The sequence below is a fragment of the Trachemys scripta genome, chromosome 6, assembly GCF_013100865.1.
Source record: "Trachemys scripta elegans isolate TJP31775 chromosome 6, CAS_Tse_1.0, whole genome shotgun sequence".
NCBI classification, from domain to species: Eukaryota; Metazoa; Chordata; order Testudines; family Emydidae; genus Trachemys; species Trachemys scripta.
The window spans coordinates 84,314,555-84,458,733 of NC_048303.1; the positions used below are offsets into that span (position 1 = coordinate 84,314,555).

General features: G+C 40.6%; 2 protein-coding genes across 3 annotated transcripts in view; both read left to right on the forward strand.

Moving 5' to 3' along the window:
* The first annotated feature begins 5,974 nt into the window (after positions 1 to 5,974).
* PTCH1 (patched 1) lies at positions 5,975 to 94,710 on the forward strand. Of its 2 annotated transcripts, none has more exons than XM_034773778.1 (24): positions 5,975 to 6,101; positions 15,512 to 15,704; positions 42,142 to 42,331; positions 45,173 to 45,242; positions 45,369 to 45,460; positions 46,894 to 47,092; positions 48,866 to 48,987; positions 51,381 to 51,528; positions 52,381 to 52,512; positions 52,814 to 52,969; positions 53,580 to 53,678; positions 54,902 to 55,027; positions 62,949 to 63,067; positions 65,642 to 66,041; positions 66,565 to 66,874; positions 72,403 to 72,545; positions 76,222 to 76,405; positions 78,007 to 78,287; positions 79,839 to 79,976; positions 83,511 to 83,653; positions 86,473 to 86,572; positions 87,763 to 88,017; positions 89,208 to 89,739; positions 91,715 to 94,710. In XM_034773778.1, exons 1-23 carry the CDS (start codon positions 6,084 to 6,086, stop codon positions 89,736 to 89,738), a joined length of 4,149 nt encoding a protein of 1,382 aa, XP_034629669.1. In that variant the 5' UTR covers positions 5,975 to 6,083; the 3' UTR covers position 89,739; positions 91,715 to 94,710. The 2 variants fall into 2 exon arrangements, with proteins under 2 accessions (XP_034629669.1, XP_034629668.1); XM_034773777.1 differs by lacking the exon at positions 5,975 to 6,101 and adding an exon at positions 13,020 to 13,932.
* A 39,235-nt stretch (positions 94,711 to 133,945) lies between these two features.
* Positions 133,946 to 144,179, forward strand: part of FANCC (FA complementation group C) — a 127,721-nt gene continuing 117,487 nt past the window's right edge. Inside the window, exon 1 of the mRNA XM_034773790.1 lies at positions 133,946 to 134,018. The gene's annotated coding sequence lies outside the window, so the exon portion shown is untranslated. The remainder of the gene's footprint in view (positions 134,019 to 144,179) is intronic.

Here is a 144,179-nt window from a genome sequence, read left to right on the forward strand (position 1 = left end):
TGCTGAGGAGTGACTGAGATTACCGCTTGCAGCATACCCAGTGGAGATGGAGGACAACCCAGAGATCCAGATAACCCCGAGGGAAGGGTAGGAAGTGGCCCAGGGACAGCTGACTACGGTCCAGCTGGGTCGCTGCCTGAGTCCAGTTCAGCGTGTTGAGGCTGGATCCCTGCTGACCCAGTTGCAGACCACTCTGCCACTGTTGGGTGCTTGCCCCCTGCCTGAGGGCTGGAGCCTTAGACTGCTGGTACCCTGCCCTGCGTGAGGGCCAGGGTTCCCAGATTATTCACTGGTCTGCCCTGCCTGAGGATTGGGGCCCCAGAGTGTGCTCAGTACCCTGCCCCGTCTGAGGGCCTGGGTTCCCAGACTGTACCTGGTTCTGTCCTGCCTGAGGGTTGGGCTTTAGACTGTTGATCTCCTGCCCTGTCTGAGGGTTTGGACCTCTGGACTACTCACTGCTTAACCCCGTGGAGGGATTGAGCCCTGATACTGCTAACTTCCCCGTTGTCTAAGACTGTTATTTCCAGGGGTATGACAGCCAAGAGGTGTAGCCTCCCTCGGAGATTGACAGTGAGGTAGGGCTACCACATGTCTACACGTGGTGGAAAACACAGGAAACGCCTGCCCCCCTGAACCTAAGGGGGACCGTGACAGTTCTTAACCCACCCCCAGTGGAGGCCACCATGGATTGGGACCAGCTGGTGAGATGGTGGGCCAGGAACCAGCAGCGACAAGAAGCTGCTCAGCTCCAGTGGCAGCAGCAACTACTGCAACGATTGGGGGCGCAAGACCGAGCATGGGTCTTGTGGCACTGCCCCCCACCCCCACTCTGCCTGCGGCAGTATGATTGATGGAGCACTTCCTGGTGGCAGGAAGCCCCCGCCGCACAGCACCATCCTTCATCCCTCGCCGACTGTGAGGCTGGGCCTGCCTCTCAACTACAACCAGTTTGGGCCGTTACAAAGTCAGGGGCCTGTGAGGATCGGCTCCTATGGCCAGGTTTGCACCGGAGAGACCCACGCCTGTTGGCACCTTGGCCCTAAGATGACAATCTCCATGGCCCTGGACAAGCAATGCTTGGAAGCCCTAGTTGACTCGGGATGCGGACAGACTTTAGTATGCAGACGGCTGATCCCGTCCCCTGACCAAATCTGAGGTTAGATCAGCCTCCGCTGCATCCATGGGAATGTAAAGGTGTATTCCACAGCCCAGGTGGAATTGATAGTGGCCGGATTGATGCAGACACGGCTCCAGCACTGCCCTATCCCGTCATCCTTGGCTGAGACTGGCCTGAGTTCTCCCGGGTCCTACAAACTGTTGGCCTCCAAGGAACTCCCACCCAGATGGCTCTCGAGGGGGATGACCCTGATGAGAAAAAACAGAGGAACCAGGTCTAAAGGACTTTGAGGGAGTGACCTTGATGACATGGAAGTGGACCCTTGCGAACCAGACCCCAGCAATCAGCCAGCCCCACCAGAGGGTCGGATCGCCGTGAAAGACGATGCACCAATCCAATCCGAGGGAAGAGACGTCAGACTAGACATGGCAGTGGACTTCTGCCAGCACCAAAAAGATGACCCCGTGCTGAGCAATGCATGTGAACAACTGACCTATGTGGATGGTGTGGCCGTGGACCCACAGCAGGCCACGCAGTGGCCCCGCTTTGAGCTCACCCAAGAATAGCTATCCCAAGTCGAGTGAGACCTTTAGACCCAGGAGCCCCAGTCCCAACTACTGGTCTCCCGCTGCCATTGGCTGGCTGTGTTCCAGCCGGCCCATGACATCCCTGCCGTCAGCCATTTCGGTCTGGAAAAGCCCCTAGCCCGGGTACTGGCCCGGTTATTCTGGCCAGGTGTACATCCGGACGTTAAAGACTACTGCGCCCCATGCCCGGAGTGCCAAATGTTGGCACCTGCAGGGGTACCGAAAGCCTCCCTGTTTCCCCTCCCACTGGTGGGCATGCCCTTTGAGTGGGTGGCCATGGACTTGGTGGGGCCCCTTGCTAAGAGTGCCACGGGCTTAACAATACATCTTCGTGATAGTGTGCTATGCCACTCACTTCCCCAAGGCCATGGCCCTAAGGAGTGCCACCACCCGGGTCATTGAAGCAGAACTCCTAAAGATCTTCGCTCAGGTAGGCCTGCCCCATGAGATCTTCATGGACCAGGGCATGAATTTTACATCCCAACTCCTCCAAGAGGTTTGTGGCCTCCTGGAGATCAAAAGACTCTGGACATCCTTATACCATCTGCAGGCTGATGGTTTGGTTGAGCAGTTCAACCAAACATTAAAAAGCATGCTCCAGAAGTTTCCCCCAGAAGAACTTTGCTGCAGGGTCCAGCTTCTTCCTTCTCTGTTACTTCCCATTTGGAAGGTGCCGCAGGTCTCCACTAAATTTTCTCCATTCGAACTGTTATATGGCCGCCAGCTATAGGGATTGCTAGACCTCATGAGGAAGACAGGGAGTAACCCCTGAGCCCGGGTTGGGGGTCTGCTTCCAATACGTACTACAGCTCCAAGAATGCCTGGCTCAGGCCGGGGCCCTTGCAAAAAAAGAACCTCCAAGCCACCCAAGGAGCCCAGGCGAGAGGAGATAATTGGGGCGCATGAGTGCAGACCTTCAAACTGGGAGATCGAGTCCTTGTACTGCTCCCCTCTGAAGAATCAAAATTGCTAGCTTGCTGTCAGGATCCGTATGAGGTGATCCGCCAGACGGGACCCGTCAACTATGAGGTCCGACAGCTCAACCGGAAAAAGAAGCACCAGATTTACCATGTTAATCTTCTGAAACCCTGGCGGGAAAGAGAAGGGCTATTGATCACCCCGTAGCCCCCAGAACCCAAACTGGGGCCGCAGGCCCCCGTGGAAACAGAACCCGAGACACCCCTGCTTGGGTATACACTCTCAGAGGAACAGCTGAAGCAAACCTGGTGTCTCATTGAGGCTTTCCCTAGGACTTTCACAGCCATCCTGTGGGAGACTACTCAGGTCTGCCATACCATCTGCACCAACCCTGGAGAGATTGTCCAAGGAACAACCCGGCCACTCCCGCACCACATTTGGGAAACGGTGGAACAGGAGGTCTACGCTATGTTGGAACTCGGGGTCATTTAGCGATCCTCCAGCAAGAGGTGGAGTCCTATGGTGCTTGTCCCCAAGCAGGATGGGACCCGTTGGTTCTGTATCGACTTCTGTAGGGTCAATGCAATTTCCTGATTTGATGCATACTCAAGGCTGTAGGTAGACAAGCTCCTTGACTGCCTGGGAGAGGGACAATATATTACCACCCTTGATTTAACAAAGGGGTACTGGCAGATCCCACTGGAGGCTGGCTTGAAGGAAAAGACAGCCTTCACAACCCCTAGTGGGCTCTCCCAGTTTACCAGGATGCCCTTTTGTCTCCATGGGGCCCCCACAATGTTCCAGAACTGAATGGACCAGCTGCTGCAGCACCACGTTGAGTATGCCGCAGCATACCTGGATGACATGGTAATAAACAGTCACCCCTGGGAGGGCCACCTGAATCAGGTAGCAGCCATGTTGAGAACCCTTAGGGGCAGGTCTCATCACGAACCCCAAAAAGTGACAGATTGGGTGGCAGGAAACAACGTACCTGGGATACACCTCAGGGCAAGGCAAGCTATGACCCCTAATCAGAAAAATCCAGGCAATCCAGGATCATCCAGCCCAAACCACTATTATTCCCTGCTCTGTCCTGCCTGAGGGCTGGAGCCCTAGACTGCTGGTACCCTGCCCTGTGTGCAGGCCGGGGTCTCCGGAATATTCACTGGTCTTCCCTGCCTGAGGATTGGGGCCCTAGAGTGTGCTCATACCCTATCCTGACTGAGGGCCTTGGTTCCCGGACTATACCTGGCTCTGTCCTGCCTGAGGATTGGGCTTTAGACTGTTGGTGCCTGCCCTGTCTGAGGGCTTGGGCCCCTGGACCACTCACTTCTCAACTCTGCTGGAGGGATTGAGCCCCGAGACTGCTAACTTCCCCCTTGTCTAAAACTGTTATTCCAGAGGCGTGACAGCCAAGAGGCATGGCCTCCCTCAGAGATTGACAGCAAGGGAGGGCCACCCACGCCTACATGTTTACACAAGGGTTGTGGTGGATTCTCCATCACTGGAAATTTTAAAACCAAGCTTAGATTTTCTAAAAAATATGCTCCAGTTAAAACAGGAATTAAGTCATGGCCTGTGTTATACAGGAGGTCTGTCTAGATGATAACTATGGTCCCTTCTGGCTTTATAATCTGAGTCAGTGAATTTATGTACCATCATGTTGTCTTCTGCTTTGGTCATCTAACTCCATTATTTATCCTTGTGGTAAGGCTGTAGCTAGTGGTATATTTTTCATCTACTCTTTTAAAAATGCTGTTAGACTTTTTCTTCCATGCCCTTCCCCCCTCTTGATCCCTAATACAGTATAAATGTGGATGCCTTCTTTCGTGACAAAAAAATTATTTGTTTCATGAGCAAAATGTCTGTGTTGCTCATTATTTATGTGACCTGTCTCGCTTTATTCAAATGAGCTGCACAGAACTGTTATTTAACTCTTTCTGATACAGGGATATTCCCTACCAGCTTGTTGTATATAATTCCAAAATAGTTAATACTACACACATGGGGTGACCCTAAAATGCAAATTAACCTAAAATAATGGCATTTTATAATAGGAGTGATAGAGCTTGTAGATTGCTGGACTAGAAGAGTATTATTTATAGCTTCAAAAATTTCATTCAATCACTGAACACAATGAAAAGTATTAAACACATTTTCTATTTTAACATATGTATAAAGAAATCTTGACAGTTGGCCAGGAAGGTTTCATATGTCTGGGGTGTCCATGTTTAATACTTCAATCTATGTACATATTTTGTAATGAGTACGCTGCTCTTGTGAGCAAATTAAATGTATAATGTGGTGGCTGGTCAAAATAAACAGATCTTACATCTGTCATAACCAAAGGTTAAACATCTTCAATGAGAGATCTGCATTCATTCTCTGCAACACTCTGTAACACTGGAGAGATACTTAGAACAACTTCCATATTTTTAATATTAACAGCTACCACAAGATCTTAACATTATAAATCCTCAGTAAATATCTACAGGGCTTATATCATATAGGGAATGGACAAGACAATTTACTTTTTAAAATATCATTGGATGTATTCTGTTCTGATAAAAGTAATAATCAGATATGTTTCTCGTCGGTTAACCATCTGACTTTGTGCTGTTTTACCACCTTGGAGACATAACTTCCTAATGACCCCTAGCAAAAATGTCAAGGATTGGCATAAATCTTGCATGACCAAACATTTTTAAACCCAGCGCAGTGCGGAATGGTAAACATTTAACCAGAGGAAAACTCTCATTCCCTTTTCTCTTCATATACATTAAACCATGTATTTATTTTAACAAGGGGGACTGCATTCCAACACCTGGCACCTCTCACATCTTACCTCCTTCTCAACTGGAAACCCTGAGGATGAGGAGGAAACTAACTCGGGCTAGTTACAAGATTAAATAATATCTCTATGGTCCGTAAGATCTGAACTGGTCTAAAAGGAAAGCAGAGAGAGAGGATCCTGTGTCCTCTTTGTCCATTTCAGACATGGGAAGTGACCGTCTCCTGAGTTTGCCGCAGAGAGCTAAACTGGTCTGGAGCAGGGAGCTGCCTGTTTACCCAGGAGGGCTCTGCTGATAGCACGTTACTTTAGTTTACTTTGCTTTCCTGGAGTTTATTGTAAAGGGGTAAAGTTTTCGGATTCATCACGTGACCCTGACAGGTCCTGCCTATTGAGAGCCAGACCACCCACATGGAGGACGATGGAGCTGCTTAATAGAAACAGGCATGTAATTGTGAGCCTTTCCAGCACTCTGCAGAATGCCTGCAACCTAGAAGGATTATTTTTTTACACTTTCAGTTCCTTTTGTAAAAAAAAAAAAAAAAAAAAGGAGGGGGGCAAGGAAAAGAAAGAAAGAAGGAAAAAATTGATGTAACCTCAAAGTCTGCCTCTGCTCTGAATGAAATTTTAAAAACTCGTCAGATCACCAACTCCCAGCGAGGTGCTCCACATGAGAAGGGGGAAGATGGTAAGCAAAGCTGATCTTTCCAGTAAAAAACATTAGAAAGAAAGTGCCTACTTCTCGGCAGTCAGATCATGGCAGATGGCACCAGTCTGACTGTGATGGGGTCTGCTTAGAAGGGGAAACAGAAAGAGGAAGGGAATCGAGGGAGCAACCTGGCTTCTGTAAAAGGAGGAAGGCAGCTCTGTGGCAGGGGAGTCTATGTGGCTGGCTGTTATAATGCTCGAGATAGGAGGGTCCCTCGAATCGTTACTCTCCCTGAGCCAGGTGGTGGTAATGGAATTGATCAGTGATATTTCACGTGGAGGGGGGTCTCTCGGATCCCATTTTCACGCTTGGAAGGGTCGCCACCCTGGCTTCCGTTTATCAGTCCCCTCTGGGATACTGAATACAGGCGAGGGAGCGAGAGAGAGAGAGAGATTATTTTCCTGCTAAGATTATGATAATTGCTTGGCACCACGTTCGAATAAAAGAGCTTTCCTATAAACTAATATGTCTCTGCAGTCTTGTCATAGGCTCAGATCAGATATTAAAGGTCTAGTTTAAAACATACGAGAATAAGGAAATCCTAGCTCGTGAAGCTCTCACCCTCTGTAGTGCCTAGTGAGTGCAGCTCATATGTGACCAGATCCTGTACTCCTTGCTCAGGGGAAAGCCAATGGGAGTCTTGACTGGACGAGGACTGCAGAATGGGACTGCAGAAAGGGCGAAGTTAAGGACATTAAATTTCTTTTGCAGGTGTTGGGGGAGTTTAAGTGAGATATCTTGTTAGTGGACTCGTTCCAGGTTTTTTACTCTTTGATACATTTCGGAGCACACATCAAACCTTTTGAGAGGTTGTGATGTCAAATCTAGTCTGTGGAATTCAGTTAGCCATTTTTTGTGCATTAACCTCGCTACTCCTTTGAAGTAAAGATAGTTAGTAAGAACACTTTCGGAAAGTCATTCATGTAGGGGCGTAGTCTGTCCGTTCTGAATCTCAGCCTCTTGCATATTTTCCTATTTTGTGTTACTGAAACAGCCTACATCACAGAATGCAAGCATGCATTGTAAACTACGAAGCCAATATTTATTGGATAACATAACTGTGACCAAAAGAAGACCCTGTTTCTTTGTATTTCTTTTACTTAATGAAGGCAAAGTAGATTCTTTTAAACTACTTACAGCCATGAGATTTTGTATTTTAGACTTACAGCTCAGAATACATTTTCATAGCCAATTTATAAATTGCTGAAAAATAAGACTATACAATAGGGATTCATTGACCCTATGATTAGAGTGTTGGGATCAGTTATGTGTCTTGTATATATAATATATCACTGAAAAAGGCAACAAGGCTATGACAAGATAGCTTAAGCTCCAATGAAATAGGCAAATTGGAGCCCTGGAGCCAATCTCTGAAGCCAGTACAACACATACCCCTTGTGGCTATGTGTGCCAGTTTGTAACTGACATAATAAAAGATAGCATTAAAATGGACTATTTATGTTTTGCCCCACTGCACACAACATATGCAGATTTTACATAACATGGTATATTCAATAATATACCTATGTTCTAAATACATTGAATCGGTAGAAGATTTTGCCTGAGTATGCACCGCAGAACATGGCCCCATTTCTGGAAAATGGACTGCAAAATGTCCGGTGTTTCAGAATAATTACAAATAAAGTTTGGCGCTAAGGTGGGTATTTACCACCCTCTAGCCTAATAGCATTTACCAATTCTAGATCGGGGGTCTTTCACATCATTTCAACACCAGTCTGATAGGTGTATCTAATTTCTGGTTAGGGCTATTAGAGTCATTGTGTAGCTAGATTATAATCTGACAATATATTTGAACAGGAGTCAGCATTTAGGGGGAAGGTCCTTTAAACATCTATTTGCTTTCAAGAGCCGGTAGATGGAAAACTGACGAGGCAGCCCACTCTGAATTAAAATGTCTTGGTTTCCCTGTTTTATCTTTATTTTTTTTTCTCTCTCTCTCTCTTCCTCTCTCACACACACCTTTTATTTTCTTCTGCCTTTGCCACAGTGTATAAAGCCCTATTGAGACATGTAGGCGTGATGTGTAAACCGGATTAGCAGTATGAAAGAAAGACACACAATGAGCCTGAATTGTTTTACTTCCTTTTCATTTCTCACGCCTATATCTCTAATAAATTTGTTGCTCCAGCAGTGGGTCAAAGGGATCGTGTAGCTCAGTTTTTTTCCTGCAAGACCCGATGGCAGAGATCATGAAAATGAATGGCCTGCCTTCTGCCAAATGCAAGGCTTGAGATATATAGTTACAGAGCCCCGATGCTGTCCAGAATGGCTACAAACTGTTCGGTGTAACTTTCCCCCCTCTGTGCACATTAAAGTCACACAAGTGGCAGGACACTTTGCCAGGAGAAGAATCCGTTCTGAAAACGACTCTGGTTCAGAGGATGACAAGGTTTGCTACAGCTGAGATTTCCTCCAGGCTTTAGAGCCAGGGGACTGTTGCTACCACTGCCGCTGGTGTGGTTCCCAGCTCCCAGAGGGCTTGGGCCGCCCACCCTGCTGAACTTGCTTGTGCATCTTGATGAATGTAGAGGTCTGTGGGATTCTGGTGGCACATTTCTCCGCAGCTCTCTGCGGATGAAATGCCTGCGCTCCTGGGTTTATGCTGTAGATCCCTCATTTGCTCCTTTGTGGCGTGCGGAACAGCTTTCCATTAAAGGAGATCAGGGGTAATTAGCCGCATTGTTTTGACAAGTTGGCTCGAGCAGTTCCCTTTCTTACAGTCCTGAGGAGGGGATGAGGGTGGGGGTGGGGGAGAGCAGCGTTTGATTCATGCTGCTTGGTCCTTTCCCAAGCCCTGGCACTTTTTAGAATGTCTCCCTACAGAATGTCTTTACACTGCATCTGTTTCAACCACTCGCCTGTCAGAACAAATGGGAAGATGTTCAACTGGAAGCTGTAAAAACAAGAGTTTATTTAAAGGGAGAGGGAGGCTTATCAAATGAATTAATATATGTGCTCGGTGATGTAAAATGTTACCTTCGTAGCCTTAGTCGTTGCAAGAACCAGCCTATCACTAATATATGAGATTTCAGACCAGAAACAGACCTATACTCTAGCATGATTATGTGTCTGAGAGGCGAAACCCAATAAAATCTACAAAACGAAAGGCAATTTAGTTTATTACAGGTCGGTTTTATTCTGCTGCAGTCCAATGCTCCGCTGTCTCATAACATCCAAACAAACAATCTGTAGTGCAGGTGTTTTATTTGTGTCATTTCTGTGTAACCGGATGCTACAGGGAGTGCAATGTTCTTGATGGTGTGGCCCAAAAGAGGTTGAAAAGCTGGAAAAACTCACAAAAAATCGATTGAATTATCTATTACCCATTACTAACATCTATTAGATCTGATATACAATTTATTTGGGAAATTGTAAAGCTCTGACATCTTAGGGCTTATATTGAAAATTCAGTTCTTTGAATTGAAGATTATATAAAATGTAGAGCATTGTAAGAAAGGAAGGGCCAGCTGGAGGTTATTCGTATATATCCAAAGTCCTGAGGTTCTTCCACACAAGTCTGGAGTGAACGTGCATATGGGAAGGCAAGGTGTAAAGGATTTCAGACTAGATGTGCCTCCCCAACACACATCTTAGCAGGCTTTCCTTCATCCATAAAGCCAGCTCTATATGAAATCTGTGGGATCCTTGTGATTTGTGGAAGTTAAAAAAAAACTGGTGTCGAGCCGCAGTTACATGCACAGGGCATGCATATTAAAGCCAACAATGCTTACAAATGTAAATAAGGGCAGATTGATTAGGAACAACATTATCGCATGCATCAGCAATGAGGCAAATTGGGGGCAGCCACTGCTCTGACCACCCAAGTTGAGACAGACTTTTACACTGACACTTCTTCCTTTTTTAAAAAACATTACAGAAACAAGGCCAATTAGATCCCAGCAGTAATTCATCTCTTGTGTATGAAAAAACAGACCACAGGGAGAGAGAGGAGATTAAGATAGTGCTAGTTAAATTTGGGTCTCCAAATTGAGATTTGGAACCAGGAGCAAGAATTTATGAGCATGGGGCTATTGTGCGAAATCCTGAAACGTTAGCCTATCAAACAGGAGGCAGCAGGAGAAAACCTGAGGGTTTGATGTATCTAAACCAGCTGAATGTTATTCTTTAAAGAGAAACTAAACTAAAACGCTTGTATGCCGGACTTTTCTTCCCCATCAAAACTACACAGGCTGAATGGTAGCTATACTGATACATCAATTTATTGATTTCTAATTAGACGGGGACAGTTAACTTTCTCAATCTGTAACTGCTGAGCAATAGATAATCAACTATATAATGGATATATCCGTTTCCACCTGAAATGGGTTGTTTCTAGTTTATGTACCCCTGCCCCCGTGAAGTTGGGCGATGTATAATCTAGTGTGTACAATAATATAGTCATGGTCGGATTTTCAAAAGTTCTCAGCACCTCCAGACCTTACACCAACAATAGATTAGTAAAAATTGAGAACAAAATGTTGGTGATATCACCAAATGACTGTTAGGACCTTGGAATCCCCTGTCAACTAAATGCTATTACTTAATTTTACTGCAATACCTATATTCACTAGACTAACAGATTTTCCTTATACTGCGCATGCTTTCGGTTTTATAATTGAGTAAGTGTCTAGCCAGTTCTGTTGCCATCTTATTTAGCTCAATTGCTTTTGCTTTGTTCACTTGTTTGTATTTTTTCCACGAAACGTGTTTTACCCCCTTTCCTTTATTTGTATCTCGCAGGCAGTTAAATTTAGCGCGTTTTCCAGTTAGATCTCCCCCGGGTTCGTACTCAGTCTAAAATACCGTCCCCAAGCAAGAGCTGCCTGGCATGTGCTTGGTGAACACCTCTTTGCAAAATGTAACATGCATTTTGCAGGAGGACTTGGGCGCCCAGCTTGTCAGACATCTGTTAACATCTGTGCACCAGGCCAGACCCCCAAGAGCGGAAACCCTCAGCTAAAGAATCACCTCTACTGCGCAGAAGAACCCCCTTGTCTCTGGTGTGCGAGCTGTGCGCATAACTCAATGGGGTCTGTCTCTGCCAGCAGCCCGTGACTATCCCCACGATGTTGTGCAGAGTTGAATGGAAAGGTCTCCTTTCCCCTCGCTATTGGCCAGTAGTAGTCAGCCCGGCATGGTATTGGATAACGTAAAGGGGGAGACCTCCTTTAGGAATGTACTATGGCTTGCCTGGCATTTCTCTGTGCAGCAGCTCAAAACTAGGGGGTGAGCACTGATTCCCCTCCCCAGCTTTAAAGGGCTGATCTCCCCCCGGACCTGACTGGCTCCGTCACAGCATAGCCTCGTACCTGCTTTTTGCATTCGCTGCCAGCTCTATGCACTGTGGCTGCACACAGCAGCAGCTCCCCATACTCACCGTACTGTGACTGAAAGCCCAGCCCCGCGCGCCCGGAGCCCGCCTGTCACGTGAAAGCTCGGGGCCCGCCTCCTCGCCCCTCCCCCTTTCTTTCAAAGTAGGATTGTTGTTTTTTCAATGAACACACACCGTGTGCACCTTAAAGCAACACTCCTCATTTCACAGTCAACAAACTCCCGCTACTTCCATACTTGAGGCCACCAAAAGCAGCTTGTGGTTTATCCAACTACAATTAAATGTACCCTTGCAAGGGGAAAGTGCTTTAAGGCTCGATCTTGTCCTCCTTACACACGCAAAGCTCCCACTAACTTCAGTGGGACTAGGAAGTCTGCGTGAGTGAAGAGTGAAAAGACCAAGCGCTGAATCTGTGCAATTCAAGAGGAGTTGATCCTTTAAATGCATCATGAAATAAAGTCAATACCACCACTATACTAGAATTTTGTCTTGCCAGTACATGGAAACCAATCTCTGACATTAGCTAAAACATCGCGGTTTATTAGTATAAACAATTAAAAGACAACACAATTGTTTTCGATGAATTCAACATCGAAGCCTATAGATTCTGTAGAGTTGGCATTGTACATGTAACGTATATAACATTTTTTAAAAAATCAATGAATGGCTGATTTTAAATAAACAGAAACGTGGAAAGCGGATGCCAAGAAATTAAACAATCTAACGATTCATTTAGTGTAAAAAAAGTATTTAGCAGTTGCCAGGTTTTGTATCTTATTAATTTTACATTTAAAATGGATTAAATTGACTTTCCTAAGCTTTCCGTGAAAGAGTGAACACTAAATTGAAGCAAGCTAGCTACTGCACAGTTTAAAATCCCTTATTTAAGTATTACGTTTTCGGTGTTTTTTTCTTATTGTAAGTGGTTGTTTTCTAGCAAGGAACTAAGTCTTCTCTTTAGTTAAGAAAGAAAAGAGAAATCTGGCACTTTCTACCGCAGTATCCACCACCCTGTCATTATCTGTGCAAGCCTGGGAATTCAACTTGGACCTCCCAGTATTTGTTGCAGCTTGAGGCCAAGGTGCCTCTAAAAGGATTTTCTTTTAAGGACTTCAGAAATCGTGCAGTACTTTTTTTTTTAAGCAAAATGTATTTTTGAATGTTGATCGCAAGGAAATTCTCTGTGTGTGTTTGTCTAAAAACGTCTCGTCAAAAATAAAAGCTTTCTTGCAAAGAAAAGGAAGAAGAAAGGGGGAAGGCATTCCTTAATGGAAGTATTGCATGCAAAGAAGGCTGGATCTCTTTAAGGCTCCCCCTGAAGCTGGAGATGCACACACAAGGGTTGCCTGCCTGGGTGGTCTCTCTACTTTGGTGAGCTGTTGCTAAGCAGCTAATAATAGTCATGTTTGCTGAGTAATTTCTGCCCTCCTTGAGCCAATCGAATCCCAGAAACCCAAGCCATCTGACAGCCCCAGGGGCGGGATTTCAAGTCTTTTTCTCTCTCCTCTCTCTTTCTCTCTCCCCCCCCCCGTTTCACTCCTCCTCCTCTTTATCCAAATGGAGAGAGTTCTTTTTTTCTTCTTCATCTCATCTATTGAATCAAGGAGCTGCTGCTTGCTGCTGCACACACACAGAGGGAGAGAGAGACACACACACACATACAGAGAGAGAGAGAGGCTGGAGTCCCAAAAGCCCCGGGAGTCAGAGACAGCTCTGCGCTGAGACAGAATGGTACAGCGCGTCGAGACAGAGCAGCAGCCAGCCGCTCCACACCAGCAGCACCACTGAGAGCAAGAAAAGCTCCAGCCCTCCTTTGCTTTGCGTTCACAGAGGAAGACAAGAGGGGGAAGGGGGAGGCTGGTTTCTTTAAGCTGCAAAAGGAGCAGTAGAAAGTTAAAGCCGGAGGAACGAAGGGGGGAAGGCAAATCACTCACTCCACTCGCAGACGCACTGGATGTGGGAAGCGGTAGCGCCAGAAAGCTCCGGATCATCGCGAAATGTTGCAATGGAAGGCGCAGGGTCTGACTCGCCCGGAGCAGCAAGAGGAGCAGCAGCAAACGCGGTATGAAGAGGTGGTCTGTCAGCAGCAGCCTGCGGAAAGAAGCGCCAGCAGCCCAGCAACCCTCCTGTCCCCCTGGATCGCCCCAAAGCAGCAGCGCGCTGCGGGGAATCACAGAGGACCCAGCCCGTGGGTCGCCAAAACAACAGCAGCAGCAGAGGCAGCAGCCCCGTCCCGGCGGCGGCAACATGGCCTCGGCTGTTAACGTTTCGGAGCCGGAGAGCAGCAGCGGTGCTGGTGGCGGTGGCTGCTGCAGAGACCTCGATCGGCCGGGGAGAAGCTGTAGCAGAAGGCGGAGAAGGACCGGAGGGAACAGACGCGCCGCGGCACCGGATCTGGAGTATCTGCAGCGGCCAAGCTACTGCGATGCAGCTTTTGCCTTGGAGCAGATTTCAAAGGTGCATTAATCTCTTTCCAGATTTTTGGGGGAGGTGAGGGTACTTTCTCCGGGGTGGAAAAGGGAGATGAAAATGAAACAGCCCCCAATAAAACGCTGCGAGTAAGGGGGAACAACTCCTGTGAGTCCCGTGCCCTCCTTTCCCTCCCTCCCGTCTTGTACACACTTTCCCTGGTGTGTGTTTGTGCTTTTGATTCCTCTCATTAAACTTACCCGGGACAGTTCCACGGTTTTTTTGCCTGTGGGTCACTCTCCTCTCTCTCTCCCTAGTCTCTTGCCTCTTTCTTTCCTTTGCTTCTCTCCATCCCGCTATAGTGTCGTTCAACTTCTGTAACACCAGGCTGTAACAGGGAAAATGTTTCAATGGTTCCCCCTTTTTTTTTTTTGGCCGAAGTTTTGCTTTGTTACGTCTTCCAATAAGTGTGGAGTGGCGACTTCGTTAAGAGAGAAATCCTGTAGTAGAGAAAGTGTGTAATGTTTACCCCCAGCGGCTGGAGGAAAAATGAAAGTTGTAAACAAATTGCCACCTTAAATCTGCCGTGCAAGTCAGATAAGAGTTCCCCGGGATCGTTGCTTTTATTTTTAATATTAAAATGCTCCACGTGTAGGAATTTTATGGAAACTTGACTCTGGCATACGCACACACACGCAAGCACAAATCCCGCTTGTTACTTTTGCAAGGGAAAAAATGTTCAAAGTAAACAACATCGAGCCATTGCCTTTCTTCAGAGATCGTTTCATTCCAGGGAGCAGATTTTTAGGCTTTGCAGTAAAGGGAAAGGGGGAAAAATCCATGTGGCTGCCCTCTTCCGTTCACAAATATTGTCGTAGCTTACAGATGGCTGCTCTACTTCCTAATTCAGATCACACAGCGTCTCCAAACTCTATGGAAATGAATTACTATTAAGCTTATGATCTTACAGCATTGCTAACCACGTGGAACATGCATTTACTACAGAGTTGATGCCGAGAGCTGGGAATCAGGGACACTGCAACAAATTGTTACACAGTAGCGTTCCCTCACCAGCAGCCCCCGATCAGCCCTGTAGAGATGTAACAGGAAAGGGATTTTTTTTTTCTTGGCATGCCTGTTGCGATTCATCTGCATTGATTATTTCTCCCCTAGTGTTGTAAATCTTGCTAGCATGAATGAATTTTTGCAAATTGAATTGATAGCGGTGACTTCATTACAAGAAGGCTGTGATCAGTTACTCAGACCAGGGAGCATGCACTGTCTGTATCATTTTTACGGATCTCAAGCAGTGATGTAATCCCCAAACTGTGCATTGATTTATGAATAGGAGAATTAGCAGCAAATATACATCTGTCCCTACAACTGCGTACGTGCATGTGAGATGCTCAACAGGGTCATGGAGTAAAACCTTTAGCAGAGATGTCTTTCTAATGGCACAGTCTGTCATATTATTGTTCCCAATCAATTGGACACTGTGAGGCTATTTACCTTTATGCATTAATAATTGTTTTGCTTCTGGTCGCCCTCCAGTCCCCAAAAGGTATGTGCGTTGAGGGTGTGTGTTTTTTTCCAGGAGTTTAACTGCTAACCTTTTCTTGCCTTGCAGGGGAAGGCTACTGGAAGAAAAGCACCGTTGTGGCTAAGAGCGAAGTTTCAGAGACTATTATTTAAACTGGGCTGTTACATTCAAAAAAACTGCGGAAAGTTTTTGGTTGTTGGCCTCCTTATATTTGGGGCTTTCGCTGTAGGATTAAGGGCAGCTAATCTCGAAACCAACGTGGAGGAGCTCTGGGTAGAAGGTAAGACTTGATCATTATTCTTGTGACTTTCTTCCTTTTACCCATTCTGTCCTCCATCCCACCCCACTTCTTACATTTTCAGGGACTGACTGATGCAGATATATACCAGTAGGTACCTAACCCCCCTCCCCACCTTCCTCACAGCGAGGGGAATTGTGGATTGCTTAGTAGTTTGGGTGGAAGCCAGGTGAAACCTACAAAGAGTGTGCTGTAATCTGTTCTGGTGGATCGTGTTTTGCTAGCTGGTTTTGAGAAGGAGCGTGCGTGTTGGGTGGAGGGACAGACTGGGGGATGTACCACCTCCGTGTGTGTCTGTCTGCAGGGAGGGGGGATCAGTGCTGGTGGGGGTGTTGTTTTAGGTTTATTTGTTTTGTGGTGATGAGGCCCCCCCTCCCCAGCTGTAATAGCATGAAAGGAAAGTCTGTCCGGTGAGCAGCCCTCCCCTCCGCCATTTTGGGAGTGTGTGCGCCCTCCCCAGCCGCAGAGGGACGCGAGCAGCGCTGCGCGGCGGGGCTGTGTGTGTGGTCCTGTTTTTTTGGACAGCTTTCAACTGCGGGGAAAAACATTTGTCTCAAGGTTAAAAAAAAAAAAAAAGAGTGAAGCCCAGACTGGAACGCATGTTGGATTGTTTGCAAAGCAGATTAATGTCCCCGAGCGGGTGGGAGCCCAGCTCTGCTGGGGAGAGGGGTAATTTTTTTAGATTAAAACCAGGTTGTTGGGTTCTTTTTAAGCAGGAGACTCGCAAATTCAGTCAAGCGGAGTTTTTGCACCGGTGGTTAATCTGCATTGCACTAGCATGTTTAATCAGCAGGGTAGAAATGCTACCTAGATGAATTTGCTAAAGGTTAAGCCATTTTGTACAGTTTAGTACATTATTTAAAAAATGTAGGCTATAAAGGGGACCCAATCCTTCAGTCCTTGTGCACCCAAAGCCCCCATTGCAGGCCCTTGAGGCCTGAGTCTTTTCTCAGGTTTAATGGGTTTTACCACCATGTCACTCCAAGGGATGTCTGGATTTACACCATTTTCAGGGAGGGGAAAATCAAGCCCTTTTTTTTTCTTTTTCTTTTTTTGATAAAACAGTATTAGATTAGGTTTAAATTCTGCCCTCGGTTATGTTGGTGTAAATCCCAACTAACTCATTGACCACAATAGTTTCTCTGGATTTAAATTAAAGCAGCTTATAGCAGTATCTGGCTCATAAAAAATAACATGGAGCACTGCATAAGTAACCACTACTGAATGGCCCTGTGTGTGTTGAGAAAGCAGTACTGAGTGAAAGGAAAGGGATCAACAGACCATGGGAGTAGTCTGTCTTGCTTTATGGATGGAGAGCATGGCAATTCTATTCCCATTGACTCCAGTGGCAAACCCATTCAGCACTTTGTGAGCTTTTTTGTTTGTTTTTAAGATAAGAACTTGTTGATAACTGAATAGTCTTTGTACAGTAGTAGAATAGTTCTAAGTACAGTGGGACCATCCTGCAATCCCTATTCAGACATGCTGAGTAGGAGCACAGCAGGATTGTGTCCAAAGTTAGAGATGTGCATTCAGAAGCTGTGATATGAATGTAGTCCATTAGGAGAACTGTTTACCCTAATTACTACTTTCATGACTAGGGTTTGAATATTTTTTCAACATTGTTTTGTATCTTAACTCTTTGCAAGATTCTCTTGCGGCGTTTTAAATGAAATGTTTCAAAATCGTCTCTTCACTCCTTTGTTTCTGCCTCCTGATGGAAACTTCATTGATAATGTTGGTTTGCAATATTATACAGTGATTTAGTATCTTAATTATCGTATAACTAATAGCCAGCTACCAGGAATGGTGGTTCCATCTCATGCCACCTGTTTTTCCTGTCAGTTTAATACCAAGAAACTCCCTGATTACTGCACTGGCAGTTCCTGTATGACCAATAATGGAAACATGGTTTTCTAGAAAAAAATATGATTTACAAAATAGCTATTTGATTTAGTCACTGCTTTGACCTCTTTTCATGCCATTGGTGCTACATGGAAAAAATATTTTCCCAAATACAAAAACTAACTTAATAGTAACTCAGAATTTGTGTAGCCTATATTAATTCATAATACAGTTGGCTGTACAGAGTTGACCTGTCTAATTTCACTTTTATTGAGTTTAGTTTTCGTATCAGTGAAATATTATTAAAACTCTGAATTTGGAAACCTCTGCATTCTTAGATTACAGAAAAGGGTAGTTAATTAAGATGAAAGAGCATATTCTTAATTTAAATTAAATTAACTCCCAGTCCTCCCAGACTGCCATTGTAAGGCCATCAATAGAAAAGTTTGACTAAATTGTATGTTTTCTCAATAGAGACTGTATAAATGTTCTGGTCACGAACATGGGTGCTATACAAATAAACCAAATGAATAGCAGTTGCATATTTTTGTGGTTAAAAGTATAAACAGAATAGAGTGCAGAGTGAGGAGCTGGAGTGGGGAGAAGTATGGGGAGAGGTAGTTTGGAGAATGATGTTCCTTCTGTGCATAAGTGCTGGAAAGTGACGCTAAAATACCAATTTCACTCTGTGTGTGTGTGTGCGCACATGCATGTGCATGCAGTCCTAATTACTAATGTACCTGTAGTATTATTTATAGACCCCAGTGTGCTAGGTACTATACTAAAACAAAAGAAGGCACAATTTTCTGATCCTAAGGTCTTAAGAAAACTCTTTACAACAAGTTGTAAACTGATCTGTTTATTAGACTAGATATTTTATTCTGCTTTTTACACTGTTTAATAAGATCATTTGAATATGCAGAACAATATTGATTAAATACAGCTAATTATGTAAAATACACTTCCATTGCAGTTGCAATAAAATGTTTTATTTTGTTCAAATGTTTAAAAATTATCACCTCTCAAGGAACTGTCAGTATTTACATTAGAGACCAACTTGTTGTATGTAATGAATACCAGGAACATGGAAGGTACTACACCCCTGAAGCTTAGTAGGAGTGAACTATGAACCTAAAAAATCCTAACTCAGAATTAATTATAAGTAGTTAGAATGAAGTTTGACTGAGTTCTAAGATCATCCAGAGTCCAAAATAAAAGATGAGAAGTGTATATTTAAAGCTATTACATCTGAAGTATTTATTTAAGAGCTGCAAAAACCCACCTGGTGGGCAAGTTCTCAAAAGAAAAAGAGAGAAAGAGAGAAAAAGAAACAGCTCTTAAAGCTCTTCATTCTTGCAATTTTCTCTTACTAGACTCCCTACTTCACAATTTGTGCCAACACACTTGGCCTTTGGTATGCATACTGGTACCAAGTGGCTTTCCCCTGAATCACTTCTTGGCAGCAACAATGTCTTAGAGGAACATCTTTTTAATCCATCCCCTTGCTGCTGTTGTCCAGAATATTTAAATTGTTCCTGTATGTCCCACAGTCACACTACCTTTAATTTGATCCCCAAACTCCTTTCTCCAACAGTCCAACATTTCAGGTTCTTCCAAGACTGAGCACTGACTAGGACTTTCCCTCATCAGAAAGATTCACAACCTCAGATTTATTATTATTAATTATTATTATATAGGCCACAGAAAGCTCAATTTTAGCCAGTTTGGCAAACAAAAGCCATGGCATGGCATCTTAAGGACACAGGTCTGTTTGCAGGTGGATCTGTCTGATCATGACCTGCTGTCTGGGGCTGTGCATGCTGGAAATGTGGTGATTGTTCAGTTTGCTCCTTACAGCACACAACATCCACAAGTGCAGAAAGGGTTTTGCATTCATTTCCTCTGTGGATGAATCTTGTTGGATATAGATAGGGTCATAGATCCAACTGCATGTTATTGTGAAATATCTCTATTGACTATGCACCATGTGCTCATACACAACAAGGTGCCCAGATCCACTATGATTGGGCACCCACCATAAGAACCTAAATCAGTGAAGAGATCGATAGCAGAGGTCTGGCCTCTATATCCCATAGCAAATGTGTGGGTTCGTCCCCAAATAAAGGCTCTGACACATGACACTTGTAATATGGCTACTGGTGAGGGTTGTTGCAGATCATAAGGGGAGAGAGGCTTGTCCCCTTCTCCCTGCCACCTCATTCTACCGTCCTTGCACTGCATTCTCACCTTTCTTCCTTTTTCTTATCACTTGTCCCCTTTTTCTTATCCTCCAATCAGGAGATTAAGAAAAAGGCATCAAAATTCAATGTAAAGACTCCAAGCCAGAGATCCTGCCATCCAGGAAAGGAGGTGCGGCAGTTGATCCTCTTCTTTCACATGGCAAGTGGTTATTTGCAGCAACAGCCCTTAGAGGACCAACTGTGTGAAATAGGCAGAACTCTTTTTCCCCAGGGAGGTTGAAAGCGAGGGGGAGGGATGTCTCAGCAGCCATGTGGAAAGCTCATCTTCAGTACCTGGAACAAATAAAGCACATGCTAACCACAACTGAAGAAATGCTCTGTGCAGTTGGATAGAAATAGCTTGTATGGTAAGGTCCCCGCTGCCTACAGTGTTAAACAAAATGTATTAATCAAAATAAGTTATCCGTAAATTCTATAATGAGGTCACCTCATCCTTTGATACTGTAAAGTAATAGGCAATTAATCTACCTGTGCAGCTCAGGAGTGGGGTAAAGAGGAGGAAGCAAAGTGAATGAAGCAGACTAGTTTCCCTAAATGGAGGTGCTTCCTCAAATGCTGCATAGGACAGCTAACTTTAAACTACCCCTTCTGGAGGGACAAAGGAAGGTGATAATGTGATAGACCTCAATGGGTCTGCTACTCCTAAAGAACACATTCCTTTCAGTGGGCCAAATCAATGTGTTTTGCTTGAATAAAGACAGCATGAATTGGCCCAGACAGAACTGTTGCAACTTGTATGTTTCTGCTTCAAGTTTCTCCACAGTACCAGAACCTCATCTTGTGTGGACTTGAATAGTGTTGGGACCTCCTTTCATGGTCTTAGCTGTGCCTACTTTTGCAATACTGCATTGGAAAAAGGTAGATGAGTGGAAGAGCAGAACTTGCTCTATTGCTGAACCCCAATGCCATGCTCTGACATAAGGAATCTTCCCCAGTCACAATTTATGACCATTTGAACCCTTCCACCCAGCAGAAGGAAGAAGGAAGATTTAGCTGTAAGGGAGCACAAAAGACTTTTAGTAGTTCACTTTGTTTGTTTGTTTGATAAATAACTAGCTATTGGTTATAATAAAGACTTGTAAGAAATATTTGAATTAATGTAACTGGTTTGGTAGCGAAGAGTGGTACCAATCTAATAGAGAGTGGTAAAGATCAGATGGCAGGGAAGGAAGTAATTCAGCATAGGCGCTTACTTATCTGTAAACTTCCAGTATCTTGCATTGGGATGTTTACTGCAGCATGCATAATGTGCACTGTTATTTATCGGAATAAACTTCATGTCTCTCGTTTTGTTTGGATAAATGGGGTTTTACTGTTATGTCTAGCAAAAGTAGAAGTAGTAGTAAAAATATCATGTGCTAGCCCAGGAACAATAATATTGGGAATGTAGTCAATATAAATTTATTAGGCTATTATGTTAACGGAAACAGAATTTTATTCTTTTAAAAGTTAACTGTCGTCAAAATTGAAGAATGATTCAGTTTGTTTCTAGTTTGAAGGTCAAGAGCAATTTTTAATACATAATACATACATATCAATTTAATTTTAAATGCTAAAATGAGTGATGACTAACTTCTGTGTTTTTATTTGAACTAACTGTTCTAAAATATTAAAGCGTTAAGTGAAAATGCATAAAAAGGTTTTGTTTATTGGAAATATGTCTGTAGCCTCTTCTTAAAGCTCATATGTTAAATAAGAGATCACTGGTGGTCTCAGTCCAGTTCTTGGTGGACAGGAGCCCACATCATTAAAACCACCACCAACACAGTTGAACCCATGTTAGACTCGTTAGTAGAGCAGCCAGGGGTTAGATAGACATGGAGACTGAACCACACTCTTCCTCTAGGTATGGTAATTTCAGGCCAGGATTGATGCACAGTTGTGAGACAGAGTGGGGAAGTTTGTATGTCAAAAAATCTGGAAGAGGAATTTTAAATTACTTTTTAATCTTTGAGTCTGGGAGTATTGAAAATACCACACGTGGCCACTATTTACATCATTTCTAAGATAAGGCTGAAACCTGGCCCCATTGTAGTCAATGGCAAAATTCTCACTGCAGCCAGGATTTCACCCAAGTGCAGCCAGTGACTTCAGTGCACCAGGATTTCACCCATGATTTATACAAAATTGTACCAGATAAATACAGACTGTATTGCCACTGCTTGTGCTGTAACTGTTCTACGGATGCCAGAGGATCTCAGTTTCCAGAGCAATCAATTTGTACCCCTCATGAGTTCTAAATACACTGAAACATTAGTACCGTTTTGGTTTGCTTGTTTAAAATTTAAGGACATTTTATTGGTTTGAAGTCAGTGAAAATGTCTTCATTATTGTTATTTCTATACATTGCACACTCTGATTAATCTCTGGACCAGATTGTCCCCAGTGGATCTAGACAGGGAGGGGGGTCTCCCCTATTTCCTCTTAGAATGTGTGTGTGTGTGTGTGTGTGTGTGTCCGTTTGGGGAGGAGTGTGGCCTCCATTGCACCATTTATCCCCTCCATCCTCCTGTGCTCCATGTGAATTCCTGTACCTTGTTGAGTTCTGATGATGGTGAAAAGGATGGGAGGGGACTTTCTGCAGCACTGTTCCTTGTAGAGCCCAGGGATTTCAATGCAGAAATCCAGGTGTAAAGTAATATAGATCAAAGTTGTGTGCTTTCCTTTGGGTCCCCTTTGCAACTGCTGCTGATCAGCCACAGGGGAAACCTAGCTATTGGAAGTACAGCTCCTGCTGGAGTTGTGGTGCCGGATAGGAGGGTGTGAAAGGAGCAGAAGCCATACTTGTTAGATGGCTTTTGTCTCTGTACAGACAGGTTTTCCCTTCCTCATGGATCTTTGACATCCAGAGGGTTGGGAGTGGGAGAGGCCTCTAAAATTTCTGGCTCCCCAAGTCCCTTTCAGCAAAGAGGGTTGTTCAAGGAAAACTCTACAGCTCCTTGTGAGGTTTTCATTCCCCCAGCTCTGCTTCATCTATTTCAATGGGTTTTTCAATGACAGGAGAGAATCCAGTCCCTGTTATCAAACAATGTCTGTGGTGGCTTCCCAGAATATAGTGTCTGCATGTAACAATTTTTGACCCTTCAACAGGTTTAAAAGCTAGCATATGCAACTGGATGTTTCAGTTATACATAACTGTTAGGAGGCTCCAAAATATGACAGCTTCCAGATGTATGAACCGACTGATCTGTTTGTTTAGATTATGCTCCACAGCTGATGCCTAGATTAGTGCTGGCTGGACGAAGCTATGGGAGATTTGTCTGGTTTCCACAATGCCATGTTTATATTTCATTTGGATTTCTCCTTCAAAGCTGACCTCTCTGTGACCTGCTGGAGCTGCTGTCCACTAGGATGCTAGCTTTAACTTGTCTGCAACAGCTTTCATTTTAGTATCTATTGGGGTATGTTCTCAACTTGACACTTATGGGCTTATGTGCATGACTCCTGTTAACACAACTGTGAGTTATGCATTTAAATTACTATTCATTCAGATTACACTATGCCCATAAGAGTGTTCTCTTCCTTGTGCCCTTTACTGGGCAGAATTTGAGAAAATTTGGTTTGATAAAATGTTGCTTTTGAGATAGACCTTATAATACTATTACTTGTTAGGTGGTTCTTCTTGTAAATTCAGCAAAATTTGTCTTCTTGACCTTGCACAATATATCATCTCTAAAAGTGATAGTATAGGAATGTAAATTGCTAAATAAGCTTGATCTTTTTGAATTTGGAGAACAGAAATTGAACAGCCTAGTTTTACCTGGCAGTCCTTTATTTTAAATGGAAAATAATACCATATGTCCACCCTATCTCTGCATACCTACAATGGTACAGATTGCATTTTCTTAATCTTCCTTATTCATCTCCCATATCTCATAGGTTTTCCTCTCTCTCCTCCCCCCACATCTTTTCCTTCCCAGGAGGTCTTTCCCTCATGAGTGTTTGTTAGTAACTATATCTGGAAAAGCTGAAGAAACAATAAAACTCGTTAATCACAAACTCACAGCACTATATTTAAGGAGCTTACTCTCCCTCAAAGTTTAGAAGGCTTTAGATGCACAACTTCCAATATTGTTAATAGAGGCTACATAAGTAAATTGTCTCTGCCTCGTTGAGGAAACAGATTACTTAGACAATACTCTGATAGCAGAAGTCAGAATTATTAAAAATGAACTGTCCATATTGAAAATGTATAGTGTACTAAGATAGCTGCTTCCTATCTGGATAGCTTCTGACCCATGAAGTATGGAAAAATAATGTTTTTTTTTCCCCTCCACCTGTATGTAATGTGGTCTATGATATTTTTTTATTCTAAGTATAATGTTAATCAAGAAACCTAGCTAGAATAGGCTATATTTATCTTTGGTGTAACTAATTACTCCATAAATGTTAGACCAAGGATACATTTGGCCCATTGTGTATTGCTTAGTGTGTTGGGTTTGTTTGTTTTTAAAGAAATAGGAGTTACACTCACAAGAAGTAGATTTAAATAAAGTATCAAGGGAAAGATATTTTTTCTTGTTGTTCTTGGCTTTATGAGTCCTTGTTTTTTAAATAACAAACCTTTCTTTTAATAGGAAATTTTAGGTAAAGTTTATGTTTATTATTTTCTGGCAATGTGGATATTCTTCAGATATCACCTTGATTGCTTTAACCATCCTAAATTTTGCAAAAGGAAGTGGTAAAATGCTCTTATATATATATGCTGATATATATATATACACACACATACACATTTTGATGGGGGGGACTTTAATTTTGTTATCTTAAATAAACATTTCAACTTTTACTTTTGTTTGGCAATTTGGGGAAATGTAGTTCTTCCAGTTCTTGAGTAAAATATATTGTGGATGAAGGAATGAGGAGAACCATAAGTTGACTCCCTCTGAGAACCAGGGATGTTGTTTTAGAGATTTATACTAGAGCTCCATTCCAATCTCAAAAATACAAGTCATCATTGTGTATTTGTAACATCTGTATATTGTCCATGTGCAAGTTTGCACATGCAGAAGCAGATATTTTAAGGCACATGTGCAGTGGTGCACACCCAAATACCTGAAGTTGCAGTTGAGCCCTGGAACTGTAACATGTTCTTCATCCCTTAATATTAAGATAAAGAAACAGTCTTCCTTTGTTTACCGAGCAGATACATTTGTGCTTTTCCATCAATAACCAAACGCTAAGTGCAACAAACTAGAAATGAGCACTGTTAACTTGTATGATTTTTTTTTCCCCTTAAATCATTGCTTAAGGGCTTCTGGCCCCTAGCTCAGGAATCCTGCCCAAAAATGCCAGATGTATTACACAGTCAAGTATTGCAATGTAAACAGTGTTCTGTGCCACGAGAGCAGGGTGGTCCATCTCCCATTTAAAAAAAAAAGGGGGGGGGGAAATCCCTCTGCTCTGAAATGAGCACAGTAGTTGTAGTGTTATTTGTGTTTTTGGCTGCATAGCCAGGTTTTTGGAGCTGCAAGAGCACAGATAAATTAATACTTTGGACTGGCAGAGAATAGCAATTGAAACTGAGATGCTGGAGAGCAAGATGTGGCTTGGATAGGGCTGCTTAATTTAGTCAAACAAGTTTGTAATATGTACAAAATTAAACAAAATTAAAGGAGGCCATTGTTGGCACTCAAAACTTTTCACTTTACCTTATTGTGAACAGCAATCTCATCCACCGTGGAACAGGGCAGACAAAGGATGGGAAGCAGGGAAGGCAGAGGCATAGGGTTCTTCATGACCACATGCTGTGTAATGGAAAGCCTGGGTGGGTTACTGCACCTTCTGGATTTAAGAGAGCTGTTCTGGTGCTTAATTAAATACCCTTCTGGGTGTATTAAATAATGGATTAGCTTCCGGTGTGCTCACCTTCAAATCTGTTGGTGAATATGGGAACCTTTTTCTCACATTTCTTCTTTGCACATTAACTAGATATTTAAGAACACTTTAAATAATTAAAGAAAAATGGGGTCGAGATCCCAAATTCCTGATCTGGAAAGAAATTACCAAGTGTGAAGCCATTCTCTGAATTACATTTGGATTATCTGACAAATTTCTAGGTTTTCATAGCTGCCTTGGGTGTGTGGAGATGGTGGGGGTTGTTGGAATTTATTTGTATATGATAAATTGTATCTAAATACCTGCAGAAGTGTAATCCAAATGCAAACCACAGTTTATGCACCTCAGTAAGAGGGCTTTAGGGAAAATAAGCATTAGGAATAAGGAATCAGGATCTGCTTTACCCTCTTTCCCCCCATCACCATTTTTGCATCACCATGCAAAAATACTAATTACAAGTTTAAATTTAAGTTTTCAAGTTCCCGTTTTACAAGCAACTAGAAAAGAAAAGGCAACTATTTAAACATCCTCCTCCTCCACCCTCTTTTCCTGCAGGAGGTTTCTTGTGTTCTTATCCTATATGATTGTCCATGTGGCCCTAATTCTGATCTCACTCCAATTTTACCTCATTGACTTCTGGGGCATTCCTCTGGGCTTACACCAGTGCTAAAGGTCCTTGGCTGCTTACACATTGGGACTGTTTTGGGAGGTAAATAATGGAAAATACGATACTGTGCCACGAACTAGTAAGATTAAAAACCTAATAAAATAAAACATGTTTAGTAGTGCTTCCAACAGTAGATAAAAGCTAGCAACTTGAGAGAATTGTGATCAGGCCTAAATATCTATTAACTGCTCTTTCTAGAGATTTGGGGAAATAGGGTGACCTTTTTTTTTTTTTAAATAGGCTACAGTTTCACATGGCTTGCAAAAGAAATCTCTCTTCCTTTTTGTTTCCCACACCAATTGATTTATCATTTTGCTTGCAAGCAGACTTAGAATGTTAGGGCAGGAACACACTCACTTTTTTCTCGTAACTTTTTTGTTGCGGACCGAAACCAGTTGACTTGAATAAATTTTTCTGTGGCCTGAATGAAGCCAGCAACGTGGAAAAATCTTGCCATTCAGGGCCATCTGAATGTACATTTCAGCCACACAGTAAGCTGTATTGGTAGGCAGTGGACTGCTAAATACAACCATTTTTCGCAGCAGAGAGTTAGACAGGTGATTAGCATAATTAGCACAGAGTAGGCTATACATATGGTAATGCTAAGTGTGTAAATGCCAGCTGCGGTGTAAAATTTATGTCAGGGGTCGACAGGGCTGTGCGAAAGTATTGTGTTACAGCTGCAGGTCAAAGCCTCCATTGCTTACCCCCTTTTCTCTTGATGGTGAATGCACTAAACAGAAGAGAAAGACAGACAGAAATATAACAGATAAGGCTTTGATTGAACAGCCCAGTTCTGTGCAAGAGGGACAACTCTTTAAAAAAAAAATATATATATATACACATGCACACAAAACAAAAAAAGTCCCACTACTTTCTTTATAGATTTGGTTTGCTTCATGCAGTCTCCAAATGTGTTGATGTGTTGCTGAACCAGCATTATGATTGGGGGAGAGAGGGAAAATCTCTGAGTGGAGGAGTAAGAATTTCATAATTGTAATTTAAAAAATCTTAAATTCAGCATCTCCTCTTTACATTCAAAATCCTATTTTCTTTTTTTTACATCAGTGTTAGTTATTGCACTTAGGGAGTTAGGAATTAAACAGTCTTGAAGGTGACAGCATTATATGTAATAAAATCACAACAGTGCAACAATCTTCAAGCTGCATGACTGGTTTTAGAATAAGTGCCAAAAGTTCCTCTGCGGTTTCATGTGTGGGTTGCTCTACTTATTCCCCAGGTTCCTTCCACCTCCTAAACTACTAAATTCTTTATAAATTAAAAATGACTAATACAGGTTTCTTGTTTTAAAGAAACACAGCGTTGAAGTATACACATCTTTTTAATCAGCTGATTGGGAGATCTGTAAATCTTTGTTGCCATAAACTGTTCATTCATATATTTCAAATTTGCAACTTTTTCTTTTGTGTGTGTGTATGTATGTGTGTGTATATATATAATTTTGTAGTCGGCTATAAGGAATGGTGGTGTTGACAGAATATAGTTCACACCACACTGACCTTGTGATGAAACTTCCTCACAGCCGCAGGGGGTCCTTATGAATCAACCCCTAATCCAGCTAATCCTGATCGCAACAAAATCATGAAAGTGGCTCCCAGTGATGTGTGTTTCCCTGCACAGATGCAGAGAGAAGGAACAGTGTTGGAAATAAATCAGTCCAGCGTGATGTTCCTCACAGGCTGGGGGAGCCTGTGTGTGAAGCTGGGGACTTCCATTGTGTTCTGCCCCATGCGGCCTCAAGTGGAAAGCCAATGAAAAGAGGACTTGGCTGTATAATGGTGAGAATAGTGTTCAGAGCTAAGAGGTGATGTCAGCTCCACAGAAGCTGAGAGAAGGGAACTGGGGTTAATGTTATGCAACAATCTGAATGCACTGATAGAGAGCGTACGTTACAAGCACTTACATTGTTTTTATATGGATTTTAGGAGGTCTTAACTAATTGGACAAAATTTAGGTTTAATAAAATCTGCAGTAGTTTGAATACAGACTCCACTGCTAAGACAATGATATTTGTCCTGTTATTTCTAGAGTGCAAAATTATATTGTAAGTTAAGAAAAGAAGTGTAGATCATTCTTGCAGCATTATAAGCTTTGCAGTCAGGAAAAAATGACCTTAAAGATCAAATTAGCAAAAAGTAGAAATTGAGAAGGTTTTTTTCTTTCCCAGTCTTTTGTATTTTGGAATAATCGTGGGTCATATATTCACAATCACAACATTTCTGACAACAACTCTGGCTGCATCCTGCAAAAAGTCAGAATGTGCAGTCCTCTGGTTGGTGTGAATAGCAACTAAACTATGAAAAATGGGCCTCTTGACAAATGCAGAACTGTCCTGGGAGCTGGTGGCCAGTAAGAAATATCGAGATGGGGGGAGTTGTGACAGGCAGCAGGTTCGGTGCTGGGGGAGTGCTGACCTGACCTGATTGTGTCCAACAGTGAGAGCAGTTCTGCTTCAGTGCAAAGCCATTCAAAAGGAAGCTGCTTAGGCAACAACAGATGGTACAGCAAGCAGCTGGTAGGGAATACTTGAAAGAAACTGTACCCTGTTTCATAATACGTTCATTCCTTTCATTTTTCTATATGTTAGTTTTGCCGTCTCCTAAAAATACCCTTTTCGAAATTGTATCCCCTAAAACATTCTGCATGAAAATCCTGTTCTGCGTAGATTTTCTACTCCTTCAAAACATCTATTCAAAATATGTGGTATTTTGTGGACAGGTCCCTGAGAGTACAGATGAAAAGACTTAAAAATGCTGCTTTTAACCACACAGGAAAACAATTACATATTCAGGGAAAGGGCACTGAGAGGTTAAACGAAAAGTTGGGTCTAGAGGAAATCTGACTGCTGTGGGACAACACACAGCAATAGGTTTTTAACCTATTATCCAACAGAAGCTCTTAGTCAAGTTAAAACAATTATATTCAGCTGTATTAAAATCATTAGGCCAAACAATGAAGCCATTACTTATTCTTTACTCAGGCAAAACTCCTATTAACTTCCCTAAGAATGTAGATTCACTACGGACCTCAAGATTTGGTCTGTTATTTATAACACGTGAACATTTTCTTAAAATGTTATAATTAAGGATTCTGGGGGAATTACTTCAGTTGGTGTAAATTGGCATAGCTCCATGAAGTCAATGGAGCGATGACAGTTTACACTAGCTGACGATCTACCCCCATTTTCCAGTAAACATTGCAGACTAGAATCCTTTATTTCTCTATAAAATGCTTCCAGTCTGGGCAGCAGTTAGTTTAGGCTTCCCCATCCAACCGGTGTGTCTAAGCTCTGACCTGAAGGGACTGTCTCTTTGGAAAAGAGGGTAGTTCACTCTTCATGTCCATTCGTTCCTCAATCTCTTTGTTGAGATACTCAACACGGATGTCAATTGTGACGGTGGTTTTTATAATATGGACACCTGCCCACTAGGAAATGGACTGAGACCACCAACTCATTTCACATAAGCTACCAAACAGCCGGCAGATGGTAAACAACTTTTGGTGACTATTGTCCCTGGTTGGATTAGAAACGGTGACCCAGAGGTGAACAGCTCCATATCCTGTTACCAAGGACGTGTCCCTACTTGATAAATACTTACTGACTATTACATTTAAGTGGAAAATCTAAATAACACCAAAAAAAGCAATTGACACTTGTAAATTCCTTTGTGCTTTTTGCAGTCTCATATAACATTTTTTTGCAGTTGCTTGTATGTTTTTCCTGCCATTTTTTAATTTCCCATCATAGAGATGCATCAAGCTAGGAGAGTCTTAAAAGAATATCAGAAACACTTAGAACATTTTGGTTTATTTTCTCTAAATACAGTTTTTAAAAAATCACTCATCTGTGATGATATAAATCTACTGATGTAGAATCTAAGCTTTTATTTTTTAAAAAACTTTCTAGCCCTTGAAGTTGCAAAGAAAACTTTCCAAACATGAATTGAAGCAACTGATGTTGAGCTGTTTTCTTGAATCTGCACACAGCCCCCCCCAGTTGCTGCTTTGAGCTTTGTCAAGTTGCATCAGGATGAAAACTGACCTGAGTCTTGTCAGTTTTGACCTGAGTCTTGTCAGTTTTCACTGTTGCTATTCATAACTCTGTGTGCATTGGTGAAATTTGTAACAGTAACATTGGAGTAGTAAACAATGATCCCTGGCATCTGAGGGGGATATAACCTTCTGTAACAATAACTTACATCACAGGTAGGGCCCTTCCAAATTCACAGTCCATTTTGGCCAATTTCACGGTCATAGGATTTTAAAAATCGTAAATTTTAGTATTTCAGATATTTAAATGTGAAATATCACACTGTTGTAACTGTAGAGGTCCTGACCCAAAAGGGGGTTGGGGCAAGGTTATTGTTTGGGGGTCACGGTATTGCCATCCTTACGTCTGTGCTGCTGCCTGTGGCAGTGCTGCCTTCAGAACTGGGTGGCTAGAGAGTGGCTGCTGGCCAAGAGCCTAGCTCTGAAGGCAGCACTGCCTCCAGCAGCAACGCAGAAGTAAGGATGGCATGTTACGATATTGCCATCCTTACTTCTCCGCTGCCTTCAGAGCTGGCCCAAGGCCAGCAGCTGCCACTCTCTGGCCACCCAGCTCTGAAGGCAGCAGTGCAGAAGTAAGGGTGGCAATACCATACCATGCCACCCTTATTTCTGCGCTGCTGCTGCCAGGGTATGCCTTCAGAGCTGGGCGCATGGTCAGCAGTCACCACTCTTCAGCCACCCAGCTCTGAAGGCAGTGCAGAAGGGTGGGAATACCGTGAACACCCCCCCCCAAAAGAAAAACCAAACCTTGCAACCGCCTGCAACTCTTTTGGGTTGGCATCCCCAGTTTGAGAAATGCTGGTGAAATCTGTATTGTGTAGGGTGAAAGTACACAAAAGACCAGATTTCACGGTGGAGACCAGATTTCACAGTCCATGACATGTTTTTCATGGCCATGAATTTGGTAGGGTCCCTAATCACAGTACAGGGAATAAAGAATAGTCTTTTGCAGCATTCCTGCATGCTGCAAATTTTATTGCACGATAAAAGAAGAAAAATTGAATCTTTTGCCAAAAAATGGAGCAAAATGAAGCCACTTGAATCCTTCAGTCTGGAAAGGAACCTGACAGAGAGCTGGAAGAAGTGGTTACATGACTTCCAGATTTTCCTGGAAGCAAGTAGCATTGAAGAGAATTTGGAGGGGATGAAATACTCCATACTGCTGTACATAGCATTGGATATCTACAGTGCATACTACAGGGAACATGAAGAGGACTGCAAAATGCTAGACAAAGCCAGTCCAACATTTGAATGCATTCTTGATTGTCACCTGGAGAACGCTTATTTTCTTTACAAGAACCTCGATGCCAGATGAGTCTTCTGACCACTATGATAAGCTAAGTTATGTGAATAGTAACAAGTGGACTATTTAGAGACCAAACAAGTGTAATATAATTGATAACCAGGTTCAAAACAAGATAACTGTGAAAAATGGACTTGAATTTGCAAAGAACAGTAAATATTGAAAGGGATGATGAAATCTGTTCTTCCCAAATTAAGGTGTTAGCAAGCAGTGAAAGAAATGGAGTGCATCTAAATAGTAGAATACAGGGGTAAATATATAGCAGAGACCAGATTTGTTATCAATAAACTTAACGCAAAGCATGCAAAGGGAGAAGAGCAGCCTGCAAATGATCAGATGGATGTGTAAATTGTCTACAGAGCGGAATGCGAAAGATGTTCTTGAATAATTTGATGGGGTGCTTAATAGACAGAGATGTATTAAAGATAAAATATAACACATTTATATGGGTCTCAGTGAGTTTCCAAAAATTCATGTACCATGTAAAATCCCATTAGCATGGTGAGATAAAGTAAATTCTGAATATGACCGAATGATAAAATCAGATGTTACTTAGGAAATTCATACACCAAAATCAGTCTCAATAAATATCTTATAGCAGACATACTTTCAAGGGCACTTCTAAATAGTGGAAGCAGAAAGCTGCTAAATAAACATGACTGAAGTACTAACTGTTTCTGAAATAATATTTGATGAGCCTCAAACAAGATACACAAAAATGACTTATACTTACATCAACTTATAAAAGTAATCCTAGATGGATACCTGACAAAAAAAGCCCACACATCTCCAAGTATGAAATTTTTTGGGATTGTTGTGATGAAATTGCTACAAGTGATAGGATTCCATAGAAAGAACTTTGTGTCATAATGTGGCACCATATGAGGTCAGAAAAGTTAAACTTAGTATACAGTGCCCACCTGCATACTGAGATGTAAAAGTCTAGAGCGCTGGATGTCTTATTCTGGCCAGGCATGAATGTTCCCATTCTTCTTATCATTAGCAGAGTTTGCCATGCCCTTTTGTGGCAGCCTCATCAGCAAAATGCAAAGCCCTCAGACCACTGTCAAAACTGGTCAGAGGACATTCGTCAGTGATGTGTGACATTGTCTGTCTTTGGCCACAGCTGCATGTGGGATCCTCTCTTTGGCCTCAGGTGTGAAGGCTGGCTGCGCATTGACCCTCGCCCATTTTAATTGATTCAGGAGAACCCATGGGCAGAGTGGCAAATCAAAGCTGAGTACACCCATGGTCAGATCAGTTATAAGAAATGGTTTCTGACATTGGCTGCAGACCATTCTTCATGTCACATCAACGTTACAGAGAAATCTGGGCAGGGCAAGTGGGCCCACAATGGGTGCCTAGATGACGAGCATGCTCTTGGGTGGTCAAAGAACCTCTGTTTATAGTTGTAGGCTTGTTTGCCCTGATCTTCTCAATGAGTCTGGCTGTAGCGTTCTCATGGCAGATGTATGTGGAGGAATGATGGGTGCCACAGTACTGGTGTGGGTCAGATATCCCCGTTATGATGCACATGGTTGAGTGTAGTTGTGTGTCAGCCAACTTGACATGAGACAAATGAAGCCAGACCAGAGCATGGTATTCTGCTGCAGAGTAACTGGGGGCTAAACCGGATGATCGGCTAGTTTGAGCATTTGTTCCCCATGAAGTGCCGGCCTGTTTGCTTAGAAAGTTGTTACATGTCCTCACTTTAGCTGCAGTTTTCCTCAGGTGGTTTAGAGATGTGAGAGATTTATCTAGGCTTACTCTGAAGTAGACTGGGTGGGATTCGTGTTTCAAGGGATGTATATTGAGAAAGATAATCAGTTCTTGGTCTGCTCTGGAGTTGTAAAGATGGAACATACTCCAAACGGTGTTGGTCACACTTCATTGTAAATACCACTGACTCTACAATATTCTGCTATCTTAATCAAGTCAACGTTCTGAGCAGCTGCAAGTTCTGGAAAAGATCATGCTTGTCTAAGCAAATGTCATCTGCATATGTTAACTTGCAGGACTGGGTGAGCAAAAGGTCATTTGTGTACAGGTTGAAAAACATTGGTGCCAGCACAGAGCCTTGGGGTGGACTGTTGGTATGTCTTTTCCACGTGCTAACTCTGTCTCCCATGTGCACTTCTTCTGTTGCAGAGGAGAAGGCCAACGATGCTGACTACCCATGCTGGGAGTGCTCTTGGCAATAGGACTAAGAACCCCATGTGCCAGACTGTGTCATATGCTGCCATCAGGTCCAAAACTATAGCTCCCATTTTCAGGTTTTTCTGAAAACCATTTTCAATTAATATTGTCAAAATTAGCACTTGATTCCAGGTGCTCTGACCTCTCCAAAAGCCTGCTTGCCATTGAAGATAGGGTATTCAAGTGTGATGATATGCAATAAGTACAAGCAAAAGAACCACTGACACTACATGATATCCCTGATTGCCATTTGTCTGAGGTTGGCACAGATCTGTTTGAATTAAATGGGAAAGATTATCTTGTATTTTTAAAATTGAACTGTTGCACAATACATCGAGTGACACTGTAATGACACTACAGATCACAGCTTTATCCACCATGGTATTCTTGTTAATAGCTGATAATAGCCCACAATTCATAAGTGACTCATTACAGCAAAGCTTTCTGATAGATCAGTATAGGTACACCACATCAAGCCCTTATTTTGCACAATCAAATGGGTGAGCAGAAAAGACAGTTCAAATAGTAAACAACTGGATTTTAATAAAACTCTGATAAATTCACTGCTGCAAAATCCTACCTCAGCACCTCATCGTGGTGCAGCAGTGACCCTGGCTGTCTGATAGCTATGATAGTGGGGCATATGCCCTGGTAGGTCTAACCATGCTACAAAGGTGTCAGACTATCCAATCCAAGGAGGGGATTGCTCTCTCCGAGGAAAGAACGTTTTTCCTTCTCCTTAGAGGTTGAAGGCTAGTTAATCTTGAGGAGGTATGTATGCCTGCCTCTCTAGCCAGGGATGGCTTAAATTTAATGGCTAAAACAAGATGAGTAAATGGGTCTTAGTTCCCTGCCTGTCATCAAACCATTTTTCAATGGTGGAGTGGAAATTGAGCCATGAGAGGTTGCTAAAAATGTCAGGAGCTAGGCCAACATGGAAAAGGACAACGCTCGCTGTATGTACTTACAAGCGTAGGTCGCTGGCGAGGGAGGAAACGTTAAACCATCTGATGGAGGAGAAGAAAAGGGTAAGATGCGATATCCTTGGTATCTGTGAAACCCGACAAAAGAAGGAGTTGGAAGTCAACTGGAAGGATGGAAGCGCTGTGAGGCTTGGAAATTCAAATGAATCTTACTTGCCATACCACTAGCATATTGAAGCATATCTCACAATGCGTTACTTAGGATCACCAGCTCAGAAATTTGTGGGCAGAAGGACAAAGATTTTAGTGTCCAAACTTCTTCATAAACCAGACTACCCTGAAGTAGTTACAAAAGAACAATACACAACAGAAGAAATAACTCAACAAACATGCCAGTTGCCACCTTTGCGAGTGGGAGTGAATACTGGATTTCAAACAGAAAATGGCTGGCAATCTGCCATGGTAACAGCTTATACCATCTGCACCCTGAATGTCAGTCCAAGAGAAGGAAAAAAATATCTAAACAGTACCATTGACTCTCTGTATCTTGTGGACATCCAGAATACGTGTTTTGACAAAAATAACACATGGTCACCCAATCTCTGACAGTGGAAAAGATGATGAGCACCAATAATAAACTTCAGGTGATGGATCCATCTCATATGCCCAGCAAGCCACTAGAGAAGGAACTATTTTGAGAACAAGAAGTGTCTGTTTGATCAGAAAGCCATTAAGGTTCAGAAACCGTAGTTATTGACAGCTGTCCAGTAAGAGGCAGGATAATCCTCTCATCAGTCAGGGGAGTTCCTCCCCCAACTTCCACTCTAGAGGTTTCTGTTTGAATACTAATTGAAAGTATTAGTTTGTGCTGATCTTTTTAATTGATATGTTGTATTTGCATTTGATTAATAATAAGAAAAATGTCATTGGAGATGATGGATACTGCCTCCTGTCAGGTGACAGGTATATACTTGTGTAATCCCAAAACATGCTATACAACAGAGGGCAGGTAGATATAGATCGTTCTGTCTTACCAGTAAGCTTCAGTGTCACATAGTTATTACAAAACTGGATCACCTTCACCCTGCTGCTGCTTGGAAAAGCCCTGAGCATCACCAAGACTATGTATGGGGAGGACTCATACAGAGAATAGGTGGTAGCATCCCCTGAGCAGTAATCAGAAAGTTGAGCAAAGGGTAGAGTAGTACATTCCTCCACTTCAACAGGTAGGCAGCTGGGAGAGGTACAGTAATGGATACACTTCCTTCTTACTCTCACAGCATCCTGAGTGTAAAGAGTTGCGAGAAGGGGCGTGGGAGGGGAGGAAGTGCTGTTCCTCCCTTCCAGCCAGAAAAGGTTGGGGAGTGGGTAAAGGGGGAGATAGAGAGCTGCTGGACATTGTCCAGAGATAACATGCTGGTACAAATCCCAGCACCTACCTTTTTCTCCACAATTGGCTTCTTACCTGGGCAGTAGGGCACCCTTCCATCTTTTGTAATGGCCTTCAGTAGGGTTAGTCCTCTGACTCGTAAGCCTTTGGTAAAATTTGGAGTATGTATGTGTATAGAGGTGTATGGGGTAGGCAAGAATGAGTAAAAGACTGATGGGTTAAGTTAGAAAAAAGTATGTAGTGTGTATATGTGTAGATAGATTTTATATATGTATAAAGAGAGATTGATTTTGAGAGAAGAAAGGAGAGAGAAAAAAAAGGGAGGAGGTAGAAAACAGATTGAAGGGTTGCAGAGAGAAGGAAAAGAGAACAGATGCTAGAAAGGATGAACCACAAACTTTTTATAGGAATAAAAAAAGAAAAAGGGAAAAATGGAGTCGGGAAGTGAAAAGAAGGTATAACAAAAGAGATGTAATGAGCTGAACTTTTAAAAATGTATTAAACAGAGAGTAGACAAATTGGTACAGTAGACAAGTGTTCTGTTCCTTGAACTTGCAGGGGTTTTGTGGGTGTGACTTTGTGGGTGTGGCCACACAGCTATTTTTCAGTCAGGTTACTTAGGCTTAGTTCTCAAGTCAGAATGTATCATGAATATATTTTTTCAATCCCTGTTTTTATTATAAAGTAGTTGCCTGCACTATTTAGGTCATAACTGGTATTGCAGACTGCTGGGGAGTTGCTCTTGGCATTGCCCAAACAGTAAATGAGAGCACTCTATAACACTTAAGAAGAGATAGGAAAGGAAGCCTTGCCTTTATATGCTCTTTTGACTGGAACAATCTCTTTCTTTTTTTGTGTAGGAGGATGGAGAAATATACTTAGATTCTTGGTGTCATGTGCTATGTTAGGTGGAATAGATTTAAAAATAGATGGCAAACCAGCATCATTAGTCCATAATGATCTAAAAATGAAGATGTATAGTACTGAAAATGAAAAATGTAATGTTCCCGGTACTTAAAGAAAATTTCACAACTTCAGGGCATGATTTTCAGAAGTGACTATTGGTTTTGGGTTCCTCAATTTTTGTGTGCCCAAATGGAGACATTGTGTCAAGGGGCATGATTCTAAGAGAACAAGTACTCAACACTTTCTGAAAAACCAAGCCCCATTTAGGTGCATCAAGCTGAGCACCCAACAATAGAGGCATGCAAAAACAATAGTCACTCTTGAAAATATTGGTCTGTGTCCAAATTCTGTCCTCCATACATGCAGTTAGATATCCATATGCAAAAATCCAAGGGTATATTTTATTTACAGAGGTCTTCTTTGGGAGAGACTTACATTAGATAATTTAAAGTCATTTACAGTACAGTTGGATGAAAAGTAACTACAAAAAAGTATCCTTAATTTAAATAAATCCCCAGAATATGTCCAATACTGTAATGCCACTCATTTGAAATGGAGCACTACATGACTTGCTGAAAGAGAAATATTTAATGCTCTCGAACAATAAGGTGGACAGCAAATTAATGAACAGTGCTTTTGGCTGTCACTCATTCTGTGATTTCTGTGTCGAAGTTTGTAGCAGAAGAGAGGCTTGTTAATAAAATTACTTTATCCAAAGGGAATTCCAATTTCTAGTAACAGGTTCCAGAGTGCTTTCAATGAGTACTGATGTAATGCCTACAAATGCTTGAGGCTACTTATGAGACAGGTATAACTAAGACAATGAAGTGTAAGCTAGTGTTACTGAAATGAATGTATGAATTGAATTACATAATCATTTTAAGACTATTAGTAAGTCAGGGGAAGTCTGGCAGTTAGAAATTGCCAAAGTGAAAACAAATATAGGACGGTAGTTAGAATGAAGAGTTCAATACTGCTGTGTTGTACTGTGTTTGGGAAACGTGTGTCAGTATTTTGAGCTATATAATAAGGCAGAACAGAATTTAGTTTTATGTAAGGTTCTTCATAGTTAAGGTATTGTAAAGCACTTTACAAAGTGATGACTGAGGTACTGGGAGGGTGGCTCAAGGGCTTGGTAATAAGATACAGTGCCTTTCACCTCTAGGTCACTGGTTCAACTCTGCCTCAGGTTAAAGAAGACTAAAACTTGTTACCACCTGACAGCTGTTCATTGGTCTCAGAAAAAAAGTTGATGGTCTTAGTCCAGTTTTTAGTGGACTAGTGTCCACATCACAATTAGCACTTTTTACAGTCTCCTGAGAAAGGCAAAGGATTTACACTTGATCTGGCTCTCAGTGAAGTCAGTAGAGAACTTCCATTTACTTCAACAGAAGCATAATCAGGCCCTTAATGAGCATGGAAACTGAATTACTCTGTACTAATATGGATGATCTTTTAAGATCACTGTGAGAGAAGCTTGCATGGTACTTCCTGTTCTGTAGCTGTCCTGTGCATGAATAGATGACTTCAGTCTTCTTGGGGAATGCCAGTCTAGCACTTCTCACAAGAACTGATATTTAATTTGAAAATTATTTTGAAGTGTGGTGGAGAGGAAGATCCTGGGACTGTATGCAAATACAGCAGTCATCCAACATTCAGCACTAGCTTTCACACACATTCTTGAGCATTAAAAACTGATTTAACAGAGGAATGTTGGTGAGGACACTGATTTTATTACCCTGGATTTTTGAAAAGGGATGTGGTGTCTTATTTCCACACAGCCACCCAGAATCCGATGGCACCTGTAAGAGCGTAGTACACATACTGTAATATAGTATCATCACTGGCTATGAGCCCAAGTACTGATTTGTAATTTAAATCTGTCTTCTAGCCTGGAGGCAATAATGCTACCAGCTCAGCTATACAGATACTTAAATCATAAGGAATCATGTAATACAGGACTAGAATGCCATCAGGTGGCTCGAATATCAAAAACCATGAGCGTGACTCTAAAGGATTTTATCATCAAAACATCAAACCAGAAATTTCCTTACTTTCTTTGCTCTCTTCCATTTAAGATATTTCTACATGCAATATTGTTTACAAATAAAATGAGATGTATTGTTATTATAGGCCATTGACTTAGGCACATCTCAGTAGAGATTGGACTAAAAAAGTATTCTTATTTCCCACATAAAAATGCATTACATAAAAGGAAAAAAGACAACAACAAAAAAGACCATCATTTTGATGACAAACAGGATTTTCCACAATGCCTGTTATTCAGAAGGAATTTTCTGACACATGCAGTATATATTTATATTTGTTAAATATACATAAGGAATGACACACGAGAGTGTGCATGTGTTGTGAGGTACTGGCATATTTTTGAGTACATAATAAGACTGAGAGTTTCAAGGAGAGTTTAGTGGCATTATTTTTTAATGGTGTCTGCCTTCTAAGAGTCATTTCGGCACTAGTTGTGGATACTTGCAAGACAAGGGCAGAGCACATGAGGCTGTAGCAGTTGTAAAGGTGATGATTACTCAGCAAATAGTGGATAGAAAATATTTCTTATTTTTGCCTCTTCTTCCTCTCTTCATTAGACATACTGAAAGGCCATTGATGTAACTATTTGCTTCCAATCTATATATAGGTTATTGCACATCTATCTTTGGCCGTCAGTCAGATTGTTCCTTTTAAATATAATTTATAAATAGGTTTGTATGTGTTTTACATCATTTAAAATGCCTTAAAATAGTCTGATAAACCATGTTTTAATACTATTGAGGTAAGTGAAATACCAGATGCAACTAGGAAAAAATTAATATATGGTGTAATGCCTGTTTAACAAGAATGCTGCTGCATTCTGTTTTCAACATATTGGGGGATATGCCCATTTTCTTGAACTGTTTTGTTATTCCTATATTGAATGTAAAAGAAAAAATAGCTTCTCTCCTGTCGACTGACTGGTGTGATGTAATTCTGATTAGCTAAATCTGCCTTCTTCATTGAGTTTAATATAGTTTGACAGCACCTCGATTAGGAAGCAATAATTTCTGTTGATAGTAAACAGTTGGTCACTTTCAGCAGAGATGGGGAATGTCTTTTGTCTTACATTAGATTTGAGCTGTTGGCTAAAGTGGAGTTAAATTCCAGTGATTCCAAAAGTAAAGTGATGTATTCAGGAGTGGAATGGCAGAGCATGATGTAGTGGTAGTAAATAGTCATGCTATGGTAGCACCCAAAGGCCCTAATTAGATTGGGGCATCATTGTGATGGGTGCTGTGGAAACATGGAGAAGAGGCATTGTCAATTGAATGGATTGCATCTAAAGGATTTTGGAAAGGAGTGCAGAGACTGACTTTTGTTGTAAGAACTATAGATTATCACACATAAAAAGTGTGTCATTGGCACCTATGCAAGCTGAGTCAAACTTTGTTAGAATGACACAGAGCATTGTCCTGTGGAGACAGAAGTGAGGGTAATCATTAACCTTATCAGGAAAGCAGTAAGATTTTATTAACAGCTGCGATAAGCGCAATTCTGTACCTTTAAGAAATGGATGTATGTGATAAAAAGCTTTTCAGTCTAGATCAATAATTTGATTTGGATTACACAGTTTGATTTGTGTTTGCATTTAATTTTGTTTCTCTTAATGTAAAAAACTCAAAAAGGAGAAATAGCAAGTATATTTCTTGGGTAGAATTCCATATACACAGTTTTGTGTTATTTGATTTCTTTTGTGATAAATGAAAAATCCCAGTGAAATATTATTTTTGCTGTGCTCTAGTAACTGGGGTGTTAAAAGTAAAGTATCTGATGCTAATGTTGGTTGCAATCTGGTATCTATTATAACATGTGGAGATGGTAATGCCACATATGATAGGTGGAGAAAAGGAACCAAGAGCTTGGTGCAAACAGTTATTTACTTCTCCAAAGATTGTTTGCTTCCTGGAATGTGAAACCAAGCAAACTCCAATGCAGAAGGAAGCTGGGGTATCTTTATTTACAGAAGGCCAGATTCTGGTACCCTTACTTACACTGAGTAACACTTTTCTCCACATTGATGTCAGTCAGACTACCTGAGGAACAAAGTTCTATCCAACATGAAATGAATATGAATGGTTTCTTATCTGAATGATCTGGTGCTGTCAGTGGGGAGACTGCCTTCACCCATTTCCCACTTCTGTTTCGTTCTCACTGGCAAGGAAGGTTGAATATGACTTCCTCTAGAACCCATCAGTATTACACTCCTTCCTCTTTTTCTCTTGTCTGCCATTTCTTGATATGGAGTAGGCTATACAGCCCATGTGGGCTTAGGACCAAACTTGGTCCACGAATTCTGATCCACTGCATAGCAGCACATTGTGTGGCTATTAGATCACTAGGGTAGATCGCTCAAATTTAGGTGATTATTTCTGTTGCCCTCAAAGTGCACCTCATTATGTGAACCTAACTTTGCAATATTTTAACATTTTTCTGAAAGGCAGAAAGAAGTACTCATGCTCATTTACTCTTCCCTTCTCCCTCCTTTTTTACTGAAGAGAAACATTTTGCCTTCTGCCATTGCCAAATTATTTAGAAGAGTGTAAATTGAAGCCATTTATCTTGAAATGTGCTGTTGGAGCAGACTGTTTATACAAGTGTAAGAAATTGTAGCATAGAAATATTTGGTCTGGTCTGTAAGGAAAAGGTTTCTCTCTTTTTTTTTTTTTAATTTCTACTTCTGGAATATTGCTTATAATGTAGAAAAAGCATGTGTCTAACAACCTATAATTTATGCATCACTTTTTTAGTGTAGTCCAGACAATGATGATGTTTTATAATGAAGAATACTTTTTTGTTACCTTGTTGGCAAAATAAATTTAATATTAGCGTTAAAATTACTTCACCTCAGAACTGACTACTACATACTCCATAATTGTGGTGAAGTTTATTGGTGACCTGTGAGCTCTTAAAATGTGAATCTAGAGTAAATTATTGGCTAATACAAAGCTGTAAATATTTGTCTGTCAGTTGGTGGACGAGTGAGTCGGGAGTTAAATTACACGCGCCAGAAGATTGGAGAAGAGGCCATGTTTAATCCCCAGCTCATGATTCAGACACCACAAGAAGATGGTGCTAATGTACTAACAACAGAAGCACTCAGACAGCACCTTGACTCTGCACTTCAAGCCAGCAGGGTACACATTTATATGTACAACAGGTAAGGTGGGGAAGCAAAGGCATTTCTGATCTTATGTGGCAACTAACATGTAGATATACACTTATTCTCTGCTTTACATGCATTTTTGAAAGGCTAGCAGTTAAAAACACCTTTCATTAGCACCGCATTTTGATTTGTATTTGATTGTCAGGACTTAGATATTTGAAAGAGTTTTATGATAACAGTGAGAGATTGGATCTCAATAAATAAAGCAAAGATAAGGAGCATTGGATCAGAGCCTGAAACCCTTACTCACACGAGTAGTCCTGCAGTACCAGCCTATTGTTTGGTAAAGTAGTGGTGACTCTGACCCACAGAATCTACATGTGGTGTTAGCACTTCATTGGTGGGATTTAGAGCAGTAAGAAGCCCTCCACATTGGAGATGCCCTCACTCACTGCCACCTGAAGGAAACAAGTAATTACTGTGGACACTAGTGCAGATGACATCCAAGACTTTGAGAACAGGGGCTATATGAATAGATGGGAAATGGAGTTCCGATTGATTATTTGGTGTAGACACAAGGATGCCAAACTTGGGTTTCTCGGTATCTGTACAGGTGCTTAATGTATCTGAGGTCTGCTTGATTAAATTGTCTATCTAAAAATAAAATTAAGCATGCTAATAGGAATAAATGTGTCTAGTAATAAGGATGACCTTTAACAATAAGTATCCACTGTTGACCCTGGGCTAGATAGTAGAGTTAGGTACCCCGCTGAGGCTCAATTCCTGCCAGGGTTACCTCTTGGTTGGGGAAGTAATCTGATACACTCTTATGTATCAGAGCAGGTGCCTAGCACGAGTAGAGCCATGGTCCTGCTTACACCCTGTCCCTTCCTGCCCACTTGTTTCTAGGGGAGCATCTCCAGGATAACTCCTGCACTTCCCCAAGTGCTAGAAGCTGAGATGATGATAGTTGTAACACAGCCAAACTGGGAGGTAGACTCTTAATTCCTCCTACTCTCCAGCACAGATGAGTTAGGGCTAGGATTATTCTAGCCTCCTGAGCTTGATTCTGTCCCTTCTGCCCTCTTTAGTCACATTAATTAGTGCCTTATGCTATAAGTAGTCCCACTTACAGGAGCCAGATCCTGCCACCTTCATTCATGTTACTCATAGACTCATAGACTTTAAGGCCAGAAGGGACCATTATGATCATCTGGTCTGACCCCCTGCATGCTGCAGGCCACAAAACCCTTCCCTGGACTCTGCTGTTGAAGTCCCCAATCCTGTGTTTTAGTGACTTCAATCAGCAGAGACCCTCCTGCTAGTGATCCCTGCCCCATGCTGCGGAGGAAGGCGAAAAACCTCCAGAGGCTCAGCCAATCTACCCTGGAGGAAAATTCCTTCCCGACCCCAAATATGGCGATCAGTAAGACCCCCGAGCATGTAGGCAAGAGTCTCTAGCCTGGCCCTTGTTGGCCATTATACTATTTACGTACCATTGCTTGGTTTTCCTTGGCTACTATGTTTTACCATTAAACCATTCCCTCCATAAACTTATCTAACTTAATCTTAAAACCAGACAGGTCCCTCGCCCCCACCGTTTCCCTCGGAAGGCCGTTCCAATATTTCACCCCTCTGACGGTCAGAAACCTTCGTCTAATTTCAAGCCTGAACTTCCCCACGGCCAGTTTATACCCATTCGTTCTCGTGTCCACATTAGTACTAAGCTGGAATAATTCCTCTCCCTCCCTTGTATTTATCCCTCTGATATATTTAAAGATAGCAATCATATCCCCCCTCAGCCTTCGCTTTGTCAGACTAAACAACCCAAGCTCCTCTAGTCTCTTTTCATACGACAGGTTTTCCATTCCTCTGATCATCCTAGTCGCCCTTCTCTGCACCCGTTCAAGTTTAAGTTCATCTTTTTTAAACATGGGAGACCAGAACTGCACACAGTACTCCAAATGAGGTCTCACCAGCGCCTTATACAACGGAAGCAGGACCTCCTTATCCCTACTAGATATACCTCGCCTAATGCATCCCAAGACCGCATTGGCTTTTTTCACCGCCATGTCACATTGTCGACTCATAGTCGACTCATAGTCATCCTGCGGTCTACAAGGACCCTGAGGCGTTATAAAGCTATGACGGACAGGGAACAAGAGAGGGTCCTTGGGAAATGCGGAGAGGCGTGCATGCGCCTCCAGGGTGTGTGGGGAGACAGAGGTCCGCCGCTTGGGATCATAGATTAGGGTTGGAAGAGACCTCAGGAGGTCATCTAGTCCAACCCCCTGCTCAAAGCAGGACCAACCCCAACTAAATCATCCCAGCCAGGGCTCTGTCAAGCTGGGTCTTAAAAACCTCTAAGGATGGAGATTCCACCACCTCCCTAGGGAGCCCATTCCAGGATCACAACCCCTGCAGAGCTGCCCTGGTCTTGCCCAGGTAGATGGTTGGAGGTTTCACCGTTCAGGAGCACCGGGAAGAGATTCCATGGCCTACGATGGTCTGAGATGATTTACAGATTTTTGCATGCACAGTGGAAACTTTCGGCACATGAAGTTTGTACCTGAAACAAACCACTTAGGAGCTAGCAGCTTCCCCCTAGAAGCTCATTGAATAACACATTGCTCCAAGAGTAGCTCCATTGTTTTTAATTACTTTTATACCATGCCTACTTGCCATGCCTACTACAAACATATAGATGCACCAAAAGAGGCCTTTGCACTGTGAGGTGTGGGGTGCTAACTCCAAATGAGACCTCCCTTTCTCGGTACTTACTACCTAGAAGTGAGGCTTCTACATATGTGAATTGCAATTTTAAATTTGTGTTGTGTTTATATAATGCATGCTTTTGATTGTGAAAGACACTTTTGTTCTTTATATTTTTTACAGACAATGGAAATTGGAACATTTATGTTTTAAATCAGGAGAACTTATCACAGAAGCAGGGTACATGGACCAGGTAGATATACCATGAGTTTGGTTTCTATACATTTTACTTCCCAACTCTTCATAATAACTTCCACTTGTGCACTTTGATATGTTCGAGCCTAAATGTGTGTGTTTTTTCCCCTTCCAACTTTGACAGATTATAGAATATCTTTATCCTTGTTTAATCATCACGCCTTTGGACTGCTTCTGGGAGGGGGCAAAGTTACAGGCAGGGACTGCCTATCTATTGTAAGTGAACTGTTTTATTTTCTAATCTGTGGGGGTTTTTTAATTGTAAAACTGTGCATGTTTTCACATTCCATTCCTATTGTTTATTCGGATGCTGGTTTAATCAAGAAATAAAAACATTAGTGATGATTCAGAAAATGTATATGGATTTTATTTTTTTAATTGAACAAAAAGAGCTTCACAAAGTTTTTTTTCCTTTTTCCTCAGAAGTTGAATTGTAGGCATCAAATTAATCTTCATTTATTTTTACTATTACATTAACATGCAAAAGAAAATGCAGCTTCTCAGTTTTTATGACCTTTTAAAGTTGTTTGCTTTTTTGGAAATAAACTTTGTTTTTGTCCTTGAAAACCACAAAGGCATTGATTGCTTGAGAATTCAGTTTAGCTTAGCTGTGGATAAATGTACGTGGATAATTGTCGGGAGTAAAATCTCAAGTCTTCCTAAGGAGTAAAAAGCTAATCCTTTGTTTATTAGATCATTAAAGAAACAAAAATAGTATCTTTTAGGAGAGGTTTTCCACAGCATACTATTGTGATATTATATGCACTCAATCCTTCAAAGAGTGAATTGTTAATCTGTGCAGACATTTTTGGTTAATTATGCAAGAGTTAGCATTTGAGTTATTGTTTCTGTCCTGGTTTGCATGTTTCTGTAAAGCAATTTGCAATGGCCATCTCCTAACCTTTAGTGTACAGTCTTAGATGGGGAAATAAGGGGTTTTGTGTTTTCTGGTTGGGAGATTCGGAATAATGACTTAAGCCTGGTTAAGCAGATACAGTGTGGTTTGAACCACAAAATAAGGCTGCCAAAAGCCTTTCTGGTCTATCAACATCACAAATTCAAAAGTGGGGGGTGGGACAAGTGGCAGGGATAGTGGTGATGGCCGTGGCAGCAGGGAGTTTGCTTGCTGATTGCCAAGCTGTCAGAGAATTGGAAGGAGCACAGTGCTATTAGAGGTAATAAAGATCAGATATTTTGATTGATTACATTTGAAAAACATTTATTAGACTAAATGAGTAGTAATCTGACACTGTGTGAAATTCTTTCTCCCCTCTGTCCCCCCACTCCCCTTTGGTGGTATTGCTTTGAAGCAGCAGTTGGTTGCCTTTTGGGGGGGGGGGGGACACAAGGTGGCTATGTGAGTATATTTACCAAAATTAACATGTAAATATTCCCTTTATTAGAAAAAAGATAAGGCTGATCTTTATGTATGGGGCTTTTAAATAAGGTTGCATCAGGACTATATGAAGAAAATATATAAACAAATCCAATTAAAATATACATTTCATTTGATAATATAGGTTCCAAAAGTGGATTACAGCACAAAATAGCTAAAATAGCATTCTAGTCTTTGTACAAATACAGATTTAAAAACTAAAGGCTTTTCTTCAATGTATTTTCCATCTTTCTACCCCTAATTTCTTTTACAGAGGGAAACCTCCTTTGCAGTGGATAAACTTTGACCCCTTAGAATTCTTGGAAGAGTTAAAAAAAATAAACTATCAAGTAGAGAGTTGGGAGGAGATGCTGAATAAAGCAGAGGTTGGTCATGGTTATATGGATCGACCTTGCCTGAATCCTACTGATCCCGATTGTCCAGTCACAGCCCCCAACAAAAATTCAACCAAAGTAAGCTTGCTTATCATCTGTGGACTATTTCAGGGAAATGGGTGTATGTGAGGAGGGAAGGGAAAGGGGTGTAATTTTTTTAAAGCAACACAAGTCTCATATTTCCAAGCAATCTATTATTTGATTCCTGTTACATGGACTTAATCACAAGCTGCTAACTTTCTTCAGTCTCTGAGGCAATACTGTGACCCACATACTCAGAGTCAGATTATGGCTCTTCAGCCATGGGCATGACGGGAGATGGTACCACAGTGACACACTATCCCGTCTGGAACACCAGTAGTCATTGTGCCTCAGGCAGGCACAGTGACTCCTGGAGTGCAGGAGGAGTGCAGCTGCTGCTACACACTGACATGGTGTACCATGCTGGGCCAGTTTTGCTGACCTGTGCAGAGGGTTGGCAAGTCCTTGGCCCCAACTTCACCTGCCCCCTCCAACCCACTATGACAAACTCTGGTGATGCCAGAGTTGTATAGTCACTGAGCTTGATTTTACTTTTAGTTGCTGGTAAATCAAGAGTAACCAAACTGAAGTCAATGGGGTTACATAAGTGTAAAATCAACATACAAGTAGGACAATCAGGCCTGTTGTACTTTTAGCATATAAGAACTATGATTATGCCTGGTCACACTGTAGAAGCAAATGGGGGGAGGAAGGGCCTTGTGTCTTCTGCCCAGTAGAATACTGGTGCAAGGCTTGACTCAAGCCAGTCCTTAGTGTCATTTGGGTTTGTGTCCTTTCACAACCCACTCTCTCATCACACAAACATACTAACATGCAAAAGCTCACGAAAAGAAATAAAATTGTAATAAAGAATAAGGTTCACTTGTTGACAGTCTCACTTGGAATTGAATGTGCTTGAAGATCTCTTCCACCTCATTGAAGTTAATGAGAGACAATTTGCCAGTCCAAGTCATTTCCAGGGTTTCAGTGGGAGTTTTGCCTGAGTAAGAAACTTCAAGATCAGACCACACATTTACGTGACAAATCATATTCCTAACACTATTTTGAATTTGCATATTCCAAATAGCATATCTACATGGGCAGAGAAAATGAATTATCTAGAAAAGTGTTAGCAAGGAGTGCTTCCTTGTGGATTTTGTAGTAGATGTGTTTGGTCTGATATTAGAAACAGATTCCATCTTCATGTTTTATTAGGAACCTAGTCTGCAGTCTAGATGTATGTCTCCTTGTAAATCAGTCATTTTTGGAAGGCACTATAGGCCCTATGCCTTTTCCATCAAGATATCTTAGGCCTCTTTTTTATTTAATATATTTTAAAACACTGTGGTCTCTTCATTGAGCTAGTAGTATATTATCCTTCCTCGTATCATCTTGAAATATATTTTTAACCAAGTTTTCATGCTCTATGAGTTAGCGTTCCTTAAATCAATGTACAGAATAGTGTCTCCATGAGCACCTATTGCATTGTCGACATCATGTTTCAGTGCATTCATGTACTAAGTATTAGGATTACAAGTGAGAACTTCCTGTCATAAAAATATAGTTAATCTGTATTTTACACAGTGTAAAAATAAATAAAACCAACCAAACAAAAACAGTATGATTTAAGCTTTGAAGTCTCATGAAGAAATATTTGGCTAGCTCCAGCTCTTTGCTGGAAGTTAATCATGAAGGCTGTTTTGTTTGATAAACACATTTTTAGCATTTGACTTCTAATTTATTTTATTCCAATGTACTAGATGTTAATGTCAAATATGATTTGTCTGCTAAGTCACACAGCTGGATGACTTATCAATAATTTTATTTTAGCCTCTTGATGTGGCCCTTGTTTTGAGTGGTGGATGCTACGGACTGTCAAAAAAGTACATGCACTGGCAGGAGGAGTTGATTGTAGGTGGAACAGTCAAGAATGGTACTGGAAAACTTGTCAGGTAAACACACAGAGTTTTAAAGTAAATTCTTGAGCTTTACACTGCTAGGGTTTTTTTTTAAATAGTACAAAACCAATTGCCTGCTAAAATCAGTGAATGTATATTTTAGTTCAAGATTCAGGAAAATATCTTTAATAAGGACATAATTTAAGCATGTGTTTAAGTAGGCACTTAAGTGCTGTCTTGAATCAGGATGACTCAGGCACATGTTCAGCTGCTTTCCTGAATTGGGACCTTAATATTTACTCGCATTTAAAAAAATATTTAACAGTATGTGCATAGGCACCAACTTCGTGGGTGCTCCGGGGCTGGAGCACCCATGGGGAAAAATTGGTGGGTGCTCTGCACTCACTGGCAGCTCCCTGCCCCCCCCCCCGCTCACCTCCGCCTCCACTCCGCCTCTTCCCTGAGTGCGCCGCATGCCCGCTTTTTCCCCCTAGCTCCCAGCGCTTGTGCCACGAAACAGCTGTTTCGCGGTGGCAAGCACTGGGAGGGAGGGGGAACGCGGCGTGCTCGGGAGAAGAGGTGGGGCCGGGGCCAGGATTTGGGGAGGGGTACAATAGGGACAGGGAGTGGGCGGAGTTGGGAGGGGACTTTGGGGAAAGGGGTTGGAATGGGGGTGGGGTGGGGCAGGGCAGGGGTGGAGTCAGGGCAGGGGCGGGGGGGGGGCGCAAGCACCCACTGGCGCCAGGAAAAGTTGGCACCTATTAGTATGTGCAACTTGCACATGTTTTCAAAATAAAAAACTGTGACATTTTTATGGTGACATTTTTAGAGTTGCAAAACTCATACAAAAGAGAGAAGCAAACTGCATGCTGAGGTCACTGCTGCCTGCTTCTGACCCAACAGACATATACATATTCCTCGGAGTGGAAGGCTTTTTCTGGTGACTTAGGCCTAGATCCACAAAGGGACTTACATTGTGATGCTAAGTGTTGCAATGCCTAACTTTTAGGTGCCTCAAAAATTCACAAGAACATAGGTGCCTAAGTTCAGGCTTCAGGGGGGGTGCCTATCTCTGCTTGAAATCCATGAACCTGGAAAAGACAGCCACTCCCCCACCAAACTTGCATGCAGTATCCAATCCAGTAGCCATGCTTAGAGGCTGCCTAGATCTACACAAAGCATCCAGAGGATAGGGAAAGGAGGAGGAGGCAGATCTCCCTTATAACCATTAACCCATTGGTTAGTGTACTCACCCAGGATGTGGGAGACCACTGATTCAAGTCCCCCCTCTCCATAATGAGAAGGGATTTGAATAGGGGGTGCCACCTCTCCAGTGAGCATTCTAACCACTGTACTGTACTTCAGCAGGAGACTGAGGGAGCTCCACATCAGAATATCACATAGGATAATGGTTAGGGCAGTCACCTGAGATCGAATTCTACTCTGTATGGCAATAAACATTGTGATGGATGCAACAAAAACCTGGAATGTGGCAGGTATCTCAAAAGAATTCCTGGGACCCCAGCACATGATATGAAGAAACAGGACTGTCCTTGGAAACAATGGGCCATATGGTCATTTTACATATATGTAGAGTAGCAGAAGTTTAAGATGCAGGTTATATATTAAAATAAAATTAAATGAATGTGTTTATGCCGAGACATAACATAAGTATCATTGAGAAGTTAAAAAATGCATGCAGAATTTTAATAGAAGTTTTTATAAAGATTTTGAAGTTTTTACACTGAGTATTAAGGGGTTTTTATTTTATTTTAATTAATTTAATATATTCTGTAAAGGTGAACTGCAGCATAGTTTAAGAAGTAGCCAAAAACATATCTAAAGTGAAATGTGTACGGTCTTTCCTTGGATAGCTATGTGTGCTAGATACAATCATATAATATTGAAAGAGAGCAAAAATTTGCTGATGAACAGTGATCACCCTTTGTATAATCCTTGTTGCTTGTCAAGAGTTCAGTCTGCCATTTCTCCCCAAGGAAAGCAAAAATCCCAAAGCCCCTGGATGAAGAATTATTGACAACTTGCTACATTATGCAGTATTCCTCGCTATTCCTCTGCCCTCCCTAGTTCATATATTAGAAATTAGATAGTAAATTGACTATTAATTTAATTTTTGTCTTTGTCCAAAAACAGATCTGTAAGGTTACATCCTTTAGGCCTGAAACTGATTTTATTGAAGTTCATGGCAAAGCTTTCATTGTCTTAAGCAGAAGCAGAATCTGGCCCTAAATACTGTATATATCAATACATCTGTACCAGTAACTAAGTAGAATAATTACTCTGGTTCAATTTTAATGTGCCTTATAAAATAAAAACATTCTTGCAAGTTGCTCTAAGGCTCTCATTCAAGACTTTATGCAATGAAAATCACTTCCTGAAAATGTTTGTTTTATACCTTTTCCTCCTTCTCCCTCTCCCTGTTACAGTGCTCAGGCTTTACAGACCATGTTTCAGTTAATGACTCCTAAGCAAATGTATGAACACTTCAAGGGGTATGAGTATGTTTCACACATCAACTGGAATGAAGACAAGGCAGCCGCAATTCTGGAAGCCTGGCAGAGGATGTATGTTGAGGTAAAATACAAAGTCACCTGGAAATCATGCTTTGAAATCTCATAGATTATAGTAGTCCAATAAGGAAGGTGCTTAATGTGTGGGTGTGTCCTAGTTCTAAAGTAATAATGTACTCACTGCAACAGGATATTTTAAAATACTGCTTTTCTTTCTTCTTTTTAATATAACAGCTATTTGGCTGTTCACATATGAGTAACACTAAGCAAAGGTATTGTTTACTTTTTGTTCCTGTTATTGAGAACATTTTTCTGATTTGCTGAGACGGAAAAAGAACTGAAGATGTAAGTGCTAGACTGAATTTAAAAGCACTTGGTCAGTGTGATTACTGGAGAAAGGTGTCTGGAAAACATTAGCTAGCCATAGAATCTGCTCACAGCTGCAGTCCCATTGGTGAGGTCATGTGACATTATCTGGCCTTTGTTTCCCAGGCATTGACCTCTGCTGAGCTGCTTGTGACCTCCCTAAAGTGGCCGGCCAATGAAGAAAGAGAGGAGTGCCCTTAAGAATTTGTTGTTTTGGATTAGAGGCAAAACTGATATAACAAGTGTTAGAGAGAAAAGGAAGAGAGCAGAAAAGCCTTCTTAAATTTCAGTATTGAAAATTTTTCTGAATGAACTGTGATTGCAACTGCCTTCTCAGCAAAACACACATTCTAATTTGATCTTCAGTAACTTGCAATGAATGTATCAAATGCATTAGTGATTTCAAGTAGGATCAGCAAAATCTCCTCTGAAGGGTGTACATTTTAATGCTAATGATTAAGACAAAAGTTGGCTTCAAATGTATAGTGCAGAAAGCTCATAATGTATCCCCTTCGTTTAGTAATGCTTATTGTTAAATATCTGTTCACAGGTTGTTCATCAAAGTGTTGCACAAAACTCTACTCAGAAGGTGCTTTCCTTTACGACAACTACTCTGGATGACATCCTAAAATCATTTTCTGATGTCAGTGTTATCAGAGTTGCTAGCGGCTACTTATTAATGGTAAAATAAATGTAATCTTGTTTATTTAATTTCTCTAGTGTTCTAACTGCTTTTAACATAAATGTGCATTATTGACTCCAGGCTATGGTTTATACAATTTTCATAATGCCTAGGATGAAATTGTCAGTTTGCAATTTGTGCATCTTTGACTTATGAGTATCACCTGTTTATGTAATATCTCCAATGTATGTACTCTTTTAAAATGTATTTTGTATGCATGCTTTTGGTTGGGGGAGGTAAACATTAGAATATGACACATTCTAATGTTTTGCTTTTGTTTTTTCTATTGTTCTGCTTTCAGCTTGCCTATGCCTGTTTAACCATGCTGCGGTGGGACTGTGCCAAGTCCCAGGGTGCCGTGGGGCTGGCAGGAGTCTTGTTGGTTGCACTCTCAGTGGCTGCAGGATTGGGCCTGTGCTCATTGATTGGAATTTCCTTTAATGCTGCCACAACTCAGGTATTAAGGAGCTATTTAGTCTGCTGTTAGATTACAAGTGCTCTGTTAGTAAACAAACCCACCAGAATCAGTCTTTGAACAAAATTAAATAACGCTGAGTTTAGATTTTAGTTCTGTACTTGTGCCTATTTCCTCCAGCAGCTCACATTTCATATGTCCCACTGTGAGAAATTGCAAAAATAGTGCTCCTGATGGGTGCTAAAGAGAGAGGCCCCAATCCTGCAACTTACTTTATGCAGGCAGACCCCAGTGCACTGATTCTGCAGGGGTGCAGAATAAGGGACCAGACATTTTGCACTTACATCTGAAAGTATCAGGCTCCCCAAGTTCTAACAAAATACACTTGGGATCTAATCCGGTATTCCTTGTCTACCCAAATCTCTCATTGACTTCAGTGGGAGTTTTGCATGCATAAGGAATGCAGCATCAGTCCCTTGGCACTATTTCAGAAAGAAAGTTACTAGCCTTACTTTATCCTTTAGTTTTTTGTTCCTGCCCATAGATTCCTATTTAAAGTGTGCTGGGAATATTGTTTAATTAGCCATTTAATATCTGACTACATGGTAGGTCATAAGTGTAATATAACAGCTTCCTTGGTTTTTTTTCACAGGTTTTGCCTTTTCTTGCTCTTGGAGTTGGAGTAGATGACGTTTTCCTTTTGGCACATGCATTTAGTGAAACGGGGCAGAATAAGAGAATTCCATTTGAGGTAATGATAACATGGGGAGTTGGGGCAAATAAAGGAAAAGCTTCAGAGACACAGAATGTGACTAGGATTAATGGTCTTTTTTAAGGCGTGCGGGGAGAAAACTAAGCTAAAATAATCTAAGCAGAAGTTTAATATTTAAATATGATGCAAGAGATAATTTAGGAAGCAATCCTACCTCTTCTGCACACCCATAACTCCAAGTAAATGCATGTTTTGGAGGTGAAAGAAATACAGGATTGTGACTTTAAAATGCTAAAATATTTTTGCATCCATCATTTAAAGTTTTAAGGCACAAAGGAGCAGGAGGGAGTAAATTTGAAAACCAAATACGCATTTTAATTGTTGTATAGAAAAAAAATTGAGGTGAGGTTTGTTTTGTTTTGTTTTGAATTATGCATGTTCCACAATTCCTTTTTATTTATAAAGGAGTGATAATTGAAAATACTAAATAATCATTAACATATGAGCATTGTGAAATCCCAAATCCTCTAATTTTACAGCATTCTCCCTCTAAACTTGGGGTTTTGTTTTCAGTTTGGAGTTTCGTATTAGAATTACAAATCTGTGTAAAAAAGCAACATGTATTTGCTTGTTTTTTATTTTATACAAACTGTGTCTTCCACATGCTCTTTTGTCATCTGTCTTAGCACACAAGCACCACAGACTCCTTTACCTGTAGCCACCATGTGCTTTTAAACCAACAGCAAACAGCCTTGTAGGTTGGCGAACAATCCTTTCTCAATTTTTTTTTTAACAAAGTATGAAGCTTTGTGTGGTCCTGGGTTTATTGCTAAATGCTTCCCAAGACATGTAGCTATAGGTACATAGCTTAGCCATGAGTTTAATGCATGCTTATTTTGTCTGAAAAATATTTAAAACAAGTGACTGAACTGATACAAAACATAACCTCATTAATAAAAGAAATATTTGCTATCTGATCTCAGCATCACTTTATCTTTGAATTTTGAAGCCATGCTAAGCCTTCTTTTCCCCCTAAAGAATTGTTAGTGCTTTATGTGGCGCCTGCTATATTGTCAGATTATGTTAAGTGGGTGCTTTCAGTATGGACTTGTTATAGATTGCCATTGTCATCACGTTACATCTACAGTGGTGATCTCTCGCTGCTACCTCACAGCTCCATTTGCAGGATCTAACCCTTAAACACCCAATGCTGTATACTCTTGAATTTATTGGACTTTTAAGATATGTTGTATGTTTTTCAGGATAGAACAGGTGAATGTTTGAAGCGAACAGGAGCAAGCGTCGCCCTTACATCTATCAGCAATGTTACTGCCTTCTTTATGGCTGCCTTAATTCCTATTCCTGCTTTACGGGCATTTTCACTTCAAGTAAGTTGATATCATGTTTTGCTGGTTTATATGGTTGTGCTTATATCATGGTAGGGCCAGGATAGTAACTCTCAGTAATAGTATCATGGTCAATACCGGGTACTTCTCCATTCCACTGCATTGACTTCTGCTCCCTAGTCTACCACACATGTAGAAGGAGGTGACAACACCCATTCTTTTCACCCTTACTCTGGTCCTCCTGGTTCTCGCACATGGATCCTGACCCTCTGGTGTCCCACAGGAGAATGAAAGAGCACCCTGACCCATCCAACGGTCTCCCAGCACAAAAACAGAAAAGTAGAAAACTAAGCGAGATTTAACACACACACACCTCCGCGGCTAAAAGCAGCAGGCTATACACTAGCCTACAAAACCAGATTGCTGACTGGGAGTATAATTCCTTGTGCAGTGACAGCAACAAGGAGCATTGCTACCACATTAACTATTACCAAAGCAATAGGTACTTCCCTTATTCCCAATGTCTTTTTAACAGAGTATTGGAACGAAGTATATCGATAATTTCATGTGCCCAACTACTTTGAGAGAATGTGTGAATGTTATGAATGGAAGGCGCTCTCTCTCTCTCTCATATTTATGTTTGTGATAAAACATTTTCAGAGAGATTAAATATTGAGAGATGCTGAAGGAAGCTCCTCTTGAAAGCTAAAGGGCTCTTTGAAGAGAGCTCTGGGAGGTTCTCCTCTGACACTGCTCTAACACATAGGCAATTTATAGCACTGTCTGACCTTAGTACACAGCAGAGAAACTGTACTTTTTCAGTAGTAATTTTTCTTCTGTTGTAGCCTGGCTCTCTAATCATTTTTCATTCTACTTGACCCTTGACCAACCCAGAGGAAGTGAGGGCTGCAATTTTTCTTAATACCTGTGGCAATTATTGCAGTTTTCAGAGGCTCAGGCATGTCTGCATTAAGCTGTGAAACGATAAGTAGTTACTGATTACAGCTGCATGAAGACCACTGAACATTAATAATTTACTATTTTTCTTCTCAATAGACATTTTGATAGTGAATAATATAGAAAATACAGGAAAACAAAGGCATCACTGTTCTGCATTGTGTGTCTTCAAATGATATCTAAAATTAGGATGCAAGTCTTTAGCAGTGATTAATTTGTTGTGGGATGGGGGCAGGGTGGTAATACAGTTAATTCTGAAAGCCACTTTCATCTCTTATGGGGGATATTGACAGAGGAATTACTTAATATCTTATGACAAAGATCAACTGTTGTAGACTTTGTTCAGGATTCACGCCTATTCACATACACAATGATTAACATAGATTTCAACACTCACTGTTAGAGCATATGCAATGTGTTAAAAGTAACCTTTTTCTTTTTAAACACTCTCTTGGAATGAAATTATTTATTATGATCTCTTCTACTTCATGGCCCAACTCCAAGGATCCAGCACCTAGCCCAAGTGGTAGAAAGGGCTTTGGCTATCTCCACTGGGAGTCCTTGGGAACTTGTCTTCCCCTTCCTTTCATATGCTATACAGTGGCTGCTGAATGGCTCCGTGGAGGCTACCTCAGCCCAATATACTGATCATAGGAAGAAGAATTGGAGGATCCACACAGAGAGAGATTCTGTGGCCCCAGTCACTCAACTCCTGTGTTTTGGGGGCCTTCACAGATGTGGACTCCATGCTGTTAAGGGGCACTCAAGTCCTGAGGAGTCTGCCTCAAATATGTCCCCACCACACACACCCGAAATACACTAATTCCACTGCCAGTGGGACATCCACAGAGAGAGTAGCTGTATTAGTCCATGTGTGCAGATATATAGTAACCTTTTTCTCTCTTCTGTTTGACAGATATATTATGTGACCTATAGTTTTACTGTCAATTCACTCAGTAGTTCACAGTAGCAGGCACATGTTGTCAGATGTACCATGCTTTCAAAAAACAAATGTCTGATGCTCCAAATGAGGTTTCAGCACATCCAGTGTGTCAAGTATGATTTCATGTTCAAGTTACTCAGACTGATAAATGTCAGAATTAAGGTATCTTATAAAGTAGCAGTTATCTTAGAATCTTTCTGTAGGAACTTCTACTCAATCCTTCCAGTATCTAAAACAGTACTTGACTTGCCCAGTCTTTTCATGTATGTTGCCATAACCTCTCTCTGCTTATATGTAGTAGCACATTTTATACATATGAACAGATGGAATAATGCGCAAAATATGCACCCTATGACCTGCACTGAGGATCTGCTGGTAACTGAACAATTTGTGAACACAAATGAAAAATACAAGAATGAAGCCTTTTATTGTTAGAAATGGGGGCATCTATTACTTGTTCTGTATTGCTTCACCAGGTGTAATCAAAATCAGGTGATGCATTTAATCACAGCATTCAGAATCAGTTAACCATGTAAGATTCTAGTGGGTGGTCTGTTTTTACATGTGGATTTCTTTATTTACAATTTTCTTCCTCCCTCTCCCTCTCATTCCTGTTTGTTTAAATAAGAACTCCTTGCTGACTTTGACATTTTCCTAGCGGAGCTTAGAAAGCATTGAAATACAGCAGTTTTCTTTTTGTAGATGCTGATTTCTATTAATCTAGATAGCAAACTTTTAGCAGATGGGCTTAAAAAGAGGGTTGCTTATTTCTTTCTTCATTCACTTTCCTCAAGACATTGCAAGATAGCTGTCAAAGCTTCCATGGCTTTTGAGGTCTAGGATCTGTAAAATAACCCAGCTGCTGAGGAAGAATAAATGATTTCCTGACTAGCGCCTATAAATGAGAACACAACCTTCAGCCTAGCATATCAACACTTTCTTCTTTCTGAACTTCTGTTATGGGAGCTAATGTAGCTCATCCATACTTCTGAATTGTTCAGTTACTTTAAGAAATTCAAAGCTCACAAAATAGGGGGCTGCTGTCTCAAGAGTTGACTAATGTTTTTCTTTTAAATTCAAATTTATTCTGTAACTTTTGCAGATCTTACATAATGTATTAGCCTTTATCAAATATAAAGAAATGAAAATCAGCAATCTTAAAGTGAGCTTCTACAACATATTATCCGAGGGGGTTTGTTTTGCTTTACAGCTTTTATTATGTGATTGATTTATTTATTTTTTGTAATTTGTTGCTTTCATAAATTGTTTAACTCAGGGGCATAGAATTTGAGATGCTGAATGCTTTATGAGCAACCCCGAACTCGCATTAATTCACCTCCTAGAGGGCTGTCAAGATTGGGTCCTAAATTTGTAGATATGTATAATATTCTTAAAATTAGTGTAGGCGATTAAAGAAATCTGTGAATTGTTTTGGCCAAATCTGCTGTAAGAACATGTTCAAAAATAGCTCTTTGTTTTATTTCTAAGTGGAGGAGGAAGTGGAAGAATATAAAATCTGAGTCAAATTCTGCCCTACCTATGCAACCCTGTTGAATTCATGGGACAAATACAGCCCTGGCAAAAGAGGGCACAACTCCATGAAAATCAATAGAACTTAGCCCATTTACACCAGGGCTGAATTTGGCCCTGTATATGTAGTGGGATTACTTGGATATTCTAATAATCAAGCATGGAACTTAGCCCAATAAATTGTAGCAATAACAATTTTCCTCAATGCAAGAATGATGAACTTTTTCCTAAATATTAAAGTAGGATGCCATGTGTGAGATTTTTTTCATAATACACAACATACTGTGTAGCTGAAAGAGATACCTGTGCTTTTTTGAGAGAGAGAATGTAAGTTGTTAAATTCATTCATTATCTTACTCTGTGGAATAACACAGAAAAGCTTGCCCTCTCCTCTTTTCCAGCTCCTTAAACTTTCTCTGCTCCTGTCATGAGGATTTAAGGAGCAAAAGTAAAGCTGGGGGAGGGGAGAATCCAAGACATGTATGCTATCAGAAGGGAGTTGCAGATAGGCAGCAATAAGGTGGAAGTCTTTGTGACAGGCCTCCTCATCTGCTCATCACCTCTGGCTGTGCAGCACACCCACTCTGCTTGGGTGGTCTACCAGGAATGGCAAAGACTAGCACATACCTTGGGCAGGGCCCCAACCTACCAGCCTTTCTACCTTCTCCCTCAGTGACTCCAGCACAGACTTCCATTCTCTTATTTCAGTTAACAGATGCAGCAGCAGCCACCAGATTTTACAGCAGCAGATTACTAAAATGTTTAAGTTTGGTTCAGAGAAGGCAGCCAAATTCTTGGAATGTGTTTGATGCTCACTCTTTAGAGAGCCCCTTCATCCCACACCCCCAAATGAGGCCTCAGCTCCTTCCCTCTCAGACTAATCCCAGAACTTTTGTTGACTTTTCAAGAGGGAGGCATGAGGCTCTTCCCACTCCCAGCTTCCTCTGCTGGGTCTTGTGGCTGCTGATTTCAGATACCCTGTAGTCTGGGACTATCTTCCCACACTACAGACTTCATTAACTTAGAGTTAAGGTGTAGTTCCTATTGACATAATCACTACAAATCAAGGAAATTGTCAGTGAAGGCCCAAGTTCATTCACATGCCTCAATACCCAAACATCACTCAACCCAGACACCAAACCTCCATAACAAACAGTAGCACTGAGAGGAGCCTTTGAGGTCCTGATACATGAGGTCCTGATACACATAGAAACTCTGCTCTTCCTCAATCCCTCAATCTCCTCTTCCCTGACTGCAGACCCCACCCCCTAACCCTGATTCTCATCCCCTTCCCCCCAAGTCTCCTGCTCTTTTTGCTTCCCTGGGTCCCCAGAGGCAGCAGTATATTTTAGGACAACAGTCGGCAACCTTTCAGAAGTGGTGTGCTGAGTCTTCATTTATTCATTCTAATTTAAGGTTTCGCATGCCAGTAAATACATTTAAACATTTTTAGAAGGTCTCTTTCTATAAGTCTATAATATATAATGAAACTATTGTTGTATGTAAAGTAAATAAGGTTTTTAAAATGTTTAAGAAGCTTCATTTAAAATGAAATTAAAATGCAGAGACACCCCTCCCCCGGACTAGTGGCCAGTACCCGGGCAGTGTGAGTGTCACTGAAAATCAGCTCACGTGCTGCCTTCGGCACGCGTGCCATAGGTTGCCTACCCCTGTGTTAGGAGCTGATCTGGAGATTCAGGGAGGTAGGCTGTATCAGTTCCGTTGGCTTCTCTTTGATGAGCTGATGAATTAAGATTGATAAGGAGAACAACTCTTGATGTATTTCATTTTAAAAATTAAAAACTATCTTATACCTGAGATGTCATTCTGTGTGAGTGGGTGAGTAAGTCTGGAGTTGTAAGGACTGGGATACTTCAGCTAGAGGAGTCCATAAAACTATGAGACTCTGAAGGAAATTTCACAAAAGGATTGTTTTAAAAATGTTTTCTTTGGCAAAGTCAGTATATCTGTGACCAAAATTATGGAGAATTCAGTAGTCCTAGGAAGAGTAGTTCTGTTTAATGTGGAGACTAAATTTACTCATTAGAGTATGAAGCAGAATCCTTTTAATCCTGCTTAAGTACAAATCCCAATGCAGTTTTAACTATAGAGCCCCAAGGCAACTGGGACCCAAGGGTTATTGGTACCCACAATGGAATCCAGTAAGGTAAGGGCTGTATGTGGAAGTGTAGGGGAGGAGGGTGTCTGAAGCTAGGAGCCCAGTTAGAAGGTTTTGTGGATGCTGGAAAAATTAGGGACTATATTGGGAAATTGGGAGCAGGGCTTGACCGATCTATCAAAATCTCAAAAAGTTTGGAGGAAGGTTGACAGAAGCTCTTACTTTAACTGAACTAATTACTCATCCTTTATAGATACTTCAACCATGATTGACTTCGCAGAATAATAATAATTAAAAAAAAACTTCTGCAAAGTAGGCTCAGTAAATACCTCCCCTGCTAAAGCAGCAGTTTGTTTTCCTGACAGATTCAATCCATTCTAGAAAGGATCAAAAGGAAATCACTTAATTTTGCAGTCCTGGCTATGACCTTACATACCTTTGTGTGTGGGTATTTATAAATCATGGAATGGTCCTTGGATCTTTTCCCTGAAAGATTCAAGTGTTGGTTAAATGCTAACTAGCCTTTTTAACGCTAAAGAAACTCTATCAGTAGTTACATCTCCAGTCAGATCAGTGGTATGAAAATCTTGCTTTAATCAGGTTAATGATCTTAATATAAAAAGGAGCAGAAGCATAAACTGCTTTAAAGTACAGTATATTTACAATTTTAGGATTAATATAACTAGAAAATGTTTACACTAGTGGTTCTGTCATTCTCAGAAAGTTGTAATAATAATTGGTGCTTTATAACTTCAGAGAACTGTGCAAGCACTAACTAATCCTCATAACACCACCGGGAGGTTTATTGCTCTGGTTTTGCAGAGGAGGCACAGAAAAAGTCAAAATTGCTTTGTCCAAGGCCATATGATACGGGCTACATTTTCAAAACTGGATATTAATTTTGGATGCCAAAGATTCTGGGTTACCAGTTTTGAGACACATGGAGTGTGATTTTCAGACGTGCTGAGCACCTGAAGCACCCATTGACTTCTTTTGGAGTATTAAGTCCTCACCCTTCTGAAAATCATCAGGCCAAAGGTGTAGCAATTTGGGCACTCAAAACCCGCGAAATTCAGTTAGTGACCATTTTTGAAAATTTGGGCCAAAATTGCATACAACTCAGAAGTTACATGGGGGAGGCAGGCAAGAACATGTCATCCATTTATGCCATTTCCTTAGATTGAGCCACACATATTGAGCCACGGTAGAGTAACATGCTTCTTATATGTTGTTGGTAACTTAGGCCATACCCAAAGAGTTTAATGTTGTTTCTTATTGATTTTTTTTCCCAGAATAATTTTGAACATTTTGCTCATTTGAGTTTGAAATGAGCATTTGTTTTCTGGGTTAATTTCTTCTTTCTCTACATGCTGTTCTTCCATCCCCACCCCCAGACCTTCCATTATTCATGATATCTTTTGTGGTCGTTCATAGTATTTAATGTGTTTTAGAGAATGGTTTTGGATGTGTATTTTAATTTACTCTTTACCCTCTAATCGGGTAAAGGAATCCCATTGTTCATGTCACTTATTTCATGATTGTAGATTGTCAGCTCTTTGGGGCAGGGTCCAACTTTTTGTTCTGTGTTGGACAGCACCTAATAAATGGGGTTCTGGTCCATCGCAGATCTTCTGAACACTACTACAGAACAAATAAATAACAATAATATGTGCTACACCCTATGTGTTTATGTGTAATACGTAGGGGAACAGTTGAGATTTGAATTTAAATTTTCATTTTAAAATTAACATTTAATATCCTTGTTCCATTTTAAATAGTTATTTTAATAAAGTTGGCTCATTAATCAAACTGTATTAAACTTGAGTGGGGGAGTTCTATAAATAATCCTGAAATATTACTCTGTTTTTTATAGCTGGAATTTAGCTAATTACATCAAATGAGTAGTACATTACTACAGTTAGCATTTTCATTAAAGTTTAATTAGAGCTTTTTCCATTATTGATTTAACACTATTCTGTAATGTTATAGTGGTAGCTAAATGACTTCATAACCTTCAAATTGATATCTACAGTTTTAACCCCAGGCTGTTTTTTTTTCTTTCTGCATTATTAAAATGGCAATAATACAAATTCTCTCGCAAAAATATAATTTATTGTATTTATTTTTTCAGTTTTAAAATATGTCCATCACCATGTCTTGGTGGACGTACATAAGAACAATATAAAATTTAATATTACAGACTTTAATTAAATACAGTTGACTCACCACAATGAAATAGGAATGTAAAAATACCTCTCTCAGCCCCCCAGGCTAAAGTCTGAATGTACTCATGAGCTGACATGACAAATGGATAGACATGTTGGAATTGAAAGGAGTTTGTAAGCTTTTTAAGCCTGTGTCCTAAAAGCATGAAGCTTAGTGATGACATCTCTTTACCTCCGCTTGGTTTCTAGGCTGCTGTTGTTGTGGTATTCAACTTTGCCATGGTTCTGCTAATTTTTCCTGCTATTCTAAGCATGGACCTTTACCGTCGGGAGGACAGGAGATTGGATATATTCTGCTGCTTTACAAGGTGAGGCTATCTGGGAGTGTTACTTTGTATCAAACAATCTCCTTGTGGTTAACACTTGGGGCTCTGACAGCAGCCCTTCTGTGTGAATAGTTCCCACTGCAGTGAGCAGGAGTTCTGCATGCTTCAGGACTGCAGGATCAGGCCCATAGTAGCATGTTGTCGGCATGATTTTATTGCTAACAGGTGAAGCATGTTTGATATCTTGGTTTTCTGCCTGAGCAGATGTAAAACAATAAACAGTGCTCTCTCTGTTCCATACATACTGTGCCACACACACTCATTTTACTCTTTGGAGCATAACTTTCCAGAAGTTTGTAGCAGACCCATGCTTTAAGAATATCCACAAGTGTTTAGTTCACTGTTTTTATTATTTTTATAGGATCCTAAAGAGAGGCCCATGTGCTGAAGTAGAAGGGTGGCGGGTTGGGGTGGGGCAAGAGTTAATTCCACTTTGGGTGTTTCTCTCAGGGACCGGCCAAAATGTGAGGGCCCCAAGGCATCACTTGTACTTAAAGTTATTGTCAGCTCTATATAAGTATTACTGTTATACATGGAAACCTTTAAACATTACGGGAAAAAAATCTTCCAAAAGTTTAGAATTGGGAAGTGACTTAAGGGTACAGCTCTTTGTAGGGCTGGGAGAGGTGCTAAGAGGACCATTCCACAGCAGGACAGACTTGGACAGAATTAGGCCTGGTCTACACATAAAATTTAGGGTGACATAGCTATGGCACTCATGGGTGTGCAAAATCCATATCCCTGAGCACCACAGCTGAGCTGACCTAAAACCTTGCTGTAGGCTTGGCAAGGTTAATGGAAGCATTCTTCCATCAACCTCGCTTCTGTCACTCAGGGAGGTGGAGTTGCTACAGCAATGGAAGAATCCTTTCTATTGCTGCAGTGAGAGTTAACACTATGAGGTGACAGAGGAACAGCTGCAGCACCATAGTTATGCCACTGTAACTCTCATAGTGTAGACAAGCCCTCAGTGATCGGACTGCAGCATCAGCTCCACCATCCAGGAAATGGGTGCAGCATGAACTCTGCCCACCTCCTTACCTCCCGCGTGCACTGAGCCAGCTTTGTGGCAAATGCTTATGGAGCAGAACCCATGGAAAGGCTAGAGTCACTGGCAGGGATGCTGGAACTTAGGGGTTCCTGCGATACATCAACACCCCTGGCTTGAAGTAATAATAGCAACTGAATGCACAACCTCCATCGTTTACAGGGTATACATTTTTGTTCAATGGCTTTCAGTGCCCCTGGTCACTGGGGGAGCTAGTCTGAAGCACTGACTTCAGTTCCCCTCCCATTGCATTTGGTTTGTGCAGAGGAGAAGGCACCTTGCATCCTCTCCCTTTTGCACACCCACTAAGGACCAGACACAATTTAACCTTTCTATAAAAGAGAGAACGTGCCATGTCATCTCTAGCTTTGTTTTCAAGGTACAGGGAGTGGTTGAAGCAAGGGACTGTGAACCCAGAGCTTAGGTTCTGTTCCTGGCTTTGCCATAGATTCAGTGTGTGACATTGGGGACCAAACTTAGAGCTTAGACTTAGACCAAAACTTTCCAAAGTTTTCACTAATTTTGGGTCCTCCATTTTTGAGTTTGATTTTTAGAAGTACCAGGCACCCACAGCTGCTATTTATTTCCCCATCTAAGCGGCACAAAACATAGATCAAGATCTGGGCCTATCTACTTACCTAAACATATACATACCTAATGCAATTTTGATTTGTTTTGGCAGGCAGCATTCTGAAAATCTTTTTGTAGCATTTATGTAATTTCAATGAAAAGTTTCTGATACTGTTGTTCTATTATCAATGTTTCATACCATGTTTATTTTTTCCCCACACTTAAAGAAAAAAAGTTTCTTTGATTATGCGAGGTCCATCTTTGTCCTTGTAAACTAGATAGCTGCCATGTTTTGTAGAGGATACTCTAAAACTGAGTGCTTGAAGAAAATACTTCTGTAATTTTGTCGCATCATGTTGCCCTCCTGTTCTGGAAATTAATCTTCACTTATGCTTACTTCATTTTTTACAACATGCAATCAGCGTATGGCAAGTATTTTCAAACTGTTTCCAATGAGAAGGCCCAAATGTTTAACAGCTGATTGATTTGAAATTATAACCTTTAATAGCTCTAACAAGAGAACTCAGTTCATTGTGTATTTACGTTTTATTCTTCTGAATAGTTTAATCTTTACTATAGTTACAACAGATGCAAACCCAAATCCATGTTGGTATATGCAAATTGTGGAACTACATGCCTAGCTACCTGATTTGCATGTGTAATTAACTGGCTTGTGTGAACAAATGCTAGTTTCCTCATACAAACATTGGTATCTGGTTTTTGTTTTATGTAGGCACAAGAGATACACATATATTTATGTAGGCACCTTCTCTTCACCCATGTTTAGCAAAATGTTTCCTTAAAGTGCAAAACAAAACCTTCATCAAAAAATTATATATAACTAAAGTATAAAAAACTATTATTAGTTGTACATGCATAAAGATTACCCTGTCTAGTCTGATGAAAATGTATATGAATGTTTGTCTCTTCTCTTTCAGTCCATGTACTAGCAGAGTGATTCAGATTGAGCCTCAAGCATATGCAGATAATGATAACACTCGCTACAGCCCTCCACCACCCTACAGCAGTCACAGTTTTGCACATGAAACTCAGATTACAATGCAATCTACAGTGCAGCTGCGCACAGAATATGACCCTCATACCCAGGTGTACTACACTACAGCAGAGCCCCGCTCAGAAATATCTGTGCAGCCAGTCACAGTGACACAGGATAACCTCAGCTGCCAGAGCCCAGAAAGCACAAGCTCGACAAGGGATTTGCTTTCCCAGTTTTCAGACTCGAACATGCATTGTCTTGAGCCACCCTGTACTAAATGGACGCTCTCATCTTTTGCCGAAAAGCATTACGCTCCATTCCTGCTAAAACCAAAAGCCAAGGTAACCTGCAAAATGCACATCCATTTTACAAAAATACATATTTCTCCCTTGCCCAGGAGGAAAGGACTTTTGTATTTTGGAGCAATATGAGTTACCACATTAGAGCTTGGTAAATTACACTGCCAACAGGCAGAGATTCATTTTGGAATATGTATTCTTAAATGAGCTCTAAAATCTTAGAGCTAATTTCAGACTTGAAGACTTTCAACTTACTAATGTGTCCAGTGACAGTATTTTTATTACACAGATTTTGAGTGAAAGGAGACACTGGCATTTGTAATATAAGTTTGTAAACAGTGAAAATAAGTTAAAAATAGATTTCTAACTTTTGTTCCCTTTAAAATGTCTAGAGCATGGTCCAACTCCCATTGACTATAATAGGAATTAGAAAGGGTGCATCATGTGTAGGGGTTAAAAGCATGATACTAAAAAAGTAAATTTCAAAGTAATTCTCTAATGTGCCCTAAGCAGTGTCTTTTCTTTAGAAACATGGGACTTACTGCATTTCCATTTTCTATTGCAGGTAGTGGTTATTTTCCTTTTCCTGGGTTTACTTGGTGTCAGTCTTTACGGTACTACCCGGGTGAGAGATGGACTGGATCTCACAGACATTGTACCACGGGAAACCCGAGAATATGACTTTATTGCTGCACAATTCAAGTACTTCTCCTTCTACAACATGTATATAGTGACACAGAACGCAGACTACCCCAACATCCAGCACTTACTTTATGACCTTCACAAAAGTTTCAGCAATGTTACATATGTTTTGTTGGAGGAAAATAAGCAGCTTCCCAAAATGTGGTTGCACTACTTTCGAGACTGGCTCCAAGGTAAGAAAATTGCTGTATGGCTAATAGAGGGGTTTGGTGTCTTTTTGTGTCTGTGTTTTTAACACAGACCTAACTTCAAGAACATGAGCAGTCCAATTGGCTTCAGTTGGGACTATTCATATGCTTAAAGTTAAGCATGTTACTTAAGTGCTTTGTTGGATCAGGGGCCAAGTGCGTAGGATTATTATAGTAATTCATTCTGAAACAATTTATTCTTTAGTACTGAAAATAAACAGTAACATTACAGCAAATTTAACATTTCTTAGTTATGGGTCATCAAATTCTGCCTAGAAATGCATCTCCCTCTCCCATCTTTATGTTGGGAAGTCTTTTAGGAAGTATTAGTCAATTGAAAAATAAATTGTGCTGACCTATGGAGACAGTCTAAACTTTCCCATAACTGTTTACACACTACTAATGTAGCCAATAGTTTCTAGAAAACATGTGCATAAAAGTTCTAGTATTTTTATTTGTTTGTTTTTTCCTTCTGAGAATATGTTGGGCAGCATGATGAAAGTAAAGCCACTAAGTGGCATGTAGTCCAAAAATGATCAAGCTTCCTGTTGTATTTAATATATATTGAGACTGAGAGGAGATTTAGTTTTGGTTTTGTTTTGTTTTTTAGGTCTGAAATTCATTCATCAGTCTTCTGTTACATTAATTTAATGAAAGTTTTGCTTGGAATATTTTGCTCAAAAGCAAATTTAGTTGCAGGAGAAGAAAAGGCAATAGTTTTTAATATACTTTTCCAAGTACACTTATATGCTGGTATTCAACTGAGATTTGTTTCTGTTACTGTGTTTTTACATAAAGCAATTTGTAGGTAACAACAGAAAGAAATACAGGAAGTTGTGGGGTGTCCCCTTTTTTGCATGTTTTGCAGTGATACAGACATGCAAATAGTTTCCTGTACACAGAATAAAGAGATGTGGTATGAGTAGTTAGCTTGAGGGGAGAGTGTTTATTTTAGAAATTATTTCTGTGTCTTCAGGTTTGTGCTGATGCTCAACATGCAATGCTAGTGGTAAGTCTGGAAAGAGGACAGGATTGCTGCTGGCAGTGTTGTGTGATAAACACTAGGTCTGAAGAACAGCTGTGTGTAGCTTGAAAGCTTGTCTCTTTCACCAAGAGGAGTCGGTCCAATAAAAGATATTACCTAACCCAGCTTGTTTTTCAGTGACACAGTAAGGTCATCAGTCATCATGCCCATTACAGGTACCTGAGACTTTCAGAGACAAATCTGTCTCTCCACATTTATTTACACCAGAATACCACACACTCCATATCCCAATGCTTTAAGGTTCCACTATATGCTTATTGTGAATCTGCCATCTATATGACAAATTAATCTTACAGTAATCACAGCTGCATTCTACAGGGACTCAGAGTTTCTCGAAGACAGCACACCAGCACCAATAACTGCTCTGGTTCCATGTTCAAGAGTGCTTTCGTTTTGCTCCATTTTTTCACTCTGCTGCTGGGAAGATAATACTGAGCAAGGGATTTGACCCAAGCCACACTTCCTTTTTTTATAGCCACTACCTCTACAGCTCACCCAAAAACTGAGCAAGCCCTGCGCACCACATTATCCACCATTCCGTTGTTCCCTTGCAATCATAAGATAGCTTTTTAGAGGAGGTGAATGTGTGTGTAACTCACACACTTTTGAGATAATAGATGTAACTTGCATGACACATTTAACCAAAAAAAAACCCCAAAAACCACTAGGGTGGAATAAGCAGGCTCCCCAAACCCATGATTTGACAAAAACCTCAGCCCTGATGAACTCTTGTTCTTTTTAGGTAATAAATGTGACTATCACTTAACATTTAGAAGGAAGAACTGTACAACTAATATAAAACAACTATATTGTGTAGATTAAAATAGAAGGAGAAAAACATTAAGCAGTGTAGGCAAAGGAGAGGAGATATTTTAAGATTATGGAGTGTTGATGAAGGAGAGGGATCTAAGACCTATACTAAAGAAAGCTCTCACACCTGTACTAATGCAATTATATGAAGGAGCAGATAGTAATAATAATAATACCTAATTCTTATATTGTGCTAGCTAGATCCAAGACTAAGTGAGTGGAATGGAAAGGAAGTAAAAAGAGAGCAAAGGCCAGTTAAACTGGCTGGAACAGGTCCATGCAGCTTTTTAAAAACAAGGAAGAGGGACAGTTTTAAATTGGATCCTGGAATTAATGGAGAGCCGGTGGAATTGTATCAGAATGATGTGATTGTATGTTAGAGAACATGATATGATCTTTCTAATGGCAAACTAAGGCTATTTCATGTGCTTGAACTACAGTGATAATTCCCATTGACTTCACTAGGAAGTCAATGCATATATTGCAGGCTGAATATGGCCCTCAGGCACCTAAATATTTGCACGGTGGATTTGGTAGGTAACAATAGCATGTGAACAGCACCTTTTTTTATCAAAGTATTGTGCTTGGCGTTAGCCATACAAGACTCCCACTGATTTATTTTCAGTGGAGTTATATGGCATCAGTCTTCCACAAAATCTTTTAAAACGTTGTCCTGCTCCTTGATTTTCAATAATGCAAGCGCTTTCTCTTTTATCTGAAAATATCAATGAAAGGAATTAACGTTTTAATAATTTCAGTTAGAACTGGAAATGTGAACTTTGTATATATATAAATGACTGGATGTAAATGAGGTAATTTATATTCCCTGTTGACTTATAATTACACTTGTTTTCCAAAGGGTAATCATACACTGTACTTCACAGTGCCTGCTCTTCACATGGGTCAGGAAGGAATTCATTCCCTCATCCCCAACATCTCACGTACAGTATGGCAAAATTGGCCAGATGCACTCTGGAGGGAGGGGGTTCACCTTCCTTGTGTGAAGCATCAAGCATAGGTCACTGCTTCATGTGACAAATGTTACGTTCCTGTGTTCCTGCATATACCATTTTAAAAATTGCCTTCATTTGTATAGCTTTTCCAAAGGAAGGCACCATCAAGTTGCTTTATCTTTCTGTTCCGAAAGATTTTACTAATCACAATTATTTTTAAAACATACTAGTTTTTTGGTTGTACTTTTAATGTGTAGCTTAAATGTTGGTATGACCTGCTCATACTGAAGATATTTTCCTTTGAATTCACAACTTTATTTATTTATTTAAAAGTGTCATGGTAATTTTGGTGGTCTGTAAGTTTTAGCGATTTTGAAATCATTAAGAAGTTATACACATCCTAAAGAGGATTTCTTAGGTACTCTTTCTGACATCTCTAGATCTCTGCAATGTATTGGTTCAGTAATAAGAAACTGGTGCTGGTACTTGTGTCTATTCCAGTAAAAACATAAAGGGAATAAGCCATCTAAGTCATAATATATTCAAAATGGATTTGGAGTTTGTGGCGAAGATCCATTTTTTTTTCTTTAAGTATAAAGGGAGGGGGAAAAGACCAGATTTTCATGCATGTTAGTTATGTAAAATCACAAAAAGCACAAGTTGAATAATTTTGAATGCAAATGGATAATTCTGGTTATTTGTGTATCTAGTTGTCCCCTTTGTATGAAGCATTTATTAATCTGAAAACTCTGGCCCCAAATATTGTCTGTTTAGCATAACATCTTGTGCTCACTTTACCAAGGACAGTTATGTTTATCGTAACTTACAAGTCAGTCTTTTCTTTGGTGGTCTCTCCTCCTCTCCCACGTTCTTCTTGAACAGCCCTCCTTTAACTTCCAACATGCTCTTTTACATTACTATTCTGATAACACAACCGGTGCTTATAACCATTTCACTGGAAGTTTTAATGGAATAAACCTGTATTCAGGAAGGAGAGATTTGTATTTTTCCACTTCCTAAGTTATATCTTGCCCACTGCGAGTGCCCAACAAGCAGACCTTTCATATTGCATGCTTTGGAGTTACTTAGATGATGTTAGAGTATCTGGTGTTAAATGGTCTCCCTTTGTTCTGGGCAAGGGGCTGGAGTACTATCTGAGCTGGGTTTAGAAGGCTTGCTTTATTGCTTTGTTCTGAACCTGTTGGCTTTAGTGGGGGAAGAGGGGAGTATGATTATGGATGTCTGCATGGGAGGCAACTTTCCAGGGGGAGGGGTAAGCACTTGTAAAGGAGAATGAGCACTCAACCCCTAAGGCTGTGTGTCATTTAGGTCATGTTTTCTCTTCCAATACTCTTATCTCTTTACAGCTGTAGCTAACCTATCAGTTCTGTAATGATGGTTTTGATTACAACCTCTCAGGGCAGCTGTGAGGTGGGTCGGTGCTTTTTTTTTTTTTTTGCCCCTCTGCTTTTCCTTCCCTTCCCAGGACATGCGGTTTGTCATCTGTTTTCAAAGAGCCTCCTTGCATTGGATTGTGGCTTCCTGTTCTAAATCTGATCCAAATTTGTGCTGTGAGGTATTCCCCCTTTCCTCTCCCCCCTCCCCACCCTGAAAGGGTGGCAAAGAGGAAAATAACAGTTGAGAGTGAATAGGTGTTGGCTGTGATCTTTACACGTGCTGGCAGCAGATCCCACGACTTGTATTAGCTACACAAGTTGAACAGATGGAACAAATTGACAAAATCGTGTTCACTCACGCTGTGCTCAAGAAGCAGCTGAGTTGTTGTTTGAAGTTGAAAGTTTGAGTGTGGTTTTATTTTCCCCCTTGCAGTGGAATTTCTGGTTATATCCCAGAACTTATTGCTTTAGCGCTCTGCAGTAGTATAAGACAGTTAATGAGAGTGCTAATGTGCTTCGCCAGCATCTCATGAAGGCGTGGGGTGGGGGGAGAGCAGTATAGGGAGTGTGTTTCTTTTTAGATAATGGATTAAATTCCTTCCTGATTTAACTCCATGGTAGTAAATGGAGTTTCTGTTTTGGTGCCATTCAGCGTCGGGTGAGATTTCAGTAATGTGTGGGGCCAGGGGTTGCGAAGAGTGGAGATACACATTTTAAAAAAAATATTAGCATTGCACAACTGTAGTTTATTAATAAAGACTTCTGTGAATCCTCTTCTTTTGGTTTACAGAGTGCTAGGTTGTCACCTAACTCCTAGCCGTGTGAATGGGGCAATGTGGAACTATGCCACCAGGAGAAGGAATTGTGACCCCAAGTCATAATCCCTTCCCTGCTTCCCACTGACTCCCGGGAGCAGTGGGTTACTGCAGCTCTGTTTTGAGTGCAGGTTACTTACCCATTCTCTCACTAGCTCAGCTCTGCTAGCCAGCTCCAAAAGCCAAGGCTCCTCCTCCTTGCCATCCCCTTCACGGAGGGTGAGGGATCGTAGCGGACCTTAGCTTGGACTCTGTGCATCTGCACTCCCGCCATAATGTGGGGAGAGCCCTAACACAGCCAGACTATGAGCATGAGACTGGGGATGGGTTTACCTCACCCTGAAGCTTCATTAGGAAAGCTACAGGCTGGCCCAAAATAGATATATATGTAAAAAGAGTAATTACTTTTGTTTCTCCCAACTGTAATTTGTTTAAAGGGTGGTTTCTTATCGGCATGTTTAATCTTCCCCACCCCTTTCCCAACTCGCCGTAGGTCTTCAAGATGCATTTGACAGTGACTGGGAAACTGGGAAAATCACATACAACAATTATAAAAATGGATCTGATGATGCTGTTCTGGCCTACAAACTTCTGGTGCAAACAGGCAACCGCGACAAGCCCATCGACATCAGTCAGGTACCGTCCGTATGTCAGTGTGACCATACCTGTTCATGTGGAAATGCACAAACTAGTGGGAGTTGTAGAAGAAATGGGGAATACTTAGTTGGTTTTTTTTAGTATCTGTTGAGTTTATAAAGCTGATCCTGCAGTTCTCACACACATGAATAGTGTCACTTGCTTCAGTGGGATTACTCATGAGAGTAAGACGGCAGGATCGAGCCTGCATTCTGTAATATTCAGAAGCAACCGTCACAAATGTCTATCTTTATGAAATACTAGGTGGTGCATACTTAATATTTTTTGAGCCCAGTTCTGCTCTTAAATGCATGAGCTGAGTTCCCATTGAACACAATAGGAGCTGCATCCTTGTATATGAAGGCAGGATTGAGCTTTGCGTGGCCTGATTCTTCTCCAATTTTACATCAGATTGAACTCCATTGACTTGAGTGGAATTGCACCTGATTTACACCAAAGTATGTGAAGAATCAGTCATATACGGTCGTCCTCTATTTTATTTTTTTGACCGGGGAATAGAAATCTTAAAATGTAGATTCCCAACTACTCAGTTTGCTCCCAACAATTTGAATGGAAAGGCACATTTTTAAGAGACATTTTTTAGGAAGGGTGGGTGAAAGGGTATTGGAGCCATAATATACTATAGTGAGGGCTGCCAACCCTCCAGGATTGTCCGGAAGTCTCCAGGAATTAAAGAGTAATCTTTAATTAAAGATTATGTCATGTGATAAAACCTCCAGGGATACATCCAACCAAAATTGACTATCCCAACGATAGTACTCCTGCACTATCATGAGTTAAGGGTACATCGACATTTGAGCTGGCAAGTGTGATTCCCAGCTCACATAGACATACCCATGCTAGCTGTACTCAAGCCAGCATGCTAAAAATAGAAAGTAGTGCGGGCAGGAGCCTGGGCTAGTCACCCAAATCATAGGCATGCGCAGCCCATTTCATTAGGGTGTGCACCCAGGGAGCCCCGCCCTAGCCCTGCCCCATCCACTCCCTCCTACTTCCTGCCCCCTGACTACCACCCTCAGAACCCCCAACCCCCCTGCTCCTTGTCCCCTGACTACCCCCTACTGGGACCCCTGCCCCTAACTGCCCCCCAGGACCCCACCCCCTATCTAAGCCTCCCTGCTCCTTGTCCCCTGACTGCCCCCCTAAGACTCTACCCCCTCCCTGTCCCCTGACTGCCCCGATCCTTATCCACTCCCACGCCTATCCAACCGCTCCCTGCCCCCTGACAGGACTCCCATCCAACCCCCTCTGCTCCCTGCCTCCCCCAACCCCTCTCCACACCCCTGCCTCCTGACAGCCCCCACCCAGAACTCCCAACTCATCCAATCCCCCCCAGCTCCTTGTCCCCTGACCACCCCCGCCAGAGCCCCCCCCACCCTAACTGCCCCCCAGGACCCTCCTTGCTCCCTGTCCCCTGACCCCTATCTACCCCCCACCCCCTGACAGACCCCGGGACTCCCATGCTCCATCCAACCCCCCCTGCTCCCTGATTTCCCCCTCCAGAGACCCCCCGCCCCTAACACCCCTGCCCAGGATCCCACCCCCATCAACCAACCCTGCTCCCTGTCCCCTGACTCCCCCCACCTCTTATCCAAACCCCCTGGACTCCTTACCATGGCATGAGATGAGGCTCCTAGCCTCCCTGCGGAGCCAAACGCTGACCCACGGGAGCGTGCAACTCCGGTCCCCAGAGCGCTGCACGCAGCGGCAGGGCTCCAGGGGAGGGGGGAGGGTGTCTGCCTTCCCGCAGAGCCAAACGCTGCCCCGTGGGAGCGTACAGCCCCAGCCCCCAGAGCACTGCACGCGGGGCAGCAGGACTCATGGGGAGGGAGAAAGGCGGGGGAGGGGCCGGCAGCTTGCTGCACTCGGCCGGGAAGCGCAGACCCCGCGGCTTGCCGCGCCTGGAAGGGGGGGGGGCATTTGCCCACCCCTGCATTAGGGTGTGCCCGGGCACACCCAGCACTCCCTGTGTGCACGCCTATGACCCAAATATGTACCCAGGGAGTCAGAGTGGTACATATTTGGGTGGCTAACCCAAGCTGATGTCTGTACCACCTTGGATACACTGCAATTTTTAGTGCACTAGCTTGAGCAGAGATAGCATGGATATGTCTACGTGATCTGGTAATTACACCTCCCAGCTTAAATGCAGATGTACTCTAAACGTAAAGGCAGTACTAGAATTGAGACTGTCAGTTCATTAAGCAACCTGAACATAACAGAGCTCCTTTTTATATGGTACATAATAGCATACAGTTGTATTTGCAGATTTTTATTATGATCACATTTGGAAGACAAAGCCCGGTGTTTTTGACTGTTTGATTATATTAAAATTAGACTTTTAAAAGGCGGTTCAGAAAAAAATACAGTAGTAGCCTAGGTTCTCTTCTCTCAGAACTATAGCTGACTTTCTGTACTTTCAGGCAAATAATAGCCACTCTAATAATGATCTTCCCGGCAGCTCTGTTTATTGTCTTTCTTTTTTTGTTGGCATTAAAGGTGACAGATTTACGGAGTACATTGTTCAAAGTTACTATGGTGTATAAAACACAGTGCTTTACAGCAACATGCAGCATGCTGTCAAGTTGGACAGGAGTTTGAGTTAGGAATTAAGCAAAAGAGGGGAGTTGAAGAGGAAACTTAAGTGAGATGCCCAAGTAGTTTTGTTTGGTAGTATGTACCAGGTACATCATGGAACAAATGTGATTGGACCATAGCTGCTGATATAATTTCCTGTGCCTGGGAGGGAGAAAAGTGTGGTGCACCCACAGGGGCTGTGAGCTGTACTGTGCAATTCCAAAGACAGCTTGAAGACATATAGTTGTTGCATATCCTGTGGATTAATTGAATCCAGATCTTTGGAATCCAGCTTTTTTTTTTTAAACTGCTGTCACTGTTGTTTTTCATTTCATTAAAAAGACCTGAAACTGGAGCCAGGCCAGAATTTAAAATAAACTAAACAAAACAAAAAAATCATAATGTTTTTCATCCAAGACATCCTCTGGCTGGGTAATATTTGGCTACAAAACCCTGGAAATACACCACTGCTGTTTACCCCACAAATACATTTGCCCACAATGACCCAAGCCGCACAGTGCACTCATCTACTTTCTTGGCGCTTGGCATTTTCTGAATACATAGGTCATAGGAGGCAAGTGTTAGCAAAATTTATACAGATGTTGTTTTATTTTTATAGCTCTCCTCCATTTACTGGGTGGCATTTCCTTCAGTGTTAACAACAGAGGTTAACTGCACACAGACGTGTATAGGGACTCTTGCCAGATTTTTTTTTCCCCCCTCCTTTAAATATGTTTCTCCAACTTGGTCATTTTTCCCCCTTGGCTGTAGACAGTCTCTTAGAATTCAGATTTAATTGGTTCAGTCTATTCTGGAACCATCTGCTGGTTTAATGTTTATAATAAATATTATATGCTTTTCACAAAATAAAACAAAACACTTTTCTAAAATTCAATACAGATATTTAGTTATTTGCTCACTCTCAAACAATAGTCTGTTTAGTCACTTAATGTGACACACACAAAAAATGATTCTGTATGTGTGTTGCATATTCCAGTCTTTTTGTTTAAAGCTTTGCAGCAAGAGCTCTGAAAGCAAAACCCCTTTCTGAAAGGCTTCTAATCTTCCCATTTTGCAGTTGACTAAACAGCGTCTGGTGGATGCAGATGGAATCATTAACCCAAATGCTTTCTACATCTACCTGACAGCCTGGGTTAGCAATGACCCCGTGGCCTACGCTGCCTCTCAAGCCAACATCCGGCCTCACCGTCCAGAATGGGTCCATGACAAAGCAGACTATATGCCAGAAACAAGGCTGAGAAGTAAGTAACGTTTAATCTTAATGTCTTATAGTTTATATAAGTGCCTCACCCCTTCCTTAAAGGCCCAGTAACTCTCTAGTTACTTGACACTGTACAGGTCTCAGAAGCATAAACAGAACAATATATTGTGTTACTTTAAAACCTCGGGAGACAGATGCAGTTGTGTAATATAGTATAATGTGGTACCACTGCAGGACTTTATCATGTTGAATAATTAGTTGTATAATAGTTTATATCTAAGCTCTAAAACTTGCATTAGACATTTCTTTTTAACACTGCTTGTTAATTTTGTATGCAAGGGAAACCTTCAGAGTGCATAACATTCTGCTTTTGCCATTCCAGAGTTTCGTCATTGAAAATTATATCATGTTTATCCTAAATTTGTCATCCTAGTGTGGAAGAAATTTTTGGCAAGTTAGGTCATTCATACCTGTATTGTGCTAGAGCTGTTTGGGTAGGGGAGAAGTCAGTGTAAGAGAGTGTCATCCTTCTTTTCCACCTGCCCCCATTCACCTTTTTACATTATGAATGGTAATCACGAGTTGATTTTCTTTGCTTTTACACTGGATTTATTGGATGGATTGCTAGTTGGTTACTGAGGGATGGAAGGGGAAGGAGAGGATTGGTTCTCTTGGAAATGCGATTGGATAACAAGCAAGTTGTGCTTCACTGTATCCGAACCCTAGAGCTTTGTGGCAGTCAGCCAAGTCTTGTCTTAATGAAAATTTATAGTTGAGATTATAATAGGGCAAATCATGTTTAGCAAGTCAACTGAATGACCCTGCAGGGTCTGGAACACACAGCGGCAGTAACTAAATGCTTGTTGTGGAAGACTCTTTTTTTTCTTTTGGTATTACAGTAGACTTAGCGTTACATTCAAAAAGAAGCATGGAAAATTTAAGTTTGTCAGATCATTAAAGGATAAAATGTTATGTATTTCCTCAATAAGCCATTACTGTTGAGGGTTTTTTTTAACCTTTTTTTTTTTTTTTTTTTTGTAGTATGGATAGTGGCTTTTAAAATAGACAACTGAAGAATTACAAAATAGAAAGGCCTGATTCACCACTGCAGAAATCTAGTTTAGAACCAGTTTAATTCCACTGATTTTAGATAAAGATGCTGACTTCACAGGAGTTACACCAGCATAAAACGGGAGTAACAGTTTTAGCTGAAACTAATTTTTTTTCAAACAAAATATTTAAAATATAGGGAGAAGTGTTTGAGAAGGTTGCCCTTTTGTTTATTTTACATTACATACAGAATACTATGGACAGATAATAAAGTGATAGGTGCCACAGTAATTCATATATATATAGTATTAGATACCCATTTACATTAAGTAATATCATCAAGCTGGTCTTAAGTATGATGTGCAGTGTAATAATTGAATTACACTGCAAGGTGTGAAATATAGTCATCTGTTGTGATTAGAGTTTTTAAAGTAGCCACAGAAGTTCTGGAGTTTAAACAAAGTAATTAATTGTGACTCAAATTTAACACTTTTCCACAGAAAACAAAGTGCTTTAATCATATTTATTTCTCTGCACATTGTTTTTTCTTCCTTTACAATCTGTATTTAAACGTTATCATCTTTCTCTTAGTTCCAGCAGCTGAGCCCATTGAATATGCTCAGTTTCCTTTCTACCTCAATGGATTGCGTGAAACTGCTGACTTTGTGGAAGCTATTGAGAAAGTGAGAGCGATCTGTAACAACTACAGCAGCCTTGGGGTCCCCAGCTACCCAAATGGATACCCATTTCTTTTTTGGGAACAGTACATTGGGCTTCGTCACTGGCTTCTCTTGTCTATTAGCGTGGTTCTGGCTTGCACATTTCTGGTGTGTGCCCTCTTTCTCCTGAACCCCTGGACGGCTGGGATCATTGTAAGTTTATTATAAGGTTCTTTGTTAAAGGCAAATTCCTTTCAGCCTAGCTCTTGCTGCAGTCAGAAAGGGTTTGTTTATGTCTGGGCCTCTGGTGGAGTATGTATATTGCATCATTCATGATATATTTATTCAACTTGAGGGGGTAGGGTTCATGGTAAAGGTATAACCCTTAATAACCTTAATCTTTTGACCACACTCTGGTAGCTTTAAAGCTTATAAACATAACTAAACTTTTGCCCCTGCTCAGATCCTCATGAACATGAGAAATGAAGCATGGAGGAATATTGGAATTTTTAAGTAGCTATTAAAAAAAATTCTACATTCCCCACACCCCCAAGTTTTTTTAAATCAAACAAAATTATTTTTCATGGCAGTTTCTTATTTCTACATCTTGCCCATAAACAGTAAATTACTATCCTAACTTCTGGATGTGAATCTTAGAAGGATAAGAAGGCAGTATGGATAGGTGAACGGTTGTACAATACACACTGAAAAAGGAGTATGTCTTTAAGGAGAAAGAGCAGTAAAATTATAAATGATACAGAATACTCCATGAATTCCTTGTAATAAACATTCATGTTAAATTGAATTATGATGTTCCTGTGTTTAAATTCCATAAACTATTGTATAGCTTATAAAATGCCAGAAGTAGAAAAGCACAGAGCAGTCACTAGTTTTTGTACTGTACATTTGTGCAACAGGTATGTTAAAAGGTAAATGTTTAGTCTAGAATATTTTTCATAGCACTCAATCAAACAATTTATGTTATCATTCATGATTCATTAGCTTATAAAATCATTTATTGTAGTACTTACATTTTTCTTGGGAAAGGGGGTTTATTTTAGAGTCCTCCATCTCTTTTAAAAATGTGTATTTTTTTTTTGTTGGCTCCAGAAACTTTTAAGTCTACTCCACAGATTTCCCCCCACCTCTCTACATTTTTTTTTACAAGATAGATGAAAGAAAATAAAAGCTTTCCCTTAGATTTAACTGTTTGCTTTGTCCAGGCCAATCCCTCTAAGTTTCTTCAAAGCCAAGAGACTCTCTGTAACCTGACACTCATCAGCTGATTATGGCATTCACTTTCTTCCGGGATTTAAACCTGCCCTTGAGTCATCTTCACTTACTCCATGAATTCTGCAGAAAGAACCCAAACCAGCTGTTTAAAAGTTGCTTTTCTACGTCTGCCTTCCTTTAATTTTCGAGAATATTGTTGGGGAAATAGGTTAAAAAACAGAAAAGTTATATTCTGATGGATGGGGATAGGGAGGAATACTAAATTATGTTTTAGATGGTATTGACAAGAGGTAACCAATAGAAAATTGATGTTTGCTCTGCCCACTGGATCCCGGGGGAATAATTTAAACTGACTCTTTTCAGGTCATTGCCATTGAATTCAATGAAATAAGGAAAAATAGCTTGCCTTTGGAAGGTGAGAGAAAGAATGCTGTGAGGGTTGCATTTACTAGTCCCACATTGTTTTGAAAGTCCTTTTCTTCATTTATATAGAGTATAAGAAGTTACTAACAGCTGTTTGAAATCATTTAGGTGCTGGTGCTGGCTCTGATGACTGTGGAGCTGTTTGGCATGATGGGTCTAATTGGAATAAAGCTGAGTGCAGTGCCTGTGGTCATCCTGATTGCTTCTGTTGGCATAGGAGTGGAATTCACTGTTCATGTTGCTTTGGTATGTAAAATTAGGCAGCATTTTTAAAGTATTTTGAAAATCGCTCCAAGATCTTTAAAAAAGGGACCCTGAAGTTAGGCTCCTAAATCCATACTTAGGCATCCAAATGAGTGATCTGATTCTCAACAGACAACCAAGCTCAAACACTGCTCAAGGGTTAGTGTGCCAGTTACATTGTTGCCTGATAGACCATAATTGATTTGAAAGAATACTTACCATCTGTTAAGTCAATGATGCATGAAATAAGACTGGATTCAACAATGCACTCTTACATGCTTTTAAATATGACTTGACTGGTCTCCAATTAATATGTGGTAGGTATTTCTATGATCCGTATCAATATCTGTATTAAGCAGAACTGTTAAGGTCTATTAAGACCTTCACACTCTAAGTGTCCGCTCAGACACTACCACTATCTTGGACCTTTCTTTTGTCCCTACGTGCTGCAGAGGACCTTGTAACAGTACATAACTATGCACTTCCTGTTGTGTCTAGTTGCTGCCTATTATGGCAAATTTAATGCTTTGGGGGAGATTTTCGTAGGCACAAATGGTAGTTAGGCATCCATTCCCCTAAATATTCAATGGTACTTTAGCGCTTGCCTTTGAAATCTCCCATTAGGTCTCTTTCTTTCAGAACATATTAGTTGTTAGTAATGGTCCCAGTCCTGCAGTCCATAGGTAAGCAGAATTCCCATTGATTGACTGAAGAGTAATGCAGAAAAAACACAGAGAGAGGGAATGTATAAACACAGTTGGAAACATTTTCAAATTGGGTTCCTAAATTTAGGCACATAAACTAGTGGCCTGATGTTCTGAAGTGCTAAGCAACTGCAGCTCCCGTTTAAGCCAATGAGAGCTGGCACCATTGAAATTCAGGCCATTTATGTAGGTGTCTAAATATGGAATAAAGCCTAATTTTTGGTGTTCAAGTTTGAAAATTTTGGTTTGTTATGGAAATGTTGATATTTCTATTGTTAGAGTTGCATGTAGACTTCCATTTTAAGCCTTATTTTCTGAGCACACACCCCTAGCTTTTGATTAAACAACTTGTTTGCAAATTGAAATGCTGAAAATAGCATGAGAGATTTTTTTTCTTAGAATTTGGAAAATGTGGGATTTAAAAAGTTTATATGCTACTTAATCCAAAATTACATGTGATTTAAATTAATTCCCAGTGTCTGATGATTTTTTTTTTTAGGCCCACACGTTCTCAACAGTGGTTGGTTTTCACAACTCCCAGTGTTACATACAGAGAGGACTCTTCACACACTTAGCACATGTATTCCCATACATTTTTCAGGAGAAGATTATTTAAGAATCGCCATCCATATGGAGTGAAACAATACTGTAGAGAATAGAAAGGAATCAGTCTGGACAGGCCAGTTTAATTATTGTAGGAAGGGTTATATCTATTCATTATTAATTTTGTTTTTCATAAGTACCATCAGAATCCAGAAGGCTCAAAGAATGGGATGGGGAAGAGAAGTAGACTGGAGAGAGAGACGATGAGGATTAGATGTGGTCCACAACTACAGAAGAAAACCTTGGGTTGGGGTGATGCAAACTGCTGAGGGCATTGCTGGGGGAGTGAGAAGGCAGCAGGGACTAGAGGGTAATTTTGAGTTTTGGAAACTCAGAAGCATGATAAGGGTGCAGCAGGCTGAGGTGCACAATGGCAGTGAACTGTGGGGTGCCCTCAGTTTTAAGTGGAGGGAGTAGATTTAAGAGGTCCTTGTGAATGAAGGGGTAATATGAGGAAAAAGGGACAGGCAGCTGGAAGCATATTTAGGCTTGTTGAGATAAAGCAGCCTGCTAAGGCTTGTGGTGGGATGGTGAATGTTTCAGAGATCTGGTGCATGTTGTGGGGAAACAAATGACAAATTTGAAATAAATAAATAAATAAATAAAAATTGGAACACAACATTATGAAATGCTTGGCTGTCAGTTCTAAGTGGAGAGAGAAACCAAACTAATTTATGTCACATTTTTACCTAAATAAAATCACATGTGGGTAAAGTTTCAGTCCCCAGCAAACTTAACACCACTTTTTTCCCCTAGACTGACATTGGAAATAAAACCCTTCAAAAATGGGTTTTACAATGAAAGCACCTAATAGATGTTAAACTATAGCAGCACTGCTGGCCAATGCATTCATAGAACTAACAGAATATAAATAACCCCACCAGTGTTGTATAAACAAAATATGCAATGCTTATAGTATTGATACAAGATTTAATTGTAGTTGTTTAAGACAAATTCACAATCCACTCGTGGCTCAGTTTTTCTCTGCCAATTGTGAGCTGTGACCTCATTTTTTTTAAATTCCTCCAAATAAATTCTGCATCAACACTACACTCATTGTATTATGTATTCTTTAAATACACACCTATCCATGTGCAGTGCATATATTTTGTTACTATGTTATGGGTCTGATCCCACAGCCCTGACTCATGTGAGTCGTCCAGTACACATCGGCTCATATCCTGTGCTGTATATGGAAATCCATTTGTTATCCATAACTGAGCATGTATATATAAAATATGCTAACCCTGGATACATTAGTTTTCCTTGGTTCACTGTTATTCTTATAAATCTTGAGTACTGAACTATGTTATATGCTGTGAGTTGCTTACTCAGGAGTCATGGGGAGGAGGATAGATTCTCTATAAATTACATCAGTGCTCAGATACTATAGGGATGAGTGGCAGGATAAAACCCTGAGACAGATTTATAGTTGTTTGGTTTTGAAGTAGTAAAAATTGTAAATATATTTGCATAAAATGGAGCATAAATATAAAGAATAAGAAGAGCACAGTCCTGCAGTGCTTGTATATATGAGAAGACCCACTGGATACTTTGGGTCAAATCCTGCTCATCTCATTTAGTTAGGGGCTGATTGTGCATAAAGCTCTGCTAGCATGGGGTCCTGTGCCCACATGGAGAGATCCACTGACATCAGTGGAGAATTCTGCTTAAAAAGAGTCAGAAAGATACAGCCCATTAATAGGATGCTGAACTCAGTATGACTATGCATGTGAGTAAAGGTTGCAGGATCACGTCCAAGTCCACAACAAATAATAATTCAAGTCATGTGGTCCCTGCTACCACAGAATTCCCATGACATCAATGGGAGTTTTGCCCAGGTAAGAACTTCAAGAGTAGTCTTATAATTTTTACATGAGAAGTTCTTTCAAAATTAAACAAATCCTTTGTGGGTGGGAACAGGCAAACAGAGCAACAAACGAAAATCCTTATGAGGTGGGGTGGGGGTTGTTTCAGAAAATTATTGCTGTGGCCCTGACCCTGCAATCAATCCTCACTCCACTCCCATGACTTCAGTAGCAGCTGTATACAATGACTGAAGAATCAGACCTTGTCTTGAACTCTAGGCAGCCACAAAGATATTTTAATAAACTGTAAATTGGAGTAATTAGCTGGGGCAGGGGGAGGAAACGTGCATGCTTTGGGAAAGGCTGAGAGTTTTTAAAGACTGTGTACAAAGAAATGATGATATGGAGTTTATTTTTTATAGGCATTTTTAACCGCCATAGGAGACAAGAACCGCAGGGCTGTCCTTGCATTGGAGCACATGTTTGCACCAGTATTGGATGGAGCTGTGTCTACTCTGCTTGGAGTGTTAATGCTTGCAGGGTCCGAGTTTGACTTTATTGTCAGGTAAAGCATCTCTTGACTTTTTTTATTTTTTGTTTTTTTTAAATGTGTACACCCTCGATGTCTGGTCATTTCAGTGTATCTGCTGTTTTACTACTGTGCATGCTTACATCATGGTCCTGCTTTACCTCTGCTTTATTAACTCCTTGTTTCATGCTAATTGCAATAATACTTCCTTTGCTGACGTTGGATTAAGTTCCAGGAAAATTAGACTCCCAGCCTAAAATGAAACAAAAGGGGTCCTCTATTGCCTCGTTTGCTCAGTTCTGAAATAAGTTAGCTCCAAATACCTAGTATTGTCCAGTGGTTAGCTGGATTTGACCTTTAACTCAGACTTTTCATATGTACAGCATTTTGTGTGGAAGGGACAAGAGGAACTATAAACATCCTGAAACTGACACTCTCTTTCCCTCCCCCTCCCCTGTCATCCCTGTATGAAGTTTGCAGCAGGTTTTAACTGACAAAAAAATTGAAGCCCTGTTTAGGATGTAGGAAACCATAAGCGTGAACATAGACGTTTGTATTAAAATTTGTAAAGCAAAGCCTGAGGACCTGTTTATAGCTAAAGGCAGGCTGTTTCTTGTGCATTTAATTAAGAATGTGAATTTGTCAAGTATGAGAGGAAAGCAAGGTTTTCTTTTGAAGGGAATTTGAGAAATGCAGTGAAATGGATCCTATTCTATTCCAAACAACCTGTGGAGCTCTGCAAAATGGCTAATCTTAGAAGTAACACTGGTTCTTTGTGGAAGACTATGGCCCAAAAAAAAAAAAAGCGGAGGAATGGAGTAGTGCTGGACCAAACATTCATGGTCTGATAGATGACTGGACTGTTCAGACTAAAGTGAGCTCGATAAATAGATGTAAACTAAATCAGGTCATCTAACAAAAAAAAAAAAAGTCACACTATGTACCCTTAAATGCAACTTCCACCAAGTCTTCTGTGTGTCTCAGTTTTTGTTGGTGGTGAGGTAATGAGGCAGAACTATTCAGTTAGGGCCTGCTCCTATAACGTGATGAGCACTATGTAGGATTGGGCTTTTCCTGCAGATTGAATGAAATTTACAGTAACATATTTGTTGTAATACTCTACATATTGCTCACATAAGCAGATAGTGTGCACATTTTCATGACATAGTAAATGGCAGCATGTAGTCTTGTTTGATTCTAAATTTGGATTTGATATTTGCTTAACAAATAAAATGAGCCTTTCACATTTTAAACTTTTGTTGTTTAACTTTGTCTTTGCCCACCAGTTTCTTTTTTTCTAGCACAATCTGGCTTCAGTTCCCCTTGGTTTTCTAAGACAGATGTAAAATAAATGAGCAAATCTGAAGCATTGTTACAGTGAGTGAAAAAGACTCCAAACTTCCGGAAAGGGATAGTTTAGCCCATCAGTGTGTTTAGGAAGATTAAGTAAATTAACAGACATTGTATATGCTAAGTGGCCAGACTTGTAATCAGCCTGTTTATTCTAGTGTTAGATGGATGAGATGCAAATGTGTTTTAATGCCTGTTGTTGATACATGTCCCAGCATGAAGTTCTGGTAGTTTATATTAGTGAAGGAGATTGGTTCCTTGATTTTGCTAATGCAGATCAAAAATTCCAAAGTGTTTACAATAGCAGGATATTTGTAGTTTTACAGGAATCTGATATATTTGATCAGATGTGGAAACATAGGCAATAAAGTTTGTCGCCTACTAAACAATGTTATCAGCAGTGGCGCTGTTATTAGGAAACTTGCCCCTATTTTTCCTCCTGCACCCAGACCCTCCAAAAATTTGTCCAAAAATTTGTCCAGGACTGAGCCCTTGAAATCATTAGTTACAACGCAGCCTTGAGTTTAGTCTGAACTCCAGCTGTGCCGAATACCAACTAGTAAGGCTTCCCTTTTACTGACAGGTTTACCTTGGTATTCATGAAGGATCCCAGACCTTAGCCCTCAATGGTGGGAAAGGACAACCACTTGTGCACTTTCCTCGTCCTCCATAGTACTTCAGCCTTTATGTTTGAATTGGCTGACGCAAAACAAGAGTATTCAGAAATGCTAAATTGTTCAACAAAAGATTAGCCTGCAATGCAGCTCTGCCATTGTGGAGTGCTCTTACTCAGTACAATGCTGAAGCTTACTACAGAATGGGCAGCATTTTCTTGGCAGAAAGCTGGTTCCTGTGTTCTAAAAAGGTTGCAATTTGAGCTATTTGGTAAAACTGGAACTCACAGAATTCTAGGCGGAAAGTTGTGATTAATGAACGGCAAGGGAAAGCCTTACCTGATACACTAGAGATTTAATTAGAGATTCCGCTGTTAGATGCAGAAGCATTTCACAGTGGATTAGCTGCTGGGAGAAGTGGGCTTCTTTTCCTTCTAGGCTAAATTGTTTAAATTCTACACCCTTCACTTCATTTGTTTGCTTCTGCTGGGTTTTCACTAATGGGGGCCCCTTTTCATTGTATTTGTGCTTTCAATCCATTCAGCCATTCAGTTCACATTCCATATTTTTGTGTTTGTGTAACACATTTATAAATAACATTACATGCCACAAGATTTTGGTAAATTAACAAACTCATTTTTTTTCTTTCCTTTATCAACTAACACTTTGGGTTGTGGAATGTAGCTTCTCTAATCCAAAAGGTAATAAATAAATAAATACATGTATTAATAAAAAGTCATGATTTTGTACAATATTTTTAAAGTTTCTGAGACTTGCATTAGCATATTTTTCTTTTTAAAAGTTAAATTATTTTTGGGAGTAGTATGCAATCTTCTGTATTCCTAATGGTATTCATGGCCCTTTTCTCCCTCTTTTTAAACAATATTTCAGGTATTTCTTTGCTGTTTTGGCAATTTTAACCATTCTGGGAGTTTTAAATGGATTGGTGCTGCTTCCAGTTCTTCTTTCATTCTTTGGACCATATCCTGAGGTCAGTAGTTACATTTATGATCAGAAGAAATTAATGTGTCCTTTTCTTCTTTCTTTCCTAGAAACCTATTATTCACTTTGTAATTCTGATTTTTATTTGTTTCTTGCTCTTTTTTTGTTTTATTTAAAAAAATATTAAATGTGGTTTCTTTTCTTAATTTGATATTCTTGATTAGTAATCAGAAGGTGTCTTGTATAATAACCAGTGGGTTGGAAGTTGTCTCTTTGGTTTAGATACAAATGCATGATTTAATTAGCTTCATTTTAAAGCAGAATTTCATGTATTAGCTATGCCCTAGGAGCAGAGATTTCCTCAACTTTTTCATTCTACAGGCCATTTTGTGAAGAGAGCTCCTTTTGTAGATCTGTGTTTCCTCCTAGCACTCCGGCCCCTCATTGCTTCATTCTCAAAATATTTAACTCAGCAGACCACCAGGAAGGGCTCCCCATACCAGTGGAGGTCCACAGACCACAGCTGGAGAACCACTGCCTTAGGCCACAAGTCTACAAAAGGATCCTCCCTTATCAACAAATACACTCTCATGGTATCCTGTAGGCTTTAGTGAGATCCTGGACTGTCCATGCAATCGATCCCTTTGCAGGATCAGGGCCTTAAACCGTCCAATGCAAGTCCAACAAGAGAGCATTCATGGCCTTCAAACTTCCACTTGATAGCTCATTGGGTATATCACAGTTACCCCTCTAAGGCATGATCATTGAGTTTTCTCTACTGTTGTTAAAAGAAAGTAACTTTATAGCTGTGTGTATAGTGTGTGTGGAGATATAGATATGGGGGAGCGTGTGTGTGTGTGTGTGTGTATATAACACACACATAGAGTGCTTGCTATTATGTGTGTATCCATCTATCTATGTACATACACAAAATCATATTTTCTAATAGATATACACTATACATAACCATGAAATTACTCTTTTAATGACATACCAAGAAATATATGTATTATACACACTTACACACCCAGACATTGACAGGAATATATGTAATTATGTTCAAATCCACAGACAGGGATCATGTCTCTTTCTTTTTGGTACAGCACTGTGCACAGTAGCAGAGAATGTAGCAAATAATAAATAACAAAATGGTTTTGGTGACAAGAGTAGACGTAGCTTGGTGAAGAACATTTTTGTTGAATGTTAGTAATTATAAGGGGTTTCAATTGTCATTATTAGGTTTCTCCAGCTAACGGACGGAACAGATTGCCTACTCCATCTCCTGAGCCCGCCCCTAACATCGTGAGGTTTGCACTGCCACCTGGACACACAAATAATGGATCAGATTCATCTGATTCCGAGTACAGTTCTCAGACTACAGTGTCAGGAATCAGTGAGGAACTCCATCAGTACGAGGCCACTCAGAGCTCTGGTGCACCAGTCCACCAAGTAATAGTGGAAGCAACTGAGAATCCTGTCTTTGCCAGATCGACTGTAAGTAATCCACATGTTGGTTTGGGGGACAAAGGGGAGGAAGTTATTTTGTTTTGGCTTTTTGGAAGAATTTATCTTTTTCAGTTTGCATAGCAATGTTTATATTTCTGACTTTTTTTTTTTTTTTTTTGCGTTGTACCTCTGGCTGCAACTGGCCCAAACTTAAGAGCACTTCCAGATGATGGATGCTCAGGCTTTTTCACCCCTTCATTTAGGAAGGAAATTCAGATAAAATGGTTGTATCAAAGCACAGCGCATTTTCATCAGTAAATGCCTTTGCAGCATACTGGCTTGAGCTGGAAGTGCAGGACTGGCAGGTCCTTTGACAACTGTTCCGGATGACTCTATGAAAGAAAAGGGAAGGGGCTCTGGAATAAATGTGGCTCCACCCAGAGCCATATGAACCAGAGCCACCCAGAGCCACGTGGGCTATCTTCATATTATATTTCTCTTCCAGTAATACATTTTAGAGGATAAGGGCTGGTGCAGACCAGGGAAAGAGTGTCTCATGGTTTCTCCAAACCTTGGATTTGCTGTGTGTCAGCACAGTGCCCAAGCCCTAAGCCACTGGGCCAGCATAACTTTCCTTTCAAAGATAAACTAAAAAGCTCCGTCTCCTACCCCCCAGGATGCTGCACGCTGAGCTGCAATGTGGATCTGTTTTTGTTCAGCAGAGGCCTAAAAATAGGTACAAGCAGAGCCACATTTGAAGTTGGTCACGGTTTATTGACTGATGTGGCTGCTGTGCTTCACGCTTTTTACAGAGATCCAGAAACCAGATTCCTGCAATCTATACAAACCATCCCACTAACATCCTGTGTATGTACCCCAGCTGGAAGAGAGTCTTTGCCAAAGCCCAGCAATTTTGGTTATTGAACCACTTAAGTTGTAGCGCTTGCTATTTACCCTTTTCAAAAGACTGAGCAGTATGTGGGAGGTATACATAATGCTTTCAATGACAGTCCTGTGTTTATCTGCAAAGTTGTACTTCCCAGTGACTTGTAACAATTTTGGGAGAGAACGGTCTTTCAAAAAGGCACAAATAAGACTCCAGAATGCTTCACTTCTAGAGTTAGTCCAGGACAGTACACTTCAGGGCTGCACCAGGGAAAATATTTCTATAGCATGTGTAACTTTTGTTTACATGCTTTAAGGCAGAGATTTAACCACATATCTCATTTCATTTCCAGGTGGTTCAGCCAGAGACAAGATGTCATCAGCCAAGTCCAAAATTACAGTCTAACCCAGAAGCCGGGTCCCAGCAGACATGGCATCATAACAGACAACCTAGACGAGAACTGAGGGAAGGACTACGACCGCCCCCTTACAGGCCGCGCAGGGACGCTTTTGAAATTTCTACTGAAGGGCATTCTGGACCTAGCAATAGGGACCGCTCGGGCCATAGGGCTCGCTCTCATAACATTAGAAGCCCAGCATTCACTGCCATGGGTACTTCAGTGCCAGCATACTGCCAGCCTATCACTACTGTGACTGCCTCCGCTTCAGTTACTGTTGCTGTACACCCTGCTGTGCACAGCCATAACTCTCATGGAGGAGGCTTTCCATCTTACGAAGGATACCATGAAACTGACCATGGAACATTTGAGGACCCCCATGTGCCTTTTAATGTACGGTGTGAGAGGAGAAACTCTAAAGTAGAAGTAATAGAACTGCAAGATGTTGAATGTGAAGAAAGGACAAATGGCAACAGCTCAGATTAAGGTACATTTTTGTCCTTCCCAGACGCTGGTGGGGGTGGGGGAGGGGAGGAGGAGGAGACAAGAATTTCCTAAGGTATCTTTCCTCCCAGCTGCTTTACCCTCTGGGCAACAATGACTGGGATTTCCCACCCATAAATATCGGTGCATTTTGCATTAGAAAATTAGCTTGGGTGAAACAACAATACTTAGCCCTTGACATCTTCAGAGTTCTGTACAAGTATTAAAGTAAATAGTACTATCCCAATTTTTCAGGTGGGGAAACTGAAGCAGAAAATTGGATATGTCCACGGTGCAATCAGGAAGTGTGATTGCAGTACACGCAGGCATACCTGATCAAACTAGCTAGCTTTGATCAAACTAGCTTGCTGAAAATAGCATTCTAGCCACAGTGGCACAGGCAGCACTATGAGCTAGCCATCCAAGTACAATTCCGCCCAAGATACTGGTTAGGTACTCATGGGGCTAGCCTGTGCCACAGCAGCTACACTGCTATTTCTTATGAGCTGGTTAGCAAGCTAGCTTTGAGCTTATACCAACACGCACTGCAATTCACCTCCCAATTGCAGCATAGATATACCCATTATTTGACTTGTCCAAGGCCATGGAACAGGAGTCAGAACCTGGATTTCCTGGTACCCAGTCCTATGCTCAGATCATTCAAACAGGCTGCCTCCTAAAATCTCACACAAAACAACATTTGTTGGGAAGGACCAACAAATTACTTACCAGTTACTTACATTCAAAAGAAAATGACCCTTGAATATAATGTAGTAAAAAGAATATAAACTACTTAGCCAAATCCTCTGGTGCATCAGAACCTCCATGGTTCTGCTGCACAGTGCAAGGCAGGCTGAAGAAAGTATTTGTATGGAGATTACACACATTCCTGCACAGTGCTGCTTTAAGTGGGCTCGATCCAAGGTCTCGTGAAGTGGAGTTCTGTGTATGTGGGCACGTCCAGTGGGTTCTGAACAAATCGCCCTGTATGGGTGGAGTGCAGCTGCCACTGTTATAGCCTTTGGGCTGTGGTAACCATCACTGTGGATGATCCTTTGGTTTGTCAGAGATAATTCCTGACCCTTGAGGATTTGACCCATAAAATGAAAATGAAGGTAAACTCTCCCCCCACCGCCAACGGCTTTGAGGTTATAAAAGAAAGATGTAAAAACTAGAAGTGATCAAAAAAATCATTTTATTTCAGAAAACATTTTTGAAAGAAGTGAAAATGTTTAATTTCATTCAAAATTTTCTATGAATTTTTTGGGGTTCTGCCCCCCCTCAAAACAAAACAAAATAGTTTTGGGGGAGGTCACTTTCTCACTTACTTTTTCATACCTTTTTCCAGAGGAAAAAAAAGTATGTGTGTTTTCCACACAGAAAAAAAATGCATTTTTTTGAAAAGTTTCAAAGTGTTTCATCACCACACAAAAACTGTTGAACAAAATAAAAATTTTCATTTTGGTTGAAAAGACATTTTCCATCAAAAATTTCCAAAGGGGAATATTTGACCAGTTCTAATTAAAATACTTTGCACTTCTAAAGCTTCTATCCAAAGATTTTGAAGTATTTTTTAGTATATATGAATGTATCCTCACAGCTCTCCTGGGAAGATGGCAAGTAGTGGAGTCCCAAGGAAGTGGATTCTGAGGCAAAGAGAAGGCCAGGTTCAAATTTTCCAAAAGTGGACACTAATTTGGGTGCCTCAGTTGGTGTCCAATTTCAGATGCCTAAGACCTCATTCTCCTGCAGCTTCCATTGACTTTAACTGGAGTCCAGTACACAGAAATGGAGGCACTCAAAATTAGTGGACATTTAAAACATGACATCAGTGACAGAGATGGGAATACAGTCCAGATTTCCTAACTCTTAGTCCTGTACCTTAATCACAAGAACAATCACATGCATTTTGGGTTGGTTTGGTTTATTTATTTTTCTTAAGCTTAAGTGAATGTTTGTGTTTTCTCTCTTTTGTAAAGGGTAACAACTGAAGCAAAGAAGAGGCCAAAGATGGGGAAACTTCCTCTTTCCAGAACTGCTTGAAGTTATGGAAAAGGACATGCTGCATCAGGATAACAGTTCACTGTTACTGTAACCTATTGTATTATGTTGTTAAATATTTCTATAAATATTTAAAAGGTGTACACATATGTAATATACAAAGGAACAATGTAAAGTAGTATAATCTGGAGTTAACTCTTGTTAATAGAGTGGGACAATATTGTTTGTGTTCTGTACTTATTGTACATTGATCTCTGTGCCACAACTAAGCTTAATCTAGTCCTAAATTTCAGCATATGTTGCTGCTGCTTAAATATTGTATAATTTACTTGTATAATTCTATGCAAATATTGCTTATGTAATAGGATTTTTTGTAAAGGTATGTGTTTAAAATATTTTAAAATTTGCATTTCACAACCCTGTGGTAGTATGAAATGTTACTGTTAACTTTCAAACACGCTATGCGTGATAATTTTTTTTTTTAAATGAGCAGATATGAAGAAAAGCACGTTAATCTTGGTGGTTTAAGTAGGTTTAGCTATGTGCAGGTTTTGTTTTGCTGTGTGCATGTGTGTGTATGTATGTTCCCAGTGTACTGTAGTGTAATTTTTTTTACTGTATGGTAACCCTTAGTGGGCTCATTAACTCACTGATGCTGGCAGAGTCAGGATTTTCCTATTGCTAAGTGCCAGTGAAAAATGTCTTGGCACTTAACAACAGAATCTCCAGACTGCTATTGTCAAAGGGATGATTAAAATAGAAGAGAGGACAGGAGGTCAGGGCATATGGATTCTATTACTAAATCTTCCACTGACTTGCTGTGTGTGACTTTGGGCAAGTCACTTAACCTCCCTATGCCTCAGTTTCCACATCTGTAAAATGGATATAATAATACTTAGCTACCTCCGAGGGGTGTTGTGAGGCTTAATTACTGTTTGGAAAGTGCTTTGATATCCTTTGTGAAAGGTGCCATGTAAGTGCAAAATATAATCATTTTCCTTAACTGCAAAGGGTGTTGGGTATTGAAAGTTGCTAAAATCCAGTTAGCATATGCCTTTGTATCTACTGATGCCATATTTTGATATTGATATTGTAAAACAGAGTGGTACTGGAATAATCTGGTTGTTTATTTCAGTAACGGCACAGTTCAAAGCAATCTGGCATCCCTCATCACTTTATTTAAATGGCAGAAAGCAAGTTAATATAAAGTGACAAAAATTATATTTTTTTAATTATTATTTTCTTCATCTATTTTCACTTCTTATTTTACTGATCTGCTTGATCCAGGACCATAATGATTGACACCTAAGGCCTGGGGTGATTCCCCCCCCTCCCCTCTAAGGTAACTCTTACTGCATTAGTACTTTTAATTAAAATAGCTAAACTGAATTGGGAGCCCTTTATTAATCTAATTTAGCTTCTTTTCTTTTTTTTAAAGTTAAAATTGAATTTTTATTTTATATATATATATATATAAAACAAATATTCAGTTTAGAAAAAACACAAGATCTGTGTTTCTAAATACAATTGGTCACTCCAGGCCAGGCATTGTTTGATTGGAATTTGTACTTCTCCAGTGGCTGAAAGGGTCTTTTCCTGCAGGCCTCCCCAGCAGAGTGGAGGAGTATGACTATCATGCACAAACTGTCATACCTTTTTTGCTCCCTTGAAAACACTTTGACGTGAGGCACTTGTCTACACGTATCCAAAGTGAACACTAAAAGAACAGCTGATGAGCCTGGCATTGTCCCGGTGGTACATAAGCTACTGTTTAGATGCACACTAAGGGTTAATCCTGTAACTGCCTACTGGTCCAGCTCACTGTCTAACATGAAAACTCTTAATGACAAAAAGACAACAGGCCCCAATTTAGCACTAGCAGTGTAGTGACCTCAGATCATAAAAACTCTGCAACAAAACTGTATGATACTAATTGGAAGCTACCTTCAACTGCCAAGTGTACGTGTTACTGTGTCAGAGGTCACTATGGCTTCCCACTGATATTGCTTTGATATCAGTTAGTCACTCCCCCACCCCCACTTTTTTTTTTTTTTTTTTGGTAGATGGTGGGAGGGAGGGAGCAAGGAAGTGTTTTGATGTCTCATCTCTTCTCTTCTCTCCCTGCCCCCCAATTCCTTATTCTGTGTGATTGTACGTGGGTGAGCTGTCTGCTTTCTGCACAATGTAGACCTTTTCTCCTATAGTCACATTGGCAAAGGGAGAACTCAGTGGCTGGCAACTTTGTGTTTTGTGGTTTGTTTTTTAACTTTTTTTAATCGTGGTTGATATTTATATTTTTGTATCATAAGAATGTTTCCTTACAGTATTTGTCATGCCAGTTTATAACAAACAAAAATGCAGGGATTTTATTTCTATTGGAAACACTATTACAGCTATGTTTTTACTTTTAATGGAATTTTTATTTGTATAGAGTGCTTACTAATGTTAAATAGGAAAGAGTATATAACATTTACATTAAGGACTCATTGTAGGTTTTAGTGTAAGGAGTAAAAAGGAAAAAAATATTCAAACTGGGTCTCATTGCCTGCCTATTTTGGCAGGAGTGGGTTTGTGTCATTTCAGTTACAAAGATAAAAGTATGCCATATAATTTATTTATATGAAAATTTATTTTTGTAGTGTACATAATAGTCATCAAGTCTTTTGACAGAAGTATATTTTTAAAGAGTTTATATGTAATGATGATACCATTATGTTTTGGAACATTGCTGAGACATGATTACAGTGCACACTTTTCATTTTAAACCCAATTGCGGAAAAAGAAAATGTTTAACAGTGTTGAGAAAGAAAGAGAGTGTGAATATTCATACAATTCTGAATTATGTTTTAGTTACCATTTGTGATCTAGTGTGGTTCTCATTTTAAACCTGGAGTGGCAATTGTACAAACTCTCTAAATATTAATGTTCAAACACTGATAGAAATTCTAACATGAATAAAAAATATTATAACTTATTGATTACGTATTTGGTTGTTTGTAGAATGCTTTTTTTACAGTACATAAGCTATGTAACAGAAAAGTAGCAATACTCCTTGGCAGTGTAAAGCAGTATGATTGACCAACTTACTAGATTCTACAGTCAAAGGCTTCAGTATTAATGCACCAGTTCTTACTTTTTATTACCAGAGTTGGGCCTGAGCCAAACATGAAAAACTGAATCCTCCTTCTGAATTTCAGATCTCTGTAATTGGCCAAACCAAACCCAAGATCTCGAATCTCCCAAACTTGGGGTTTGAAACTGGGATCCTCCAGTGTTCAAAATATTTGGAATCTGTGTTCAGATTTGGCCCCTTCTGGAGGTAGATCCAAGCTGTAAATCCGATCCAAACTACAGATGCCAGGTTTTGGTTTGGCCCCCTCTCTGTTTACTCCTATCTCCCTTTGTATATGTAATATTAGGCAAAACTAATCTATCACCCTGTGAAACTGTGGATTATTAATTGCATATTTTTCAACCAGAACATAATTTTGCATAAACATTTAAAAATATTGGAGTCAAATAGTCTTCAACACAGGTTATTTCTGCATGGGAGATTAGAAATTGGTCTCTGCATATTTGGTTGTTCCCAAGGTATAGGGGAGAGAGAGAGGACAGATTCTGTCCACTCTGTGGAACAGTCAAAGGAGTTTGATTCGTGAAACTTGCCTTGGACAAGAGGCGGGGTCTCTTCAACTTCCTGGCATCTGTGCCAGTACTAGTTTTGCAGGAGCTTTGCCAATGCCTGCCTTCCAGAATGCTGCTTCCCAAATCACCATATCTATTGTTTAGGAAGGGGAGAGTATTGTTATGCACTGGAGAAAACTAGTATAGATGGTGACCAAGTCAGCATTCACTCACACCAGGAATCCCTGTGTGGTTTGTAGAATGCAAAAATGCTATCTAATCAAAGTGCCATATGGCCAACAATCCCCCAATTCCACCCCATATTTACAAGCTGCTTACAATACATCCACCATTTGATTCTCCGCTCGCACTAGTGGAAGACTTGATCAGGCTCTTGGTATTCACATTCAGTCTTTCAGTGCCAAATATCTATTTTCCTTTTTCATCCAAGGTGATATTTATGAACTGTCTGGAAGATGAATTGTAAATTATTAATTTGGCTACAATTTAAGGACCTGGACTGCAAACCCTTACTCACATGTACTGTCATTACTCACATAAATAGTTCCGTACAGTCCATAAGACTAATTGCAAGAGCAAGGAGTCAGAAAAGGTTTTCATGGCTAGGCCTTAAATGTATTATAATCAGAGCAAACAGAAATTTTGTGTGCAAATAATTTTGTTCACTGAAAAATGCAGTTTTAGGTTAACAAAAACTATTCATAAATTCAGGTCAAATTTGGTGAATATTTTTGGCCAATGTTTTGACTGACTTTTCATTTAAAAAAATACATTTTGTTTTCCAAATTTTAATTTAAAACACATTTTAAAAAGTTGTTTTAAAAAAATGAAAAAAATCATTGTGGGTTAAACAAAATATTTTGTCTCAACAAAAATAGAAATTATTTATTTCATTAAGAAAAACAAAAAAAATGTTCATTTGCGTTTGATCCAAAGTGAATTTCTTTTTTCAATTTTTCAGCTCAACCACTGAACTAAAAAAAAAACAGTTATTCATCCAGCCCTAATTATAACCCATAATATGGTCAATGGTAAGTAAAATCACGCATCCTGACCAGTTGTTAATGCTAACAAGGCTTTTCCAGTCCCAGTAATTCATGAGAATCATTCAGTGCATTGAACTGGAAAAATATTAATATGCTGACAGTTTCTTCTAGTCAGAATGGAGTATTTTTCTTTTAAAATCCCATTTTGCATAAAAAAAATATAGCTATTTACCTTGTATTACTCTTCATGGTTATATTTCTTATAAATGGCACATTTTCTTACTTTGCGTCTTATTAACCTCAGGTAAAACTTTACTTAGATTTTTGTCAGAAATCAACCATATTTATTCAGGGCTTAAGTAAACATGTGGCTGAATTTTTGTTGGCATAATGCATATATTTAACAGTTCCAGGAATGTTGCGTGCTGCTAAACTGCAGCAGCATTGATGTATAAACAGGTGTTTCATTTTTGGTAACTTACCTCCCTAATGAGAATCTGAGACACCAGCTGCTTATATCTGAAAATCACCTTTGCCAAATTTTAATTACTTTTAAAGACTGACACAAGTAATGAGAACAATTACTAGTTCCCTAATCCATTTAATTATTCCTATCCTATTTGTTGCAGTCATGGTGGACCCCATTACTGGCTCAGGATGCATGCCAGGAAACTAGTAAGTGGCTTAAAAATACTTTCCCATTCTAACTTTACACGGTCAATTTTAGCTCATAAAAATTAAATGAGAGGGAGTGTGCACTCTCAGATTCTTAAGCCAAAAAGCTGAAGGGATACTATCCTATTTGGACAGATCGAAGTGAAAATGCAGTCAGCCAGTGGGGGCATAGCAGCAGTTAAGGAAGCTCTCCCCTCACACTTCGGCTCTATTAACAGTTGAATTCAAATCAAGACGCAATCTACAGTAACTTCTTTGGGGAAATCTCACATCATTTCACTACCACCACTGCAGTTTCATCAGTGGGAACATAAGTATAGACAGAGCACTGGCATTTTCCTCATTGTACCAGCTAAACCTGCTCTGCTCATCTTTAGCTGATACATGCTAAAAATCCTTGGGTCCTGTGCACCCTAGCACTTCCACCACTGTCTCTGCTGGTGCAGCTCCACCAGTCATAGTGAGACAGTGGTAGATTCCCCAGAAAGGCTAATGTAGACAGAGCACATGCTAAATTCAGAACTATTTTTTAAAGAAGGGTCTTGCTCGAAAGATGCTACTGACTCACTGGCTCATTCAGTCTGTTGCCTCTGTAGTAACACGGGCTCCGATCCTCCAAGGCAGTGTTTCCCAAACTTGGGACGCCACTTGTGTAGGGAAAGCCCCTGGTGCGCCGGGCTGGTTTGTTTACCTGCCACGTCCCAGGTCTGGCTGATCGCGGCTCCCACTGGTCGCGGTTTGGGGCTCCAGGCCAATGGGAGCTGCTGGAAGCACATCCCTCGGCCCGCGCCACTTCCAGCAGCTCACATTGGCCTAGAGCAGCGAACCGCGGCCACTGGGAGCCGCGATCGGCCAGACCTGGGACGCGGCAGGTAAACAAACTGGCCCGGACCGCCAGGGGCTTTCCCTAAATAAGCAGTAGAACAACTTTGGGAAACACTGCTCCAAGGTATTTAGGCATCTAATTCCCATTTTTATGTGCCTAAAGTCCTTTGAGGATCTGGCCCAGTGTCAACAAAGGGGGCTAACTGAAGGGCAATTACAATAGATAACAGAACCTAACAGGTTCATGAAGAAAGTGCCACCAGACCCCAAAGGGCAAACAAAGTTACTTTGTATTACTGCAACAAATAGCGTGAAGAGTCAGAGCTTAAGGCATAGGGTAAAAGCAAAATAAGATGACAAAATGTAGCACATGGACAATCATTGCCCACTTCAGCACCTTGCCTCTTGTGAGGAGATAGTTTCCCAGAATTCCACTGCCTATATCCCATGCTTTAGCACTCAGCTTAGGAACACATTTCCCAGGATACCCTTCAACTGAGCCTTCACAACTCTGTATAAGGCAGCTTTTAAAGCAGGCCAAAAGAAGGAATCTTCCCAAGCGACAGGTGAATAGATTCACCCATCAGGTAAGCCAACATACTTAAATTGTGTTTGAAAACATGGGTGTAAAGAAGAGGTTTTTAACTCAAGGAATTGTTCAAATGACCAATCCTGGCATTTTCCTCTCAAACTTTGGGTTTTGGAAGCACCAGAGTTCTAAAGAAAAGGTATCTGGGTAGCCGTCTAAGAAAAGAGGAGACAAAAACAGGAAACTAAGCATTTATTATGCAATATGCACAAAGGAATAGAAGAATTACGGTTGTTACATTACCCATTTTCAACCCAGGCATATGTTACCACTGGACACCTCTTCCACTTGTGTCATGAGGGTATGTTCTTAGCTCGTTGTACAGAGGAACTGAAAAAATCTGGTGTAGGTTGGAAGCTAGGGTCCCATTGCCTGAATGAGCTTTGGATCAGGTCTCTAGTTCCCCCTTAGGAGGCTCCATTACCTCACAGACTCTTGTACAGCAATTATTGTTTACTCAGTACATTAATTAATTTTTCACAAGTCACCAAATATATGTCAGATGACAAATTACCTTTAGTTACCACCAAGCTGGGCTGGCTTCAATCCAATAATCTAGAGGTGAAATTATCCAGTTATCCTTATCCAGTTACCAAGCTTCTAGGACATTCATAATTATAAATATATAATTTACCTCTGTGAGACAAACAGTTTGTTCCATCAAATAATGTGAGACATAGGTTGTTTATTAGTTGTTAAGGCCTGGAGCTGAGCTCCTTACTTCAGTAGAACTATTGGTGTGAGTAACAGTTTACCAATATGAATTAGGGCCTCACAATCTGGCCCTAAATAACAAATAAATGAGATATAAAAATCCAGTCAGGCCCCCCTTTTATGGGGGAAAGTGACAATGAATTATGTCTGTTTCCTACTAATATAAGTCATATTAATAGACAGCTACATTTTAGTTTAGAATATTTGCTTCTGTGACAGTTTTTGAGACCTGCCTGTAAAATAATGGAAGATTCTAATTTAACAGAATAAACAACCAATATTTTATATTTAAATAACCAGATAAGCATAACATACTTACCTGGTCACACACCTTGAAGTGTTGTCTTTATGTTTAGTTATAAGGGTGGGAACTAAATGGTGGTAACAATTTATATTGAATAAGTATTATAAAGCTTTCTGATCAGGCATATAGCAAAATTATTTTTGTTCTGGTTAGCCTCTGTTAACCGGTGAAAGTCACATAGTGAAAACTGAAAAATTCTGGTGGTACAGAAACTGAGTAAATGAGTCAAATTTATCCCTGATATAACCCTAGTAAAGTCAGTGCACTTATAGCTTGGATGAATCAGGCCATTTTATTGAATGAAAAGATTGCGCTAGAGACCTATTAAAATTATTTAGACCTTCTGACGTTTTAGGAATGGGAAACAAATAAAGAGTAATGGTTTCTGACTTTTCTTTAAAAATAAGTAACTTTAACATTGTTATATTTTGTCAATTTAATTTTTTCAAACTGTGTCTCCATACTATAGCCAAGCACTTCAGCATAACTTGGGGAAAACATGTGTGTAGAAGTGCGAGGGTATTTTTTACACACACACACAAAAAAACCACGTTTGTCTGTGAAAATGTTAATCTATTTTAGAAAACAAATTCCAAATGAATTTGAGCACACGGAGTTAAGCCAGCTTCTGAGAATGTTCTCTAACATTAAAGTTTTAATGCTCCAAAGTATTTATTACAGTCCATTGAATCAATAGTCCACAAACTAAGGAGGATTTACATTTTAGTCACTTATGGTTCCTTAGGAACTATTAAGGAATTTTTTTAAAAATTCTTTATTGAAATGAGTATACAAGGAGTATCATGGAGATTCTTGCTATATGTAATGGGACTTAGATTTTTAAGGTTGTGATTCCATGAGGTATTTAAGCACATGCCTAACTTTAAGTAAGTGACTTCTCTTTTGACTTCAGTAGGACTACTCATATGAGTAAAGTTATTCATATGGACATTTCAGCCTATTGAGTATAATGAAACAGTCTTTTTTACACCATTGTGTCCAGCTAAAGTTTTCAATTTTTTCTTAGTAGTCTTATTTCTCAGCCTGTAAACCAGTTTTTCATTGGTGATATTCTGTGAAACTTCTCAAACGCAGTCATGTACCATTGGGGCCCTTTCTGATTTCCATTGTCATGTAAGACATAAAACTGCAAAAAAAAAAACAATATGTAAAATGTCTGTTTCTGAGAAAAAGCCACGTCACCTTCGGGTGGGGAGTCCAAGAGAACCATTCTTGTATCCAACAGGGAATTTTCATTCTATGCCAACAATTCATTCATAATTTGTTTCATATTTTCTCAATATTGTTTAGTATTGCATAATTTCACCATATGTGTATTAAATCAGAATTTTCTATATTACATCTCCCACATTGGTCTCTCTCTGTTTCCATTTCTTTGAAGTCTTACAAAGCCCACAATTCAAGAAAAATGTTGTACTTTAACTTTTATGACCCAGATCCTGCCACCTAGTTCTATACAGAGAAGGGACCCTCTGTGTAGCAATCTCCCCTTTTCTGCACAGAAGTGAGACTCAGCTACCTTTTCGCATCTTTCCCCCAGTCACTGTGATGACCTCTCCATGTGATCTGGGCTCTGTGGAGATTGGGAGGACTGAGAGAAAGTGTATCTGGGAGGGGATCAGGGTGGATGTACATTGTCCCCACCATTGGCCCTACAGAGATTAGTCAAAAAGAGATAATTCAGCTGTAGAATTATATAAAACTTATTCTTCTATGGCAACTTTTATTTCCTGAAGGCAGCCACTGCCAGGAGACATCCATGGCACCTAGCTCCAATGATGCTGTACTGTCAAGGACCCAATAGCCAGAACTATTATAGAAATACAAGGCCTCCTGCACACCACTGGAAGTGCCAAGTCTGGGGGTGTGCAGGTATAGGGGGATCATTACAAACATTTCTTCTCTCCAAGGAACCTCCCGGGAGGGTTCCATGGGAGAGAATGATCTGGGCCTGTATAGTTTATTACATTTTGTGTTAATGCTCACAAATTCTCCCATTATGACTGGAGTCCCTGAATATATTCCCCATACAATTTTGTGGTTCCAGTTTTGCATGAGTTATATTAATAATTATATTTCAAGCATAAACAACAACCTTAGTTACACCACATACATTTAACATAGAATGTTCTCTCCCGTTAAGTAACCTTTTAGATGTCTAGGACAGGAAATGATTTAGGCCCCAATCCTACAAACACTTACGCTTAACTTTACTACTGTGAGTAGAACTACTCTCGGTAGCAGAGTTAATCATATGTGTAAGTGTTTGCATAATGGGCAAACTTAGTGTTGTAAGTGTTAATTTAAAAATGAATAAGAAAAGAAAACCAAGGCCTCAGTCTGAACTGCACTGAGTTAAATTCAGTGCAGTTTGGAAGAGGAGATAAGAGAATATGCAGTACTATATATACATACTATACAGCACTTGTGTGGGCTCCTTGCTTGTGGAGGCAGCCATGCACCATTCCAACCACAGGGATTGATATAATTATTTTTGCCTGCAACAGCCCAATGCAACAGTCTAGAACAGCCAGGGGGCAGTGTACTCTGGTCACTCATCATGCATATACATCATATACATGGGGTTGGGGGCAGGTAGGGACATTAATTGGAAGCCTTATGCATTATGGGAATTCCCCTGGAGGCTGGTTCTGCCAGCTTCATGGGCCCTTTTAGTCAACAGAGCTGACATAAAGGGGCTATGGCATAACTGAGTCTTGAGCTGCTAAAAAGATTTTGAATACTTTGATTCAAAAAGATCAAAGCTCACCTATCAAGTTAACACTGCTTGCCTTACATTTCGTGAATTCTGAATTGCCATTACAAAATGGTATTACAGGATGGTAGTGCAGGAAGTTTAGGGAACCATTTTGGCAGGCCCAGAGCATTTTTAATGTTTTACAAGTTGTTAGAAAGTGTCTCGGGAGGTGCAGGATACTCTGGTATCTTTGAAATCTAGACACCAGTATCAGTGCAAAAATCAGCACAGGTTGTACAAACAACCCAGAGGTGGCCTGGGGCCGCATGGTCCATGTTCATACCCAGCTTACTTAGAGACTTCTCTATTGAACCATTGTTATATGTTGTTCACTAGAGGTGACTGAAGTTTTCTGAATGGATTTTTTTTAACAGCAGATTGACTTATTTCAGAACTGAATGTTTTGTGAAAAATGTTTAATTTTTTAAAAAATATTCTATTTTTTTCAGCAAAACACACACAAAATTTTCAGTTTTTTTTATTTTTCACACTTTTTACTTCTCTATTCCATTTATCAGTGGCAAAATGGAAAAAGGAAAAATGAGTAAAGGATGACAGAAGAGGGAAATTGCAAACCAAAACTCTGAAAAATCTCGAAGTAATTTATATAACTTGGAGAATAAAAATTATTTTAAATTTTAAAAAATATTTTGGAAAAAAAACTCTACTATTTTTCAACCAACTGTACTGAAAACTGTGGACTGAACCCAACATTGGCAGCTGGGCTCCACTTCCCCTACTCCAGAAAGATGGTAGTGGGCTGAAGATTTCCACCCGCCTCTTCCCCCTATTCACACACACACTTTCATTTTAAAAAAGGAGTCAGATTCACTGGGGTGTTTTCACAGCATCATCTCATTGTCCCTCCCCAAAGTACTGAGGCCAGACCTAAGTAAAGGAAGGATACACACTAGAAGCATCTGGGATAGAGAGAGAATGGAGTGAATAGATCCAGAATGGGTGGAGAGAGACTTGGAAAGATCAAAAAACGGGTGATAGCGTGTGACAGTCTGCACCCCTATGTTCACCCCTTTTACAAGATTATAGATTCATAGATTATAGGACTGGAAGGGACCTCGAGAGGTCATCGAGTCCAGTCCCCTGCCTGCATGGCAGGACCAAATACTGCCTAGACCATCCCTAATAGACATTTATCTAACCTACTCTTAAATATCTCCAGAGACGGAGATTCCACAACCTCCCTAGGCAATTTGTTCCAGTGTTTAACCACCCTGACAGTTAGGAACTTTTTCCTAATGTCCAACCTAGACCTCCCTTGCTGCAGTTTAAACCCATTGTTTCTGGTTCTATCCTTAGAGGCTAAGGTGAACAAGTTCTCTCCCTCCTCCTTATGACACCCTTTTAGATACCTGAAAACTGCTATCATGTCCCCTCTCAGTCTTCTCTTTTCCAAACTAAACAAACCCAGTTCTTTCAGCCTTCCTTCATAGGTCATGTTCTCAAGACCTTTAATCATTCTTGTTGCTCTTCTCTGGACCCTTTCCAATTTCTCCACATCTTTTTTAAAATGCGGCGCCCAGAACTGGACACAATACTCCAGCTGAGGCCTAACCAGAGCAGAGTAGAGCGGAAGAATGACTTCTCGTGTCTTGCTCACAACACACCTGTTAATGCATCCCAGAATCATGTTTGCTTTTTTTGCAACAGCATCACACTGTTGACTCATATTTAGCTTGTGGTCCACTATAACCCCTAGATCCCTTTCTGCCGTACTCCTTCCTAGACAGTCTTTTCCCATTCTGTATGTGTGAAATTGATTTTTCCTTCCTAAGTGGAGCACTTTGCATTTGTCTTTGTTAAACTTCATCCTGTTTAACTCAGACCATTTCTCCAATTTGTCCAGATCATTTTGAATTATGACCCTGTCCTCCAAAGTAGTTGCAATCCCTCCCAGTTTGGTATCATCCGCAAACTTAATAAGCGTACTTTCTATGCCAATATCTAAGTCGTTGATGAAGATATTGAACAGAGCCGGTCCCAAAACAGACCCCTGCGGTACCCCACTCATTACGCCTTTCCAGCAGGATTGGGAACCATTAATAACAACTCTCTGAGTACGGTTATCCAGCCAGTTATGCACCCACCTTATAGTAGCCCCATCTAATTTGTATTTGCCTAGTTTATCGATAAGAATATCATGCGAGACCGTATCAAATGCCTTACTAAAGTCTAGGTATACCACATCCACCGCTTCACCCTTATCCATATTATGATACATTTTGTACACAGTATGCCTTGTGAGGTATCATTTGAGGCCCTTACCAGATCTTGTTAACCACCCACACTGCCATCAAGTGCAAGGGAATAGCTAACTGGGTCCATGCCTCACACTGCAAACAGATATCGCCACCGTTAGACCCAGACTCCGAAGAATTACATCCTGCAAACCCTGTTTTGAGAGACAATTTGGACAGTGATTGTGACCCCTCCCCCGGCTCTGATAAGGAACCCAGATATAATCTCAGGAAAAGACAACGGGTCAACTTATCTCCAGCCTAAAAAGGCCAAAATAACGCCTTTGCAAACCCAGTGGTGAGCCTAGCGCCCACTGGCACCTCAATTACCATGACCGACCCAACAGCTAGAAGAAAAGAATCAGCCATGGTACGAAAGTGGCTCATGCCTTCTATTTGGTTTATATGTGTAACTATGCTTTTATTATTATTGTTGAATTTTCATGATACCTTTATGTTTTTTTGGGCATCTACGATCTCCAGCACCTCCTTGATAACATCCACCCCCTTTTAACTATAAAACCACAATTACATGATACATACTGTCTTATCAGCATTATTGCCATATTTGGAATACACTCTCCATAAAAGGAATATAGCTTAGCAAGCTTTCCTGTTTTTCACAGTCTGCCTTATTGCGGTTTCTAAGCTTTCCTGTTTTTCACAGTCTGTCCTACTGCGATTTCCAGACTTCTCCAAAATTGTCAATGCAGCACTATGAATCACAGGTCTTATAATTATAGATAGTTCTGCTTTTATACTTTTCCTCTATTCTGCCTCTAAAAACCTTTCACCTACAATAGACTTCACTAATGTTCAGGTCTGAACCAAAGTTCAGGCCCGAGACAACTAAAGTTTAGGCCCTAGCAAACTTTTTCCTCCACACTTTCTCTCTACTCACTGCATCAACAACACCTAAAGAATAAGGAAGCAGCATTTGACTGGGGGAGGGATTCTGACTGAAAGAAATTCAGCCAGTAAGAATGCTGAAACATGTGGTGAGAGAGAGCTTTGCTTTGAATTCACTTAGTTAAGTTAGGCATTAGTTGCATTTTACTTTTATTTTCTTGTAACCAATTCTGATTCTCATGCCTCATTACTTGTAGTCACTTACAACCTATCTTTCTATAGTTAATAAACTTGTTTTACTGTTTTATCTAAACCAGTGTGTTTGGATTGAAGTGTTTGGGGAAATTCCATTTGGGATAACAGGATTTGTGCATATCATTTTCTATTAATAAAATGACAGACTTTATATGAGCTTGTATTGTCCAGGAGAGAGCTGGGCAGTACAAGACCTACATTTCTGGGGAAAGTCTGAGACGGAGTTTGCTGTTGTTGCTCTGCAGTATAATTCATGAGTGGCTGGCTATAGTACTCATACAATATAACTGGGAGTAGCTTACATGTGGTGTGTGAGCAGACCAAGAGTGGTAGCTCTCACAGCAAACCAGTGTAAGAGGCACCACATGTTGGAGAACTGATAGGACATAGCTGTTCATTGGTCCAGATTGTAATGTCACTGAAGGAGACTGGAAAAGACCAACAACAAAAAAAGAGTGAAAGAGTGGAAAAGCCAGCAGCAGGTGACTAGATAGAAAGAGGCAAAGTGTAAGAGAAGGAGCAGGGAGAGAGTCAGGGGAAAGAGTTGGAAAGCAAGGGAATCAAGAGCATAACAAAGAGAGAGGAAGAAGAGGGACAAAAAGTGGGAGATCTAGGAGGGAATACTGAAAAAGAAAAGTTAAGAGCCTGCTCCAGATCCCATTGAAGTCCATGGGAACTGGATCAGACCTTAAATGCAGGTAAAACAGACAGTGAAAAAGAGATGTAAAAGAGTTGTTATAAGTGTCTTGGTACCAGGATATGAGAGACCCAACATGGGTGAGGTAATATCTTCTATTGGACCAACTTCTGTTGATGAGAGAGACAAACTTTTGAGTCCCACCTGAAGAAGTGCTCTGTGGAGCTTGTCTCTTTCACCCAGGGCCGGCTCCAGGCACCAGCTTAACAAGCAGGTGCTTAAGGCGGCCAAGGGAGAGGGGTGGCCCCTGCGGCAATTCGGGGGCGACAGGTCCCTCACTCCTTCTAGGAGCGAAGGACCTGCCGCTGAACTGCCGCCGCCGATTGCAGTTTTTTTTTCCCAATTGCCGCCGCCAATTTGTTTTTTGCTTGGGGCGGCAGAAATGCTGGAGCCGGCCCTGCTTTCACCAACAGAAGTTAATTCAATAAAAAATATTACTTCACTCACCTTGGCTCTCTGAGGTAAAAAGTGACAGGCAGGTAAGCAGTAGAAAAAGGAGGAGGGAAGTAAAGCAGAAAGAGAGAAATAACAGAAAATGAGGAAGACAGATTAAAAAGAAAGTGTGTTTAATGCCAAAAGATTACTGAAAATAAGCATTTGAGTTTCTATATAAAATATCATTGGGGATGTGATCCTGTAGGATAAGGAGGCTTGGGAGACTTGGCTGTGAATGGATGGTGGGCATAAGAGCCCTGTGTTCTAATATATAGGGGAGACGATAACCTGCTTTTGGGGATTTTTTTATAATGTTGATACTGGCTTTTTTAATGTTTTTCTATGCAGTTTGTGTGTGTGTGGATGATGGGAAATGCGAGTGTGTAGAAGGAACTATGGTTGCAGTGTGTGGAATTTGCTACTGGCAAGTTATTCTAGCACAGAATCCAAGATAAATACCAGGTAGGGTTATTTTTTTGCATACACTTTTGTTCTAAAATGCAAGAAGGTGCATCTGGTGTTTCAGAATTTTCTTATGCCTTCATTTAACATTTTGTTTCCTCGCCACTTTTGTTTGGCTAGCTACATACCTGGTGAAAGAAAACTAAGTGGGGAGGGATAGCTCAGTGGTTTGAGCATTGGCCTGCTAAACCCAGGATTGTGAGCTCAATCCTTGAGGGGGCCACTTAGGAATCTGGAGCAAAATCAGTACTTGGTCCTGCTAGTGAAAGTAGGGGGCTGGACTCAATGACCTTTCAAGGTCCCTTCCAGTTCTAGGAGATAGGATATCTCACTTAATTAAAATTAAGGAGGAGCACTTTTACAAAAAGGTGGCATTGTTGCTGGCTTGGGAGCTGTCCTTTCAGCTCCTTTTGGGGAGAATCTGTTCCCCTGGACCCTCCTAGGGGCTTCCACAGCCTATGGATTACTTCCCCTGCTCCTCAATTATTTTGCTATTATTGCACTCTTGGGGAGAGTACCAGGCAAATTTGAAGAGGTTTGACTTATTTTAAAAGAATATGGCATAGTTTTCATTTTCTGAGATCTATTTAATGCAAATGTAATGGGGGAGGAGATCTTTGGTTTGGGGACATACATGTGAGGTGTCAGAATAATTCACTCTCATTTTTTCCTGGAATCACCCTTTCCTTTTTGATAGTGAGGACTAAGGATCTGCATCCCTGTCTTCAGTGCTGACCATTTGACTGCCTATTGTCATGGACTCATCAAAACTTCAAGCAACAACATTCTATTAAGAGGAGTCACCATCCTAGAGAGTTCTTTCAAAATTCTCCAGATCTCATAAAGAGTCACTGAGAGGAAAGAGCAAGTATTAAAGGGACTGTACAGTGGTCACTACAAGGAGATTAGTTTTTCAATTTCAAATTCCCAGTTGCAATTTTTATTATAAATATGATCTGAGAACACAGATAGGACTTTCTGATTGGCTGTCAGCAATGGCATGCCCCTACCAAGAATACCCAGTAAATGCAGAAATCTCTTTAATTTTAGAAGTTCCATTTTTGAAAATGCAAATTTACCATTTACTAAAAGGAAGCCTTCAGTCACCAAGTTATCATCTTCAAGGTTTCATTCTTGAAGCTTTAGAAAAACAAAAGTGGTCTTACATACCTAGAAAACAAACAATCTGGATAACAACCCAACCCTGTGGGAAAGATGTTTTAGAACTCTACTTTCCCAAAAGCCTTTTGCTTCTTTTCTGTCTCCGTTTTTATCAAGTCTATCTTTTTTTAACAGTTTTCTATTCCTCCGCTGCGAGAATGATTCGGCCTTAAGTATGCAGCCCTACCTCATTATTGCTCCCTCTATACTGTGTGAGGCTGAGTTTACTGGCTGCAAAACAAGCAAACCCTCTGCACCCTGTTAGACTTCATCTGCTCTTTAATACATTTAGCTGTTCTTGTGTTGAGCCATTCAATATGACTTACGATTTGTCCACGCTTCAATACTTATCTCTTTGCTTCTGCTCCACTTTCTTAGAAAGTGCCCAGGTTTCTGTTCTCTATAATATGGCTGGCAGTTCAAAAAGCTAATAATATGCAAGTTTCTAGGACTGAGCATGTTAATGAACTAGACTTTCACCTCTGGAGGTCATGGTAAAACCCCTGTTTTGGTTAAAAACAAAATGGATTCGAATTCTGTATAATCCATGAAATAGTCCCTCTTTTGCTCTACATTTTGCCTCAACATTTTTGGCTAAAAATTTCAATCATAGGAGCCTAAAATTAGTCATAAATCCATATTTAGGCACCTAAACAGGTGGCCTAATTTTCAAAAATGCTGAACACTTAGCTCCATATTGGTTCTGATTATTCCATTGGATGCTGGGTCTTTTATTCCATCCTCAGATGTAAGAAATAACTGTCAAAGCATATTCTTAGCTATAATTTGTTCCAAAGGAAGTGGGTTCTGGAAACAAATTAACAATGGTAAATCATGGGTTAAATGGGATACTTGTTCAGCATTTTAACTACTACCCCATACTTATCACCCCCTGCTAGTTTTATTGAAGAACATAGATGAATGTATTGCTATCCGTAAGTAAGACAAATAAATTGATCCTCCAACTACATATTACCAAAAGCTGGGTAGTAGTCCTTTGTGTATAATGCTGATATTTCAATATTGTTCTTTATACCAACATTTTAAACTTGTAAAAATTTCTATATCTCTTGCAATATGTGTGCTATTACTGTCTGTCCATCTTCTATATTCAGAACCTGCATTGCTAAAACCAATGTCTGCCTTACATCATTGTTCCTCTATCCCAGTGGCCATCTGACTCTATCCAAAATGATTTCCTTGAACAATAGTGTATGAACACCCATTGTACTTACCAATATTTAATGGATTCAGACTACCCAATTGTAACAATACAATAGAGTGCTACCTATGACAGCTCAGATATATGATGTGTTTTACAATGTCATTAGTTTGCCTTTTCCAATGTTCAATCCTCACAAATGGCAGGACAAAATGACAGCTTAGTCTAATTGTAAGTGTATTATTGTTGCCCCTTTTAACTAGGTGTTATTAGATTTAGAGGTCTTTGCAGCAGGCCATTTTCCCATAGGAAGTAAAATTGGTGATACTGAGTCAAGATATTTTCTAATGTAATTTGTTTATTTACAGAATGAACACAGTCCTCTTTCCATTAACAGAAATGGTCACAAATTGCACACAGGTAATTCTTTTTCATAAACCTCAGCTAAGCCACTGTCTTGTCACAAAGAAACATGTCTCTCCCGGACTCTCCCACTTAACATTCTCTTCCCTTATTCCAATTTGAAATCTTTCAAAGTATTTGTTTTGCAAATATTTTGTTCAAATTGGAACAGAAAGTAATTTTGAAATTACTTAATTCAAACAGGAGGGAGTTGTCTCCCCTCCTGGTTAACTGGTAATGTAATGCAAGACTTAATTGTCTAGCCTTGCTTCATCCCAAGACTATCAATGGAAAACTATCCGAGACTACTGCAAATAATCAAAACCACTTGGAGGGGGGAAAATGGAATATTGCAATAGAGAGGGAGTCACCCTGTCTGTGAATAGAGACAAAAGACTGTTTCTTTATAATACAGTTAGGGGAGGCATTCAGTATCTACTCACTTGTTGAGCAGGGGTGTTTTTCATGGAATATTGGATCCTCATTCCTGTGAAGCCAGCAAGCTCTGCAACAGACTGAATTTTGGGGAGAAAAATCTATATTTTATTATATAGAAAAGGTAACTATTGACAAAGGGTAGACCCTACTTTGCATTTTATAATTTTGTTTTGTTTTATAACCATTTGTTTCCAGTGGATTCGCTATACTTTCTTAAATAAACTTTTTTGTTTCATTACAAGTGTTGTATGTTAGACAAGAAATGGTAGTTTAAAGTAAAACTGGTAAACTGTGCTACATTGTTTCTTTGGGGATAGAGGATTTAGGATTTCTGTAAGTAGCCAGAATGATCACAGGGATATCACAGGGGAACGATTCAAGGGGACTCTGGTGCACCTATTGTTAACCTGCAAGGCAGAAACAGGGCTAGCATAGCTCAAAGCAGAGTGCTTGAGTGGCTGAAAAGCTGGTGGTGCTAGGGACCTAACATCCCCTTACCACAAGCAAGATTCCCTCACACCAGAGGCAAGGAGTAATAAGGTGACTCTCAGTCCTGGGTACTCCAAGAACCATCACATGAAAAATCAGGCATGAAGGGAAATGAATTAAAGGCTAGGTCTGGGAAAGATCCTGAGGCTGAAATCAGCTCACTTGGAGCCTCATCCTGTGAGATGATTCATGTTTCCTGTGATGTGCTGCATGCCCTCTACGCCCATTGACTTCAGGAGAAGTTGAGGGTGCACCTTCACCGTATTGGGCTCTAATATATATACTGAATTGGTTGTTATTATTCACAGTAGTACTGTGGTAGCACCTAGGAGCCCCAGTCACGCACCAGGATAGATGCACACCTTAATCTATAAGGTAAATTATCAGAGTTGTGTGAAACCTACCAATTCCACTTCATTTTATTTCAAAAGTAGCTGAGTTGGATTGCTAGAGTTTATGATCTCTGAGTTTCCACAGTGTTTGCACCTCTTTTGACATATGGAACCCTGGAACCACTTCAGCATTTAATTGAGGGACTCTTTGTAAGGGGATGTCTTTTGTGCAGAGTAAACTCAGATTCTTATTCAGATGTTGATCCTAGCTCCCTTCCCATCCATACTCAAATCCTTTCTAAATATAGACATTTTTGTTCAAATATGACAAATGTACACCTCTGGCTACACAAATACCCTTACCCTGCCCTTACCCCTTACTAATTGTTTATTATTAACAGGCGGGAGGCCAGGGCTGCAGAAAAATCAATAATTTACTCATAGAAAAATAATTTTACAAGTCCAGTCCGCTATCAGTCTCCTAAGGCAGTGTTTTGTTGGCCAGCTGCTACTGGTAAAATTCTGACCATGCTTTCATAACTTATTTAAATAAATAAATCTCACTGCTGATAAAATTGGGAAAAATGTGAGGTCGGAAATGGCAGTGTCATGAAGCAATCCTGCCATGCTCATATTTGTATGGAACTTATCCTGGGAGTGACGTCATGTATATTACCTTGGCTGGTAATAGCTGGAAGGCTGCCATCTTTTGTTTACAGTCCAGCACACTTAGTTGTATAGTGCCTTTGCTCCTGTTTTTCTTCATTTTCTTAAGTGTTAGGGTGTTCTTTCTTCTTTTGATCTGTATATATGTACAATTGCGTAGTTAGTGTTCATGCCACTTTCTGCTTCATGAGCTATCCATGCTTCTCATGATTGAGTTTGCAGGTGATCATCTTATGGACTTGGATCTAGTGGATCTTGAGGAGGATAAATTTGTGTTGGCGTCCCTCCATCAGTTTTGGGCACCTTAGTAAATATCAGAGAGTGCTGATGAAAGGCTAAGTAGATGGTTTTGAAAGAAGTGAAGGAAGATATACGTATATATCAAAATATTCTGAGTACTTGGTGAGCAAGTTATTTCAAACTATGTGCATACATGATTTATAGGCTATTAAAGCCTATAATATTCATTATATTTGCTATAAGCTAGTTTTTCTCACTTTCTCAATGACTGTCTAGAGATTACCAGTCTTTTTTCTGGTAAATCCTTTCTTTCTCTTTTGTGCAAATAGCTTGTTGTCACTCTGTGTCTGAGGTGTTTACTTGAGATTAGTTAGTGGTCCTCGGTGAGACAGAGGATAGAGAAGCGAATGTGAAGAGAGAGAGCTTTTCTTGCAGCATTTTCTAGGCAGACATCTGCCCTAAGCATTCTGTGCATCGAAAATGACCAACTCAGTAGCTTATCATTAGAGGACTTTGGTCTCCGAAAATTACAAAGAAAATTTTTTAAATTTCAGTGTTAAAATTAATGTGATGTGCAAACAGACATACTGCAGGATGTACTGCTTCCATTAAGTAAGCTGGTCTGTGTAACTGTAACTGCTTTTTGTGTTGCTGTAGATATAAAGTTTTCATATCTATTAATTAAGAAATCATAGATTAAAATGTTAATTTGAAACTATTTTATAATGCAAACAGGCATACTGAAGACGTGTTTTAGTTAGATTATTATTCTATTTGTACAACTTCGCCTTTGTATATATGCAAATATAAAGCTTTCATGTTTATATATTCAATGTCCTTTCTGTGAAAATAATACATTTTTTTTTATGGTAAGGGGCCTCTTACACTTGACATAGTTTAGGGCCTCAGAAAGTCATAATCCTGCTCTGAGACATACCCTTGTGTTGGTAGAGTCTCCATGTAGCAAGGCACTTTTTTCCTTAATACAGTTCTTGGTATTTGGCAGCACATTCAGGTCATGGAAGAAGTGCCTAAGTTTGTTCTCTAGTGACTCCTATAGCCAACTTGGGAGCAGTGCTGACAAGATCTGGAGGGAGTGACATCCAGCTATCCTCAGCAGGGAAGAACAGTCAGCGCACAACATGATTAATATGGAGAAAATGTTTCAGTTCTTGGCAGACCCCCAAGGGAAACAAAAGAATTTTCTACATTTTCTTTGGAAATGTAGGCCACAGTCCGATAGGCTGTTTGAAACCTGGAGATATTTTAAGATTTTGCCAATACATGATACTGTATTTTTCAATGTAGCCTATGGTGTTGTAATGGCATCCCCCTGAAATTATCCATTTGGTTACAAAGCAATGTGCTGCATGCTGGACAATCAGGTACTGCTAAGCTAGCTTTATCACTGCAGTTTTGGACAGTGGTTTTATTAATTGTCTTGTTGAGAGACTTGAACTATTTGTTGCTTGGAAAAATTGGAATCATTTAAAGTAAATAGTTTAGTCTTGGCATCCTTTCACTCTAACTGCTGCAACTTGTCCTGTTAATGTTCTACGGGTGGATGTTTCATCTTGAAAGATCTTTGAGAAGAATATAATTTGGTCCCATATACTTGGTCTTTTACACTAAAAGCACTGAATTTCCAAACATTGTATGAAAGCCAATAACTCCCTCACAGCCACAGGCAGCACTTGGAACCAATGGAGCCTACAAATGGACAGGGTACCCTTATTTATCAAGGGGACTTAAATTGGTTACAGTCCTCAATTTAACGTGGGAGTCTGGATTCACTGCTCAGCATTCCCTGGCTCTGCTTTGATGATTGGAACCTGGCAGAAGGAGTTGGAGTAGGGGATGGACAAAAGGAGAGACTGAGGGGAAAAGAAACTAAAACGATGGGGCCCTACCACCACTAAGCTCATTGGGAGCCCAAAAGAAATTTAAGTTTCACAAACACACACAACTTTGGGTGTTGGAACCTACTGTTTGTTGTTAGTTTTATTTTATTTATGGATTTAGCCTTGAAAAAAAGATACAAAAACAAACAATGCAACTAAGAGTAAAGAGACAAAATGTAGCACATAGATCCTAAACAGATAATTTACAGTTACAAGCTTGAAAGAACTTAATGGAAAAAAATACATGCACAATAATCAATTATAATCTATTCCATTTTCAAGAGTTAAGCCCTGAGTCTGAAAATTTTATGCAAGTGCTTAGTTCTCTGAAGTGTACAAAGTTAAGCACATGTATAAATGGTTTCAGGATCAGTGCCTTAGGACCTGAATCAATTCCCATTGAGATCAATGGGAGTTGATTTGGAGTCTAAGGAAGCCCATATGGTAAACATATAGAAGGATTGTTGAAGTATTTTAAAAATAATGTTATAGATTTAATCCTGGAAATGTAGACCACATTTCCTAATTTGCTTATGAGAATGTCATATGGGACTGTATCAAAAGCCTTACTAAAATCAAGATAAATCAGTAAATCATGTCTACTGCTTCCCCCCCATCAATCATAGAATCATAGAAGATCATGGTTGGAAGAGACCTCAGGAGGTCATCTAGTCCAGCTCCCTGCTCTAAGCAGGATCAGGCCCAACTAAATCATCCCAGCCAGGGCTTTGTCAAGTCAGGCCTTAAAAACCTCCAAGGATGGAGATTCCAACCCATTCCAGTGCTTTACCACCCTCCTAATGAAATAGCAGTGTAGCAGTGCCTGGGATTCTTCCGTGCACTGCTACAGGCTGGGGACCGACTGGCTAAGCAGCAGTTCTGCAGAAAAGGACCTGGGGATTACAGTGGATGAGAAGAAGCTGGATATGAGTCAAGAGTATGCCCTTGTTGCCAAGAAGGCTAACGGCATACTGGGCTGCATTAGTCAGTAACCATGTCAAAAAAGGAACTTAGGTTGATTTGTTCTTGACAAATCCATGCTGGCTATTACTTATAACCCTATTATCCTGTAGGTGCTTACAAGTTGATTGTTTAATAATTTGTTCCAGTATCCTTCCACATATTGAAGTTAGGCTGACTATCTATAATTCCCTTTTAAAGATAAATACTATATTTGCCTTTCTCCAATCCTCTGGGATGGAGAAACAAAAATTATACAGGTGCCAATGGAAATAATCTTGAAACAGGATGAAAACTGTCAGTATATACAGAGGTAAGGCAAGCAGAATAGTTTTGTGAACATGTTCTGGAGAAGGATAAGAAGAAAAGTATAAGGATTTTCACATAAGAGGGTGTGTTGACCAAAACACTTGGATTATCCCCTGCTCTTTAAGGATGAGAAGAGGGCTTATGCAAGGTCCTATGTACCACTTAAGGTCCCACATAAATTCTGTGTTAAGAACTTGAAGTGGTATGTCGGGCCTTGGGCACGGCCTCTGCATATCCTAAGAAGAAAACAGATGTCATCGCTGGAGCACAGTTCTGATCAAGCAAGACAGAGAATTTTAGAAATACCTCAATTTACAGGTAGTTATGGCAAAAAGGACTATGTTGATAGTTCTCTTCAGCATAGCAAAGGCTAGTCTTGATGAGTTCTGAAGGTCAGTCAGTTCTATCATCAGGTGATCACCTGAGCTGTGAAATTCAATAGTGGAAAAAAGTATTAACTAAATAAAATCTGAATTTTTTAAAAGTGGTGTTACTTTGGGAGCTGTGTTCTTACCATTACTAGCTGACCATCATCAAAAGTTTCAGATGAGCAGTCTACATTTTGGTCTGGAAATCAGCTTGAAGTTTTGCAAGATAATAATAATAATTATTATTATTATTTAATACTATATTGCAGCAGTGTTTGGAGGCCTTATCCAAGTCAGGGCTCCATTCTCCTAGGCACTATACAAACATATAGTATATGACAGTCAAAGATAAAGCTTTCTTGTGGGTTTTCCAGAACTTCCTTGATTTCAGCAGTGACAGAAATATGACAAGGACAATCTTTTTTGCAATATGTTGGTGCCATCCTAATTTTGGCTGGAACCAAAATATTGCAAAAATGCAAAGGTATGTGTTGATTAATGTTTTGAAAATTAACCAACATTTTGTAAACCTCAATTTTATATTTGTTTGGGATGAACATTTGAATCAGTTTATCTGAACCAGTTCCCATCCCTACTTATGATACTGACTGAGATTATCATGAGGAGAAACTGAAAGTAGTGTAACCTCTTCAGTTCTACCAAAATCCATTCCAAATGGATTTTCTTGAGTTCTGCTTCCACTGCCCAGCTGTAGCCCCTAAAAGACATTTTACATTTAATTATTTACTGTTTTTATAGGCTTTTCTAACTTGTTATAACCTATATAAATCTTGCCCAAGTTAAATTTCATTTGGCCAACTGACTAGCTGGTGTACTGTGAAAGATCATGCCTTTGTGTATACATAATAAATAATGAATAGGATTTGAAGTACTTTCTGATGCACATACATACAGGGCTAAATTCTCAGTTACATTCTCAATCTGCTGAATGAAGCTCAAAGAAGAGCACAGCTGGTTGCAACTCCTTGATTGTGGGGCCAGTTTTAACCTTTGCCATGAAGGGAGCTGGATCTTCATGAGAGAACCTAGTCCTTAAACTTTTTTCTTCTTTCAGGGAAATTTCTCTGCAGCGTTGTTTTGTTTGGTGGAAGGCAAAAGACATCCCATATCTGCCAAGAAGTCTGAAATTATGATCAGGTATGTTGGTTAGAAAAACATAAGAGTGATTTGCTTCCATTTTTCACAATACATTTAACTAAAACTATATGAGGAATGGAATGTTGAGAGGTGACTCCAGCAATTGAACTGGCTAATACTAAAAGAGTGTAAATTCTCCTGTGCATACCAAATGAAAATACACCCTCAAGAAAACCATGTGCCTACATTTGTTATAAGGGTAATAATGACCTTGGCACAAGGCATTTCCTAAGGATTTTTAATGACAAGCTGGAGTTAATGGCCTTTGGCTGGAGCTTGGCCCTTAAACTCCTCCCAGACAGTCATTAATCCCCAGGAAATGCTCTGCTCCTTGATTCTTATTGCTTAACTGAAAGATAAAGTAGAGTGTAAATAGCTCTTTGCATAGTAAATATGATTATTGTTAATTTTGTAAAGTGCCTTTCCTCCCAAAGAGATTTACACACTATGGGTCCTATTCTGAAAGACCAAGAAAAAACTGTTTTGCTCCAGTGAATATGGGCTATAACACAGCAGGCTGTGCTCAAGGAAGGAGTCCTCACGCCCAACATCTATCCCAGGACTGGGACACCCATTAGTTGTCCCACTACCAGCTTCTGGTTGTTGCTGGTTATAAGAAGGAGTAATACACATAGCCCACCATCCTCTTCTGACACTGGGTTTTACCCATGAGGATCCAAATTTGTGGAGACCTACTGACTGTTTGTGGGAGACCTATCAAGTCTCTGCAGACAGGCAGCTGAGTGCAACTGCAGAGGATTTGTACAATTTTGTCTCCACGGTATAGCTGAAGTAGATTCATATAAGCAGAAGTATATGTCCATATAAGTGGCCTCAGAATATAGTCCTACATAGATACAACACCACTGCAAGATAACTACCTTTGGAATGAGACTTATGCACAGCACACTGCAGAATACTGAGGGAAGGGATTCATATTATCTAGGAGCAAGTGTTTGTCACGTTATAAGAGAATAGAGCAAAGTCTTACCTTTAAGGCCTCATTTGAAACACCCCCCCCCCCCCGAAACATTAAACTCCCAATGATTTAAATTGTGCAGGATCATGCATTTTATGCTCAGACCACTAAACCATCCTTTGAAGCTATACCATGATCTTCAGCATATTTTGGTTAAGGAGTTTTTATTATTACAATGAATGAATGAGAAACTACGTGGAAAGAGCATAGTAAAGTTTTATGAAATTTCAATGGACAGTATACATAATTCCTGAAATATGACCATTTTCTAGCTTCAAATATATTTAATAAGTATAGTGATACTAACAATTAAATTTTAGATCACACGTTAAATACACCAGATGGCCTACAAACATTTTCTACAAAAAAGAGATAACAAACATTTTAAAATCTTGCATAGCTGAGGCTGTATCACACACACACACAAAATAGCTTGGTCTTTGTAGAAATCACATAAAATTTTCATAGCTGTTTCTTTTTAAGAAATTTCTGTAACTAGAGATAGCAAAGCTTACTAGACAATTGAATTACAAGTTCTCTGAACAAGAAATAATAGGTTTTATTATGATTTTAAATGGTGTGCTGCGAAAGCTAGCTAAATGACATTTTAAAATCTCTTTTCAGTGGTGGCAGATTTTGTTAAAAGAACAGGCCTCTTGTATTTTCCCCCTGCAGTTTCTTAATTAGGTTTTCTTTATTACATCACAAACACTAATCATAACATTACCCGGTTACAGATCAGACTTAACATGTCTTTCACATCTACATTAATGTACTAGCAGAACTAAGAGCACCATTTATTAGAGTTCCATTTATAATTTCTTTCTCTGGCACAGAACGTCCATTATCAAAGAGCATGCTTTGTAAACCATGAATCCTGGAGATGTCAATGTTATTGCAATGCCAGCTCTGACAATGAAGACCCCCAACCCTTTCAGAATATTTACTTTACCCTTATAATAGCATGAGAAAAATTCCAGATTGGGTCAAGTTCTTAGTTCTTCCAGCCATCTGTTCTTAGCCACCGCTTGCTCTTGCTCGTGTGCCATGCAATGGATTTTTTGCTTAAAAGTAATGTTGCATCCTATACTTGGCCTACATTTGTGTTGAATACTGAGTTATGAGTAAACATTAAAGAACTTAATTAATGACATGTATTATATAGTCATTGGCAACATTTTGCACCCTACTGTACGTAACAACAGAAATCATATTTAAAGCATTTCACCACTATATCTTATGTGTTTTCAGTAAATGTACTTCATGTCTGGAAAAATCATTCAAAAGCACTTCTTCCCAAGATGACACTAGACAAGAGCCTTTCTCATCATAATATTTTGCACCTATCTATAGTGGCTTTAATATGAGGCTCTCAAAGTTAAATACAAAAGTAGGGAAGTATTATGATTATTTCAGTTTTCCACATGGGGGAACCAAGGAACAGGAAAGCTAAGTAACTTGCTCCAGGTTACACAATAAGTTAATGACAGAATCAGAAATAGAAATTAGGTCTCAACTCCAAGTCCACTGCTTTATTCACTAGGGCCCCAATCCAAAAAGGTACTTAGGTGCCTATTTTAGGCTCCAATATGATCCACAAAATTCCCCCTGAATGGTATAAGACCCTGAACTCATTCAGAACCTAAGTTTTCAGGGTAAAAGTTTCCTAGGTGCCTATGTTCCTGCCTCTGAGCATGTGCACTGCTGCCTCTATCACACACAAACCGGGGGAGACAGGTGGATGAACACCTATTTTGTTTTAAGAGCCTAATCCAGTAGGGTTACTTATGCTGCCTATCAGATCAGGTCCCATTCAACACCCAGGTGTCAGAGAAGAAAGTGCCCACCATTTAACTTTTAGTCCTGTAGTTAGAGCACTTGCCTGGGATGTAGGGGACAAGGTTCATTTTCCCCTGCTCTGCCTGAAGGGGAGAAAAGGATTTGAGCAGGGCTCCCCCCAACCTTAGGAGGCTGCTCTAACCACTGACTTATGGAGATATTCTGATGTTGAGGCTCCCTCAGTTTCTCCTGTTGAAGCTGTTCCACTGTGGATAAATAATTAAAGAGTGATTGGAGCAGGGGGACTGGACTTGGAGTCTCCCAGATGGGTGCCTTAATCACCAGGCTACAGAGTTGTTCTCACTCTCTCTGGCCTAATGACTATTTAGTATTTATCCACAGTGGAACAGTCATTGGACCAGAAAGCACATGAACAAGAATGACTATAGCCTGGTGGTTAGGGCACTCACCTGTGAGGTGGGAGACGCAGGGTCCAGTTCTTTTGCTCCACTCACTCTTTAATTATTTAATCCAGTGTGGAACAGCTTCAACGGGAGAGATGGAGGGAATCCAACATCAGAATATCCTATAGCCCAATGATCAGAGCACCTGCCTGAGAGCAGGAGAGCCCTGTTCAAATCCTTTCTCCCATCTGGCAGAGGGGTGAATTGCACCTGGGTCTCCTACATCTAGGGTGACCAGATGTCCCAATTTTATAGGGAAAGTCCCGATTTTTGGGTCATTTTCTTATATAGGCTCCTATTACGCCCCACCCCCGTCCCGATTTTTCACACTTGCTGTCTGGTCACCCTACTTACATCCCAGATGTGTGCTTTAATGACTGGGTTAAAAGTTATAAGGCACCTACCCTGCAGGCCACTTTGTGTGGAAGAAGGAGGTGCCTAACTTATTTCCCCCAAGAGACTACTTAGGCACCTAAGCTGCCTGACTCTAGGAGCCAGGTTACTGTTTGTGGATTGCTAAGCAGAGACAGGCACCTATCTTTGTGAGAAGGGCGAGGCTCAGTCCATAACCCTCTCATCAGCATCTCCCATTGGCTAGCTTAGGTGGCTTCCCACCTACTGTGCTGGCTTTTGTGGATCACATTCTAAGACACCTATCTCTCCCCATTTAGTGTATAGGGACCCAATTCAGGTTTTGTGGAATGAAGTGCTCTTCCTTATTTTTCTAGGCACTTACAAGTTAGGCACTACTACTCAGTGTTGCAGTGCCTAAGCTCCTTTGAGAATCTGGGCCTAGATCACCTTGCCTCTAATACAAGACCCTACCATCTCAAATGTTGCTTAGCTCTGTAGGTGTGGCTGCATATAAGGCATTGTGATTCATTTATTTATTTCATTGAAGAACAATAAAATCTATATAGGACTAAAACTGCTGCTAAGCCTTAGCATCATGCTAACTTTACTTGCTGATTGAATCAGACTGGATGCTTCTCATATTCCGAGTTACCCACAATTTTGCTTAACCGTTTAACAAATTTGTAACATTTGATCATTTGAGGTGAGAACCTGTTCATAGCAGAGTTTTGATATACAGTCAACCAGAGAATAAACAATGTTTCTAAATGATCCAATTCAGGTTTGAAAATAGTAGTAAAGTTTGTTTACTCTGACTTGCATGAGCTACATTTTAGCAAGAAAAAAAAGACATGACCATTAATCCATGATCAAGTCAGTTCATCTGTCCGCAGCAATCTTTAATAACTGACACTTCAGAGGAAGTTAAGGAGCATAATATACCTATCTTATTGTGCATTCTTGTTCATGGCTGGAGAATCACTTAGCTCACTATCAGTGCTTTCTGCAGGTCCTGGGGCTGCACACTAGGTTGGGCATCAGTGCTAGAAAAGCTCCTTTTTGCACTCTTGCCTTGGCTGCACTATGCACTGGGACAACACTATCAGAGGAACTGAAACAGGAGCATAGGGAAAGCCCATAAAATGTAGAGGCATAAGGATGCATGAAGAAGGCCTTCCCACACACTTCCTTTTACAGAGCACCAGTCTTCCTAAAACAACCCTTCAAACCAATAAATCAGCAAATTAATACTACCCCAGTAAATCCAACAAATTAAGGGCCAGATTCACCAGAATATTTCAGCTGTTTTGTGCTGTTCTGGTGATAAAAAAGCAGCTATAGCCCCAGTTTAACTGACCAGTGTACTTTGGCAGCTTTGCATTGCTGTGATGTACTGGTGAATCTGCACTTGAAAGTTGTTTTTTTTATGGTTGATAGTTCACATCTCCAAATCATTATAAGTATAGCATTCTCTTTGGTTCCTTGTTTAGTATTCATGTATGAATTTTAAATTAAAAAAAAAAAAAACGAAAAGAAACTTCCAAGACAAAAAAACAAACTAAACCTACACGACGGTGAAATTAAGACTGAAGATACCTTTCAGCAACTTAAGGGTAAAAAAAATTACAATGATGTAATTATCTCCAAACCAAGCATTACAAACCCACAATCTTCAGAGTTAAGGCTACATTTAAAAGAAAACCCATGAAATGAAAAGAAATGGGGGGAAAAAAACATGGTAAAGAATAGAAACGCACAGTTAAGGCACCTGACCGACCTTAAGTCTGCCTGTGGTGACACTTGGGGGAGGGGTTGAAACAAAGGAGGGGATAACCTATTGTTTTTAAAACCAATTTAAACTAACCTGGAATCACAAACTGTAAAATGACTTCATCAACATCATATGATTATTGCATGGCATTATTACAGGGCAGAGTTAAGGGTCTTTTGGTGATTTAATTGTACATTTGCATGTACATATATTTGGATTTATTTTATGTATAATCTTAACTCTGAATATCCTGGGTTTATAATTTGTGGATTTGGGATAATTACAACATCCCTGTGATATTTTTTTATCCTTTTATGTTACTAATACGTACTCAACCTTAACTCTATCTTAATATAATTTTTAGTTTTGGAATACATTTGCATATAATATTACATTTATATGTTAATATAGCAATACCGTCAATATATAATGAATCTGTCTAATAATAGCTTGCACTTAAATCATGCCTTTTATCCCAAGGGGCTTTATAAACTATGTAAAGTCTAGTTTATAAAGCCCTTTGGAATAAAAAGTACTATATAGATGTAAGTGGTTATTAGTTGTGAATCAAATACACTATAAATATGGATTTTAAGGTGATCCAATGTAAATATTCAGTAGAGGCAGCAAGAATTTTAGAAAACTAGAGAACACTATTTTAACGAGAGAAAGATAGGAAAACAAATTGATATTTTGTCTGGGATGTCATAAGGAAGGGACTAAATCTGAAGATAGACAAGGTTAAAGAAAGGTTAATACCAATAAAGGAAGAAGGATTGCTAAAATAACTGAGAAGAGATTTATGAAAGAGTGCATTCCAGAAATTTGCAACTATGGATATTGCAGGCAAAAGAGTGTGGATGACAAACTGTTTCTTTAAACAGTGAAGGCACTGGAATATTGGGGTAGTATTTCCTTTTGGAGGTCAAAGAAACACTATATTGCATTGTTCAATAAACTAAGTGAAGGAATGGGAAATAAAAAGAAGACATAAAACAAATGGAGATAGGTTTATGGCTAATGTATAAAAGTGGTGGTGTGTGTGGAGGGGAGTGGTTACTCACTAACAGCAGCTCCTGTTCTCGACAAGTATTGCCTCAAAATGCCACATTCCAGGGGCTGCATGCCACGTAATCGTAGAATCTTTCTGAGTAATAGTTGGCAGTTAGATGGCACATGCAAGGAGTGATAAAACTGGGAAATGCTTTTGTTTAGGTTCTTAAATCATGCCCTGCATCATAGTAACTGAGTTCCTTGCCTGGGCACTCCATACTGAATACTACTTTAGATATTTTTGGTAACAGTTTTTCTCCTCACTATCTCTGAACAGAGTGGTATACCTGAGGCTAAGAGGGAGGGTCTAATAGATCTGTGCTTATGCAGATCTTGTGGACCAACGCCCTCCCTCCACTCATGTATGGAGTATGTTACAGGAATACCCCCTATTTGAGATTGGAATAGTAGGTGGAGGGGGACTGGGGTGCAGTTTACAGCCTGCCCATGAATTTTATGTCCTTTCTTCCCTGAAGGATTTACTCTAAAGCCCATTTACTCAGGCTTTGTGCAGGAAGGGATAAATTCCACCCATAGTACAGTAGATTAAGACCCAGTTACATGAAGGATGCCCTAAAAAACCCAATTCCTTCTTATGGTTGGACAATAATGTACTTTGTGTGCACATGTGTACTGTAATAACAATTATGCATATCATATATGTTAGAACACTTTAACTGAAGACCTAGAAAGTATCAGAACTAAATGTTTGCCCTCAATAGTATTGAGTGTTTAAATATTTAAAGATTAACTTAGATTGATCACATAGAACAAAAAACTGCTGTATGTGGATGATGTGATGGTTGGTTCTACTCTCTAACCCACAGAAGTTGATACCTAAATTATTAGAACTCATCAAAAGGTTTGAACACTTGTCTGGATATAAGATTAAATAGAAGAAGTCTGACACATTCCAACTAACTTAATACATATTAGTAGATCTTGCTAAGTCACAAGTGCCATAAAAATCAGCACGTTGAGAGCATGGTGCTTAGTATATGGGAATCCAAGCATTGTGTAAATATCTTGGTCTGTTCTTTTTTCTGATGTACAGTAACTCCTCACTTAAAGTCATCCTGGTTAATGTTGTTTCGTTGTTACGTTGCTATGTTGCTGACCAATTAGAGAACATGCTCATTTAAAGTTGCACAATGCTCCCTTATAACCTTGTTTAGCAGCCGCCTGCTTTGTCCACTGCTTGCAGAAAGAGCAGTCTGTTGCAGCTAGCTGATGGGGGCTTGGAACCAGGGTGGACTGGCAGTCCTCCTATCAGCTCCCCCCAGAGTGGGGGGAGAGGGGACCCAGGGCTCCAGCAGCGGGGCTCTGGCAGCAATTTAAAGGGCCTGGGGCTCCAGCTGCTGCTGGGAGCCCCAGGCCCTTTAATTGCCGCCTGGGGTCGTCGGGCCACCCCGGTATGGCACACCGGCGTGTACCGGCTTACTTTCACCTCTGGAAATATCCCACCTTCTTCCACCCTTTAACTTCACCACCTCAACCAAGCTTCACAATCATCATTGCTGTGTACAGTATTAAATTGTTTAAAACTTATACCGTGTGTGTGTATATACACCTCTACTCCGCTATAACACGACCTGATATAACACGGGTTCACGTATAGCGCAGTAGCAGCGGGGCTCCGGCAGTGCTTTAAAGGGTCCGGGGCTCCGGCTGCTGCGGGGAGCCCCGGGCCTTTTAAATCACCGCTGAAGCCCTGCCGCCACTACCCCGGGGCTGTGGCAGAGGGGCTCGCCGGCAATTTAAAGGGCCTGGGCTCCCCGCAGCGGCCGGAGCCCGGAGCTCTTTAAATCATCACCGGAGCCCTGCTGCCCCTACCCCGATATAATGGGGTTTCAGCTATAACGCGGTAGGGATTTTTGGCTCCCCCCTACCGCATTATAGCGGGGTAGAGGTTTGTGTATATATATATATATATATATATATATATATATACACACATACCTAACCCCCCATTTACATTAATTCTTATGGGGAAATTGGATTAACTTAACATTGTTTTGCTTAAAGTCACATTTTTCAGGAATATAATTACAATGTTAAGCAAGGAGTTACTGTCTATAAATGGTTGGAACACACCTCTTCATGTAACAGGGTTTTTGCCAGGAGTTTCTGGACCCACATAAGCAAAGGGGGAAAACACCTAACCTGGAGAAGAATACATGCAGGCATGCTACTTTAGAACATCCCCTCAGCCATACTGGACTCAGATACTGATAGGAGGGGGCATTGGCACAATATAATAAGATCCCAGGATTGTCGTCCTGTGTGACACTCTGAAGCCTAAATGTCTGTTGAGTCAGTGTGAAGCAATGGAAACTGCAACAAGTATGACTGAGAAGTCTCTTTATTCAGAATATCACCAGGTTCAATCATCATTGGGATTCACAGCTTCTTACTGTCCAATTTTTAAGGTCTCAGCCATACTGACTTACAGTCATGCAATAGCAAGGCATGTATCCATGCCATGTCAAGAGTGCTAGACCACTGTGATATCAGAGGTAACTCAACCTGCCCTTCATTCCCCACTCTTATTCTATAGTTAATTTGCATGCAACAATTTCATTGGTTATGAACCTGCAACGATTTACTTTTTTTCAAACAAAATTATTACACTTTGGCAATTATGTACACTTCAATACAATTATTTCAATATGGCAGATTATGTATATAAGAGAAACTCATCTACTTTATATCTCTTATCATTCCACCCCTCCCCTCAGTTCTCCATTTTTTCCTCCATTGCACAACCATTGTACTTTGCTGCATGTCTAGTGCTCTGGGAAGCAATATGAAAGGATTTTGCTTTCTCATCTGTCTGTTCAGCAGCATTACTCTGGGATGTTTGTCAGTTAGCTGATTTAAAGCAGTATGAAGAGATAATAAAATTTTATGTTTTTATTATTTCATAACATCAAAAGGATAGCTTTGGTAACTTTTTCAAAATGTCTTAGTGTGATGGAGTAAGGAATTACAAGAAAAGGATGTTGAAAACGGTAAAAATTTGTATGCACTATAGGTCACATTTTAGTTCCAAACAATCAGTAATGCCCTAACAAAAAAAGAAACTTAGTTATTCTAAGATGTATTGAAGGATCCTAAGAAATGTATTGAAATTTCAATTCAGACCAACAATATTTGCACTTAAAAATCAAGATTTCAAAGGAAAAATAGGTGTTTGCATTAGGACTTTCAGTGCTAACTGTGGTAGCTAACGTAGTAGAATGATGTCATTTGTCTTTAAGCACAATATTATTTTATTTTAATTATGTTAATCATTTCATTTTTGTAATCAAAAAGAATAACTTAAAATGCATTTATTCAGTTTTAAATGCACTATCACTTCATATCTGGAGACCAAAGATCAAATCATGATTTAGGTCATGAGTGAATATGAGTTTTGTAATTACATTCTAGTTCCTAGCAGACAGTTGTCTACATCACAAAACCACTGAAAATTGGTTCAGACATGATTTTACTCCTTTTTATATGCAGATTTACTATTTTGATTCCTGCTTCCAACAATTTAAATCAGTTTCCTTTTTTATTGTTTTGAATGATAAGGACTTTCAGGTTCTTAAATGTATAAATATACATTGTAGTTTTATGTGTGCAACAATAAAGAATATATTAATATATAGTAAACTGATATTCCGATTCAGTGAGACAGCATATTAAGGCAAAGAGATTAACTTTCTGTACTTTATGTCCTTTTATGTAATTCATAGAATCTTTTCAAAGAGGAGCAAAAGGGAATGTCATACAGAGTCAGCTTTCTGCATCTGTGTGCTGCACTCAGTTCCTGTGCATCAGGCTACAAAAATGCTGACATTGATCAAGTATTCTACCATCCCACAACAGCAGCAGGGAGTTAAGAAACATTTTTATGTCTTTTTGCTTTCCTCAGTATCCTGGGAGTGATTGACTTCACTCATGTTTTCTGTGTGGCACCTGCTGAGAATGGTGAGAGGTACAGGAACAGGAAGTATTTTCACAGTATGATTACACAAGGGAGTTTGTGATAGTAGAAATATAATCAGTATTTAAACTAAATATTTCAGCTCTTCTCACAATTCATATACAGTAAATTGAAAAGAGAGGCAAGCAGCCAAATAATGAAGACTGAAGACACATTTGGCTAGTTGCTAAGGATGTGATATAAAAGTAAATCACTACTTTAATAAAGGTAAACATATGTGTTATAAAGGACTGCAAAACATTTGGGACAGTTTGAATAAAGGACAAGAGAACTATTGAAATCTGTTGTAATTAACACCAAATATCCCTGGAATATTGCAGGCCAAATTCTTCAGAACTCCACAGAAGCTCCTCGGTCAGAGACTTGCAGTTACTGAGCTCAGTGGGAGGAGGAATGACCACTGTCCCTTGAACCACAAAAAATAACTGCACAAAACTTACCTTACAGAATGCCCCCTCCTCCCCCCTCCAATATACAATTACCTATACCTCCGAGATGGGGTGTTCAGTAGCAGAGAGGAGAGGGTTTGGCTTCATGTTTTCTTTTGGTCTTCTTTTAATTCCATGGTAGAATGGAAGGGTACCAAATTATGCCCTCTCAGTGAGGACCTCAAGGAACCTGAGAGTTAAAACTCACTGAAAGCCAGATCCATATTTGGTGTAAATCAGTACTATCAGTATAGAATACTGATTTCAATGTAGCTAAACCAATTTACATCAGTTGAAAATCTGGCCATGAGTTTACAGTCCCCTGAGGTTTTCCCCTCACAGAGGATGACTTTGCCATATATACTTTTACTCCAAAAATAAAATACACAAATACTCATAAACCTAGTAAAAGTGTTCGGGTGTATAAAGGAGTTTTAGAATCTTAAAAACTGATGTCCAAATGTCTAAATAACACAGGAGATGGCCTATAGCTCAAATACTGGAATGTCTACAAGTTGTTTGCAGTAATATTCACATAGCATAAGATGACTATCAAAATACATGCTTCTGTGTTACAAGAAAAATTTCAAGTGGGTAGACAATAAGAAATAGGCGGAAAAGGGAAGCAGGAAATAGAAGTCACTAGAGAAGATATTGAAAAAATATAGTCCTAAACTAATTCCTCAAGATATTTTGTTTAAATTACCATAATACATTATTTGTACAACTTAATAAACAATTGTGCAAAGGGACATTGTCAATGTAAAAATAAGCCCCCTGCTCTGGCCCCTTTGTGTCAGTGGCATAAAGGGTCCCTAAAAGCCTCTTATCCAGCCAGGAGAGGATTCCTCTCATGCAGGCATTGTGGAATACAATTGCAAGTCTGCCCCCACAGAGCCCCTCGCAAGGCCTGGCATATTAGGCATGCCAAGGGTGGAAGACGCACGAGAGCACTACAGAGATTCCAGGCAGTGCTGCAGCCCAGAGGGCAGTGTGGGGAAGCTGCCATAACTAATCCCTCCCTCCCCACACCCTTGGCTGTGAGTTTTCTGCTGTACCTATTAGACATGAAACACAAAATGTCTTCCCATATGATGTAAACAAATTCCTTTACCTACCACCTTAGATTATTAAAAGTGAAAGAATGTTAAAAATCTAATTTCCTTGTATCCATGCTCTTTATTTTTGCATATCTCTCAGCATAGGTAATGAAAAGCTATACATTTAATTTCACTTGTGCTCATAGTATTTTTCATTTTCTGGCTCTTAGGGCTGAATTGTTTGGGTTTTAAATACTGCAGAGTAATGTTTATTTATTGAAAAACCACCATTGGTGTGGCTTCATTGAAGTCAATGGAGCTACACTGATTTACATCAGCTGAGGATCTAGCGTCCAATGTCTAGCTGTATAAAAATGACATTCCGGTCCATGGTATAATGACAGCAATACCCAACATACCCCAACAAGTTCAGTCCTGCACAGACAGTAATAGCTGTGTTATTTTTCTATGTTTGGTTTGAGTCACTGCTATAACTTTGTCAGACAAAATGCTTTCTCCTACCTGCAGTGATGATAAATGTGCGTACACACACACACACACACACAAATCTTCATAGTCAAGCAGCTCTGTTGTTTAGACAAAAAAGTTTAGTTTTTTCCTCTTGGCTATAGAGTACACTGTAGTGTCCCTAGTTTCCCTGGATGATTAGGCAGGACTATCACAGCACACAGAAAAGCCTGAAACTTGAAAACAAATTAAAACTGCAGAAATATGATTCTCAGAAGCAGCATCAAGATTTTGGGAAACAGATTGCTTGTGAACTTCCCCATTTCAGAGACACTCAGACAAATTAACAGAACCTTGTGCAGAGAGAGAAAAATTCACCCCTCTCTGCTGAGAAGCATTTTTGGTTTATTTTATAGGAAATACAGAAATAAAGTATAGGTGATTCAGAAAAATGAAATAACACACAGACCACAGAAAAATAGTGAATGCTTCACAAGAGTCAGGGGTTTGGATATTAAACAGCTGCGATGCTTGGAAGAAGGAGTTCAAAACCCCATTTGAAGGCATTAATGCAAGATAGAAGAAATACATTATATAAAGTGGAAGATTTTCAAAGGCATAAATGGCAGTTAGAAATGGCAAATATGCCTTTGTAAATCTTCAACAAATGATGTATAAACATCAGTCAACTAATATACTGGTCAATATATATATGCATCATTGTCCTCTCTGGATGGAATCAGACCTTCTCACGTATTTGTGATTATATTACCTTGTAGCAACTGTCCTAACAAACCACAGATCTATATCACATGATCTCTCTTGGAGAGACTCCTTTAGTTAATGTGACAGAGGTCTGTTGTGTTTTTTTGTTTTGTTTTTTAAGCCCAAGGTCTTGGCTCTTTAAGGCTGCATGTTTTATTTAGCTGGTGATTGTAACATGTATGAATTATACCATATATGCATTGATAAATTGTATTTGCCATGCACCTGTGAGTGCCTCACCTGCACTTTGGCCCATTAATCTAACTCCCGCTGTATTTCTTCTAACATTCCAAACCTCTGAGCAGCTTCAAACAGCTGTGATTTTTTTTTCAAAACCTGCCAAAGAGATGTTTCCTTCTCCCCCCCCCTTCCTCCCCCCACTAGGGAATTTTCCCCACCAAATTGTGCTGGCTCAAGGACCAAGATGGGAGCATTTAGTCCTGCACCAAAGAAAATTGTAAGGTCTGGTATAGCTCATAAACTTGCAGGGCTAGACATGGGAGCTTTTAAACCACTGGAAAGGGAAGATTCCCAGGTTTCCAGTACTTGCCCCTAGATCTGGAAAATCCTATCCTGAGATAGTAAACCTTACAGTCATGGCATTCTTATGTATAGGAATGTTATTTTAGATAATTTTTAGAAGATTCTAAGATTTATTGGTTATATTTCTCTTTGAGACCTGGACTGCTGGACTATATGTAAATAAGGTGCCTGATGTTATAGGCACAGGGATATGAAAAACAATACCAATAATATTTTTAAAACACGTTTTTTTCCGTAAAACAGTGGCAAACTGCATAGAGAGTACATGATAATATGGTATAAAAGTTCTGTTGGCATTCGCTTGAGATGGCATACATAATTCATTCATAACATTATCATTTGTAATGTGGCCACCCCAAATGAGTGTTAATAAAACAAAATCATACTATCAGGCAATCTCTCTATATATTTCTCCATCCAGTAGAATGGCACATTTTATATACACAGGTAGAATCACTAGAGTGTATTTCACATTTGCCATTATTATTTTTTTCTGATCATTTTCCCTTCAATACTTTCTTTTTTTTTTTTTTACCTATTTCAAATATAATCATTCCCATGACTGTTTTCATATGGGATTTTCTTCTCCCCATACTTTCTTGTGTATTTTTAACAACTTCTGCCATGTTGTAATGATCTTTAGTTACATGTCTGTGGGTGGATTAGAACCAAAATAAAAATACTGGCATACATTAAGAAGATTATATTGATATTGTAATTGATAGGTTGATTAATAAAGGCAGCTTTTTTCTCATACTACAGAAACATAGGTTATAACTTCAGATCAGACCAATGATGTATCAAGGTCAAAATGGAAAAATGTTATGGTATCCTACTCAAACTCCCTCCATCGTACTAGAATAGCTGGATGCATCTGCTAAATTGATCATCAGTTAAAGAGTTAATAAATGTTGACATCTAAGTAAGAATTAACACAATTGATGATAGAAAATAAATATAAATTCTACTGTGTTTTTATTTGACAAGAAAGGGAAGGAGTGAACAGTTAAAGTCACAAGTTACGAATTGGAGTCACAGTGTGAATGTGGGCATTACACCCAAAGCCCAGTGTTGTGTTTTCCAGATGTACTGGATATGTGGAAACATTCCAGACAGTTTGTACTAGTGAGTTAAGAATGTAATCTTGTTTGAAAAGCAATTTGCCACTACCCAGAAAAGCACCTGAAAATTTAAAAATCCAACACCTTTAAATTCATCTGGCAATGGTGATTTGATAAAAAATATAAAAACAGCGTAAGAAACATTAACAGGTGGAGATATTAGTATAAGCAATAGTTAAACTGAGGGGAGAAAGAGGTAAGTAATATTTTTACTATTAACTGCAAGTGGTATTCTTACAATTACAGACTGTAATGTAAACCATCTTAAACACCTGACACAAATAAGTGTTAAAAAATTCAGGGCCTATGACAATGCCCATTGAAGTCATTTGGAGTTTTTCCACTGACTTCAAGAGACTTTTGGATCAGACATATTTAATGTCACTGCTCTGTTAAGGAGGGAGAGAGTGATATAGTCAGTTCTGATTTTTTCACAATGGGAGATGGGGGAAATACAGGTGCAAAGTAGCCCAAAAATTCTTGACTGGGGTTGGGCTAGGAACAAGGATGTGAGTGGATAGCTAGATGAGTCTGAGCAGGTGTGTGTAAGTGGATGAATGTGTGAAGCGGTTTAGAGCAGATGCGTGGGACAGAGTAGGATGTGAATAAGAGATAAAGGGAAATGAGTTAAGAGAAAGGCACTGGGGAGAAGGATGGGATGAAGAAGAGCTTGAGCATGAATTGAGTGATTGTAAGGGAGACTGAATGAGAGGAAAAAGAGGAAGAATTAAGGGGAAATACTGAATGAGGATAACTAGACTGAAATTAGGAGAGTGAATAAAACAGTGAAAAAAAGTCTGAGTATATGAATGGCATAGAAAAGGATGAAGGGGCTGAACTCCTAAGTACTAAACTTGTGTACAGAGTCAGAGATTTCAGTGGGATTACTTGAGGATCAAAATAACACTCAGAGTAACAATAAGAGTGGCAGAATTTGGCCCTTTCATAATTAATATATTCAACAGCAAGTTTGACCTGATTCATGTACAAAATTAGCAGGGGCAGCAGACAGTCCTAGTGCATATTCTCTCATTGGCGTACCAATACAACATTTCAGTCTCCAGAGGAAAAATGTACCTCTTATTTTACACAAATAGAAACTCAGAAAATTAAAATAAGAACCTGTAATATTTGCATTTCTAGGTGGCTTAAGTGGGAAGGAAAAAGGTCTATTGGCATTTAAAGTCAGAATGACCCAACCCGCATTGAAAAGACAAGAAAGGAGAAGGAAAAATTAAGCTGAGGATTTCCTTCATGTAGTAATCAGAAACTAGAAAAACTGCTGGTGGTATGATAGGGTCACCTGTTTCCTAGGAAGCGGACTAAAACTACCAAGAATTGTCCAGTGGTTAAGGCACTAACCTCGAAGTCTGCTCTGCTACAGGTTTCCTATGTGACCTTAGCTAAGTTACTTAGCTGCTTTGTGCCTCAGTTCCTGATCTGTAAAATGGGGATAACATTTCTCTACCTCACAGCAGTATTGTGAGGAAAAATGGATTAAAGATTGCAAATCTCTTTGAGATCTACTGATGAAAAGTGTTATAGAAGACCTAGATATTATCTTACACAGGCTACCGAATAACCATCAGCACATCAATCACAACCTTTACTAACAGTGTAGGCCAATTAAAGATGAGTTTCCTTATCCCACTGACAGTCATATGAACTAACCTATTTCCTCAGTTTTATATTTAGAGTCAAATCTTGCTTTACTCATCTATATAATTCTGTAAAAATGAGGGGAACTATTTCACTGAGTATGATCTGGCTCTTTAGGGCAATACTTTCGTAAGTGTGTGCATGTACACAGCAGCGCAATGTTTTTTAAATGTATAAATAACATAACCATAGCTTTGACTGCTTAAGTGATTGAGTGTGACCTGTTGTAAGCCCACCCGGTTCGTGTTGAAGTTGCAGTACTTGTTTCTGGAATACCTCATTCCTAGGAGCATCCAAGTTAAGCACAACTGTTAAAGAGATGGTAAACTAGTGTCACAGCTCTGACCCGAAACGTACCGACCCGAAGCGGGCTAGGAGGATGCAAACAGACCAGAGAGCTGACAAGTACTGTGTGGAGCTCAAGGGGGGGTGGGCGTCAGTCGGGGGGTAATTCCAAAATAATGGTGATGTTTTGCCTAAATATGGCACGTTCCTTCCCATGCAGCTAGTCCTGCCCGGCTCCTTCCCGCCTACACACCCCATGCTCCCTACTCCCCTCCAGGCCCCACGTACCGACCCATCTCCGTCCCTCTTCCACGCTGCCCCCACGGCTGCCCTGCCCTTACAGGGGGTCAGATCCCAACGCAGCCCTTCCCGCTCGCCCCGCCCCCTTCGGCTCGCGCGCACGCGCGTTAGGAGCAGCTCACTGGGGCGGGGGAAAGGCGTCGTGGCGTCATCCCAGCGCAGGCGTCCCCGGGCGCGCGAAATTTCCAAACCGGCGGCGCGGCGCGAGACCAGCGGCCACGGGGTAAGAGGAGGGGGCGGGGTCATTTCCCATTATCGGGGTGGAGGGGCAGCGTGTTCCCCAGTCGCCGGGCGGTGAGGTCAGAGGCTGCTCTGCGGCCGCCAGGGGGGCGGTGCGGAGCGGAGCCCGTGTCTTGCGCTCCGTGCGGGGCCGGTCACGGGGACGAGTGCGGGTCCCTTCCGCTGTGGCTCCGGTCCGGGACGCTGCGAGGCCCTGCTGCCGCCCCCCCTCCCGCGAGCGCCGCGCTGGGGACTGGACTCTGCGCTCGTACCCGCACCTCGCTCCGGGCAGCGCCCAGGCCCGAGGATGTTCTTCAGCTGCTCCCGGCTTGGTCCCTTTGCGCCGGTGAGAAGCGTTTGGTGCCGTCTGGTTTCCCCTGGGGGTGTGGCAGCCCCGAGCGGGGCAGGGGCTCGGAGACCTCGCGCCGAGTGCGGCAAGCCTGGCACCCGGGGCTGCTTCTCCCTAGCTTGAAACTCACTAGGTTAACAAGCCGATGATGCCCGTTTAAATTGTTACACAGCGGCTTGCTGACTCCCTAACAGTCAACACGAATCACATCTCTAAACCCCTTGCAGCTCTTGGAAAACGTGGGGGGGGGGGGTTAACTTTGCCAGGATTTACTCAGTTCCTAATAAAAATTTGTGTTTTTTGGGCGTCTTCCACTTGACCATAGTAAAGCTCTTTATAAACGTCAGTGAACTAAACCTCACACTTTGCCTGTAAGGTAGGGAAGACATAGACCAAATTCATTCCTATTACTATTATATACAGTATAGCAATAGGGCTGTATTTGGTTCTGTATTTGTAACGTTTTGTATAAGTTGTATGGAAAGAGTTTACACTGTGACTCGTGTCATCGTACTTCACCATAAATTCATATTCATTAATGTACATTGCTTGCCATACAGCATTGCTAGCTTCTCCTTGCTACACTGCTGTTGTGTTTTGTCCTTGTTCTGCAGCTGAGAGAAGATAATTAAGTCAGCTTGCCCTGGTTATTTTTGAGCTTTTTTGAGCAAGCCAACAAGGTTGTCAATTACTGTCAAACATGGGGGTGACTTGTGATTCTGATATGTATATACTAGGAACTGCATGGAGACAATGTATGTAAATATTCATTTCACATAGGTCACAACCATCAGAAAACAACTGGTCTGTTTCGGTCAGTTACTAACAAAGACTGGATTTGAATTCACAATACAATGGTGAAAGTCTCTGTATCTGTTACCAATGGTCTTAACCATCCAGCTTCAGATTAGGGTGTCAAGTGGGAATCATAAAGTCACTTTACCGTTTATAGCAAATGGCTTTAGGCCTCATGCCAACAGCATACAATTTTAGCATACAAATACCCATCCAAAAGATATATTACTGAGAGGAAAAAAAATAACTTGCAACTTTGTTATGTCTGGTCTAGCACAATCTGAACCTAACTTTTGCACTGTGTAAGCTGACATTTTGAGACATCTGTGCTCTAGGGCAGAAACTGTCAATATGCATCTTTTGCCACAGTGTATCTAATCTTTTTTTCAAATTGAAATTATTTATATTACTGTTGCGCCTAGGAACCCTAATCATGGACCAGGGTATACCACTGTATTAGGCACTGTACAACCAGAACAACCACAAATGGTGCCTGCCCCAAGGAGTTTACAATCTGAAGTATAAGAGAAAAGACAGAGGAGTATAAAGAAAAAATGATACAATATTCGTCAGCATAATAGGTAGTGGTCATCATAAACCAGCAGCCTAACTGTTATCAAATATATTGCAGGCATCATGACAAAGGAGAGTTTTGAGGAGGGATTTGAAAGTGGATAATGAGGTAGCTTTGCAGATGTTTATGCGGAAGGCCTCCCAAGCATCAGGGATAGCATGGGAGAAAGCACAAATAAAACTAAACAAGTGGGCTAGCATCATGAGCCGAGGGGAGGTGAGTGCTGGCAGCTCAATAGCAAATGAGAGCTGATCGGTAGGGTGGGGATTGACTGTGAAGGGCATTGAAAGTGAATACAAGCAGTTTATTGCATCAAACATAGAGAAGTGGGAGCTAATGGAGGGATACAAATGGAGGCAAAAGAAGTTTCAGGAGAAACAGCCAAGTTTGTCTGAGGTTTTTATTCACAATTGTAGATGGGATTTCAAAAATCCACCTTCCAGAAAACTTGAAAAATAGGTAGCAAGCAAATATAATGCCAGTCCCTCTCTTCTTTACTGATGATAATTCAGACCACCTCTATCGTTCCAGCCACTTCAAAAATGCCTGAATTATTTTTCTGAAGGTAAAGCTTTCCAACCTGTGACTGTTAAGACACTATTTTATAGGGGATCAATTTTTTATGTATGTTTTAACCCACGTTTTACTTTTCTTATGTTGGTGTTTTCACATTCTGATCTTTGTGGGATGACACTGTGCCACAACATTATGGTGACAGGTCCTATTTCAGATAAATTTGGGACACTTTAAAATTAGTGACAGGCCTATGAAAATCATTGTCTTGTAAATTTTGGGATAGACAACACGCTCTCTTCTCTGCTCCTGTCTTTCATCTTATCTTTTTGGTTATTTTTTTTTTTCCTTTCGTGCTGTCTCATCTCTCCCCATCCACCTTTACGTAATGTATGGGCTGATATTTGTTCACCATTGCCATCTTTTGGATAGAAATAGATCTCTTAAATTCTTGCCCTCTAGTGTTTCATTTGTAAAGTGGATATAAACCCTAATACTGTCTACCCCCAATGGAGATTTTCCTAGTGACAAAGTCTTGTGATTTTGGAAAAGAAAATCAAGATTTCTATTCCCCATGTTGCACATATGTTTTATGTCTGTATATACATGGGCACTGATTGTTACACACTATTTTTCTTTGTGTTTCATCTTTGTTCGTTCTGTTCTTTTTCATCATTCTCATGTTGTCTCTGTTTTCTCTTATTCTTTAATATCTTTCCTTTTCCCTGAGTGTGTTTTTAGTATTTCCGTACAATTGTAGAGCTGTTATGTTTATGGCTGAGTACTCATCTTAGAAGATGGCATGTCTGATTTGTAGCTCTAGCAATGTTTTTCTTACACTGAATCATCCATTAAATTTGTTTTGTGGTCCCAGTCTCTTGAAAATGATTACACATACATCAAAATCCCCCTTAGATACATTTGTTGTATGATACTAGTCCAATGCCTTTAATCTTAGAAAACTTGTAGTTGTGTAGATATCAAACAAATTTCTGTTGATCAGTACAACCTGTTTTGTACCAACCTGATTTAAAAAATATGTAAAAGAATCCCAGACTGTAAAGACCTTGTTACATTTTATAAACAGTAGAACAGCTGTAATAAATTGAATAAAATCTCAGATTTAACAGTTTACATTTTACTGAAGAGGGTATTCCCAGACCTGTTTTTCACAATAAAACCTTTCCAGTTCATGTGTTAGAATAAGTGACTGTCGTTAATATTAATGTTGCTACAATAAAGACAGTGATAATGTGTCATTAAAATCCATATTTTCATTCACTCATAGTTTTGGAATAAAAATGCCTGAAAACTGGCATGTTTGGACTTAACCTGGTAGAAAATCGTCCCCATTTACCCCCTCCCCTTTTTTCTCCCCCAAAATCGGTTAATCTGCTTTTGATTTATAGGAATGCAAAACATTTTTGACTGTTTGGTTCTCATTAAAGACAGATTCGTTGCCAAATTTCATTCCTGCAATCACATTTGTGTACGTTACAAAATTGTAAAATATTAATAAGATGTTCTTTTATAGGAAATTTTAACTTCATTTTAGGTTATTAATGAAGAGAATGTTGATTTTAGAATATCTATGAGCAACAATCTGTAGGTGATCTCTACTTTGAGTTGAACAGTCTGTCCCTAATACTGAAATAATTATATAGCGCTTTTCATCTTCAGAGTGTTTTATAAGCAACTCTCAGAGAAATGTTTAATATAGAAGGTGGGAATATCATTTGCATTTTATATTTGTGATGAGGTAGTACTGCAGGTGAATGGAAAAGAAAAAGAGATTTTTCATTATTGGGCTTCAATGATCCCCAGGAATACAAATAGAGTAGCAGTATAGATAGTATATAAATATACTGAGGAATAGCTGTGGAAAAGAGATACCTCTATATTAATTCAACATTGCTTACGATTTAAACCTTCTGATGTCAGGGATATCTGAGTTAAGGCTCCTCTGATAAACTTAAAGCATAATTCTACTTTGAAAAGTGGCATTGTAAAAATGTATATTGCCGAGATTCCAACCCTCCTTAATTTTCCATAATCCTCCAGTTTTAAAAAGGTAATTATGAAATTACTAAATGAGTCTTAAATCTTCAAATTTTGCAGTTACATTAAAAACTGGGAGGATTAGGTACGTGGGTCTGACCAACACAGCACTGTGGCTGAGGGGTTCTTTTCTGCCGCTGGCCTCTCTGTGCAGAAGCGCCCACAGCCTGTCCATATGCACATTGGACACAGTGGGTACCATTTTCTTGGCCTGGCAGGGGCATGTTTGCAGGGCTTGGTTGTGATGGTGAGATCCCTTGAGGGAGGAGCCTTTCCCAGGCCAGCGTGGGGTCTGAACATGTGACTGACTGCTGCACCACTGCTACAGGGAGTAGAGGGCTGGGTTGAGAGTACCAGCAGCATGTGGTGGTGATGATGCGCTGGTTCCCTGTGCCTTCTCTCCCAACACAGCTGAGTACTGGGTGCCTCCAGATCTGGGACACATCAAGGCACCACATCTAGCATCCCCCGCCCCTACTCCAGTGCCACCTGCAACTATTGGTGCCTCATCTTTTTGAACCCTGCCAAGGGCCAGGAGGACTGAGTATGACACTCCTGTCCCACTTCTCCCCAGGGCTAAGAAGAAACAGGCATGATCCCTTCTGAAACCAAGAAGGACCTGGTATGAATTTCCATTCTTCCCCTGGGGCTGTGGCTTGAAGGACCTGGTGTAACTTACTTCCTGGAGGGGCAGGATGATCCAGCCCCAACATACTCTAAGAGAAACTTCGGGGGGGGGGCCTCTGCAGCACATGTGCAGAAATTGTGCAGTGGGGGGTCACTGATAGGCAAGGTACAGCAATTTTGAATGTGTTGGGGTGCTGCCCCATACTGCCCAAGCCACAGGCTGTATATTTCCCCATGTGGACCTGCTGGTGTGCTCTAGATGCCTAGAGCGCATTAATGTAGACTAGCACAGCCCACAGGGCAGTTAAAATGCAACATGTAGCCTGTGGTTTGGGTGCTTGCCTCTTACCAGATCCTCACTGAGCAGTCTGTGGAGGATGAGAAGCTGGAGGGGGCGGAGGAGGTGGCAGCAGCAGAGGAGGAGAGACAAAATGTGACAGAGGAGCGAGGAGAGGAGGAGGATTAGCCTGGGAAGGAGGTCCAGGCCCGAGACTGGCCAAGGTAATTTAGGGCCCTTGGCAATATAGGATGGCACCTTTCCCAGGGCCAATCCTCTCCTTCTGCCTGTTTGCCCCCCTGACACCCACCTCCAATGAGGGAAAGCCCAGGGTTCCTGGCTCTGCCTGCCCTCCCCTATTAGCCATATGTGGGGAGGGGAAGCAGGAGAGGTCCTGGTTTCAGAGGGGAGGGGGGAAGAGAAGTCCTGGTTTCTCTGGGGAGAGTGGACGGGGCTGGAAGCAGAGAGAGGTCATGGTTATGTGAAGAGGGCAATCTCATATACATGTGCGTGCCTCTCGGGCCCCCTCAGGAAAATTGTGGTTGAGGTAGTGCCATGGGGTCAAGCAGGCGTGTGTGTGTGTGTATACATTTCGATGACAGCAAGAATAAAATGATCACCTTGTTGCTGTCAGTTCTAACCAGTACAGAAAGTACCACTGGACAGAATATTTTTCAGCTTTTGAATTCAAATGTGGAGACCAGGGCAATCCTGTGGTCAAACTATGTAGGTTTTGAAAATGACCATGCTTCTCTCAGGATGGGTGTTGTACCATTTCTTGACAGCAACAGTGGTCTGTCTGTCTTGTGAGTTACCTATGTCATCTTGTGCACATTGTGGCTGAGAAAAGTACAAAGTTCCTGCCCATCACTGTAGATGAACTTCTTACTGACATCTACTCTTTCTTGACCAGAGCATGGAGCATCACCAGGAGTTCATCATGTGTTAGAAGCTGTGTGATATATAGATCTATAAGTTAGTGAAACATGCAAGCACATGCGTGGTCTGTGTCTGACTCAGCTCATCCAGCAGTGGGAACTACTCACCATGTTCTTCTGGACTGAAGCAGCAAAATTGGAAGTTCATTCTTGGGGCACCGGGTGCAAAGCTATGACTATCAGTCTACATTGTCTTCCTTTGCAGCAACATAAAAAACAACACACATGCTGATAAGTCTTGTGTTGAGGTGATAGGCCACAAAACCAGACCAAAAGTGACAACCTAGTGAAAGTCAAGATGGGCCACGCAGAGCTGAATTCAGCTATATTAGCAACAATCAAAAATTGAACCTGGAGTAGCAGCGACCCATAGCCAGTTATCAAAGTCGAAACGGCATTGCAGCAAAACAAAGATTATCTAAAAAGCATTGCGACTGCAAGCATACAGATTAGGTTGCTGACGCCAAACATGACAAAGCAACTAAATTGACATCGGATGCCATCGCTGTGCCAAAAACAAGCTGCAGAACTGGGCATTGAAAGTCGTGATCGTATAAGACACTTGCTGATTTCTTCACAAGTGAAACCTTACTGCCTGTTCTTAGACTATACAATCACAATTTTTGACAAACTGAGCACTGCAAAAAGAGGAGTCTCTGATTCTCATGCTCAGATGTCAGTTATTCAGTGTTCTGAAAGAACTTCCTGTCATATTCGTCAAGTCCTCAGTGACGATAGAAGCAAAGTGCCTGACAACAGTACAACTTCACTTCTAATGAGAAAGATGACAATGAGATATTATGACTGGATCCAAGACATAACTATCAGACACAACTCAGTGGAAGCAATCATCCATCATATGTGTTTCAGAGAACACAGCAAGGCTGACCGATAGAGACTTGAAGCTGTTCTTCTATTCACTGTGTTGGTACTACTAGAGGCATGCACATAGGTAGTAAGGAAACTGCCACTGCTTGATTCTGTACAACTACATGCAGAAATGCTGAAATTGCACTGAAGATGATGGCTACATATTATGATTTTGGGTTCTTCATGCAGTGATTTCTGTATCTGCTGAAGGATCATTCACAGCAAGCCACACTACAGAAGCCCGGTTTTCTTGGTACCAGATCGATGACATGTCATCTGTTCTGGTGTGCACCAGTTGTGATGAACAACGGCATACCATGTCACAGATAATGGAAGTCTATGGCAAAACAGCATACAATGCTCTGGCTCAGGTAATGAAAGCTATCCCTGTAATTCTTCTAAGCAACTCTGACACAGAATTTTGTATTCTGCGCAGGAAACAAACTGAGTTCAGAAAAAACATTGGTGATAAAGGTTTGGAATCACTGATGATCATTAAAGTGGACTCACTTGGTCAACCCTGCTACACCACTACCCTGATATAACGCTGTCCTCAGGAGCCAAAAAAATCTTACAGCGTTATAGGTGAAACCGCGTTATATCGAACTTGCTTTAATCCACCGGAGCGCGCAGCCCCCTCCCTCCCCCGGAGCACTGCTTTACCGCGTTCTATCCGAATTCGTGTTATATCGGGTCACGTTATAGCGGGGTAGTGGTGTACTTGAGAAATCTGGCAAAGTATTCTTGGGCAAGACTAAGCAAGGAAACCTGCTTGTAAAGCAGTGAGGATGTGGCCAATATCATGGTCAGACCTGGTCATGGCTACTGATATTACTAAATAAAATGTTACCTCAGTTTGTACCACTGTTATTACTACAATGTTCACAGAAGTGCATCTAAAATGCATTGCAAGCATTTAAAGCACTACCCCAGGCCCCCCGTATTTGTGTTTGGCATCGCACCTTTGAGAGTTGCCACTAATCCAGGGGTGGGCAAACTTTTTGGCCCGAGGGCCACATCAGGGTATGGAAATTGTATGGTGGTCCATGAATGCTCACGAAATTGGGGTTGGGGTGCAGGAGGGGATGAGGGCTCTGGGCTGGGGCAGGGGGTTGGGGTGCGGAGGGTGGGGGGAATAGGGAGGGCTCTGGCTGGAGGTGCGGGCTCTGAGGTGGGGCTGTGGATGAGGGATTTGGGGTGTATGAGAGTGCTCTAGGCTGGGACCAAGGCGTTCAGAGAGCAGGAGGGGGATCGGGGATTGGGGCATGGGTGGGGCAGGGTGAGGGCTCTGTTCCCAGCCAATGGGAGCTCCAGGGGTGACGCTTGCGGACAAGGCAGTGCGCAGAGCCACTTGGCCTTCCCTCCGCATAGGAGCCGGAGGGGGGACATGCTGCTGCTTCTGGTAGCCTCGGTATGCATGCACGAAGTGGATTCTGACCTCGCTATCCGGCTGGAGTGTGGGAGCAGGGTAAACCCCAGACCCCACTCCCCAGCGGGAACTCGAGGGCCGGATTAAACTGTCTGGAGGGCCGGATGTAGCCCTCAGGCCGTAGTTTGCCCACCCCTCCACTAATCCAAGCAACCTCCCTAATTTCCCCCCTAATTTTTTTCATAAATATCCCTAAAAGTCTCAGAGCAAGGTCGGTATCTCTGATAATGGACTTCCATACTCAGCATATCTCATTGGTTTTCATATCAAATTTGTTCCATTTTCAAGAAACAAGATGTTTTTCCAACTGCCAGCCTCACAAATTCTTCCTGGGCTTTGGCAGTTAAATTGTTCTTTCCATCTTGTGAATCAGCACCAGTAATATGTTTTCTGTACGTAAAATTATGCCCTCAGCTACACCTGTACAACCACATTAGTCATAAGTAGATTGTACAGTTGCATGGATGTAGCTGAATTTATAAATAGGGTGAAAATCAGGCACAGGAAGATTACATGATTTGTCCAGCATCACACAGGAGGTCTCTGTTCGTTCTGGGAATCAGACTCAAGTCTTCTGACTCCCCGATCTGTACTTTAACTGCAAAACTATCCTTCTTACCTACTTCAAGAACTACTAGACAGGTTTATTTTCCAAATCTAGATTAACTACATGACTGTATTGAAATATTCAAAACACTGTGATGAATTTATCATGTTATACAGCTAAATTGGCATATGAGAGGCTCCAAGAAAACTGGGGTAAGAGACATACCACTAGCAACTACTTCACATACAATATATCAAAAGTTCTTATCTATCATCAAGTGACCTAAATTCATGAGGAATTCCCTTCCATTAGAATATGAGAGCTACAGTAACTCTTTGTTTAATGTTGTAGTTATGTTCCTGAAAATTCTACTTTTAAGCAAATTGATGTTAAGTGAATCCAATTTCCCCATAAGAATTAATGTAAATGGGGGTGGGGGTTAGGTTCCAGGGAAATTTTTTTCGGCAGACAAAAGACATTATAAACATATGCCGTATAAGTTTTAAATAATTTTAAACAAACAATGTAATACTGTACAATGATGATTATGAAGCTTGGTTGAGGCAGGGGCATAGTGAGGTGGGGGCGCAGGGGCTTGCCCCGCTCCACCCACCCGGAGCTTCTGCCGGAGAGTGGGGTCTGGGAGTGGGGGCCCTGTTCCGCCCACCCAGGGTTCCAGCCGGGGGTCGGGGCATGGGGGCATGCCCCATTCCAGCTGCTCGGCGCTCCTGCCAGGGAGTGGGGTCGGGGGCTTGCCCACTCCCTGGTTGGAATGCCGGGTGGGCGGACTGGGGCAAGCCCTTGTGCCCTGCTCCCCGGCAGAGCACTGGGTGGGCAGAGCAGAGTGAGCCAAACAACCTATAAAGGAACATTGCGCGACATTAAACGAGTATGTTATCTAATAGATCAGATACCCGATAACGAAATAATGTTAACCGGGACGACTTTGTGAGGAGTTACTGTACACGGTTTTAGACTTCACTCCAACAGTAGTGAGAATAATTAAGGAGAATGTGGAAAGGTCCAATGAATACAAATTTTCTTTTGTATATGATGATCCCAAAAACTTTAAGCAACTTTTGTGATAGGAAAATTATATTAAATTAGAAGTAATGAAATAATTCGGTATTTGTAATTTTAGGTGGATCTTTCATTAATATGAAAACATTCTTGATGTAGATGGCCAGT

What these genes read in the sequence shown, in the direction of transcription:
- PTCH1 (XM_034773777.1), top strand. Translation starts at nt 13,540, where the DNA reads ATGAAGAGGTGGTCTGTCAGCAGCAGCCTGCGGAAAGAAGCGCCAGCA. An exon ending in CCTTGGAGCAGATTTCAAAG is followed by an intron (nt 13,933 to 15,511) that starts GTGCATTAATCT and finishes CTTGCCTTGCAG; the next exon opens with GGGAAGGCTACTGGAAGAAA. An exon ending in GCCAGAAACAAGGCTGAGAA is followed by an intron (nt 76,406 to 78,006) that starts GTAAGTAACGTT and finishes TCTTTCTCTTAG; the next exon opens with TTCCAGCAGCTGAGCCCATT.